At 32.8% G+C, this 144030-nt stretch overlaps 8 protein-coding genes and 1 pseudogene across 16 annotated transcripts; 5 read left to right on the top strand and 4 right to left on the bottom strand.

The window, feature by feature from the left end:
• Positions 1-14201: 14201 nt before the first annotated feature.
• Positions 14202-17265, top strand: LOC7461315 (protein SIEVE ELEMENT OCCLUSION B). The gene is made up of 7 exons (XM_002323965.4): positions 14202-14504; positions 14670-14771; positions 14866-15308; positions 15391-15500; positions 15614-15756; positions 15850-16341; positions 16436-17265. The coding sequence occupies exons 1-7, from the start codon at positions 14274-14276 to the stop codon at positions 17063-17065; spliced, it is 2151 nt and encodes a 716-aa protein (XP_002324001.3). The 5' UTR covers positions 14202-14273; the 3' UTR covers positions 17066-17265.
• An 18512-nt stretch (positions 17266-35777) lies between these two features.
• On the bottom strand, positions 35778-39055 carry LOC7496648 (glycerol-3-phosphate dehydrogenase [NAD(+)]). Of its 2 annotated transcripts, XM_024588862.2 has the most exons (12): positions 38677-39055; positions 38292-38368; positions 38128-38200; positions 37810-38027; positions 37614-37721; positions 37363-37426; positions 37248-37285; positions 37046-37166; positions 36914-36968; positions 36784-36832; positions 36175-36330; positions 35778-36107 (listed from the first exon to the last, which is right to left on the bottom strand). In XM_024588862.2, the coding sequence occupies exons 1-12, from the start codon at positions 38855-38857 to the stop codon at positions 36102-36104; spliced, it is 1146 nt and encodes a 381-aa protein (XP_024444630.1). In that variant the 5' UTR covers positions 38858-39055; the 3' UTR covers positions 35778-36101. The 2 variants fall into 2 exon arrangements, with proteins under 2 accessions (XP_024444630.1, XP_002323799.2); XM_002323763.4 differs by having other exon boundaries at positions 35778-36330.
• Positions 39056-58940: 19885 nt separating this feature from the next.
• Positions 58941-61738, top strand: LOC7461314 (protein LOW PHOTOSYNTHETIC EFFICIENCY 1, chloroplastic). Its single transcript, XM_024589298.2, has 2 exons — positions 58941-59097; positions 59187-61738. The coding sequence occupies exon 2, from the start codon at positions 59304-59306 to the stop codon at positions 61587-61589; it is 2286 nt and encodes a 761-aa protein (XP_024445066.2). The 5' UTR covers positions 58941-59097; positions 59187-59303; the 3' UTR covers positions 61590-61738.
• A 5373-nt stretch (positions 61739-67111) lies between these two features.
• LOC7461313 (uncharacterized) lies at positions 67112-69464 on the bottom strand (annotated as a pseudogene).
• Positions 69465-71707: 2243 nt separating this feature from the next.
• On the bottom strand, positions 71708-76141 carry LOC7496647 (NADPH-dependent aldo-keto reductase, chloroplastic). 3 transcript variants are annotated; one of them, XM_024588649.2, is made up of 7 exons: positions 75810-76141; positions 75551-75601; positions 74425-74501; positions 74222-74294; positions 73782-74057; positions 72686-72934; positions 71708-72301 (listed from the first exon to the last, which is right to left on the bottom strand). In XM_024588649.2, the coding sequence occupies exons 1-7, from the start codon at positions 75927-75929 to the stop codon at positions 72215-72217; spliced, it is 933 nt and encodes a 310-aa protein (XP_024444417.2). In that variant the 5' UTR covers positions 75930-76141; the 3' UTR covers positions 71708-72214. The 3 variants fall into 3 exon arrangements, with proteins under 3 accessions (XP_024444417.2, XP_024444416.2, XP_024444418.2); XM_024588648.2 differs by having other exon boundaries at positions 74207-74294; positions 75810-76138; XM_024588650.2 differs by having other exon boundaries at positions 72767-72934; positions 74207-74294; positions 75810-76135.
• A 19945-nt stretch (positions 76142-96086) lies between these two features.
• Positions 96087-107211, top strand: LOC18107274 (DNA repair protein UVH3). 6 transcript variants are annotated; one of them, XM_024588662.2, is made up of 19 exons: positions 96087-96364; positions 96452-96695; positions 96815-96948; positions 97032-97158; positions 97428-97499; positions 97592-97642; positions 97818-97957; positions 98042-98102; positions 98463-98534; positions 98645-98698; positions 98955-99139; positions 99462-101328; positions 101743-101937; positions 102257-102342; positions 102560-102857; positions 102948-103084; positions 103510-103594; positions 105248-105769; positions 106356-107211. In XM_024588662.2, exons 2-19 carry the CDS (start codon positions 96471-96473, stop codon positions 107010-107012), a joined length of 4968 nt encoding a protein of 1655 aa, XP_024444430.2. In that variant the 5' UTR covers positions 96087-96364; positions 96452-96470; the 3' UTR covers positions 107013-107211. The 6 variants fall into 6 exon arrangements, with proteins under 6 accessions (XP_024444430.2, XP_024444429.2, XP_024444431.2 ...); XM_024588661.2 differs by having other exon boundaries at positions 96445-96695; XM_024588663.2 differs by lacking the exons at positions 96087-96364; positions 96452-96695; positions 96815-96948; positions 97032-97158 and having other exon boundaries at positions 97308-97499; positions 97830-97957.
• A 3428-nt stretch (positions 107212-110639) lies between these two features.
• LOC7461312 (cystinosin homolog) lies at positions 110640-117232 on the top strand. Its single transcript, XM_002323962.4, has 8 exons — positions 110640-110936; positions 111020-111152; positions 112963-113052; positions 113140-113264; positions 116175-116217; positions 116427-116544; positions 116628-116677; positions 116878-117232. Exons 1-8 carry the CDS (start codon positions 110818-110820, stop codon positions 117022-117024), a joined length of 825 nt encoding a protein of 274 aa, XP_002323998.1. The 5' UTR covers positions 110640-110817; the 3' UTR covers positions 117025-117232.
• Positions 117233-124193: 6961 nt separating this feature from the next.
• On the bottom strand, positions 124194-129826 carry LOC7496644 (glucose-6-phosphate 1-dehydrogenase 6, cytoplasmic). The gene is made up of 16 exons (XM_002323760.4): positions 129652-129826; positions 129195-129414; positions 128997-129082; positions 128565-128622; positions 128290-128476; positions 127478-127635; positions 127323-127391; positions 127070-127128; positions 126739-126775; positions 126360-126431; positions 125922-126069; positions 125667-125762; positions 125375-125445; positions 124967-125082; positions 124718-124763; positions 124194-124635 (listed from the first exon to the last, which is right to left on the bottom strand). The coding sequence occupies exons 2-16, from the start codon at positions 129366-129368 to the stop codon at positions 124468-124470; spliced, it is 1545 nt and encodes a 514-aa protein (XP_002323796.1). The 5' UTR covers positions 129369-129414; positions 129652-129826; the 3' UTR covers positions 124194-124467.
• A 5428-nt stretch (positions 129827-135254) lies between these two features.
• LOC7496643 (serine/threonine protein phosphatase 2A 57 kDa regulatory subunit B' theta isoform-like) lies at positions 135255-140486 on the top strand. The gene is given in 4 exon segments (XM_002323961.4): positions 135255-135521; positions 136181-137603; positions 139620-139941; positions 139944-140486. Coding segments are annotated over 3 exon segments (1572 nt in total). The 5' UTR covers positions 135255-135521; positions 136181-136388; the 3' UTR covers positions 139979-140486.
• Positions 140487-144030: the final 3544 nt, after the last annotated feature.

Here is a 144030-nt window from a genome sequence, read left to right as displayed (position 1 = left end):
GTTTCTAGTGAATTTTTTTTGTTGTAAAGAAATATAGTGTTTTTTTATTATTTAATGAAAAAAAATAAAAAAGTATTAATCAATAAAAAAATAGACAATACATCACTAAAAATTGGAGTAAAAAATGATTTATTTATTTTTTATTATTAATCTTATTATTTATTGAAATGATGGCATTAGAAGAAAGCTATTAATTGGTTATTATTTTTATATTAAGAAATTTATTTTTTCAAAACATACATAGCATTTAAAATGTAATACGTTTATAATTTTACAAATATATTATATTTTTTTTATTAAAGTTTGTTAAAATTAAATTAGTATTTTCTTCTTTAATTTATAAATTATTTTTCAACTATTTAGATAATGAGAGCACATGTAAATGTATTGTCATATTGAAGAGAAATTTTATTGTGTTCAGGGAATTCTTCATATGTTCATTTTAAAGAAAAAAATAAAAATAAGTAGGAGAAAAAAATTTAGATAAAGATATTATTATCACTTTTGGTGAGTTATAAATTTAATTTTCTTTCTTATCTTTGTGTCTATTTTTTCTTTAAGGCGGTCTCAAGAAATAACTAATAGAATGTTATTAGTTATTCCCTAAGCACCATAAAAGTTTTATATATTGACTAGTTATATTAAAAATGATACCCAAAGGGGTATTTCATAATCAAATAAAAAAAAAAACTCTTATATTTAATAATAATAGCAATATGAATTTTAAAAAAAAAATCTTTCAATCTATAAAATTAAGGGTGTTTATGGATATAGTGGGTTGAATTTTGATCCATTATTGTATCCAACCTAATTTTTTTATATTTCATATAATATAAACCCAACCCATTCAATTTGTTGACAAAATGATTTCATATTTAATGAAGGAAAAAAAATCTTAATAAGAAAAAAAAGATGATACATCACTAAAAATTAAAGTAAAAAATGATTTATTTATTCATTATTATTATTCTTATTATTTTTTGAAGTGATGGCAAGCTATTAATTGGTTATCATTTTATAATTTATTATTTTTATTTTAAGGAATTTGTTTTTTAAAAAACATATAGAGCATTTACAATGTATTATATTTATAATTTTAAAAATATATTATATTTTTTATTAACATTTGTAAAATTAAATTAATATTTTCTTTTTTTATTTATAAATTATTTCTCAACTATTTAGATAATGAGATAATGTGTGAATGTACTGCCATACTTAGAAGAAATTTTTCTTTTATGGTGTTCATGGAATACACCCTATATCCATTTTAAAGGGAGAAGTTGAGATATGTGGGAGAGAAAAAATTTAGGTGTAGATATTCTTATCATTTTTTATGAGCTATGAATTTTATTTTTTGTCTCATATTTGTGTTTGTTCTTTCTTTAAGAAGGTCCCAAGAAATAACTAATAAGACGTCAATAGTTACTTCCTAAGCACCATAAAATGTTCTTATATTAAAAATGATATCCAAAGTGGTATTTCATAATCAAATATAAAAACTCTTATATTTAATAATAGTAGCAATATGATTTGTTTTTAAAAAAATTCTTTCAATCTATAAAATTATAGATCTTCATGGATATAGTGGGTTGAGTTTTGACCTATTATTATATCCAACCTAAGTTTTTATATTTTACAAAATATAAACCCAACCCAACCCATTCAATTCTTTTGACAAAATGATTTGATATTTAATGTAGGAAAAAACTAAAAAAAATAATCAATAAAAAATAGATAATACATCACTAAAAATTGGAGTAAAAAATGATTTATTTAATTTTATTATTATTATTTATTGAAGTGATGGCATATTAAGAAAGCTATTAATTGACTATTGTCGCACGTGGATGCGACGTAACAAAACGTTGGGATAAATGAGTTGTCACCTAATTCTTTGGTTCAGGGTCATTAAGAAACCCACATGTACTGGTCTTATAAAAAATTCCAAAAGTAAATAACTAGTTGTGGCTATGAAAAGTATTAGTACCCTAGCGCACCTTCCCTAAGATAAGCTGCATTGTGTGGTCTAGATATGGTTTAAAGGTTTTGATGAGTTTCTAATCGATGGTCTGTTTTGGCTCGAAATAAAGATTTACTTCTATGAATAAATCTAGCATTTCAAATTTATTATAAGCTCGTATGCCTAGTAAATTCTTATGGGAATAGTTCATGTAGGTTTTCTAACATGGTTCACCTATCTTAGAAGGCAAAAACGCTTCTCCACAACTTATATATTATGGTAAAAAAAAATACTCTAAATTAAAATTAGTGAATATCTAAAATAATCCTAAAAATTTTCTAGTCAACTTATGGTATATAAATATTAGCCTCCTTATAAGTCCAACATTTATATTAGGATTTTGACCATTGATTTTCATGAATTAAAATTTTAAAGTTATTGAAATATTGGTTACAAACTTGGTGTATATTCCAAAAAATACAAAGGAAAATTAACACATGTATTTTTCTAAAACCATGCTAATTTTTTTTCTTTTTTTATTATAAATAAAAATGCAATTTTTATAAGAATTGGGCAGTATGCAACAAACAAAAATCAATTTGTTTAATTTTTTAGGGTAATTTATGGCAAAACAATATTTTTGTTCAAAACCAAACTGTTAAAACAAGCCTAAAGACATGTTTTCCAAATACACTTTTAAGCCAAAATTCATTTATCAAAACAGTGACAATCCAAACAAAGCCTTAAGTATTTGACTTAGTTTTGACCTGTTTAAAGGTGCAAACTTGATTAGCTTAGAATATAAAAATACAGTGATGGCTAATTAGGGATATGATGTTGGAGATTTCAATAGAAGAATTGAGATGTAAACGTCTAATTTTATGGAAATATAGTTGTAGAGGGGATATTTTCTTCCATTTGCAAAAACCCTCATACCATTTGAAGGTCTAAAACTCCATAACAAACTCTCGAATAGTGTTAACCCAATCATCCCAAACTGCAAAGGAAGGAGATGAACAGTGAGTGAACGATATGTCGTCTAGGTTAAACCCCTAGAAATTAGGGTTTTTAATTTGGGATCTGATTAGATTTCATTTTAGTCCTTATTCTTCCAATTACTTTTAATTACACCCATAATTACCTCTCAAACTTTTAATTTCATCCCTGTCAAACTCAATAATCAGTCCTGAAGTTTAGCGTTACTTTCATCCTAGTCCTTGGTTTTTGATTTATGCACTTAGACTCTTAATTGACAATTAAACTTTTAATTTTTTTTAATTTAACCTATGATTTGATCAATTTCAGTCCTTGAAGTCTTGCATAACGATTTGGTCCATGGTTTTGAGTTTCTTCAATCAAGCCCCTAATTGGCTATTAAACTTTATGTTTTTCATAATTAAGCCTAAAATTTGACCAATTAAACTTTTTAAAGTTCAATTTCAATCCCTAAACTTTAATTTCTTCCAATTAACACTCAAACTGACTAAAAAAACTGATTTTGTTTGCAATTAAGTCCACAATAAATTAATTAGGCCTTCTAAAATCCTCGTTAAGTCTTTACTCATCCAAATTTGTATTTCTTTACACCAAATAAAAATATTTTTACCTAATGGATCTTTTGTCAATCAGAACTAGGTCACTAATTTTGCTAATCTTGTACAATCTGGTCCTCTGACCTTTTCATTTGTTATTTTGGTCCTTTACTATAAACTTGGACAATCTTCTAGGCTTTCTTTATCTGTATCCTCTTATATTTTTGGATTTTCTTTTTCTATTTTTTTCCTTTCCTTTTCTTAATTTTTTTGTGGGTTAAAAATAGGTAACAATAAATGTTCTCTCTTTACAATATTTATGGAATAAAATCTCATCAAGGTTTTGCATAGTGAACTTGTAAAGAAAAAATGTTTGTTTGACTTACTGGGTGATCCACCCATCTAAAGACTTTGATTTTAAAATTAAAAAAACTGGTCTATTTTCATGGGTGATCTGCCTATTTTAAAATTAAAAAAGAATTTCAGCAAGTGTCAATACTTCTCTGAAATTAATCTGTTTTCACGAGCGACCCGCCTGTTTTGAAATTCAAAAGTTGACCTATTTTCATGGGTGGCCTGCCACTTTCAAGTTCCAAAAAAAACTTCAGCAAGCATTCATGCTTCCCTGAAATTGGTTTATTTTTACAGGCGACCTACCCATTTTGATATTCCAAAGTTGGCCTATTTTCACGGGTGACTTACCCTTTTCAAATTCCAATAAGAAATTCAGCAAGCATCTATACTTTCTTGAAATTGGTTTATTTTCATGGGCGACCTACCCTTTTTAAATTTCAAAAAGAACTTCAGCAAGTGTTCATGCTTTCTTGAAATTGATCTATTTTCACAAGCGACTTGTCCATTTTGAAATTCAAAAGTCAACCTATTTTCACGGGTGACCCACCCTTTTCAAATTCTAAAAAGAACTTCAACAAGCATTCATGCTTCCTAAAATTAGTTTATTTTCACGGGCGACCTGTCCTTTTCAAATTCCAAATAGAACTCTAGCAAGCGTTCATGCTTCTTTGAAATGAGTTTATTTTTACAGGCAACCTGTCCATTTTGAAATTCAAAAGTTTACATATTTTCGCGGGTTACCTACCCTTTTCAAATTTCAAAAGGAACTTCAACAAGCATCCATGCTTCCTTGAAATTGGTTTATTTTCACAGGCAACTTGCCCATTTTAAAATTCAAACTAGGATCTTCATCAAAATCCTTCAAAACTTTACTAAAACAAAATTCAAAATAAAATACCCTTAAAGGGTAAACTCTTAAAATGAGTGCTTTGTCTTATGGCTTTAATTATCCACATCATATGGATGAGATTTCTTTACCATTTCTTGACTTCTATTCACCCATGCGGATTTCACTGTCTTTCCTCTTGATTGATGAATCCTGCACCAACACTATTTTAAAGTTGAGGTTAAACCATATACAATGCGTGCCTTTTGAAATATAGACCCCCTTATTTGTTCACAATCTCTTGTTTTGATTGTTGAAGGTTGTAATTTCTAAGGTGGTTACTTTTGATGGCTCATCTTCCCAGTTTACCCAAGCAAGTTCGTACGAGTTACTTTCAAATCTTGAGCATTGAGATGCCTTTCTAGCCTTCTCTGTTTTATAAGTATTTAGGCTATGATGAATACTATCCTAATTGGGAATGCATTAGAACTCATTGTCTTATGACAATTTTGTTTTTTGTGTGGTTTTCTTATTTAGGTTTTATTTTAGGGTGTTTTTCCTAACAAGGATTTCACAAGATATACTTTGTCTTTTTGAAAGCCTGGGATTTTTCAATATCATGTCAAATAGCTATGTTCATGCAACTCTCATGATTTGTATTTATCTTTGAAGAAAGGTATTTGATCATAGTGATTGGTTTAAAAGATGACCCATTTTGCATTAGGTTCAAAAAGGATCAAATACTTATTTGAAGTTTTGTGTTTGAATTTTCTCAACAAAAACGAATAGTTAGTCACTTTATCATGACTCTCGTGAATGGTTCTTTACATTTTGAGAGTGTATATATCAGTCTTTCCTACTTGCTTAATTAGAATGAACTTTTCAAGACACGTAATGAAGGCTGAGTTTCATGCCTAACAAAGAAAAGGAATTCACAAGGTCAAATAGTGTTTGAGGGTCTTCATGGGTCTAGGATCACTTTCACCCCCTTATGCCATTTCATCCTTTTTTGCTTTCCAACATGTGTTATGCTATCAGAGACCTGCACTCTTAAAAGTTGAGACAATGGATATTTCTAAGTTATTTTTTCACTCTAAACCTTTGATCAAACACCTAATTGGCTTTTCTGAAATATCTTTATTCGTGAGTTCCTCAATATGCTTACATATCAAACTTTCTATAAGAATCAAGATACCAATGTCCTTTTCTATTTCAAGCCCTTGATAAAAAAAAAAAACCAAACATGTTTCTTCTGTTTGCGAGTTCCTCAATGATTTTCTTTTTTATTAAGAAACTCTTTTCAAATCTCATTCTACCTTATGTAAGGATTCACAATCAATACTATTTGAGAACATATAAAATATTTTTACTAATTCACCTGAGTTGATGAATCCTCCCTTGATTATTAAAATACATTTATATAGTTCGTGTTATACCCAATATTTGTCCTTTTGTTACCCTTGATTAGGACAACGTACAGCAAGATCAAAACATACTATTCTTTATATAAGATAACTTAGTGATCATAAGTTTAAAGATCACTTATACAACCATCATGTGAACCTGTCCATATACACAGGTGATCTCTCCGTATAGAATTCTTATGCGAGTCTCAGTATACATATCATCAGACAAACACCTATATATTAGTTCTAGGTATCCCTCATGCCTCAGGTTATGAGAACATCTACTTCCTTTTATAAAAAAAAGAACATAATATATATTAGTCTTAACAACTCCAATTAATATCTAGTCTTAATAGAATATTGACCAAGAACATTTAGGAACAATGCTTTGATGCAATAGGAACCTCATAATTATAACAACTTTATAATTTTCTTTGTAAAATATTTTTGTCCCAAATGAATTTATCTTTACTCTAGATTTATTAATCAAATATTTAATGAATATTAAAGATAAATAAAGCCTTTATTAAAACTCAATATGTTTACATGAACAAAGTCAATGTCGCGTGTAATCAATCAATTACTACACAGCATATACACTAACACCTTCTTTGATTTTCATCTAGTAGCACTTTTGATCTCCTACAACAGGTCTCTCATAACTTGCACCATACATTGATAGCACAACATAACAATAACCTTTAATCTATCACAACCACTAAACAAGTTGTACACCCACTTCAAATAGCCTAAAAAAATGAAACCTATTCTCGTTTTATTTTTATAGGTTTAACATCGACGTGAAAGACACGCGTCCACAACCCACCTTTATGCACAAGCGTGTGTAAACCATTCACCACTATTATCTGACCAATTTCTAGTAATATTGTAAGGGTAAATGATTTTTCCCTTTTATTTTCATTATTTAAATATATTTTTGCACAATTCTCAAGATATATTAAAGTGTTGGGTTTTGCGGCATTACATGGCAACCATAGTTATCGGACCCGACCCCGCCAGGCCAGGTGGGTCAACCCAGGACCCGGGTGACCTGGGGCCTTGGTTGGGTTCGTTTTATTGAAAACCCGGGCCTGTAATTGGCCCGGAGAAAACCGGTCAACCCGTCGGTCAACCGAGAACTCGGGTGACCCGGTGAAACCTGGTAGATACCTGTTTTTTTTTCAAATGTGTTTTTTCTCCTAGCTAGAGACCCCTCTTTTTTATATTTTTCATTAGGTTACTAACCTATTTGAAAGTTCACTATATAAATACTAGAAGAATGTTTTATTTTTTCAATGTAGGATTTGAAGCGCTTTAGTATATATACTCTATATTCACACAAAAAAAAAGTTTTTTCAATGTGGGATAAAAAACCTTTTTGGTTTAAATATTTCAACTTAAAAGAATAAGATAATATCTTTCTAATGTGGGATAAAAAATCTTTTGAAATAATTTTTTAAACTTCATTATCTAAACATGTATAGCCTATATCTACACGGATTGCTTCTTAATTTTTTCATGTGAAATATTAAAATTTTAAATATTTTTTTAAATTTTTTTTCAAGTTGATTCGGATCAACTCATGTAACTAAAAACTTGATTTCTTGATCAAATCAACCTCTACATCAAGTATGATAACTATAATGACAACTTTTGAAGTTAAAGCTATCTTAGATTTATTTTTTATGACGATAAGATCAGTGATCAATAATCTTTGGGATGGGCCAAGGCTCTGTTACCCATTACTTCATCTTTTTATCATAATATCTTAATTTTCCCTCAATACATATCATTGTTTCATTTTCTTTTTGGGTTGTCACTGTGGGTTTTCATCCAAATCTCATTGCCGTCCTTTTTAGTTGGTGTTGTGGTCTTCTGTGGGTTTCAATTCGCACATTCATGTTCTGGGAATCGGAGGATTTGGGGTTTCGTTTTTCAATTCAGGTGAAGTCTTCCTCTTGTTGACCTAATTGCATGTTTCTATCAACTTACCTCACTGTAAGTTCTCCAAGTTCATTAATTGTCTTTGTTTTAATTTCTTTTATGTCATTGTTTTTTTTTCTGTTGATTTTGATTTCTTCTGTTTCTTTGAATGGACACCTGGTGTAATGATTTCTGGGAGCCTAGACGTCTCTTCATCAACTTCTTCGAAGGCAGGCGGTAATTCACTGTTCATCTTTCCTGATTCATACTGTTCAACCCCCTTCCTCACCTTTTCTTGAATGTCTCGTCGCAAAGGATAATTCTTTCCTGCTTCCACTCGCTCAAGCGGGTTTGGTAGATGTCACTCTTCTCTTGCGTTGTTGTTGTTTTTTTTTTTTGCTTTGTAAGCATTTTTGTAGGCAGCAGTGGAATAATTATTCAAAATGTTTCTGGAATACTGTAATAAATCAAAAAAAAAGAAAAAGAAAGAGGTTGAAATCGGACTCTGAAAAATAGTTTAGAACTTGCTTTGTTTTTAAAATTGATTTGCAAGAACTCACATGTCTGTCATGATAATATATATTCTTGGGTAACATCATATTATATTTCTGAATCTTCTAATGAGAATTCTTTGACTCGTTAAAGAGGAAAAGCAACATGGAAGTGCTCAAGTCATTGTAGGTGGTCACTATGCCTTGCTCCAGGCAGTCATAAGCCTATTTATTAATCCCAATTCTGCTCCTTTCCCTCGCTTCTTCGATCGTGCCATTTTTTATTTGCAGGATATGCCTTTGAACTATGAGCATTGCCATGCCATATTTCTATGTCCAAGTTTATAGTCTACAAGGCATAAATGAGGACAAAAAAACATAAAAATAGCTTTCTCAATCATTTTTATCTTTTCAAAATAAGTATTATTATTATTATTATACTCCTGTCTTTTACACCCCACAAGTTTTTTAGGGACTATTTAAAATTATAATAGCTGCTGCGGTTTAAAGTGTTTTTTTGTTTAAAAACACATTAAAATAATATTTTTTTTTATTTTTAAAAAATTATTTTTGAGATCAGTAACATCAAAATAATCTGAAAATATAAAAAAAATATTTTTAATATAAAAATTAAAATTTAAGAGAACATGATTTCAACCTCATTCCTAAACAGCTGATGAATATTTTTTAATATATAATTCTTTTTAACTTTATTTACTTTTTATCCCTTAATGTTTTATTTTGTCTTATCAACTCTTACACTAGTTTGCAAATAATACTCATCACAAACTTTATATACACATATACACAAACACACACTCTATAACTGCTTCCTTAAATCTAGCTAGTAACATCTAAGTATTTTGATTTTGATTTGTAGGAAACATGAATGTTCCAAAAAACATATCATATGTTTATATGCATGGGGCATGTGAGAATATGATAAAAATAAATAAATAAATAAATTCAATTTCAAATACATTGGAGATACGACATCATAGATAGAGGATAACATGGTAATAAAAAAAAGTGAGGAATACAATTAAAGATAAGTTTTGATGATAAATTTGTGATTTATTAAAAAAAATAAAACCAAATATAATCTTAAGCCTTATGAGTTAAGAGACAAAAAATAAAAATTAACTAAACATAACCCTACTTCAATATTTCAAACAATTATTTATCATTTATAAAATGTAATAATAATAATGAAAATAAATTCAATATCAGGATCAATGATATAATATTTAACTTTCCAAATAAAATTTTGTATAATACATAAAAAATTAAAAAAAAATCAATTTGATCTATCTCTCATATATGTATCATAAATGTTTTAGAATTGATACTAGTTATGGACCCAAGTTGTCTGGTAAGCTCAAATTTGTTTTTTTTTTTTTGCATAAAAATAATGTTAAGGTGTTTCAAACATGTTTCAAAAAAGAAAGAAAAATCCACAACTCAAGTCATAAACTTGATTAGCTCAATTAAGTTGGTTTTATTTTAATTAGACGATAAAAAAACAATGATAGCAAATGGACCAAACTAAAAAAAAAAGTAATCACCATAACCTATGAAAAAAGTCATTTTTTTCAAAAAGAAATAAACAATGTGACTAAATTCTCATCCCTTTAAATACAAATGAAGGAAATTCGATTAAAAAAAGGACCTAAAAAAAAATCCGAGTTGACCCGAGTTAGCACGATAAACCTATAACCTCGGTAATCATGATCGAGTCAACTCGGGTTATCTTGCCAAACCCGCGATCTAAGTTATGAGATCAAGATAAACTGATAGAAAAGAAAATGATGAAAATCATAAAGCTCGTTTGAAAAACAAACCAATTTCAATCCTTGTTAACTTTTGAAACACGTGACTCGAGTTATTAAACCAAAAATATCCTATTTGAAAAAACTATGAAACTCAAATCCCAATAAATAAAATGATGAAGGATGAAATTGAAAAAATAATTTTAATTGTACAAAATTCAAAATAAAAAAATTACAATTAAAAAAATAAGGATTAAAATTGAAACACTAGATAAATTTAATCTTTGATTGAAGGGTGAAATTAAAAAGAAAAATTAGTTGAACAAAAGGACAAAAAAATCAAAAGAATAAGGATTAAAATTGAAATAAGAAATACAAACAATTTTTTTTTATTTAAGGGTGAAATTGAAAAGAAAAATGAATTCGACAAAAGACCCAAAAAAATCAAAAGAATAGGGACCAAATTGAAAAAAATAACATATGACAAATTGGGATTGAAGGATGAAATTGAAAACATATATATATATATATATATATATATATATATATATATATTCTACAAAAGATTCAAAACTAAAAAAAATTGAATTCGAAAGAATATAGATTAAAGTTAAAGTACCAACAACAAAGAGGGATAAACTGAGATTTTTTTGAGAAGAGAGAAAAAAAAAAGAAAAAAAAAAGACCCACTAATAACAAACTTTTCCACCATCGCCAACATTCACTACACCATCACGAAGATAATATGATAATACTTCTAATGACACGGTAAAAAGGCATTTTTGGTGGCTAGAAGGCGCCTCATGTGTGCCAGTACTTTGGCCACATGTGACTTTATTTTTTCTAATTTAAATATATTTAATTTATACGAAAATATCACGTTGCCCTTCATGAAATTAGTAATAACAAAAACCAAATGGTGAAAAGACCCTTTAAAGCATGTTTTTTTTTTGTTCAAGGGGCGAAGTTTTCACTTAACTGCATTTCAAAACGTGAAAAGACTTGGATACCCTTCCCTGTTAGTTTAATTTTTTTTTACATGGAGGGTAATCGAGTCATTTTACCGTGCTTAAAAAAGAAAAAGACACATATACCCCTGTTAAATTCTTTAATGACAAATAGTTCATGTAAAAAGATATAAATACCCAAAATGCCAAGGCTTTTGATTTTTTTTTAAGAAAGGTGAAAATGATGATGTTTAAAAATCTAAAGTGCTTAAGAATAGATTCTTTAGTAGTTGGATTATGAGTTAATCATAGGTTCTAGCAAGATAGTTGATCCTTTATTATTTATGAAACATGTAGCTTGTTATAAAAAGTCTATCACCTGTAAAACAGTCATATTTGATGGGATTTGGGGACCATCGAATGATAAACTTTGTAACCTTTAAACAAATGGTTATAATAAATGAGTGAATGAATATAAAGTGTTTGTTTTTAGTTTTGATATGATAAATGATATAAAATTAAGAAAGTATTTTTTTTATATATAGAGAATAGAGATTGTAAACCCTTTACCTGTGTGATTCTGAGTGTATTTATAACCTATGAGTTTTGTTCTTTTGTGAAGAAGAGGGGATGCATTTTAATTTTATCCCAATAGTATTAATGAAGGATAAATATTATTTACAATGCATTAATGAGGGATAAATATCCCTTGCATAAGCATTAATATGAGATGGGATATCCCTAACATTAATATTAACAGGACAAGAGAAAAATATTCATGACATTAATATTTTATGTTAAAGTTATAAGAATAAGCAAACATAGCCTTTTGACCCAACATAGGGTCTATGAAGATCTCCAGGACTTTAGCCCTTTGTACTTGGTGCACTACCAAGCCTATAGTCAAATGGGTATGGCAACGAGCCAGATCCCAAGCCCATTTGAGATTAACACGTAGCCGAACCCAATGATTTTTGGTGTGGTAACACGCCAGATCCATGTCCAATTAGGCTTGGCATGCAGCCAAGCCCTTGGACAGTGGGTATGACTACTTGCTAGATTCTTGTTTGTTTGGGCTCGACACATAGCTGAGTCAAAGGGCATTAAGTGTGGTAGCTTGCTAGATCTATGTCCACTTGGGCTTAACTTGTAGCCACGATCAATAATGATGGATCTTATAGCTCACGAGATTTATGTTTATTTGGGCTCGACTGTAGCTTTGAACTTTCTTCTAAACAATAACATAGGCTCAAAATTCATTTTTTATAATGCCAAAAAATACTGATCCATCAGTTAATATCAACATATGCATATCCGAGGTTGAGATGCCGGAAAAGTAATCTCCAGTCCTCTAATTGGATCTGAACAAAAAGCATTCTAATAAATGAATCAACAAAGCTTAGTCTTTCATGGATTAACGTTGTCTACAATGATGATGAACACTTGTACGACCAAGCATATTTTAGTTTAACGTGGGTGTCCGGGTCAGCTTGCGCGCACCTCGACTAATCCCACGGGCCCTGAAGTTAACGACCATGTAAGCCTCTAGTGGCCATCATATGAGCAATCACAGGGCTTGAACCTGAGACCACAGAGGGAGCAAACCTCTTATACGACCAAGCATATTTAATTTGTGCTAGATTTGCTTTTCTTCTAAACCAGATTTATAGTTCAGCTCCTAAAGAAAGCAAAGAATAATATCCACCTCTTTCTATGTTCACTCTTTGTCTCCTTAAAAAAACACAGAATAAAATTCTCAGTCATTAGCACCCCTAAAGAAAAGAAGGTATTAATTATTAATTATTGTCATGCACCAAACAACTCGACAATTACGTTCCTCTTTTGAACATCTCTTCCATCAAAAGTGTTGGCAGCAAGCATCTAAATTACTCTTTAATTAGAGTCTCAACACGGATTTAATCTTATCTTTATTAATTCTTTATGAGTTAATTTTATATAATTAGTCTTTGTATTCAATAATAATTTTTAATAATCTTTGATGTTATTAGTACTCTTAATTAAGAAGTAAAAATAAAGATAAATATAAAAAATAGAAAGAAGAAAAAGTCGCCTCATTTGATGTTATTCTCTTAACAATTCGGAAAACTTTTGAAGAAAATTCTTGAATAGATGCCCCCTCCCTCCCTCTTCAAATTAATAAAAGGACAACATTGAATGATGCATCGTTCAATGTTTGTTGTTAATTTCAATTTTTTTTTAAATTTTTTTTTAAATTGAAGTGCTTTAGAACGACTTTGATTTCTGACTCTCAATCTTAATCATGGTTTTGAAACCCGACTCGGTCCGATAGATTAATCTGGAATCCGATCAACTCAGGGCTGGAGTCGGGTCAGGTTTTAAAAAAAATAGAAAAAATCAAAACCAGAGGTGATTCGGCGACTCAATTACAACCCGTTGATTTTTATTTATTTATTAAAACGACGTCGTTTTGATTTTTTTAAAATATCAGAATTGACCCGAGTAATCCGGTAATCCAGTCAAAAACTGAAACTCGAGCCTTGGACAGAGTCGGGTTTAAAATTGCTGATCTTTACTGCTGGCCATAATTTATTCAATAAATAATAGATTGAAGAAACAATAATTCAAATTTGGAGTCCATGCTTTCCTTTGCCACAACCCGAACAATTTAGGGGGTTAAATATACATGCCATTAAATCCACCAAGAAAGCTTCAACCCTACTAGATTGTGTTGATTTATTATTCATGTGGAGGAAATTTAGAATCGAGGTCCCAAATTGCTAGAAAATACAGAAGAAAGAAAAGGTTTCATTGTAGCGTATTGCAGAATCAGATTTGTACGGTAAAATCCATGTTCTATAAAGTAAGGAGGGAGTGGGGCAGACAGAGGGGCCACAAAAGCATAGCCTTCCTTCTCTTTAACGTTCACAAGATCTTGACTACCATGGAAGCAAGGAAGTTGATTCAAGGGAGCTTTATTCCATTTGCGATGGTATAAATGGGCTGCCAAATATGCAGCAAAGACACACAAGCCAATCTTCTCTACTTCTGAGCCTTTACCCTTAGCTTACTATCAGCTCAACATGGCATCAGGTCTCCCGTTCGGGCTCCCTGCCCCCTCAGCATCTACGATGAACCAGCAACTGATCAGGAGTGACCGCAGCATGATTACGATGTCTGATGACAATGTGATGATGAAACGAATTGTAGAAACTCATGCTCCTGATGGCCGAGAGGTTGATGTTAAGCCTCTTCTTCACCTTGTTGAAGACATCCTCAAACGAGCCACCCTGCAAACCGATACCTCTCTAACGGTATCCTCGGAAACCTGTTCTTACACTGTCAGTTTTAACAAAATATAAAGGCTGAATCATCTAACAAATTTAATTTGATGCAAACTCGAAATGTATATTAACTTAACTCTGTTTTTTTTTTTTTTTAATATATCTATAATCACTGTGATATAATATTTAATGCAGACTTCCCAAGCCCATGCTGAATCGGAGGACAAGACCAACCATGCCAATTTCGCTGTCATGCTCGATTCGCTTTCGTATACTATTGACAGAATTTCCTGCGAGGTTATTCAATATGCTTCAATTTTAATATGATATTATAGGTATTAATAGCCTAACGGATTTGTGGAAGTTTTAATTATTTTCCAACTCTTTGCAGATTGCCTATAAGGGTGGGGCAGACGGGCACGCAACAACTGTCGAACTTTTCAACATGCTAGCAAGCTATTCCTGGGATGCCAAACTGGTTCTGACCTTGGCAGCTTTTGCTTTGAATTATGGAGAGTTTTGGCTGCTTGCCCAGATTTACTCTTCAAATCAACTTGCCAAATCCATGGCAATTCTCAAGCAATTGCCTAACATCCTGGAACACTCAGGGCCCTTGAAACCTCGTTTCGATGCCCTTAACAATCTGATCAAGGTTATGATGGACGTGACTAGATGCGTGGTTGAGTTCAAGGATTTACCACCAACTTACATTTCCCATGAAGTGTCAGCGTTGTCCGCAGCCATGGCCCATGTCCCTACTGCTGTCTACTGGACCGTAAGGAGTGTTCTGGCTTGTGCGGCTCAGATTACCAGCCTCACTACCATGGGATATGAGTATGCTTTTCTACTCGCTATCTTTATCAAGCCATGTTTTACATCTTGTATTCCTTGTAATAATCTCTTTCACCTGTTTCAGGTTTTCAATATCAACCACTAAGGCATGGGAGCTATCCACCTTGGCTCACAAACTCAGCAACATACTTGAGCATCTGAGGAGGCAATTGGCTACTTGCTACCAATACATAGGTCTGAACCTTAGCAACCTTTGTATTAAACTGTGTTGGATTAGTAATAAGAAAACAGGAAATTGATGTTCAAATAATCGAGTACGCTTATAAATTTATTGGTGTTTGATGCAGATGAAAAGAGGAATGTCGAAGCCTATCAAATGCTTCTGAATCTCTTTGAAATGATTCACATTGACAACATGAAGGTCCTCAAGGCCCTGATTTACGCCAAGGATGATATCCAACCACTGATAGATGGCTCTAATAAGAGAAGGGTTTGCTCCTTTACCATCTCATCTAATTATATATGTAGTACTAAAATGTTATCAAGCTAATGCAAAATATTTCTGTACTTTGAAATTTAACAGGTCCATCTTGATGTATTGAGAAGGAAGAACGTGCTATTGCTCATATCTGGCCTTGACATTTCGAATGATGAGCTTGCGATTCTCGAACAGATATACAATGAATCCAGTCACCACGGAACTAGGCTGGATAGTCAGTATGACCTGGTCTGGATCCCAATTACAGACCATTCAGTTCAATGGACTGATCCACTGAAAGAAAAATTTGAGAGCTTGCAGAATTCAATGCCATGGTACACAGTGTACCATCCTTCATTGATTGATAAGGCAGCCATTAGGTTCATTAAGGAGGTGTGGCACTTCAGGAACAAGCCTATTCTTGTGGTGCTTGACCCTCAAGGAAAGGTGGTTAGCCCAAATGCACTCCACATGATGTGGATTTGGGGAAGCAATGCCTTCCCTTTCACCAGCTTGAGAGAGGAATCTTTGTGGAGGGAAGAGACATGGAGGCTGGAGCTTCTGGTTGATGGCATTGACCCAGTGATTCTTAATTGGGTAAGTTCCTTATAAAAATCAATAAAACATACATACATTGTAGGTATTTATAATATGCTCTTTACAATTGCTGCAACATTTTTATGACAATCAGATTAAGGAAGAGAAGTACATTTTCATGTACGGAGGGGACGATGTTGAATGGGTGAGGAAGTTCACGAACACAGCACGTGCTGTTGCTCAGGCAGCCCGCATTCCCCTTGAGATGGTTTATGTGGGGAAGAGCAGAAAGAGGGAGCAAATCCGGCGAGTCATGGGGACAATTAATGTGGAGAAGCTCAGTTACGCCTGGCAAGACCTTACCATGATATGGTTCTTTTGGACCAGGCTAGAGAGCATGCTCTTCTCCAAGATTCAGCTAGGCAAGGTTGACGACCATGATCCTATGATGCAAGCAATCAAGAAGTTACTTAGCTACGACAGAGAAGGTGGATGGGCTGTGCTTAGCAAGGGCTCTAGTGTTGTCGTCAATGGCCATGGCACCACAGTTTTGCCAACATTGGTCGAGTATGACTTGTGGAAGGAGCAAGTGCCAGTTAAGGGTTTTGATTTGGCCTTCCAAGAGCACCATGGAAATCTTCATGACATTGTTCATCCTTGCTCCCGCTTTGAGTTCCCAATGACTGCTGGTAGGATCCCCGAGACCTTGAAATGCCCCGAGTGCAACCGCTCCATGGAGAAATTCACCACTTTCCTTTGCTGCCATGACGTGCTGCTCCAGTAGATGAGCAGCAGCTACGCCTCCTTGTCGCTCCTGTTGCCGCTGAATAATGTTGTGCGTGCTCTTCTTTCTTTTCCATTTTCATGTACTCTGAGACGTGATGCCTAGCTTGGCGCTCAATACGTGGGTTTGGCATTTGAAATTCCATACCATGAAAATAAATTTGAGGGTGTTGCAGACCCACCATGCTTAATTTGTTTTTATTAATATTTGTTCATTAATTTTGATATCTTTTATGTTTTTTAAATTATCATTTTAGATTTAGTATAGATGGCTTGCAATTTTATATAATCAAGATCATTTAGCAATAGAGATCAATGCATAATATTAAGTATACAATAGAAATCAAAAGAAAATCTTAGCATATATACAAAGCATATAATTAAATATTATATTTAAACTAAAATACTATAAGGTATTTACTTGTTGAGATATTTAAAATTTGATTGAGGTGAAAACTTGTTATTGTTAAGGATCAATTATTTGTTTTTAAACTTTTATTACTTATCTCTTGGTGCAAAACAAATAATATCAGTAAGTCTTTCAAGATTTAAAAAATATTATATTATTTAATTACACTTTTAAACAAAATACATGGACTTTAGAAAATATAACTCAAGATATTTCAACTATAACAAAACTTAAACTCTAAAGTAATTGAAAAACAAATGATAAATAAAGAACTTGAAATTATAAAAAATAACCTGAAAAACTAAGGTTAAGAAGAGTATGAAAGTCTATGCCAAACATTTTTCCTTTTGATATAGAATTAATTCTGATAACTTCTAAAATTATCATAATTAATTTCTACCATTTATCGGTCTTCATTCCCTTCCATAAAAAAAAATTAATTTGACAATTTTTGGCTTTGAAATCTGACTTTTTTTTGTTAAATAAAAGATTATTTACATTAAAGAAGAAACCTGTTGAAACTTTTTATTCATAAGTTGATAGAATAATTTTTTACATGCAAAATAATTATTTTATAATAAACCCAAACCAAAATCCAAGGTCTAGGGTCATACCTAGAGCCAAGCGAGCACAAGTGTGGGTTAAGCACAAATCCATTTTGTTCAGGCTCATTTATGGATTCAACTTTTCATTATATAAACTACAAAAAAAAATATTGTATTTATTGAATATGATATAAAAGATTTTGGATTTCACAAAAACATATCAACCAAATATTTTTTTACATCAATTTCTCATTTATCTATAATTTTTTTATTATGTTAATGTTTTATGTCAAATAACTTTTGTTGGAGAATAATTTGCAATAAAGTTTTAACCTTAAAAGGGAGTAGAATCCATTTTTAATTTGATCTCAAATGTGTTCATTAACCATGAAAGTTGATTTAACAGTTTCACTAGCCATTGTAGCTATTACAAATGATATCCTCCTTGTTAATACTCTATTGTTTTAGTTTCCAAACTCTTTAATAAAGATTTAAAAGATTCATGATGAACAAACTTTTAGAGATACTTTTAATTATTTGTGCGGGAATGCTTTTCAAATTATAATTTACAAATTAGGAGAATGATCATTTTCTTTTGTCTTGGGATCTTCAATCAACTAAGTAGGATTATCATCATTACTTCTTTTTATCTTTAAATAATTTATGCCTATTTTTTTTAATGGTGTATACACAATTTTTCTCATTTACAATATTTTTCTTTGACTTTACACAGTTAATAGAAATAATCTCTTTGAAAAGCAAATATTTAATGATATTATATTAATGATGTATATGTTTAGACTTACTATTATATATACTACTTTGTATTTTTCCATTGCTAACTAACTGTTATCACACGTGGATGAGCGGTGTTGGGGGTTGTGGGAGTTGTCATCTAGTTGTTTGGTTCAGGGTCGCTAAGAAACCCGAGTGTATTGATTTTATCAGAGATTCTAAGGGTAAGAGACTGATTATGGCTAGGGAAGGTATTAGCACTCCTAGCGCACCTTATCTGAGGTAAGCTGCATTGTGTGGTTTGAATATGGTTTATGAGTTTTGATGGGTTGTGTGGTTTGAATATGGTTTATGAGTTTTGATGGGTTTGTAACTGGTGATTTGTCTGTGGCATAGGCTGAGGATTTATTCATGTGAATAAATCTGATTTTTTTGAATTTATTATGGGTTTGTGTGCCCAAATGTATTTTTATGGAAATGATCCATGCAGGTGCTCCGAGAGGATTAACCTATCCTGGAAGATAGAAGAGTTTTTTTACAACTTGTGTGTTGTGGTGAAAAATACTCTCAATTAAAATTGATGAATATTCAGAATAACTCTGTGAATTTTCTAGTCAACTCTTGATATTTAAATATCAGCCTACTTGTAGATCCAATATTTATACTAGAATATTTACCATTAATTCTCATGAATTAAAATTTTATTTGTTATTGAAATATTAACTAAATTATAATAGATTTAATAAACTGGTTATTAAACCCAGAATACATGCTAAAAAAGAACATACCATTTATTGTTTTTTTTAACGACATGTGATTCTTTGTATTTTTGAGAGACTTGGTCGTGATGCAATTAAAACACTTTGTTAATTATATTTTATTATCATTTTATCTTTTCTTTTTTTATCATTTATTTAACACAAAGTAAGAAAAAAAGTAGTAAAAAGAAAATGAACACGTACACACATTCTCTTTTTTACTATGTTTTACTCACACACCTAAAAATTACATATGTCTACCTCATATATTTCGTCATAACCAAATTTTGATTTTATTTTTCAAAATATTTTCCAAAATTTCAAAATAAATCCAAAAAAATACTTTTTTTTATATATTCGTACCATTTTCATGGTTTCAATGTCCTTTTAAAAAATCTCAGCCAAAATATACTTTCAATATATTAAGATATTAATATATCCATTCTAAAATTCTCAATAAATATTTCTCATTAATTAATGTTGACATTGTCTTTTTTCAAACAAAATATTAAAATAAAAAAATATAAAAAATAAGAAAAGTAGTAAAATGGAAAAAGGGACCAAAAATGCAAATGAGGAAAATAAGGGACCAAAGTGAAAAAAATTGCTTGGGGACCAAGCAATTGGAGGGAAGAGACAACAACCTTGGCCTATAAATACTAGAGGAATCTTTCAAGAAAAGAGCGGAGGCCACCATTTGATAAAGAAGACCTAGCCTCCATTTTATTCCATCCTTATAAAAGAACATACACAAGAAAAGAAAACCCTAGATACCCTTATATCCCATGGTTTTTTTAACCTAGCCGCCACTCTCACATAAAAACACCAAAGCCAATCAACCTGTCAGCTCCCCTCTCTCTCTCTTTCTCAACTACTTAATTTTTCATCTTCCATTGACAACCTCCTCACCACTGACCACCAACCACCAATAAAATCACCTTGAACCTCTAACACATAAAAACAAAAAAAACACCTTCTCCTTTAAACCTAAGACCACGGTCTTCACTTGATTGAGGTTGAACCACACCAAACCACTATTGCTTAATGCTTTCTCTTTTACTATAACCAAACTTGAATCTTGTTTATTAAAGCTCCACCAGCCTCAACCTTCATCTAGCTACTCTTTAGGCCAGACCCACTCCACATAAAAAATTATAGACCTAAGCTTTTCTTGGTCGATAACTTATCCTTCACTTAAGACCAAACCCACTACAAACAACTTATTTACCTTTCCTCCTTAATATCGGTAGTGAGAAAACACCATCACAACCATCGACATAGCCCAGCACTGACAAAAAAACCTTTGTTCTAGTGGTAACAATAGTGGTAAGGACATATTTAAAAGAGAGAGGAAAAAGAAAAGAAAGAAGGCCAAAACTCCAAGGAGGTCAATCTATGACCATGAATAGCGATGAACGACACTGTTAGTACTAAAAGAGAAAGAAATAGAAGGCACACCTCGTTGGTACCATCACTCACTGGTCAAACACCAGTGGCATGTCCATCGATCTGCCACCATTGTTTTCGCCCACCCGCGCATACCATACATGCGCCAACATTACTTCTGTGGTTCCAACTGCCTTCACCCGATTCCAGCCACTTAGGTAGATTTCCACCACCTCGAAAGGTTAATTCTTAATTTTAAATGAATTTTTAGATTGTTTCCTAACATGATTGCAAAGATTTTTGATATTTGGCAATGATTTTGGACATATATATGACTTTTCAATTGATTGCATATAATTTATGGATTATTGTGAATGTGTTCATGCTTAGTTTTCGCAAAAATATTTTAGCATGATATTGATGTTATGGAATTTTGATGAGATGATTAAATCTAAATCATTACCGAGATTGATTATGAATGTTGCAGTGAAATGGTTATGATTTGAGTTTGATTGTGAATTGTTAAGATTCATTGTGAAAATTTAAGTTGTTGAGTTTGTTGTATGATTTGAGGATGGATCTTTAGAATTGGTTTTGGGGGTAAAGCCCATTTGTTTTCCATCCTTATAGGTCTAATGTCCATTTTAGAATTCAACCCAAAATTGATCGAGGTAAATGGACTTATAGGGATCTATTACCTCGAATATTAAAAAAAAGGATAATAATATAGTTCTTAATTTTTTTAATGAATAAAAAATTACGATTTAAAATATTCACTAATGCTAGAGTCATAAATATTAATTATGAATAATATTAATCAATTCCAAATTTGAGAATATTATCTTTAAATTTCATCGGCATCAGAAACAAGAATATTAATACTTACCAATGCAAGAATTATGAGTTATATTTTTAGCCTAATATTCATTGACGCTAGAGTCAAGAATAACAGACCTTCATATAGTACTTATTAACACCAAAGCTAAAAGTATTTTTAGTTAAATATTTAATGACACTAGAGTCTAGAATATTATAGGCAAATCATCGAGAGTATAGAGACTCTTAACAATTTAGGACAAAACTAATAATGCAGCTTATCTCAGATAGGACACTTTAGTATCTTTCATTTAGCATAACGAGTCTCGTAATATAGAATCTTTATTGACCAGTTAGGGTTCATAGTGACCATAATACTAGGTGATGAACCTTAAACAAAACGTTTTCCCTTCTAAGAATAAAATGCTAGATATTTGTTCTTGTTAGTGAATATACATTGTAGTCAATCGGTTGGTTACACGTATCACTGATTTTATTCATGTAAAAAAATATTTATTATTAATAAAGGCTTTATTTATCCTTAACATTCAATTACATTTGATTAATAAATCTAGAGTAAAGATAAAGTCCATAGAACAAAAATGATTTATATAGAAAAATATAAAATTATTATAATTATGAGATTCCTATTGTATCAAAACATTGTTCATAAATGTTTCTGGTCAATGTTCTATTAAGACCAAACATTAATTAGAGTTGTTGAGATCGATCTATATTATTCCTTCCTTTATGAAGGGAAACAAATGTTTTCATAAACTAAGTATGAGGGATGTAAACCCCTGAGTAAATCCATAAGGATTGTGAAGTAAATAGTAAAATAAACAAGTAAATTGAATAATTACATTACGAGGATGATAATAGATTATGTAAATTTAAATAAAATACTTATAGGTCCAATAAAAATAATAATAACACTATGATAAATGGCATAAAAATAAAAATTTCAAAAACACGAATAAAAACTAAATGAGGTACTATACTAGAAAATAAATGTTGTGAGATAAAGTTTAATGGATTTAGATATTGCTTAGGTAAAATTTGGTGAAAAAACAGGCGTGAGTAAGGTTCTAGAGAGAGAAAGAATGAATAAGTGGAAGAAAAAAGAGGAAACCTTGGAAAGTTGCAATTGTCTAGCTTTTGGATAGCAAATTCTTGTTTGGTAAGATAATTTAAACTTAGCTAAACTCATTTGAAAAAGTTAATAAGATGTTTCCTTGATTTTGATGAAATTAGTAAGTATGAAAATTAGTGTTCATGATTGAGAATTCAAGGGTTTTGTAAATAAGTGATAGAAATGCTAAAACATGGTAGAAAAGAAGTGTTATAGATGGAAACTTGGTGTTAAAAGCATTAGAAAGGAAAATAAAAGAAGAAATATGGTTGAATTCCAGAACTAGAAACAATCTAATTGTTTTGAAAAACTTGGTGTCAGACCGTCTCTCAAAACGAGCAGACCATTTTAGTTACTACCTAGTTTTGACTTGATTTCGTGTTTTGGGTTTTTTCTTAGTTTTCTTTGGTTCTTTTGGGTTGTTTAAGGGATATGGAAAGTGTTTGCTTGAATTTAACATAATATGTATGTTAAATTTCAAAATTAGACAATAAGTTTTAACGTCACAAAGATGGTAAAAGTATTAACTAATGGTAGCTTCTCTAAATTCAGGGAGGCACTCGGAGTGGTATCTTCTACAGCAAAAGGAGCATGCTTAGTTTGAGAAGCAGGTAGGTGCATATGCTTCTCTCTTATTCAATTTTCTTTTGTAATTTTTTTTTTATATTTGATAATTGTTATTGAGACCAAATCATGTCTGGTAAATAAAGTGGAATAGAGGAAACAAGATGAAATAAGGTAGAAATAATAATGGTTCTGTTAAAAAATTGGTTATGTGATGAAAACTACCATTATAACACCCCTCATTTTTCTGGGAGGAAATCTAAATTTTTTGAGTTGATTATCCATGGCAATTTACTAATTAATGGTTTATTAATAAATTTTTATGTGAATAAATTTTTAAAAAAATTTCAGCAGAGTCTCCCTTGCATCATTGCCTTCTCAAGTTATCGATAATATCTCTTAAGTTCGCAACTTAATCATCATTAAAAGTCCAGTCATGCAGGACTTTTATCAATCCACTACTTAAATTATTCTTTCTTGATAGTTAATATGACTTAAAATTCGCATCCAATAATAGTTTATATAAAACAAAAGATTTATACATATTATGCAAAACATACGTATGTCTATCACACAATACTACTTTTGTACATTGATTAAAAGTCATTAACATGCATTTTACATACAAAAGTGTGAATCACCCAACACAACAAAAGGGAAATTCACTTTTCTACATACTTAAGACTACGGTCTAGTGCCTATACACACCTATTTATATGGGAAAAAAGATATAATTATGGAAGACTATTATTGTCGAGATTGTGAAGCACCTGAAATAGTTAGGCAAAATAATAAGAATCAACCATAAGAATAAATATTTCAAAGAGTTTTTCTCTTAAAAATTCTATCCATTTAATACTCTTACTTTTTACTTTTTCAACCTCTACATCTTTTAATTGAGCCTCTAGAATTCGATCTTAAAACATAGGTCGTATCTTCAATTGTGCTAGTAATGACCCTACAAGTTTAAGTTCATTCTTCTAAGCTCTATTATTTCCCTTTTACTTCCAATACTGGAATATTTTACTTTTAGATTATTTTTCCTATTTGAGGCATCTGTTAGTACATTCTCTTTTCCAGAGTGGTAGTCTATTATACAATCATAGTCTTTGATTAACTTTGCCTCTTTTTTTTTTTTGTCTCATGTGCAACTCTTTTTGTGACATAAGGTACTTTAAACTATTGTGATTTATGAAGACTTGGATTCGAGACCCATACAAGTAATGTCTCCACTCTCTTAAGGCAAACACCACAACTGCAAGTTCAAGGTCGTGAACTGGGTAGTTAATTTCATATGACTTCAACTGTTAGGATGCATATGCTATAACTCTTCCATGTTGAATCAAAACACACCCAAAGCCTTTTTTTGACATATCATACCACAAATCTTCTGTCTCTAACAGAAGTGTTAGGATAGGAGTAGTGATAAGCCTTCTCCTTCAATTCCTGGAAGCCTTTCTCGCATTCCTCTAACCATTCAAATTTCACCTTTTTTTTAGTTAATCGTGTTAGAAGAGTTGCAATAATGGAGAATCCCTCAATAAATCTCCTATAATATCTAGCTAGACCAAAACAACTCTGAATCTTTGTTACATTCGTTGATTTCTCCTAGTTCAATACAACTTATATCTTTCTTAGATCCATAAAGACACCCTATGCTTCTATCTTACCTCATTCAACCAAAACTCACACTTGTTCAGTTTCACATACAACTAGTGATCTCTTAAGGTTTGCAACATAACCCTTAATTGTTGTTTATGTTCTAAAAATGAGCTAGAATAAATCAGGATATCATCTATGAATACCACTACATGCTTGTCTAACAAAGGATGAAAGATTTGATTCATCAAATCTATAAATACTGTCAAAGCATTGGTCAACCTAAACGACATTACTAAGAACTTGTAATGTCTTTACCAAGTTATAAAGGTAGTTTTTAGCGTATCTTGTTCCCTTATCCTTAGTTGGTAGTACCCCGATCTCAAATTTATCTATGAGAACATCCTATCTCCTTTCAATTGGTCAAATAAATCATCTATTTGTGGTAACATATATATGTTATTCACCATCACTCTATTCAGTTGTCTATAGTTGACATATAATCGAAGGGTCCCAATTATTCACAAACAACACCAAAGCTCCTCATGGGAAGTTACTGGGTCATATAAATCCTTTGATATAATAATTCCTACAACTGTATCTTTAGTTCTATTAACTTAGTTGGTGCTATTCTATAGTGAGATTGTGTTATAGGAGCAGTTCCAGGTATCACATCTACTGGTACCTCTACTTCTCTTTCAAGTGGTAACCCAGGTAATTCTTTTGGAAATACATCTGGAAAGTCTTTAACTATAGGAATATCTTTCAATTTTACTTCACCCTTCTCCAACTCTGATACGTAAGCTAAATAGGCTGGATATCCCTTCTTTAACAGTTTCTGGGTAGTCATAACTTAAATTAGACAATTCGATATGACATTCCTTTCTCCCCTAAATATTATATGTATTTTATCTACCCCTTATAGTGTTACTATTTAAAAAAAAACGATCTATTTGAGCTCGTTGAGTGCTTAACTAGTCCATCCCTAAGATTACATCAAAATCTTGTAATTTCAAAGGCATCAAGTCTATCCTGGTTTCATAACCCCCCCAATATTAACTAGTATCCTTTGGAAAACAAAATCTATGTCTACTGTTTCACTTAAAGAAGTACTAATAATTACCAATCTTTTTTCTAACTTATCAAGTTGTATATTCAATTTCTTTTCAATTTTATCTAACACAAATGAGTGGGTTGCCCCATGATCAAATAAAGCATATACCATATGAGTGTTTAATTATGGCAGACTCCTGCTACTACTTCCAGAGTAGTCTGAATCTCATTCTAAGTCATGTGGTAGACTTGACCTTGAGTCATTTCTCTTTTTTCCTCTCGATTAGCCTCTATTAACACTTTCCCCTGACTAGGCTGGCCAACCTGGCGTATCCACCGTAGCTGATTGCTACAAGTTATGTGTTGGTTGTCTCTGACTCTTACTCTGATAAGCATTCCTCAAAGGGCATCCCTTCTTGCGATGCCTTATCTATCTGTAGTGGAAGTATGGTACGTTCAAATATATACACTCTTTCCAGCGGTGCCCTTCTTGTCGATTGATGTAACATCAACCCAGAGAAGCTGAGCAATCCTTTGGGTGACTCTACTCACAACTTACACAGCGGGGGTAAGTAATTATCCTTTATGTTGTGGACCCTCCAGCCATATTGGTCTTCTGGTATATGTGTCCTCTACTGGTACCCTGAAAGGATCTAACAAGTGCTTCACTCTAGGTGGAGCTTCTCCCTCTCTTCTTAAACATTTATCCACTTTTACTTCTCTTTGGTAGGGGTGGTCTACTAAATGAGAAATCAATAGCCTTCATCTTCTCAAACGCTGACTAGCCTTGATTTTCTATAATGCATGTCTCTAAGGCCTGAGCTACTTCAATGAGTTCCTTCACAGTCTCAAACTGAAGAGCAACCAATCCTTGGTTCTGATCATGTCTAAACCCATCTAGCAACCAATCAATCACATACTTCTCAATCGGAATATGATTTGGAGCAAACATGGAAAGGTCATGAAAATGCCTCTCATACTCCATCACTATTATCCCCTCATGTATCCATGCCAAAAACTTTTGTTCATTCATATTCTGATGGTTACTTGTACAAAACTTATTTTCAAACTCTTTTTCTGAAATCATTCTAAGAAAGTATATATGTGGCTCTCCTCATTCGCACAGTTTCCCACCATGTATATACACTACCAGACAATAACTATACGACACATTTCACTCGTACTTCCACTAGTACCTCAATCTCTACAAATATTTGTTCCATTTTTTTAATCCATCTTCTTGTAACCTCAGCATCTTGTTCACCATAATATTGTTCATACCCCACTTCTGTAATACTCTTTGCCCATCAAACAAAAGTAACTACACTGTCTCTTGGGGCTGGGGCTAGCGTGACTAGTGCCACTATGTTAGATATGTTGGACATCACTGCCTTTATTATTTTTTCTTATTATACTTGATCGATATAAGACCTAGAGGCTACAGTTGGAGCTACAAGTGGAGACTCAGTTATCTGTTTCTTTTGATTTAACTCCTCCAACTGAACAATCCCTGCCTGTTTTGATGCAAAGTTGTCACGGGTCTAATTGACCCTCTTTGTTAGGACAGTGTAAGTCTTGCTAGTGTATGGGATGTTGTATCTACCAGTGGATCCTCCTCATAACCTAGCTTTGACTATGGATCTAGATTCCTCCCTCGTGCAAGGGATGGATCGGTCCTAGCTTCATATCACGTCTGGACCATCCTACAACAATCAAATATATTTCAATATCAATTTAAATCCACTAAATCAGACCTGGCTTTGATACCAACTATAACATCCTCTACTTACCGAGGAGAAGATCTAAATTTTTCAAGTTGATTATCCATGGTAATTTACTGATTAATGGTTCATTAATTAAGATTTTTATGAATATTTTTTTTTCTGAAATTATCAATAGTCAACCCTGCATTCTTACCTTCTCAAGTTATTGATAATATCTTTTAAGTTGACAACTTAATAATCATCAAAAGTCTAGTCATCCAGGATTTTTATCAATCCACTACTCATATTATTCTTTATTTGTAGTTAATATGACTTAAAATTTGCAAACAATAAGAGTTTATATAACACACAAACATTTATACATACTATATAAACATACATAATATGTTTTGTACATTGATTAAAAGTCCTTAACATGCATTACTACATTCGTACATTGATTAAAAGTCTTTAACATGCATTTTACATACAAAAGTGTGACTCATCCAACACAACAAAAGAGAAATTCACCTTTCTACATACATAAGACTACGGTCTAGTGCATGTAAAACTTCGACTTACATAGGTAGAAAGAAACATAGTTATGGAAGACTATCCTTGTCAAGATTGTGAAGTACTTGAAATAGTTTGGCAAAATAATAAGAATCAACCTCAAGACTATCCATTTAACACTCTTACTTGATCCTTATCCAGGATTAATTCCATGTCTTTTGTTCTATCAAAGACAATATAATCTTTCTTTTAAATTTTTAGTTTTCCATCTTTCCTGGAATACCCCAAATCTGGTGTCCCAACAGGACGCCCGTAATTAATTTTTTGTTATTCTTTCATCCTAAATAACCTTTAATCTGGCTGTCCTAACTAGACACTCAAAAATATATTTCTAATTATTCTTCCATCCTAAATAACCTTAATCTGGTTGTCCCAACTAAACACCCATAACTTTTGCAAACTTACTTGTTAACCTCTCGATCAACAATCTTCTCAAATTCTATCTTACTTAGTAAATCATTTAAATGTCTCCTAATCTAGCAATTCAAGCTTGTGGCCCATGGTTCTGGCTTTCTCTTTGAAAACCACATCATTCTAACAATCACATTTACAAATAATTATTTATTCGATATCTCATATAGATATCCAACACTCTAGCAATTCCATTCTAGTGCCAATCAATCCAATTATTTTTCTCAAGTTTTAACTATTAATATATGCATTTCAAATTTAGATTTGATAATATAATAACTTGAAATTGTAAAAATAAAACATGGTGAGGGTGTTCACCACTTACCTTGAGCCTATTATCGTATGCATATGCCCATACACTGGACCATTTCAGCTCCCTCTAATGTACCATAATAAGATTCAATTCACAATTAATACTTTTAGCTCATATCAAAGCTCCATCCTATTCATTTATCTTAAGATTCCACATGCATAAACTTATGCATATTCATTCATTTATTCACATGCTTTTCATTTCCATCATCGAAATCCTTTTATTTAGTTTTCTACTTTAAGGTTAACTTCTTAAACAAGGTGATTGTCATTTATTTACAACATTCATGAAGGAACGTATATCAAAATTTATCAATATCAAATCTCGAACCTAATTAGAAGCCGGACAACAATTCTGTCAAATAGTTTCTAGTCTGGTCACCCTTTAGTATTTTATTCATATCTAGGGTTCCATAACTCCAAATAAAGGGAAACTTGCTCCAATTGAACTTTAACACATTTATTCACAATATACATGAAGTAACATATATCAAACTTTATCAATATCAAATCTTAAACCTAGTTATAAGTCGGACAATAATTCTATTCAGTAGTTTCTAGTTTGGTCACCTTTTAATATTTTGTTCATATCTGGGGTTCCATTACTCCAAATAAAGGAAAAATTGTTCCAATTGACCTTTAACACATTTATTCACAATACATATGAAGGAACATATATCAAAATTTATCAATATCAAATCTTAAACCTAATTATAAGTTGGATAATAATTTTATCTAGTAGTTTCCAGTCTGGTGAACCTTTAGTATTTTGTTCATATATGGGGTTCCATAACTCCAAATAAAGGGACACTTATCCCAATTTAAAGTTAAAACTTTTATTCACAATACCTAAGAAGGAATATATATATATATATATAATTAACAATTTAAAATCTCAAACCTAACTAGAAGTCGAACTACAACTTTGTCCAGTAGTTTCCAGTGTGGTTACCCTTTAGTATTTTGTTCATATCTGGAGTATCATAAATCCAAATACAAAGGAAACTTGTTCCAATTGAGCATTAACACATTTATTCACAATATGCATGAAGGAATACATATCAAAATTTATCAATATCAAATGCCAAACCTAATTAGAACTCGAACGACAATTCTGCCAAGTAGTTCCCAATCTGTCACCTTTTAGTATTTTATTCATAACTGGAGTCCCATAATTCCAAATAACAGAAAAATTGTTCCAATAAAAATTTAACACAATTATTCATAATATTCATAAAGGAACATATATCAAAAGTTATCAATATCAAATCTCAAACCTAATTAGAATTTGAACACCAATTTTGTCTAGTAGTTTCTAGTCCGGTCACCTTTTAGTACTTTATTTATATTCGGGGTTCCATAAATCCAAATAAAAGGAAACTTGTTCCAATTAAACTTTAACACATTTATTCATAATACACATGAAGGAACATATATCAAAATGTATCAATACCAAATCGCAAACCTAATTAGAAGTCGAACAAAAATTATGTCCGGTAGTTTCCAGTCTAGTCACTCTTTTGTATTTTGTTCATATCGGGAGTTCCATAACTCCAAATAAAGGAAAATTTGTTTTAGTTGAAAGGTAACACTTTTACCTACAATTGGTACTATAAATTCTATTGGTTTCCTATCCTAATAGTAATTGGAATCAAAATGTTAAAATTGTCCATACTTGAATTCATAAGTTTTGAAATTAAAGAAATATCTTCCATGCATTCTTCCAACCTTTAAATCATTTATTCCCATCTAATATATCTTCTACTTGTTTCATTAGGTTCTAATAATCAGTAGATAGGAAACCCTAGGGCTTCATGCTTGGGGTGTCATCCCTTCCAATAATATATTCATACAAGATAAGGATGAAAACAAGAAAATTCCTTACCACATGAATTTGAACACGATTTGAGAGTGTTCTTTAATAATTTCTTCTTCCTTTTCATTTTAGCTTAGTTCTCTTCCAAATTGCTTCTTCCTTAACCGAATCTCTCTCTCTCTCTCTTCCTACACCTCTAAATGGTTGTTTTCACCCTCATACTCATTTATAACTCATTCAAACATCATTTTTTAGTGACATGTAAGAGTTTTAATGTTGAAAATTTCAAGAAAATAGAAGGTTTGATGTTGAGTTCTGGTCAGCCCTAATGGGGAGGGGAAGGGGTCATGCTTTTTCGACTCAAGGTATTTATACGCCCTCCTAATTAACCCTAGGACATGTTTGGTTGTATCCTAACTTGTACTTCAATGTTTTTGTGTGCTTTTATAGGGATAAATTCTTTATGTTTCCATACTAACATTCAATACAATTCTTGGATATTTCTTTCTTTCTAGAACATGGTATTTTCATTTACATTCTTTTTTTTTAAACTTAATTCATATTAATCTCCACTTATTTCTTAATGTTACTTTTTTTCTTCTTTTTTTCTTTTCTTCCTTATTAACCCAAAGTTTACAATTGTTATATTGCTATCTATGATGAATGGTAGCTAATGATTTGTTGCTTCCATTGTTGAATTAAAGCCACTGTTTGTTATTTCCATCGTGGAATGGAAACCACTGTTATGTTGATACCTATGATGAATGGTAACTAATGATTTGTTGCTTTTATTTTTTAAAGGAAGCAATTTTTTGTTGTTTCCATTGTTGAATGGAATCCCCTATCATTAATGAAACTTTGCATGAGTAAGTAATGGTGAAGATGAAACTTTATAAATTGTTAGTATTATAATTGTTAATTCTAGAAACCCTGAACAATTGTAATATAAGAATTAATGATATTTTGAGTTGTTTGAATTGTTTACGTATGATAGGAGTCACTTTATAACTTATACTACTAAATTATTTATCCTTGATGTATATCTGTGCAGGACCATCATACACAATAGGACAGGGTTGACATAACTATTAGGATTAGACTTTTACAATATGTATAATGTTGTAATACGTAATGAGATTTTTTACTTTTTGTAATTAATCTTTTGTAACCTTATGGACGTTAGCATTTTGCATCTAATGTACTTGCAATATGTATTATTTCTTTCTTTTTATACTTCTTGTATGCTTTATAAATTACTTCTTATACTTGTATGTCTTATTGTACTTGTATTATTTCTTTCTTGTATTAATGAATGTTGATGTGGGATAAAATACGGTATGGTTGGACAAATATTATGGAGGAGTGGGTTGTATTATGTTTGAAGTGGTCGATAACTTGGTATGGTACATATACAAAAAAAACTCTGCTGAAATTTTAGTAAAATAAATAACATAAATAGAAAAAAAAAATGACCCTAATTTCATTGTATATGTATAGTTAAATATTGCACTGAAAGTTAGGATGTTATAAGAAATACCTATAACTAATATACAAGTTCTTGTCAGATGACATGTATACTAAACTGAGTCGCAAGAGAATTCTATATGAAAAGATCACTTATTTATATGAAAACGCTCACGTGATAGTTGTGTAAGCGATCCTTAGACTTGAGATCACTAAGTTATCCTATATAGGGAGTATTATGCTTTTATCTTGACCACACATTATTCTAACAAGGGTAAAAAATAAAAAGATATTGGGTATAACATAAACTATATGAAAGTAATCAGGAGAAGATTCATCTCCCTAGTCATGGAAAGATTAAGTCAAACCACCTATGACTTTCTTAATATTTAAGGGATCATGACAGGTTGCTATATATTGTACTTTTTCTTGAAATATAAATCAATCAATTATTGAAATGATAATAAATTAAATTGTTTAATTTATTTAATCCTATTTTATTAAGGATTATAATTTATTTTGGGTCAACTTATTAAGAAACCTAATAGGTCACACACATAAGAGTCATTAGTTAGACATTAAAATGAGATGATTAATCAAGTATGACTTGATTGTAAATAAGTTTTAGAAATTAAGGACTAGAATGTAATTAATGTAGGGGATTACAATTCTAGACCTAGAAACAATCAAGTAAAGACTTCGTTGAATAAATTTCAAAACTAACAAATAATATGGTTGCATCAGTATTGATTGTTCTACAAAAAGAATGTTTATATGCTAATTTGAAAAGTTGTGACTTTTGCATGGAAAAATTGTATTTCTTGGATATGTTGTTAATGCAAAAGGTATTGAGATGGATGAGAGAAAATGTTAGGGTTATCTAAGAATCGCCTACACCTAAGTCAAACACTTGGGTAGAAAGTTTTCATGGTTTGACTAGTTTATATAGGAGGTTTATTAAATATTTTAGTATTCTAGCTACACCTTTAACTAAGATAATTTGGCTCCGTGGGGTACCTAAGAGCATTGTGTCTGACTATAATGTTACATTTCTTAGCTATTGTTGAAAGGTTTTGTGGGAGAAATTAGGAATAAAATTGTTATTTTCTACTACTTGTCATTTACAAATAGATGGTCAAACTGGAGTAGATAATAGAACTTTAACTATATTGTTAAAAACTATCATTCAAAAAAGTTTGAAAAATCAAGAAGATTATCTATCATTTATTGAATTTGCTTATAATAGGAGTGTATATTTTACTACTGATTATTTTTCTTTAGAAATTGCCTATCTTTAATCCTTTGACTCATTTAGATTTGTTTTCTTTATCTATTGATGAAATAGTTAGTCTTGATGGCAATAGAAATGCATAAGTAGTAAAGGCTCTCCTGGAGAATGTGAGGGGTAAAATACAAAAAAAAAAAAAAAAAAAGAATGAACACTATGCATTCAAAGCTAATAAAGATCGAAAAGGGTTATTTTTTAACCAAGTAATTAGGATTATGTGCTTATACGAAAAGAGAGATTTCATAAACAAAATAGTTGATCTTTGTGTAGAGAAAGAAAGTTATGGTTAAGAAGCTTGTGTTAACAGAGAGATTTTAATCACCAAAATAGTTGATCTTTGTGTCAATAATTCTATTTGATTAGGGAAGCACTAAGCATTTATATCATTAAAGATTGTAGATATGAGCTAGATAATATTTTTGGATTTGGATTGACTTTGGGTTTTTGAACCAATTTTAGGGTTATTTGAGGTTATATAACGCTATTCGCAACTCGAGCACGAAGCTTTGGGGTGGTCTTTGAGGAAAAAAATAAAATATCATATCAAAGTTGCCACCTAGTTCTTTATGAAGACTAAAAATTCTAAAATATGCACTGATTCTAAATATTCAATTAAGAAATTGATTATGCGTAAAGGAAGATAGAAATCACCCTTGTCGCATTTTTTAAAATGAAAGGTTACTTTAACTATATATTTTCTTTGAATTTATTTTATACATGTCATTAATTGTCCAAATATTTTTTAAAGTTATTCGTGAGTTATTTATTATCAATCAATATTTGTGTGAGTTAATATCAAATCATAAATTAAGACTTTCACAGCTAAAAGATTTTTCTTATTATTATTTTTATATTTTAGTAAAAAATTATTATGGTGGATCTACTATAAATTCCTAAAACTCGAATACTCATCAACTTAGTCGTTAAAACCAAGTTTAACCAAAATGTTTTTATTTTTCTTCTTATTTTCTTATCTTTTGCCTCGTAGCTATAAACAACACTCATTTTCCAAAGCTCAAAACTCTTTTCTCTCTCTTTTTTCTCTCTCAGCCACTTTCTCTCTCTAACTCCAAGGTCCCTCATTTTTTCTTCTTGCTCCTCTATTTATACAAGTGGAAAAGCTTTTAGAACCTCCCCTGGGTGGTGGCTTGATAAGTCCTTTGGGATGAATCCCAATCATAAATATCAACTTCTTCTTGGAACTTGCACGATGGAGTTGTCTACTTTAGCCTTCTTTTGTCGTTGTTTCAAGGATATTTTTGACAAGAGGATGGGCGGTGGTAAGAGAGGGGATGTGAAGGAAATGAGAGGTGGTGTTTTGGAAGTGTTATAGAGTATAGGAGAGGAGATAGAGTGCCATGATTATTGGCAATGAAATGGCGGTTCAGCTGAGAAAAAGGAAAGAAGAAGACTCTATTCACACTAAAATAACATCGTTTTTGTCACAGCCCATTTTTTACTCCTATTACTTTTTTTCAAAAAAAGAAAAAAAAATGTTGTGGGCACTTTGTTTGTTTTTTCTCTCTAATTTATATGGTTTTATGGCCGTGTAGTTGGCTTGCTTTGTCTGTATAACAACGATGGCATGAAATGAGAAAAGGGTTAATTTGGTGTTATAGTGATTTTACTATAAATGGCCATAGCAATGTCTTTAATATTTCATTTCAAAGGTATACATGACGACAAATATGATTTTCCATGTTGGACTAGAAGAATGAAAGATTGTGCAGTGTTATGCTCGTGCAACAACAGCAGTTTTCACCAGCGGGCTCATCTGTAGAGAACTCGCGCTTGGAAAGAAAGATTTTTCATTTAGTGGGTTCGTTAGCAAGTTATCAATGGATGAAGCAAGGTCTATCTTGGTTTTCTGGAGCAAAATTAGAAAGCATATCTTATCTTGGGTGATATGAATCTCCTTTTCTTCCGTAGGGGTTGCAGAAAGAATTCTATTCACCTAGCTCCCTGCAAGAAAAGATAACCTCAATAGTCTGGACGGCTATCGTCCTGAAGGTATTGAATTCTGAAGGACTGCATTGGAACCATTCGTTTGCGCTGCTGCTGCTTCTTGATTTGAGACCTCAGATGAGGTTCAAGAGACACGATTCATTTCATTCATCATATTTTAGTTTGAACAAAAAGAATTGAGTCATAAGCGAAAGACCTCCTTTATTGTACTTCAAACATTTGGATTTATAATAGGTATCTACTAAACAAAACATGAAAACACTTTCAATGCTGGATTCATGGGTGAAAACGACTCTACTTGTATCATCAGCTTCTCGAAGAAGTGTGTTAATTTTAACAGCCTTCAACTTGAACACTGACACTTCATGCCATGCAGCAATTTAGCCCTGCAAAGCATCTTGTCGTGATAAAATGCAAATTTTGCATGAACTAGCAAACCAAACTTCAAATTCCACCTGGCCTTCTCGTACTGTGCATGATGCACAATTGAGTAAAGCACCTATAACTTTTACACCTGAAACAGTAAAATACATTAGTCTCGTGCTCAGAAAGAGTTAAAAGTATTGAGCAGAGCCTTCTACCAGGGAGCAGTTAGGCTTGTGCTCGCTATATTCTACTATAGCTGATGGTGGAAGACGTCCAGCGGAGATCTCATGTACTGTTGCAAAAAGTGGAAAGAGCTCTAGCCATCCACGGTGCCTTAAAACTTCATAAACTTCTCTTGCAGTTGAGACACCCTTCACTCAAGAGAAGAAAATTTGTTAGATGTTTGGCAACGCAATCACAATCACCATAATACTGGGCTGTGATAACTTTGATTTTCAAAGTGTCCGAAAAACTACACAACTACACTTTTTTGCCTTTCAAGCAATCAAATATGAGAGTAAGCCATTTCCATTTGAGTTGTCGAATGTGCTCAAGAACTTAAAAGACTTCTCATATTTTGCAATTCAGTGCGTGTATCAAAAATGGGCAATTATGCAGTTGATTCTAATCACAAATTACAGGATTAAAAAGTGTTTATTTGATCTATTGTATTGGTGGCAGATCTGTGTGATAACAGATGGGGAAGGTTGTGACGGATCCTAAAGCCCCCGTCTCCATATAAATGAACCATTTCAGCTTATTTCCACATATTTACTAAGAAAATGATCTTGCAACCGTTTCTAATAACTATCTTTGTTATCTACCTGTAACTTTTGGCCCTGCAACATCTCTGCTTCAAGCTCATCAAAAGACCTGCAGATGAGAATCAGCATGAATAAGATTAAATACCTGAACATTCCACAAATTTTTATGCACCAAGTAGCAAACATTAACCTTTTTCCTCCATTCTTAGCAAAAGCCTCTGCAACTCTCCTGTTTCTTCCTCCCACTGCCACAGATGGTACAATTATTATCAGAGATAAATTATACTAGAAAATAATTGAATAAATCAATATGCTTGCTTACAGCATGTTGTGATGAGATCAGCTACACCGCAGCTTTCAAAGAATGTGCTGTCCTTAACAGAGGAAAACAGTAATTTGGAAAAGGCTCTCATCTCCCTTAGACCAATTCTCATTATCGCAGCCTAGTTTAGGTATGAACAGTCAAGGTGAGCAGGAAGACAAAATTATGTAAGTTTAACCTTAAGAAAATTGTTTGGACGTACCTTCGTGTTATTTCCCATTTCCAGACCGTCCACAAAACCTGTTGTATCATTCATAAATAAAAAAATGAATAAATTAAACACAAATTAAACAGAAAAAGGAACATGTTCAACAAACCTGCTGCTAAAGCCACAACATTCTTCAAAGTCCCACACAGTTCAACTCCCTCCACATCTTGAACCTACACATTCATATAGCACCAAAAGATGAGAACAAAGTGATTTTCAATTTCAGTTTTATGTATCAAATAATCCCTACACGTACTAGGATAGTTTGGTGACTATGCTGATTAATAGTCCTAGCAGGATTTACTATAGCAATAACCTGCCTCTATAAAACTGGCAGAAATCACAAAATGAATTACTCACAGGTGTGACCACGAAATAAGGGGTACTAAATAACCGAACCCATTTTTCTGCAACTTCTCTGTTTTCTCTGTATCCAACTGTTGCTTCACTGAACTTCTCGACAGCAATCTGTACCAAGCAGCCTCCAATTATTTAGAAAATAAACAGTGAAAGCACATCGAATCCTCTGATAAGGTTCAAAAAATTGATAAATAACCTCATTTGCAATGTTTGCTCCCATCAGCACACAACAATTAACCCTGAGCTGCTCAGAGATGAGAGTGGAAATCATGTGTGGACCTTCCATCTTGACCTCCATGCCTTTGATGAGTGAAATAGCCACCACATCTTCCTTTAGCTTTCCGACAAGTCTCTTGCATATACCGTCCATGAATTGATGTGGGGTCACAAATACCAACATCTTTGCATCCCGCACTGTATAATTCGTCCATTGATTAAATCTTAAAAAATGGTGAACAAATATCCAACAACAACGTGTAATATACAAACCTGAGGAAAGCAAGAAATTGATTACCTGCATTATCAAGGTCAGGGTCCGCAACTACGTTTTTGCCAAGCTTTATGCCAGGGAGATATTTTACGTTTTCCTATTCAAGAAAACACAAGGATTACAATGGAGAATATGGTGCACAACTGCACATAGTCAAAATGCAGCGGAGGCGATCATCAGATTCTTACATTGGTTTGATTGATGACCTCGGTGAGCTTCTGACCAGTTGGCAATGTCTCCTCAAACACCCACATCCTCACTTCATCTGAGTTCCAATAAGAAAAAATAAAATCATATTGAAATCATTTAAAATCATAACCTTCCAATCCTTTCTCCTAGTCTCTTAACAACCAAATACATTGTTGTTATGTATAGCATAGATTAATTACAAGAAAAATGAATGTCATGATCATTGACACAAATAAAGTAACTAAAAAAAATTAATGGCTAACTCATGGTGCATAACCTTCCACAAACAAACAAAAAAACAAAGAGAAAAAGAAAACAGTATTTCTTTCCATCAAACAGACCAACCATGTATAAGAAGCATATATATAAAAGTCTATGCCATACCATGAAAAGAAGCAAGCTTGAGGGTGTTAGAAGCAATGAGCTTAGCGGCAACACTACCCCAATTGCCACTGCCAACAACAGTGACTCTAGATATCTGTGAAGCAGCATTATTACCATCATTAATATTGGAGAGAAGGTTAATAGTTGGTGCAGTTTCTTCCATGGCAGCAGGAGGAGCCATGAAGAAAGAAGAAGAAGAGACAAAAAGAGTAAAAGTGGGAGAGAAGTAGTGAAGCAGGAGAAGAGGTATTGATCGTGATCGTGATGGGTAGAAGAGAAAAGTAGGAGTGGAGGAGATGATATAGAGGAAACCGAAGGCACATCCGGGCGGAGAAGCCAGACACGTATCGGCACTCCCTATGTTTGCTTGGCGATCTACTTTATGGTCTCTTTTTATGTTTCCTTTATGATGACTGGGGACCGCTACTTCTTGTTGCCACGTGGCACCCAATAAAATTAAATTTAATTCCCATTACAATCTTCGGAATAATGAAACTCGTGACTCATATAAATGTGCTTATTATAACTTATCAAAACAAATTAATTAAATTTCTATTATATAAAAAATAATACTTTTTTCTTAGATTGGTATATTTCATATTAGCATTGTTTATGCGTTGGAATTTCCTTCTCTTTGCAACATATCTAAAAAAAATTAAAGAATACTTTTGCAAAATAGAATATAAGGTGACAGCTTAAAGGATTGAAAGATTAATGACCTAAATAAAAAACAATAAAAAAAAATTAGAGCCCGCTATTCAAAAGGCATGGAAAAAATCATTTTGATCCTTATAGTTTCAGTTTACGTATATATTTGGTTCCTAAAGTTTTAAAATTTTATATTTTAATTCTAAATTTTAAAACATTCTTTATATTTTTAATATTTTTTTTGTATTTTAAAATAAATTATATTAACTCGTTAGGGGTGAATACACTAGTGTTTCCTATTTAACATTATTTTGAATTATTTTCTTGTTATGGATATAATCTTCAACTTTCTAGCTCTGGCACTGTGCGGAAGTTTGGAAAAAATGGAATGGTTTCTTAAATGGATATTATAGAAAATTATTGTGAACATTTAACTCTCTTATATTTTATTGTAAACTCATTGTTTTAAAATTTATTAATTTTTTATTTTGGTCCTTAAACCTTTGTTTTTTTTTTTTTTTTTGCATAATTGCATCCTTTTAGACAAAATTACAGGACAATTGAATCGAAATTATTAATTAAAGATAAAATTAAAAGATGAAGGATCAAAATAAAAAAGACATCATAAATGGCTGATGTTTTCAATGTTCTTGCAAAAAAATCATTTTAGTCCTCAAACTTTACATGTTATATCTATTTGGTCCCTCAGTACTTTTTCAATTCAATTTTGGTATAAGAGTTTTTTTTTTTTAAATAGTCTTTAAATTGAGAGAGGAGAGAGAGATCTCGAGATCCAAAAGTAAAGAGAAAAAATCGGTTTTGATGCTGATTTCAGCCACTAAAATGATCAATTTTGGTGTTAATGAGTTCCATTCGGTAAGAGGAGTTTCACTTAGGTTTTTTTTAACCTTGAAATTGCCTAAAAAATTAGACCTAAGCTTGGGAAGTTTTTTGTTTTGTGTTGATTTCGGGTTTTTGCGTGGTTTTTTAATGTCATTTATAAGTCTCTCAAGGAATTTAGGCTCTTTTCTAAGTGTTTGGGTTAAAAATAAATTTTTAAATAAAAAAATATAAATGTTTTTTCAACCACTATAGTGGCCAGAATTCGAGGAAAACCAAATGATGCATCGTCTAAATTTTTTAAAAAAACAAATATTGAAGCGGATGACTTATCGTCCATCTTAATTGAGTTTCTTCAAAATAGGGCTTGCCCACGGGCCCTTTCTAAATAGGTCAGGTGTTGGCCTAACTTGCTAGACCTAGGAGACCCTGGTCTTATTTTTTTTCTTTTAAAAAGAATATTTTTTATATGTTTTTTGAAATAATTTTTTTAATTTCTATTTAAATTAATACCACTTCTCTATGATTTTTAATTTTTCTTTTTTAAATAGTTGTTTATTTTATTTTATTTTGTATGTATTTACTTTTGGAAGAGGTTATTTTAATTCATCTATATTTTTTTTATGTTTTTTTATAAATAAAATTTATTTTAAAAAATTAAAAATATTTATTTTTGGATAGCATTTCTAATAGGTGCAACTTGCGAGATGTTTTTTCTCTTTGATTTTATTCAATTAATTTATATGTGTGTATTTATATTATTATTTGATTAAATAAAAAATTAATTTTAATTAACAAATTCTTTAAATACAATCGAGTAAATGATTTATGTTACGAGATCAAATATCTTTATCTGCATCCGCATCTCAACTTTTCAAGATATCTATTTAACTATCATTAATTATTTTTTAAAATTTAATGATGCAAATAATTTTTAATTTATTTAATTAAATATGTGTATAAAATTTTTAATTTATACTTAATATTTTTTTTATATAAAAAACAAGATCAAATTTTTTTGATGTTTAACTTGTTTTATTGAAAAAATATATTCACCTTGCTGCGGTATAATATTAAAAAAAAAAAAAAGAGAGAGAAAGCATCGGAAGTTGTTGGAGGCTTGCTGTTTAGACAGGTGTGAAGCTGATTTGTTCAAAAGTGCCGATGGTGGATGCCGGAGGGGCGTCCAGGTCCAGGTGGTGTTTTTGTTCCAGCCTGGATACTTGGGTTTCGCGCTCGGAGGGGATTGCAAGGAAGTCTATTAATATTTAATTCGAGGACCAGTTTTGTTGGATGTTTTCTAGAATTTGGGTTTCTTTTTGCTTCTGTTTGGCCAGACAGACAGTGAGGATGTTTGTCCTTAATTTGATTCTTTTCTTGGAGAGTTTTTTTTTTTTTTTTTCCCAAAGTGGCTTAGCGGGCTGACTTTCCTTTGTAATTTGATGAAAACTCTATGATTATGCTGTCATGTATTCCAAAATAAAAATTAATATAAACCTGGGAAAATAAAAAATCAGATTTAAAAATAAAAACTTCAAATAACGATTAATAAATTAAGATATCAAGACTATTAGAATAACCTCCCAACAATTATAACAAGTTACAAAGGAGAAGTATAAGAAATGATACTACAAATATAGTTATTGTTTAATATGTTGATTTTCAGTTCATTCAAAATATTTTCGAACACACAATTTCATACTACGAAGTCATCAAAACACAACTTAAAGAAGTCTTGTGTTGGCTGCTCCATTGCTGCTGGATATACTTGTATCATTTCAAACAAAATGTCCACAGGGCAAAAGGATCCAGATAACAGAACTCATATAGCAGCTTCTGGTCTCTGTGGGGGTGTATTTTTGAAATTTTAATCCAATATAGAATAATATATATGGAAATTTTTTTATCCAATCCAATAATTGAATTGAGAATTATATTTGTTACCGTAAACCTGGACAATAAACACAATAACAATAAAATACAAATCTGATTGTTTAACCATGGCCCGAATTGCATTATAATTGCAAGGCACGCTGTGTTTTGTTCGTTATTAATTGGTAATGGCATTAGTGTAGAGTTTTTTGTCTTTCTTTAATGGTTCTGGTCCATTGGAATTTTGACTTCGCATTATACGTTATTAGAGTTTGCAGGCAAGTATGGAGTTTGGTGATCCAAGTCATTCAGGATTGCATCAAATTGTTGTTTTGAGGGAGAAAAGAAGAAAGGGCTCGTCAATTATTCAAGGAATTCTCGACCAAGAATTTCGAGAAAGAGAAGGAGACTATCTGCTGCTCATGTTATTAGAGTTTGCAGGCAAGTATGGAGTTTGGTGATCCAAGTCATTTAGGATTGCATCAAATTGCTGTTTTGATGGAGAAAAGAAGAAAGGGCTCATCAATTATTCAAAGAATTCTCGACCAAGAATTTCGAGAAAGAGAAGGAGACTACTTGTTGTTCATGTTATTAGAGTTTGCAGGCAAGTATGGAGTTTTGTGATCCAAGTCATTCAGGATTGCATTAAATTGCTGTTTTGAGGGAGAAAAGAAGAAAGGGTTCATCAATTATTCAAGGAATTCTCGACCAAGAATTTCGAGAAAGAGAAGGAGACTACCTGCTGCTCATGTTATTAGAGTTTTGCAGACAAGTATGGAGTTTGGTGATCCAAGTCATTCAGGATTGCATTAAATTGCTGTTTTGATGGAGAAAAGAAGAAAGGGCTCATCAATTATTCAAGGAATTCTCGACCAAGAATTTCGAGAAAGAGTAGGAGACTACCTGCTGCTCATGTTATTAGAGTTTGCAAGCAAGTATGGAGTTTGGTGATCCAAGTCATTTAGGATTGCATCAAATTGTTGTTTTGATGGAGAAAAGAAGAAAGGGCTCATCAATTATTCAAGGAATTCTCGACCAAGAATTTTGAGAAAGAGAAGGAGACTACTTGTTGTTCATGTTATTAGAGTTTGCAGGCAAGTATGGAGTTTTGTGATCCAAGTCATTCAGGATTGCATTAAATTGCTGTTTTGAGGGAGAAAAGAAGAAAGGGCTCATCAATTATTCAAGGAATTCTCGACCAAGAATTTCGAGAAAGAGAAGGAGACTACCTGCTGCTCATGTTATTAGAGTTTTGCAGACAAGTATGGAGTTTGGTGATCCAAGTCATTCAGGATTGCATTAAATTGTTGTTTTGATGGAGAAAAGAAGAAAGGGCTCATCAATTATTCAAGGAATTCTCGACCAAGAATTTCGAGAAAGAGTAGGAGACTACCTGCTGCTCATGTTATTAGAGTTTGCAAGCAAGTATAGAGTTTGGTGATCCAAGTCATTTAGGATTGCATCAAATTGTTGTTTTGATGGAGAAAAGAAGAAAGGGCTCATCAATTATTCAAGGAATTCTCGACCAAGAATTTCGAGAAAGAGTAGGAGACTACCTGCTACTCATGTTATTAGAGTTTGCCAAGATCCTTCAAGGAAAATTGGTTGCCAAGTTGCCGTATTATGTTCGAAATGGCCGCTGATTCACTGCTTGTGATGAGAACATCATCGACGTAGACTAACAGAAATAATGTTATGTCATTCTTGGAATAGATGAACAGAGAGGGGTCTGACTTGGATTGTTGAAATCCTAATGTTAGAAGAAAAGAGCTAGCTCTTCATACCGAACATGTGGTTCTTGTTTCAAGCCATATATAGACTTGTTTAATTTGCAGATGTATGAAGGCAATATGGAATCTACAAATCCTGGAGGCTGAATCATGAACACATCTTCTTTTAGTGTTCCATGTAGGAATGCATTGTTGACATCTAGTTGTCGAATGCACTAACAATGTTGAACAACAATGGAGAAGATAGTTCTGATGGTTACTGGTTTGACAACGAGACTGAATGTTTTGGTGTAATCAAGGCCGTGACGTTGATGATATTCTTTGGCAACCAGGCATGCCTTATACCTTGATATTATGCCATCAACATTGTGTTTGACTCAAAAAATTCACTTACAGCCGACTGGAATGATGGATGGATTTGGTGGAACTAGCTCACAAGTTCCGTGTTTAACTAAAGCATTAAACTCTTCAGACATAACATGTCGTTATTTATGATCTTTCAGGTCTTTAGAGACACATGATGACTATATAGGTTGTGGAATGAGATGTTTGGCGGTTAAATATATAGTTTGTAAATGTTATTCATGGATTTGTTTGTTATACTGTGGCTTCGGGTTGGAGGAATGAAGGATGATAGTTGTGTGACAGACCTGCTATCTAGTGGCTCAAATAGGGGGACTAGAATTGGTGAGTGGTGGCCTGGTGAATGAGCAACAGGAGCAGCAATCATCACAAGTAGATGCAGGGAAGGTGTTTGTCCAAGAGGTGGAATTGCCGATATGGTGGAGTCAAATGAAATCTAACCTGAAATTGTAGGAGATGACATAATAGTAGAGAGAGTGAAAGGAAAGATAGTTTCATCAAATATAACATGTTTTGAAAGATAAATGTGAGAATTCTCAATGGCCATGTATTTATATGCATTTTGAGTAATTGAGTAACCAAGAAAAACACATGGCCTAGATTTTGGTTACATTTTGTTACTATTGTAAGGCTTGAGCCATAAGAAAACACTAACATCCAAAATGCCAAGTTTTTTAAAATTTGGTTGACGACCAAATAGACATTTAAAAAGACTTTTATTTTGTAAAACAAGTGTTAGCATGTGATTGATGAGATAAACCGCGGTTTGAAAGGCATATGCCTAGTATGATAATGAAAAATATGCTTGATGTAACAAGGTTAGGCTTGTCTCAACAATGTGACGATATCTACATTTACATGTTTCATTTTGTTGTTGTGTGTAAAGAGCAGTAGTGAGCATATTTTTAGAATAAGAGGATAGGAATTGACAAAGACCCTTCTACTCACCACCATTATTGGAGTACAAATTTTTAATATGAAAGCCAAATTGTTTTTCAAGAAGTCCTTTTAACTAAATAAAGATGGAATGAACATCATTTTTATGATGAATTGGAAATAACCAGTAATACTTTGTAAAATGATCCACAAATAAAGCATAGTAACAAAAACCATCAAGAGAACTTGTTGTTGTTGGTCCCTATATATCTGTATAGATATATTCTAATGGATAAGTACTGATTAGTACTTAAAAGTGTATTTTTATCAAGGTTTTATATCATCATTTTGCACTTGAAGTATCAATAACTCCTTAACTAAAGCATGTTTTATAATAACATATCTAATAATATAAGATACCTTTAATTTATGGTTAATGTTCATCTTAAATGCAGGCCTATCACATAAATAAAAGAATTGATTGATGAGTTGAAGTACTGAAATTGAAAGGACAAAGAGATGGCCAAACTTAGAAAAGAGATGTTGGTGCAGTCCAAACTGGAACACTGTTCGGTAATCGGGTCATATCTAGAGCTGTAGATCTCGAATTTAGGTCCACTTTATATGGATGGAAAGGTAAGACATAGGCCTACAACTTTCACGAGGAGTCTAAGATTTAACAAGGCCGTTTTCAAGTCCAAATTGTAGCAACAACGAAGAAGTCTGAATCTGTCCTACAACTCAGACACTGTTCAGTGTTCAGCCCATATCTCGAGTTCTAGAAGTCCAAATGATCTCAAATTTTTACCCTGGAAAGATGAGACAATTTCCGAGAACTTTCATGATTTAAGTCTGTTCAAATTATGACGTTATCAATGACGTTTTTGGCAGACAAGAAGATAAGAATTGTCACCAAGTCAAGATGTGGCCACCCATTCATCAATTGGTCAACAAATCAATAGTTCTGAATTTTGGCCTATAAAAGGAGGCATTTACCATGTATATAGGCATCTTGGTTTTCAGATCAAGATCATGCTCTTGCTCTCTCTTTATCTTTTGTAATACTTACGTTTTGTTTATATTAATCTCTTGTTTATGCTTTTCATTTCCTTTTCTTTACTTAGTTAACTTCTTTCTCATTTATGTTCTTATCTTGTTTATTTATGTTTCTTTCTTTCATTATGTTTAGCTAAGTTAATTATGTCAATGTGAAAAGGGTACACTAATGGTGTAAGAAGAAGTATAATATAAACTTAACATGAACCTTAATGTTGGATACTAACATGCTTTATATTTGTTATCTTATTCACTTTTAATACTTTGCTTGTTAAATGGTTAATCTAGATTTATGTTGTATAACACTTGGTACAATAAATACTTGACACTTTCATAGCCCATACTGTATGGTATAACCGACACCTGAGCTATAAAAGGAACTTGATTTGTTATTAACATAAGTTATAATCATGAATGCCTGACAACATTTTACAAGTATTAGCATTATTCGAATAAGATAACTAATGTAATCATGATTAACAATTTATAATCTGATTGGAACCTCCTTTGTGTGTGGTTTCCAATTGAATAATAGGAGTTTATACTATACTTGTTTGAAATACCATTAGTGGATCCTCTAACCTTGACATTTGTTGTTATCATTGTTTCATCCTTACGTTAATCTTCCATCTCAAAGTTCTCATCAACCTCTTCTTCTTCTTCATCTTTATTATTATCATTATTAATAGTATTATTGGTATTATTATTATTATTATTACTACTATTACTATTACTATTACTATTACTATTACTACTACTACTACTACTACTACTAATATTATTATTATTATTGTTGTTGTTGTTGTATTATTGTTGTTTATAATTTATACAATTAACCTCCCTGTGGTTCGACCCCGGTTTTGTTGGGTTATTTATTACTTCGACACTCCTGCACCTGGGAGAAGACATTAATCTTTTGGTCGTGTCAAGTTTTTGACGCCGTTTCCGGGGAGGTAAATTCTTGTAGAAATTATAGTATTTATTTTATTTTCTCTTTTCACGTTTCGTGTATCTAACTTTGTTTCTTTTACTTTTACTTTCTTCTTCCTTTTATTCTCTTCCTACACGTGCATGAGAGTTTGGTCAGTACATTAAGTGGTAGACTTTGTAGGGTATCCTCATCATTTTCAGAAAATATGGTCAAAAAAGATAACCAATCGCTTCATAATGAGAATAATGAGAATATTCGGGTTAGAACACTTAGAGACCACATGAATCCCACAAGAACAAGTGCACCCTCATACATAGTTTTTCCTACTGATGCATCTCATTTTAATTTTAAACCAGACATTATTCAACTTTTACCTTCTTTTCATGGCTTAGATTTAGAAAATCCATACTTGCATTTAAGGGAATTTGAGGAGGTCTGTAACACCTATAATGACTCAAATTGTAGCATGAACACCATCAGGTTAAAGCTTTTTTCTTTTTCATTAAAAGATAAAGCTAAAACATGGCTACAAAATTTGAGACCAAGATCTATTCGTGCTTGGGATGAAATGCAACAACAATTTTTAAAGAAGTTTTTTCCGTCCCACAGAACAAACTCTTTTAAAAGACAAATCATCACTTTCACTCAAAAACCAGGAGAAACATTTTACCAATGTTGGGATAGGTATCGAGATTTGCTTAATACTTGCCCTCATCATGGTTTTGAAACATGGAGATTGGTTTCACATTTTTATAAAGGGTTAACTCCTAGAGATAGGCAAATGGTTGAATTGATGTGCAATGAAACTTTTAAGGATAAAGACCCTAATGAAGCCATGGAATACCTAAACTTGCTAGCTGAAAATACGCAAAACTGGGACACTACATGAACTTATGAGGCACCGAGTAAAACCCAACCTCATACATCTAGTAGAGGTATATACAACCTTAGGGAAGATCATGACCTCCAAGCCAAGTTTGCATCTTTAGCTAGAAAAGTCGAGGCACTAGAATTAAAAAAGAGTGGTCAACTAAAATCTGTTCAAGACATTGTGTGTCAAATCTGTGAAACCAATGAACATTCAACCAATGACTGTCCAACTTTGCCTTCTTTTAAGGAATGTCTCCATGAACAAGCTCATGCTTTAAACAGTTTCCAAAGGCCCAATCATAACCCATACTCGCAAACATACAACCCTGGTTGGAGAAATCACCCAAATTTTAATTGGAAGAGTGATAATAATAATGCACAAACTTCACAACCACCGTTTCAAGTACACCATAATTTTTAAAATTCTCATGGATATGCACCTCCTTATGCTCCACCTCCTAGAAGAAATCTTGAGGAAACATTGTATGCATTCATGGAAAAGCAAGAGACAATCAACACTCAACTTGCTCAAAGCATGACAAATTTTAAAGATACTCTTGCAAAATTGACATCTGCTCTTAGTTTTCAAGAGAAATGTAAGTTTCCATCTCAACCACAGCAAAATCCAAAAGGGCAATACAATGTGAATGCAAGTAGTTCTGGAAGCCAACACATGGATCAAGCCAAATCAGTCATCACTCTTCGCAATGGTAAGGTTATTGAAAAACCCATTCTTGAACATTGTGAGAAAGATGATGAGTCAATCTCTGAGGGTAAGGAAGGGGTTGAATCTGAACATTGTAAAGAAAAGACTGATTCTTCGCCAACACTTCCATTTCCTCATGCCATGACCAAACAAAGAAAAGTCAATCACAACTCTGAAATCTTTGAAACTTTCAAACAGGTAAGGACAATATACCTTTGTTGGATGCTATTAAACAAGTTCCTTCTTATGCTAAATTTTTGAAAGATCTGTGCACTGTGAAGAGAAAACTGAATGTGAAAAGGAAAGCCTTTTTAGCCGAACAAGTAAGTGCTATTCTTCAAAACAATAATGCTTTGAAATATAAAGACCCCGGTTGTCCTACAATTTCATGCTTTATTGGAGAACATAAAATTGAAAGAGCTTTACTTGATCTTGGAGCTAGTGTGAATTTACTTCCATATTCAGTTTTTCAAAGTCTCAATCTAGGTGAGTTAAAACCAACTTCTGTGACTCTTTTACTTGCCGATAGATCTGTAAAAGTGCCTAGAGGAATAATTGAAGATGTGTTAGTACAAGTCGATAAATTCATTTACCCTGTGGATTTTATTGTCTTGGACACACAACCTATTGAAGCATGTAATTCATTTCCTGTTATTTTAGGACGTTCGTTTCTTGCAACTTCTAATGCATTGATTAATTGTAGGAATGGACTGATGAAGCTATCTTTTGGAAACATGACATTGGAGATGAATATTTTCAACATTTGCAAGCAACCTGGAGATGATAATGATTTACAAGAAGTAGATTTTATTGAAGAATTAGTTTGTGATCAACTTGAATCTACTTTGAGTAAAATTGAGTTGGATGAATCTGAAGATTTGCAAATGATTTATTCTCAGGAAGAAATCACGGATGAAAAAGACACCGAAAATGTTGATGCGGATCTTTTGTCAAGAGTGACAACAGATTCGACATCCGACATCAAACTAATCGACGATTTCTTTCCTGATGAATCCTTACTTTCTCTTAGTTCAATGCCTTGGTTTGCTAAAAATATCAATTTTCTTGCAACAGGAGATTTGCCAGCTCACTGGAGTACCGAGGACAAAGGAAAGTTTTTGAACGAAGTGAAGAACTTTTATTGGGATGACCCTAACTTATTTAAATATTGTCCTGATTAAATATTTCAAAGATGCATTCCTGACAATGAGGTAAGTAGTGTCATTAAAGTTTGTCATTCTGAAGCATGTGGGAATCATTTCTCGTCACAAAAGACAGTTGTGAAAATCTTTCAAAATGGATTTTATTGGCCCACCATGTTTAAAGACACACATGCATTCTGCAAAACTTGTGGAAATTGTCAAAAAGTTGATACTGGTCAAAAAGTTTTGCATTATAATTCTCGACTCCATTTATTTCCTGGAAAGCTAAGATCAAGATGGAGCGGTCCATTTATTGAGAAACATGTGTATCCTTATGGGGCCTTTGATATTGAGAATCCAAAGAATAACAATGTTTCTAAGGTAAATGGACATCGTTTGAAAGCTTACTTTGATAATTTTTCTAGTGAAAATGAATCCATTGGTTTGAATGATCCTGTAGATAAAGGTTGATTATTTTGTTTTTCTCACATTGTTTTTGTGTTTCTTTTTTGTATGACTCTTGTTTTGCTAGTCTCTCTCACCCCGGTTAAATGACGGATAACGGTACTCCGTGACTTCAGTCGGTTCTTTCAGTTTCCCATAATAACTGATATTTGTATATATTTGTGCAATTATTTGCTCTTTCTCCCTTTTTTGAATCTCTTCTCCAATTCTCATTTGAAAATGGACACCACTATTGAAAAATTGAAAAAGTACTTTCCCGCTCTGCCTTATAATGCGATTACAAAAATTTACCGTGCTAGGTGTGCAAGATTGAGGTTGTTAATGAATCATGGAATTCCTGAAGATATTCGCTGGCTGATTGAAGCAAAGGTCCGATTATCAGGTGAGTCCTCCAATTCTTTCATTTCACACATGCCTGGAACAGGTAAAAGCACTTTTGCAAAGAAACGTCGTGCAAAACGACTGAAAGTCTGTCACCGATGTGTCAGATGGACTTGTAATGCAACATGTCGTTCTTTAGGAATGGTATCTGTAAGTCGTGAAGATAAAATACAATTCATTAAGGATGGTCTGAGTAAGGGGTCTTTAGATAATCTTCTATTAACCCTTGAGACGCATCCTAGTGGAGATGTGCATCGTGCAATTCATGATTTATGGCCACAATTCCATAAAGAACATGATCGACTTAGTCTTGGGAATCTGACTATAAAAGACCCTGTTTTCCAGTTTTTAAGAAAACTGGATGGGAAGCCTATCCCCGACCCATAGAGGGCCTTTAAGCCATTCTTGGACGTAAAACCAAGGGAAGATGTGAGCCACAATCACAACTACCTGTACATACACATGCTTTTTCAAAATAAATAAATAAATAAAGAGAGAGAGAGAGAGAGAGAGTGTGTGTGTGTGTGAGACTCTAGCTGGCCTACATATAGGTAGTATTAGGGGTGTTCAAAAAAACCGACCAACCGATTAAACCGAAAAAACCGAGAAAAAATTAACCGAAAAAACCGAACCGATAGAAAAAACCGAATAAACCGATTAATAAATAAAAAAAACCAGCCGGTCCGGTTCGGTTCCGGTTTAAAAAAGCTTAAACCGATTGAACCGGACCAAACCGAACCGGTTTAAAAAAAAGTATAAAAAGAACAATTCCTAACCCTAAATCACTTTCCCCCACAGCCGTCAACCCCCCCTCCCCCTCCAGCCTTTCCCTTTTCCCCTTCCTCTTTCCTTTTCCCTTCCCATAACCCTAAATCACTTTCTCCCTTTCTAGCCGCCAACCCCCCTCCCTCTCCAGCCTTCCCCTTTTCCCCTTTTCCCCTTTCCCTTCTCTTCCCAGAACCCTAAATCATTTTCCCCCTTCCAGCCGCCACCCCGCCTCAAGCCTTCCCTTCCATTTCCCCCTTCCCAGCCTTCCCCTTCCAGTTTAACAATCCAGATGCGAGGGAACCATTATTCAAGAAATCTTGCCTTTGATGGTGATACAATATAACTTATATTAGTTCCATCCTTGTGCTGGGAGAATGCAAGCTTTGAGATTTATGGTCAATCAGCTCTCTCGGGACCTCCATTCCCCTTCCCTTCCCCTTCCCAGCCCATCTCTTCCCCTTCTCAGCCCCTATGTGGAAAACTTTGATTGTTGGTTGCTTTTTCCGGTTGCTTTTCTTGAATTTTCAAGTGGTTATTGTGATTAATAGCTTAGATTAATATTTGATGTCAGATTTTTCCTTTGATTTAGTTCAGTGATGAAGATGAGTCCGGTTTTTCTGGTTTTTATGCTAAAAAACCGACCCGAACCAAACAAAACCGGTTCGGTTTGAACCGGTTCTCGGTTCGGTTCGGGTTATATTAATAAGAAATACTATTTTCTGGTTCGGTTGAATTTTTGGGTTAAAACCGGACCGAACCGGACCGTGAACACCCCTAGGTAGTATGATTGCATTTTCAATTTCTCATCTATAAAATCTTCTCTTCCTTACCTTCATTTCTACTCAACCCATACATTCAACAAATATAGAAGTGTGTAGAAATGACAGGTTTCTCAAGTCATCATATCAAAAATATTTGTGTTTTCGGTGGATCAAGTCCTAGGAAAGAAAAGGAGTTTTTAGAATCAGCAAATCATCTTGGTCAGGTACTAGCTGAGCGAAAGATTCATTTAGTGTATGGAGGAGACAACCTTGGGTTAATGGTGGGTGTGTCAATAACTGCATTTTTAGGAGGTAGTCAAGTTTTGGGGGTCGTCCCCAAAGCTTTAGCAAAAGGGGACATCATTGGAAAAACAATTGGAGAGGAACTACAGGTCTCCATAATGTCTGATCGATTGAATGCAATGTTTAACCATACTGACGCCTTCATTGCCTTACCAGGTGGTCTGGGCATATTGGAAGAGATCTTTCATATTTCCTCTTCGGCCCAACTTTACATTCACCATAAACCTATAGGTTTGTTAAATGTTAATGGTTTTTATGATAATTTATTGTCTTTTCTTGATCAAGCTGTGGAACAGGAATTTCTAACATCTTCGGCACGACAAATCATAATCTCTGCTGCTACTGCTGAACAATTGATTGACCAACTACAATCTTTCATCCCTGTAATTGATCCCTCCATGAGTCGCATAAATTGGTCAACTAAGGAAAGCCGTAAAAAGCTTAGATTGGATTTGAGCCTTCGTTTGTGAAACCTTATGTCTTTTGGTTTTATTAATAGCATATTATTTTGTGTTGTTATTTCTTATATTTGTTTAAGTGTGTTTCAGGTTTGTCAGTGTTCGTTGTTTCAGGTGATGTCTTCGATACTCTATCTTTCTATCTTATGACATTGAGGACAATGTCTCATTCTGGTTGGGGGGAGAGGGTAGTAGTTGACATTAAAAAAAAAAACTAACTTACTAACTGTTTTTGCTATTATTAAAACCATTTGACAAAACTGTTATTAGGATGGCAGAGTAAGGAGGAATTTTATTTACTATTGAGACGCATCTTAGTAAATAGTCTTACCAAGACCTATCATAATACTTCTTGAAATATTCAGGTTTACAAACTCTCGCATTGTTATCACTTGATTCTACTCATATACTCATTTAACAAATATTCTTAAACCTTCATTTTCACACACACACACTTTAACATATGATTGTGGGTTGCACATTGGATTATTACATTATTTATGTTCTTTTGTTAAAGGTAACAACTAAGGGAAAGGGTTAGTATATAATTTTCAAAAAACAAAATATTGATAATATTGATGATAATAAAAACGTAGATACGTTTGGTTTCATAGCCTCCCTAACCTAAGCAATTAAGCCTGAATGGGTGTTTTAACACCTAATACCCTAAAGTCAACAGACTTGGGAGCTATTGGCCCAAAGTTTGTTACATGGGTTAAGGAGAAAAGCTTAAGGGAATCAAACATTGCACTATCTACGTATCAGTATCTGCAACCCGAGTTACTAAGCTCGTAAGGGTGTCTCAACACCTAATGCCCTAAGACCAACTGGTCTGGGAGTCATTAGCCGAAAGCTCGTTACATGGGTTAAAGATGCATTATGTTTTAAGTTATATGTATATATATATTAAAAAAAAAGAAATAATAATAATAATAATAATAATCCCAACCCAAGGAAGTTAACCTTAAATATTAGAACAAAATATTGTTTTCTTTCAATAAAAGCTCCATCATCTATGTTTTCATACATTGAGCACATAACAAGGAAGGTTTATTAATATTTTATTTAAGAGATATTGAGCAGATATATAAAATTTAATGAGAGTTTGTTTATCTGGATAGATTAATGGAAGTTGAATGATGAATGCCTTGCTTTGTAGAATTTGCAAATTGTTTTTCTATTTTAACGCTTTGATTACTAGGGACTAGTAATAAGCTGGTTGGGGGGGTGTGATTAGTACTTAAAAGTGCATTTTTATCAAGGTTTTATATCATCATTTTGCATTTGAAGTATCAATAACTCCTTAACTAAAGCATGTTTTATAATAACATATCTAATAATATAAGATACCTTTAATTTATGGTAAATGTTCATCTTAAATGCAGGCCTATCACATAAATGAAAGAATTGATTGATGAGTTGAAGTATTGAAATTGAAAGGACAAAGAGATGGTCAAACTTAGAAAAGAGATGTTGGTGTAGTCCAAACTGGAACATTGTTCGGTAATCGGATCATATCTAGAGCTGTAGATCTCGAATTTAGGTCCACTTTATATGGATGGAAAGGTAAGACATAGGCCTACAACTTTCACGAGGAGTCTAAGATTTAACAAGGCCGTTTTCAAGTCCAAATTATAGCAACAACGAAGAAGTCTGAATCTGTCCTACAACTCAGACACTGTTCAGTGTTCAGCCCATATCTCGAGTTCTAGAAGTCCAAATGATCTCAAATGTTTACCCTGGAAAGATGAGACAATTTCCTAGAACTTTCATGATTTAAGTCTGTTCAAATTATGACGTTATCAATGATGTTTTTGGCAGACAAGAAGATAAGAATTGTCACCAAGTCAAGATGTGGCCACCCATTCATCAATTAGTCAACAAATCAATAGTTCTGAATTTTGGCCTATAAAAGGAGGCATTTACCATGTATATAGGCATCTTGGTTTTCAGATCAAGATCATGCTCTTGCTCTCTCTTTATCTTTTGTAATACTTACGTTTTGTTTATATTAATCTCTTGTTTATGCCTTTCATTTCCTTTTCTTTACTTAGTTAACTTCTTTCTCATTTATGTTCTTATCTTGTTTATTTATGTTTCTTTCTTTCATTATGTTTAGCTAAGTTAATTATGTCAAGGTGAAAAGGGTACACTAATGGTGTAAGAAGAAGTATAATATAAACTTAACATGGACCTTAATGTTGGATACTAACATGCTTTATATTTGTTATCTTGTTCACTTTTAATACTTTGTTTGTTAAATGGTTAATCTAGATTTATGTTGTATAACACTTGGTACAACAAATACTTGGCACTTTCATAGCCCATACTGTATGGTATAACCGACACCTGAGCTATAAAAGGAACTTGATTTGTTGTTAACATAAGTTATAATCATGAATGCCTGACAACATTTACAAGTATTAGCATTATTCGAATAAGATAACTAATGTAATCATGATTAACAATTTATAATCTGATTGGAACCTCCTTTGTGTGTGGTTTCCAATTGAATAATAGGAGTTTATACTATACTTGTTTGAAATACCATTAGTGGATCCTCTAACCTTGACATTTGTTGTTATCATTGTTTCATCCTTACGTTAATATTTCATCTCAAAGTTCTCATCAACCTCTTCTTCTTCTTCATCTTTATTATTATCATTATTAATAGTATTATTAGTATTATTATTATTACTACTACTATTACTATTACTATTACTATTATTATTACTACTACTACTACTAATATTATTATTATTATTATTATTATTGTTGTTGTTGTTGTTGTTGTTGTTTATAATTTATACAATTAACCTCCCTGTGGTTCGACCCCGGTCTTGCCGGGTTATTTATTACTTCGACACTCCTGCACTTGGAAAAAGACATCAATCTTTTGGTCGTGCCAAGTACTGATAAGAGATGTTTTTGAAAATGATAACTTATGAAGTTACATCATACATGGAGATAGGAGAATCAATGACGGCAAGTTCCTATGTCACAAAAATCAACTCCGATGCCATTGAGTATATATATGAAGTTACATCATACATGGAGATAGAAGAATCAATGACGGCAAGTTCGTCAACTAATTTTTTTGATAATATTAAGATATTATGAAACTGATTGAGTCCTTTAGTGAATAAGAGTTAATTCTTCCTTGAGTTGCATGACACGAGTACGTGGACGATTGGCATATAATCGTTGTAATTTTAACCACGCATCGCGAGTAGTAGAGGAAGTGGCAATAAGTGGCAGAACTAGTTTAAAAACAAAGACAATAATTGCATGAAGAATCAAATTATCTTGCTGAAACCAACGCCAAAATGCAGGATTTGAAGTACCTATGGAGGATGATCCAGTTATTGGATCAAGCAGTGTTTGTGATGGGCAAACAATGATTCTATCAAGATATCCTTGGAGGTTATAACCTATAAATAAGGACATCAATTAAGAATGCCATGAAGAAAAATTTGAGGGTGTTAATTTCAAAGGAAGTTGAGAACTGACATTGAAAGCAATAATATGAGTGTCATCATTGCCATGAAGATCAATGTTAACAATGATTGAATCAGGAGTTGAGGCTATAGTAAAAAGTCTCGTTGGAGAAAAAAATCAGTTATGATACCATAAAGAAATTACTAACTTGTTTTTCTTTATTATTGAAACTCCTTTTTATAAGGAATATACAAGGATGTAGTGATACAATTACAAAGACCGGATAAGTTAGTTTAACAAGGGATAAGTTTAGAATAAATTTACAAGAGATAAGATCAGCAAAGTTATTATCTTTTGAACTATAGATAATCTTTAATAGGTAAATCCAATTCTTGGTACCAAAAGACTAGGCTTTTGTCTTTCAAAAAAAAAATCATGCAAATACATCTTTCGAGATTTTTTTTTAATTTTATACCTAATAGATAAGAGCAATCCATGAATATGTAGAGATGTCGAGGGATTCTCTCATTTGTTTACACTAAAAATAAATATTCATATATTAAATCTATGAGAATAATAAACTGAAATTAATTGAGTATACTAGAATCAACTGGAAGAGTCATGAATGACTAAAAATATTTAAAGAAGTTGTTGATTAATAACTAAGACAATCAAGAGCCATGAAGAAGAGTTTGAAAGCTTAGTTTTATTCAAAGCAGTAGTTTTTAATAAAATAACTAATTAGAAGTCAAAAGATTAACTTAAGATTCAAGTGGCATTAGTAGAGAAAGAGTTTAGTTGTATTACTATTCAATAAAGTTGTTTAGTTGTATTACTATTCAATGAAGTCTCCTTGATATCAATATTTGTATAGAATTAGCATTTACATGTTTAAATAAGATTTATATTTTGTATCATTATATAAAGGGTCACATGGTCACTCTGAAAAATGGTGATTTGAACCCAAAAGATAAAAACCCTAGAACCCATAATCAAGATTGAATACAACTCAAAAAAGCTAAAACAAGTTGAAAAGAACATGACCTAGTGATTGTTTCAACCAAAGAACTGTAGTAACTGGATGAAAACTCAATTCGTTGATTATAAAAAATCAAAAACTAGAAGTACAAGGATGAATGCTATAAAAAAATAATCTTTGATAAGTTCTATGGAGATCAATAAAGAACCAACAATATAATTAACCTTGCATACACACTATTATTTATGAAATAAAAAATACAAAATAAATACAAGCTAAATAACCCTATTTATACTAAGTAAAACAACATAAACAAGACTATAAAAATAATAAAAGAGTTCTTAATAAAATAGAAAAAAAATCTTAAATCAACAACAAAAATATGGCAAATCCTGAACAATAACTTCTTGGCTTTGTCGCAAAGCCTTCCCGATGTTTGATTGCCATGAAATTTTAACCTTGTAGAAAAAATGACCTTTAAAATGTTTGGACAAACTTTATGTCTAATTCAATAGTGGATCAAAAGTTATATCCATTAATATAAAATTGCATATTAGAAAATAAGCCCAATTTGCATGCTTTAAGCTCAAGAGCTGACTCATTTCTTTGCATGGATTACATTAATTAAAGTTTGATCATCCCTTGTTTTAATCTTGATGCTTGACTTGGCCTAAATATCTTGAAATAGCTTATTGTCTTTTTAATCTTATTGGCTTTTGACCTTGTAAATGACACAATTGATACTTTTAATGGATCATTTAGGGATGCTTCTTGATTCTCCTCATCCTTTCTTCTCCTCAAAAGGATTCAATCTCGAATCATCACTTACTTCAAACATAGAAAAATTAGAAATATTAAAAGTATCACTATTGTTATACTCACATGTAATATCCTCTTTATATGCATTGTCATTGATTCATTTAAGAACTTGGAACGAACCATCTCTTTTAGGATGCAACTTGGATTTATATGAGTTATGAATTTTTCTTTTCTCATTGTCATAACCTAATTTTTGACCCCCTGTTTTTCTAGATATTTTCAACATACCAAAAAAAATCAAAAAAATATGTTCTTGATGTATTTGCATCATTTTCGGCATTTTCAACCTCATCTCAAAAGGTTTCAAATTTTAAATTTCTTTTTCAACACATTCAAATTTTAAATTGATTTTTTTTAATTTCATCATTCAACTTTTAGTTGTTTGAGAATTAATCTTCATTTTTTTTCAATTTATTTTTTATTAAGGTTATCATGATCACATGATTAGAGTTGTAGATTTAACAAGTTAGCTCGGATCGATCTAATATATTTATTTCTCAATATTTTTTTTTTAAAAAAAGATGTTGCAAACTATATTTTTATTAGTTATTTAATTTATTTTAAAACTTGTCAAGTCAACTAGATCATAAAGATCATTTTCTACTTAATTTTTTTTATTAGAAAAAACTTTAGCAATATTTAAATATTTTTTTATGTAAAAAAAATAAATCTTACCATCAACGTATTTTGGGTCAAGGAGAATATAATCCGTGTAGTTTTGATTTTTCCATGCAAATAACATTAAAACATTGCCTGTTTTGATTTACACCATCTAAAAAAAAATATTTTGATAATTGAATTATTGTACTTCTTGACTAATTAAGTTACTTTTAAAGTCTTTAGTTTTTTCATTGTCTCGTTTTATATTATCTCTGATATTTTAGCTGACCGCCCACTAGTTACTACAATTGAATGGCTGTGAGGACATCACAGAGAAGCACTAACCTCAAATCCTGAGCTAACCTCAGGCTCACAGTTCTACTCCCAAAAGAAACAACGACAGGAAGCAATTCGGGTATGTTTTAATCCCTTGCTGTTCATAAAATTGTGTAAATTCTAAACCAAGAGTCAATAGCTATAGTTCTCCGATTATTTCTCTTGTAGGTAGCATGAAAACCATAGGAGAAAGTCTCTCGTGATAAGTGGATATCATGTTTTCTTGTTCTTTAACTGGATTTTGCTTTCTGGGTTTTTCTGTTTATTGCTGAATTATCTCTCAAAATGCAAACTTTGAGTGTTTGGCCGTTGAGTGGTGGCTCTTGTGCGGTGCCCCATTTGGAGTTTGAGGAGGATTCTTCTTGTTTTTTAAGTACTAGAAGAGGGATAAAGAGATGGGGTCTCGTTGACAATGTTTTTCAAGGTGCAAGTTCTGGTTTTCCTATGGTTTCTGGCGATTTGAGGTATGATAGAAGTGGGACTTCTTGTGGGAGCTTAAAATTTGGTGTGGAAAGTAGGTTTCTCTCCAATCATTCAAAGATTAAATATGTGTGTTTTCGTGAAACGAAGGAAGGCTCATTTGGTTCATCATTGGCTTTGGCATCGGCTTTGGAGCAACAAAAAATTGGTAATGAATTTCATAGAGTAGAATCAAGTTTGGATGATCGGTCATTAGTGAAACATGAGAGAGATAAAGTTGATTATGATTTCGATAGAATTGATGATAATAGTGATGAAGAACAAAAATGTGAAGTAGATGTTGGAAGTGAGGGAGAAGCTGGGGAAGAACGGGATGAAAAGATTGATGTCCCTGCGCTCGCTCAGAGCTTATATTTTGCAAAAACAGTGGATGATATAGAAGAGGTTCTTAAGGACAAGGGTGAATTGCCAGTTCAAGTTTACTTATCCATGATTAAGGGTTTTGGATGGGACAAGAAAATGGAGCCTGCAATAGCTCTTGTTGATTGGCTCAAGATAAAGAAAGAAACAGATGGTACTATTGTTCCAAATCTTTTCATATATAATAGTCTATTAAGTGCAGTGAAACAGTCTGAACAATATGAAGAAACGGAAAAAATCTTGGAAAGAATGACTCAGGAGGGGGTTGCTCCCAATGTGGTGACTTACAACATTTTGATGGTTATTTATGTCAAGCAAGGACAGGCTAAAAAGGCCCTTGATGTTCTTGAAGAGATGCGTAGGAATGGTTTTACCCCATCTGCTGCATCCTATTCTTCTGCTCTGTTGGCTTATAGAAAAATGGAAGACGGGGATGGAGCTCTCAAGTTCTTTGTAGAAATAAAAGACAAGTATATGAAAGGGGAAATAGGAAAGGATGCTGATGAAGATTGGGAAAGGGAATATGTTAAGCTCGAAAATTTCACAATTCGTGTTTGCTACCAGGTTATGAGGCGGTGGCTTGTGAGGCTTGAAAACTTGAACACCAATGTGTTAAAGCTTCTGACAGATATGGATAAGGCCGAACTTCAACCTGGTCGGTCAGATTATGAGCGCCTTGTGTGGGCTTGTACCCGTGAAGAACATTATGTTGTTGCAAAAGAATTGTACATTAGGATTAGAGAAAGGTGCTCTGATATAAGCTTATCAGTCTGCAACCATGTGATTTGGTTGATGGGAAAGGCTAAGAAGTGGTGGGCTGCCTTGGAGGTTTACGAGGATTTGTTAGACAAGGGTCCAAAGCCAAATAACCTTTCATACGAATTGATTGTTTCATACTTTAATGTCCTACTTACTGCAGCTAAGAAGAGAGGAATTTGGAGATGGGGTGTCAGGTTGCTAAACAAGATGGAAGAGAAAGGCCTGAAGCCAGGAAGCAAGGAATGGAATGCAGTTCTTGTCGCTTGTTCCAAGGCTTCAGAAACAGCTGCTGCTGTTCAGATATTTAGAAGAATGGTTGAACAAGGTGAAAAGCCTACAGTTATCTCCTATGGAGCACTGCTTAGTGCCCTTGAAAAGGGTAGACTGTATGATGAGGCTGTCCGTGTATGGGAGCATATGCTTAAGGTGGGTGTCAAGCCCAACGTGTATGCATACACTATTATGGCTTCGGTTTTCACTAGACAAGGGAATTTTAGACTGGTTGATGCAATAATCAATGAAATGGTTTCAACTGGTATTGAGCCAACTGTTGTTACATATAATGCAATAATCAGTGGATGTGCTCGTAATAATTTGAGCAGTGCAGCATATGAATGGTTTCACCGCATGAAAGTCCAGAACATCTCACCAAACGAAATTACATATGACATGCTGATTGAGGCTCTTGCAAAGACTGGCAAACCGAGACTTGCATATGAGTTGTATTTGAGGGCTCAAAATGAAGACCTTCAACTCTCTCCGAAGGCTTATGATGCAGTTATGCATTCCTCTGAAGCTTATGGGGCTACTATTGACACAAGTGTTTTAGGACCTCGGCCACCAGATAAAAAGAAGAAAGTTCAAATCAGGAAGACTTTGACCGAATTCTGTAATTTGGCTGATGTTCCACGGAGAAGCAAACCATTTAACAAGAAGGAAATTTATGCCTCACAAGCAGAAGGAAAACAATGAGTGCAACTCCAAATGTTATTATGTTGATACTGTATTCTTTCCATACCTTTGTAAACGTGGCTTCACAGGCGACTATGATACTCCAATGTTTCAGGTTCAGTTCTTAATAAACTAGATGAAGTGGTATGAGAATGTAAAATTATGCTAAACTGCTTGATTGAATGATGAGCTTGATGAGAAAAAAAATCTCATCGAAGTCCAACGAGCCTTCTATAGATAAAAAGAAGAATCTCGTCTGGTTGCAGGTTTGAGATTCTGACTGATCATATGGGATTTAATGAACTAGATGGTAAAATGTTGGATTATAAGCCCCGGTTTTCCGTTGTCTGCGATTGGAGCATAAGAAGAATTACTCTTCTAAGCTGCCTGTGTAGGTGTAAAACAAGGATAACAACTGTTGACAAGAACATGCTAACTCAAGTGTTCTTAATTTGAAAGTTTACGGGGAAAACTCCGAAGCTGATATAAAAGTGGAAGCTCCAATACTGCGTATTAACCTCCACCTCCCTGGAAACTAGTGGTAGAATACAGTGCACTGCAAGAATAGGGAACTCATAACAGTGCAAAGTGGGCATTATTTAAATTAATACACATTTATATATTTCATATGGAACGATATTTTAAGGGAAACCCATTTCGTTATATAACACGTTATGTTACATTGACATCTTTATTTAAAACTGCGTCCGCATAACAGTAGTCAATGCATGAAAAATCCAACCCACTTGAACTGGGATATGTCAAAATGGGTGGGTTTAACTCAACTTTAATCCCCTGTCACGACACGATTTGGTTTATTACTGTGTTGTTGACCTGCGGTACGTGGCTGGTAAGTTTAATTTTTATAATATAAAACAATATTTATGCATTGTTAATGTTTTTTCTAATAAAAAAAATTAAATTATTTATAAGTTGATCCGATATGATTTAGTTTACTTGACGTGTTCAAAAATAATTTAGATGACCGATAAAAATGTAGTTCGATTAAAAAAAGTCAAGATATCTTTTTTTATAAAAACAATTGAGACGAAAACATATTGAATCGATCAGGGTTAACCGAGTTAACTTGTCAAATCCATAACCCTAATCATGAAACCATGATAACCAAAAAAAAAAAATTGAAACAAATTATAAAATCTAATTTCTAATCAACACGATGGTAAATAATGAAATTGAAAAAAAATTAATTAATTGTTCGTCCATATAATCGAATATCAATCCAAATTATACTAAGATAAAATTTCCAAATATGTATATCAACACCTCTCTTGGTTCTGCTCATCCGATTATCTCATGTTTGACATATACCCCCACATATATGGTTGGTATCTTAATTTAATGATTAAGTCCCCATTTCTTATAGCTAAGCCGTTGTATCCATTGAAAGCCCTACATATGTGTTTGACTTCTAATTTCATATATATATATATATATATATATCATATCCTTTAAATACCATAAATTTAGACTTACTCATATGATAGGCTTCCTAGCTCAAATACATCTTTAACGGGTCCTTTAAGGACCAATAAAGCTAGCCCCACTCATATAGCAAGCTTTCATGAACGCATTTCATTCATACCCGTTTCCAACACAAGTTCACCAGCTAAGTTTCCCACCATGAGGTTGGTTTCCACATAATAAAACAGTCATATGATAATTTTTATAGTTCATCATTCCAAGCCCCACTCATGTGGTCGGTTTCCATACACATATACAAATTTAAAGTATACAACTTAACAAGACTTCACTAGTCTATTAATTAGATACTTTAAATTTCCTAAGACTTTAAATGTTTTTCATGAGCATTTTTATTGGCTTAAGATGAAAAAAAGATATGCAAAGAATTTGCAATATGTGCATAACATATAGACAAGCTAGACATAAAATTTTACCTCATGGTTTGTATACTTCTTTACTAGTACCTAAGGAATCTTATGTTGATACATCTATGAATTTTGTATTAGGGTTGCCTAAGTCAAAAAGGAGGTATGAATTCTATTTTTATGGTTGCAGATAAGTTTTCTAAGATAATACATTTTATATCTTGTCATAAAATCAATTATACAATGAACATAGCAGACCTATTCTTTAAGAAGATAGTTTTTAGCTACATTTGAAAGGTTTTGTAGGGGTAAGTTAGGAACAAAATTGTTATTTTCTACTATTTGTTATCCACAGACAGATGACCAAACTGAAGTAGTTAATATGACTTTAACTATATTGTTAATAACTATCATTTAAAAAAAGTTGAAGATTTGGGAAGATTGCCTGTTGTTTTTTGAATTTGCATATAACAGAAGTGTGCATTCTATTATCGATTATTCACCTTTTAAGATTATTTATGATTTTAATCCTTTAACTCCTTTGGATGTGATTTTTTACCTATAGATGAAAGAATTAGTCCAAACACAAATAGTGAAGACTCTTCATGATAATGTATGATGACAAATACAGAAAAAGAATAAGCAATATGCATTCAAAGCTAATAAAGGGACAAAAAAGGTTATCTTTGAACCAAATGATTAGGTTTGATGCATATACGCAAATAGAGGTTTTCTGAACGTAAGAGATCCAAGTTGATGCCGAGAGTAGATGTTTCATTTTAAATTCTTGAAAGAATTAATGACAATGCCTACAAAGTGGATTTACCTGATGAATATGGTGATATTGTTGTTTTTAATATTTTTATCTCTCTTTATTTGATGTAGGTGATGATTTAAGGTCAAATATTTTTAAGGATAGAGGGGATGATGTGATCCAAACTACATCAAAAGATCCATTAGAAGTTCCAGATATGTAAATTATAAAATTAATGGCAAAAAAATCTCAAAGACTGCTTGTCTGAAATTCAGAGTATTTAGGGTAAGGTGAATTTCAAGGAGGTCATAACTTCAACAAGTGATGATTAGACCTTAGTCAACTTAATCTATGTATAAAAAAAGTCTGATCCATCTACTTTTTGGGTTTAATTAATTCCAGCATTATGGGTTATGTAATATTCTTGAATTTTACCATCCAAATATAGCTTATTATATAAGACTCGAAAATTTCACAAGGATTTTTTTATCTACATTAGTTTATCACATAATGATGATAGTTATTTTATAAAAAAATTGACAGAATTTCTCTTGCATGTCAATGTACCAAGTTATCAACATTTTCACTTCCATCCATCTTTTAAATTATCCAATCTCAATTTTGATACAACCATCCTAGATCATGTCCCATATAAACTCAACCATAATTTTCCATTTTCTTAATAATTCAATCATTCATTTAAACATGAATTTAAAATACAACTAAATATTGAAACCTAAACAATAACACATATATTACATACAAAATATTTACTCTACACAATATATTATTATCTCTAATAATAAATATGAGTTCATAATTAATTAACTTTTAAAATTAATTACAATCCTTAAAATGATAATAAAAGCATTACATGTCTCAAAATGCTATCCTAATAATATTTAGATATACATTCAAAAGATTTTGAACATGTCATTCATTTATAATAACTATACTATAGTATGCTATACAAATCACTTCTACTCCGGTCAAAAATGTGAATAACATGTAATTAAACATTTAATTCATAATATTAAATTATAATATTCAATATAAAAGAAGTTAATATCCATAATTTTTGCTATTCCTCTTTAATATATCCCTAGTACCATCATTATTAATTTAAATCTCCCTATAATTTCACACTTCTTAATAACCAATTTTTATAATTATAATTTGATTACCAACATTCCAGCCATTTTCTCATGGAGGCCATTGATTCAGCAATCCAACTGATGCTACTATTCCGGCAACCCCTTTCGGTTACCAATAAATCCAACAATCCATTTGATTTTTAATAATCCAACAACCCCTCATGGATACTAATAAATATAGCAATATCCCTATCCTCCTGGTTTCTCTTCTTTTTCTTTTTCATATCCATTAACATAATAATAATAAAATTACAATTATGGAATAAATTCTAAAATTCAAATGAGATGAAAACACTTACTTCCTGCTCGCGATGGTCTCACTTCTCCTATCTGAGATCCTCCGCCAACAACCTCCCCTGTAATAATAGGATTTCCATTCATTATAAACTTATTCATAAGCTCAATGTTCCTAATTTCAAGGCACAATACATTGTTTAATAAAATCATCACATCAAATAATCCAATTTGTTGCGAACCATATCTCTCAAAATATCAAAAATTCAATTTCATTATAAATCAATATATACTAATTCACTCAAAATTCTAGTGAATGTAAAGACACCATCAACATGTTTACACTTATGAAATAAACATGATTTCACCATATTCTTGTAAATTTGTCATAGTTACTTTATCATTCATCATCTCATAACCAGACAACAAGATATTCAATTATAAATACATTAAATACATACACTTACTTATGTAAGTTTTCATTTCTTTTTCCTTTGGTTAACCTACTTTTTCATTAGCAACAATAAGGTTCTTTTCTCTTAATCACATTATGTAAACTATTTCATTCACTCACAATTTCCTCACATACAAATTTATATCAAATGTTTTCTATTTTCACCTACCATGGTTGGCTCATCCTCTCTTCCAATCACCATAATTCCTTTATATTTTCCTTGATTTACATATATACACATTCAAAAACATAATTAACCCCTAAATTTCTTCTTCCATGGTCAGTGATACACCATAACATACAACCATAAGTTTTGTCAAATTTTTCTATAACTTCACTAGTATCACAACTAAATACAAACAAATAATACTAACTCAAACTAATTTTTCAAAAAACCCCAATTCATTCATATCAAACCCTAAATATAACTTGAAAATTTCAACTCAAATCATCTAGTTCTCTTATTTTTTAAGTTGTACATTATTGTCACATATTGTGTGTTGGGAGAGAATTATCTTATTTTTGATTTTTTATTGAACTACTTTGACTTATTAAAAAATTACTCAAGCTTCTTGACATCTTTCATACTACTTATTTGTGTCTCTTCATAGGCTTTGGATGGTGGTTTGTTTTCTATAATTTTGGTGCATTGGTACATGCTATCGTTATGTCACACTCAATCACAAGTCTAAATTTAGCTTTTTTAAAAAGAATCGATTTGACTGAATTTCTAGATTTTTATAACCACAAGGTTGACATTAGTGTGATATTATGATATAATTATCAATGGAATAATCAATTTCATCGGTGTTTTCATCGGAAATGTTAGGTCAAGTTTCATAAAAAAAAGTAACAAAAGGTTTTGGAATTTCAAACATAATCATTGACGACATATTTTGTCAAAACATCTTGATGGAGTTTTTGTTGAAAATGGTCACTCACTTTCTAATGGAATAGGCGACGAAATATTCCAACAACAATGAAGGTGCATTTATGATGGAATATGCAATGAAATATTCTGTCAACAATTAATGTTGTTGATGGAGTTCCCAACATAAAATGGATGAAAGAATCAATCAGGGATGGATTGGTGATGATGCTTATGGGGATGATCTGCTCACCAACACCGTATAAAAACAGATTTCCAAATTACAGAGGAGGACAGCACGTGGTTTAATGCTACAAGTACGTTTCCTTTTGCACGTATTGTACATTGCAGGCCCCTAACTTACCTTCTGGTGTTGTCATTCAAGATATATCGCCATGCAACTGCAAGTGCAGCCACGAACAAGACATTAAGTATTAATTTAGAATTCATCAATGGTGATGAATCTGAAGGTGATTTGGGAGGTTCCTGTGATCTTCCTCTTATCTTGGCAGACATTCTGGAAACCATTTCAGAAAGGCGACCAGCTTTTGCAGAAGCTGCAAATGGGGGAACGAAAAAGTAAAGATCAGGAGCCAAGCCAAAACAATTGAAAACTGTTTAAGAATGAAGGACACTGTCATTTTTTAGGATCGAAAATGACCAGCTCAGAACAAATGTCTCGGATACCACGCACATATTTTGATTTGTGGATATCATCATATAACTCGCATCCAATCCAGCAACTTGAGAGTTTTGTTGATTCACCATCACCGATATTTAGATTGTAAATATTGAATTAATCCATGAGAGAGGGCCATTCATAGACCATATTCTAGTTACAACAAACACAATCCAAGAGACACAAGTTACCTTTGCTTTCAAGGAATCTTTCCTCCTCTCCAACCCTTTGTCGAAGTACATTGATAAGTGACAGAAAATACAGTGCAAGTGATTGTGATGACATTGTACGGCATGCTAAAATCAGGAGTTGTCAAAGGTACAAGTAATACTTCAGTATAAGAGAGAACATGACTCTTTTCCTGCATCACAGATCCATAATCAATCAAATAAACTTGAATTGTCGTCCAGCACTTTGAGAGTCTAGATGATCATATCACCTGAAATTTAGACAGCATGGGTGACTTCCTCACAGAGTCATTGCAAGGGAAAAACATGGTTGCATGGAAGTTGGGTAAGCTTATTGCAGCTGACAGAATATCAAATCCTTGATTAGCATCTGGAGGGTAATCATCAATGTGCAAAAATCTCTGTTAACGTATCGTAAAAAGTAGATGAGAAACACAAATAAAATACAGTTTGGCTGTATAGGAAACAGTCCTGTGTGCATGTGATCATTAATAACAGTATGTTTTTCCATTCTGTTAGACTATTAGTATCTTTCTCTGTGCATCAATTTACAAGTTGAAAATCATCAGAATAGCAAGATTCGGTGAAATGGAGCATTTAGATGACTTAGTTTAATGCCCTTAGGTTCATTGAGAAAGCTATCATAATGTGCTTTTAGTATCGGGCAGATTAACAAAGGATGTCCACGCAAAGCATTGACAACATTTCAAGTTAATTATGCAAAAGCTGAGGCTATAAAAAATATCTAGCAGACAGGAAATTATAATCTATTTGCCGTTTGCCACTGTGTCCACAGGCTGGTTTCTCACAATATTAAATATTTTACCACACCTGAATTCATTCATCAAGTCACTCTACTTCTCCGAGTCAAACTAGAAAACAATGAAGTGCTAAGCCTACCTTATCAAACTCTAATATCAAAGCAGCTGATTTCACACCACAAGGAAGCTTCAGAACCATCTCCATCATACCAGGTGATATCTTGTCTTTGGAAGGAAAAACATGCATCTTTTCCACAAAAGCTCCCACTGCCTTTGGTTGATATCATCCACAAACAACTGGAGAGAATGATAATATACCCTAATATACCAAGGGACAACTTGGAAAATATTAACATGCAACTCACATCCATCACTAGCACTTTTAGCACCCAGGGGACTGTCATTCAGTTCATCAGTAGATTTCAACAAGATAGCAATTGCACCTCTTTCATTCCCACTTCCCATCAAAAACCTACTAGCATGTAATGGTGCTTGTCGAGATGACCACATTATAGGAAATTTCCATGTTAGGCCTAGATCAAATGGTTTAGAGCTGTTGTACTTCTCAACTGAAAATTCATAAAGAAAAGAGGAGTCTATTCCGTGCCTACTATTTTCTTCTTTAAGTACCCTATCAGGATTAACTGACAAGTCAAACCTGGATTCAGCATCAAACCCTCCAGAGGCAATATAGTCAGGCCCCATAATTAACATTTTTTTTCAATTCACAGCAACTAGGCCTCTCTCAAGCTGAAGATATACTCTACTACACTTAGCAAGAACACATCTTCCATTGACTTTCCTTCCAAAAATTGAACTCAAAGACCAGCTTGGTTGAAGATATGATTCACTAGCATGAGTCGAGCTAGCTCTTTGACTACTAGGGCGAAGAACGACAGTAAGTGTCTGTTCTAAAACAATGCCTGAATTCATCCCCTCGATCGGGATCATATGCATTTGAATTGTTTCGGATTTCTTTTTATCGTTTTCTCTGGGGTCTTAGAATTGTTTCAGAATTGGATGACATGCTAATTTTAGATGGGATTATTATCAAAAACAAATATTAAAATAACAAGAATCAAGATTTACAAAAAGTAACAACTTGTTATCGGTGTGTAATTTTCAAGAGGTGCATAAATCTACACTTTAATCTTTTAAATTTTAATTTATTTTTAATTTGGTTCTTTCTAGTTTTTTTTTTCATTTTGATCCTAAACTTCATTTCAGTCATTGATTCTTGAGAGAGGAGAGAGAAAGTCACTAAAATTTTAAAGAAAAAGAAACCTCATGGTTGGCCAAATTCCAATCACCAGGACTTTGATTTTTATGTTTATAGATTCGTATTTGAGAAAGGAACATAGTGGATGTAGTTTCCACTTTTAATGATACCTAAAAAAGTAGATTGAATCTCATAAAAACCTTTTAATGTGATTGAATTTGAGTTTTTGAATCGGTTATAATGTGTTTTGTTATTAGAAATAGGGTTATAAAGGGTTGATAAAATATATTTTTTGATGTTTTTAAGCAAAAAAAAAAAGGGGTAGAGATTTGAGTTTTTGGGATCTAAAATATTAGACCCTAATTTTTTAGTGATTGGAACCAGTTCAGATCACTGAAAAATACTATAGGCAGACGACGCGTTATCCACATAATTTACTAAAAACAAATTGACAAACAAACCACCTTTAGAGGATAAGATTTAAAAAAAAAAAAACAAGCGTTGACCTATGTTTCCAACCCATGTGCTTCTAACCCTTTAATTTTTCTTACCTTATTTTTATTTTCTTTTCGTATTTTATAATTAAATAAAACAATTAATATTTTTATTTTAATGATGTTTAAATAGTTATCTAATTATGCTATTATTTTCAAATAATATTTTCAATTTTTATATTGATATTAAAAATTTCTTTCTAAATAATTATATAACAAAATTAATATGCATGATTTTCTAAATGTAGAAGAAATATCGAACTCTTTTTTTTTTTTACTGTAATGTTCCTATATGATTTTTCTCAAACTTATACATTTACATTAAAATAATTTATTTATTTTATTTAAACTTGCTTTTAAAATTATGATAATTTTTTTATAAAACAAATTCTTATAAAAAATATTAAAGATAATGCATTAATAAGAAAAAAAGTTTTTAACCAAACAAATATCTTTTTATCCTTATTTTAAGTCGTTTAATTGTTTTTGAATATTCATTTTTATCGCTTTCAGTTTCTATACAATAAATATACCCGATTAAAGATATATTAAAAAAACATGTGTTAATAAAAAAAAAAAAATTATACTAATAATTTTGTTTTTTCTATTGAATTTAAATTATTAATTTTCTAATGAAATTTATTTTTATTGCCATATAATTACATATAAAAGAAAGATTCTCCTCACATCATAAAATCGCATTTATTTTTTAGCTTTACATTTTAGTATTTAGTTAATATTTACAACTCTTATTATTTACAATAACTTTTCAATATTTAATTTAAAATTTTCATTAAGCCAAAAAATGCATTCAAAATACTTGAGCTTTTCTCGTGTTAAAAAATAAATTAGAGTCCTATCCGTAAAAAAATACATTCAAAATACTAATGTATTTTTTTAATATTAAAAATTAATTTGAAATCTAAGTAAAAACATAGCGCGGACACATGGCAAGTGACCGCTAATCTTAGGGCAGATTGTGTAGTCGGCGACAGGATTAACAGGAGAGTATGTTTGGGAGTGTAATTGCAGTTGCTTTTCAAAGTGCTTTTCACTCGGAAATGTATCAAAATAATGTTTTTTTTAAAAAAAAAACTATTTTGACATTAGCGCATCAAAATGATCTAAAAACATCAAAAAAATATTAATTTAAAGTAAAGAAAAAAATAAAATAAAATTTTATTTTTTTCAAAAACGTTTTTAAAACGCAAAAACAAATAGTGTCTAAAAAAATTAAAACAGTACAGGACTGTTAATCAGTTCTGTTTATGATATATATGTGTGTGTTCTTGAAAAAGATTTATCATGTAAAAATAATATTTAGCAGGACACCTTTTATTTTATAGTTTTGTTCCATATCAGCTATGGTGCTCTTCTCTCTCTTTTTTTTTTCTCTTTTTTTTCCCCGTCAATATAATATAATTATGTTACTTAAACAAAACGAAAAATGGAGCAGCCATGATGAACAACATTAAAAAAAAAAAAAGAGAGAGAAAAAAGTTGCATTGATTGCCATAAAAAGGATAACATGAAAATTGCATGCGTCCAAGCAGATGCTTAGGGTCAATTCAACATCCTGACCATAGACGCAAACCATACTCTGTGCCAACGGACAATTAGGCAAGTAATGCTCTCTTCCTCAAAGCATGGATACTTGGGATCCAACTGTTCATTGCCACCTCCATAAATGCTGAGATAACTGTTGCGCTACTATGAACACACTTGATTCTGAGGCAGAATGTTTTGTGAATATGTTTTCATCTATTTATAATAAATACATTTCTTGATATGATTTTGGTGAACTTCCATGACTGAAATGTAATCAAGTGGCTTTGCTGCTGCTAAATATATAGCAACATATTGTCCACCTGTTTTTTTATTCAACATCATTGCTGCTCTAGTAATTAAGAACTGGCTAAACATTTGAAAATTGAGTAATGTGAGAGACAAGCAGCTAAAATGGAAAATCCAGACTTTTTACACCTGAAATCTTCTCACATTTCACCATCCCAGAGTTCATCCAATGTCCTGTATGCACCATAAGTCCCATGCACAAGAGTAGTTCCTGTAACAAGCCTCTCCTGCATGTTTAAATTATAAGGTTAATCATTTTGAAGGAAGTAAATTACTTCTTATAGCTCATGAATGATTTAGTTGCGTGCAATTACTTGATAAATTCAGGGAGCCAATCTATGACCCCAAGATTCATCAAGTATGTAAAACATGAGCCTAAATGCATTAACGCAAACAGACCACTTGCATGACCAGACCCACAAAATCTTGCAGGCAAATTCAAGCAAATTTTTATATAACCGTAGTAAACTATTACTTACTCAGAACTACAATTATAATCAGATATATAGTAGGTGCAGTGCAGCTCGAGAAAAAAAAATGTATTAGGTAGAGCAAGTGCACAAAAACATTCACACAGGCATAAAACATTGAGAGAGAACCCTGTCACTTGCCTGCTCAATTTCTGAAAGCTTGGAAAATAAGCCTTCAGGAATAGACCAGTAAAAAATGTCAATGTTTTCTATGATTCTTGCCTTGTTTATGCTTTTAGGTAGCACACTGTGGCCCATGTGGAGTCCCCACCGAAGAGCCACTTGTGCTGGAGATTTGCCTAATTTCTCTGCTATCATTTTAAGAATTGGATTCTTGAGAACCTCAATCTTGATCTTCTGTGAACCTGCGGAACCTAATGGTGCATACCCCTAAAAAGAGCAGGGGGGAGGAAACAAAGGAGGACAAATTACCATCACAGTGATTAATAATTTGACCCTTTTCCCCCTTTAAAATGAATAGATTTATTGCATTAGAAAAGGAAGATTTATAAACAAACCAGGAGAGAGATCAATATTGCAAAGTCAGTAGCTCTTGACAAGATATTCCAAAAGATAGACTACACTACCTAAGATTCAAACAGGAAATGCAGCCACCAAACAAACATAACCGAAGGAATCGTTCACAGGCATCCAGAAAGGATAAAGCCACTTGCAGTGAAGGACAAAAGCAAACTATCAACAATGTGGTAGGCAATCCACATCAATGATCAATAAATACAGAGAGATAACTATATATTACAACAGAAAAATGCATTATTATACTCTATAGAGAAGATAAGAATACCTCAAACAATAAACACCATCACTTGGACAGCACAAATAACAGAAGCTAGACTAGTGCTCGCTAGGTCTTGTGGTTTGGTGTAATAGTTCCAAACCATTGGCGGCGGCGGCAACAGCAGAAAATAATAATGCAGCAATAATAATCCAGCACTTTAAAGAAGAAAAGAAGTTTAACTCAAAATGAATAACAAAGAGAGTGTTCAATCTTTGAATATGTTAGAAAATCCTTCATCTATTCATATGCCCTTGTAAGAATTTGAACAGCAAAGTGAAATCCGAAACCCTTTAACAACAAAATCAATCTATTGTTGCAAAGGGTCAGGAGAAAATTTATTAAAAAGTGATACATGATAAGGAATCAACATCTTCATACCATTCTTTTTCAAAGATCCACGAGAAGACTACTACTCAAGTGCTTCTATTTCATACTCACAGATAAGTGAACTCCCTCGGATTGACAAAATGCATGAAGCTTTGGCTGCTGCCATACAGGGTGACATTCCACTTGGTTCACAGCAGGACGAACACGTGCTGCTGCTAGAAGATCTCCAAGCTTCTTTGATGAGAAGTTGCTGACTCCAATAGCACGAGCCTTGCCAGATTCATAAAGTGCCTCCATTTCTCTCCAAGAAGCCAGTATGTCAGGTTGGGTAAGGTTTTCAGGTTCATAGCCAACGGAATCCTTCTTCATGCTTACTGGCCAGTGGATCTTCAAGATGATGAAAAACAATTCAAGAAAGTTTGACCAAGAAAGAAATGTCATGACTCAGGATTTTACTTCAAAAATTGTTGAAAGGCAGACCCAGAAAATTTAATGCATAATGCTAATAACAAGTATAACTCAATGTGTATACATACTAGATATAGATTTACATAATCAAGCTGCAACTCATGCAAAGTTCTATCTAATGCCCCTGACACATCTTCCGGTGCTTGTTCATTGCAACTGCAGATCATTATGTATTCTGAAACAACCTACACAAATTTAATTGATATTGCAATCTTGATATCTTGTTACTGAAAGTTTCAACTTGATGAAGTCTAATATATTCTTACAATAAATCACTCTTACATACCAGAGTTTGGAGGTGATCCACAATTCTTCACGCTTCACTACACCATCATCGAATAACTTCTTCAATGCACAACTATCCTGAAAAACCAGCAACTAATTCTCAAGATGGATTAATCTTTTGTTTTGTTTTCTTATCACCGCTAGACTGGAACACAATGATGAATTAATTCACATATCAGCAAGTTTATATCGCTGGCATTAATGGAGGCTTGGACCTTGCATGCTCAAGCCAAATGTTTCGGTGACAGAAGGCCAAACATCAAGCAGGGAATTAATAGGTAGATAATGTTAGGAAAGTTTAGGATGGAAACAAATATGGAGTTGGCTTAGAGGCGTGAAAACACTATCTTTAAGGTGTTTATTTGTCCCACACAGAGACAACACCTCCAGGATACAACTAAGCCCTCTAAACCTCTAAAAGAATGAGAAGATGAGACCAAGAAAAGAATATGTCTTTTTGTTGTTATTTCTTTTATGTATAATAACATGCTTTTATAGACTTGAAACATTACGATGAAACAGTATAATTGTTCATCAAACAATATACTATTGATGAAACCGTATGACTGTTCATCAAACAATATGATTGTTGATGAAATAATATGATTGTTCATGAAACAGTATGACTATTCATGAAACAGTATAACTGTTCATATTAAGTTCCAAATGCTATCTTTTGATATTATAAATATCCATATAATAACATTAGGAAGCCAAATAGGAGAGTTTGTCCACCATAACTTAATTTACTACACAATAGAAACCCACACTTAAAAACATTAGGAGGGAGTGTTTCTTTCTAATGTGGGATAAACATCTTTTCTTTATTCATTTACAAACTACACCAACAGATAAAGCACAAAGAATTACATGAATATGCTTAATGCAGAGAGCAATAAAAACAAGGAAATGGCCGACCATTTCATCTTCCAAGACTTAAAAGGGTATTTCAACATTTATGTAATACCATTGTCAAGCGCAGTGAGTTGACACAGTCCATTTTACGATTTGTAACTTGTAAGCATTAGACGATCAACTATATAATCCCATAAGTTATATAGCAGCAGGGCAATAACCTCTTCCATTGCTCAAATGAAGGAGGAATAAACAATTAAGGGAAACATCACCTCTATCTCGTTGCAGTAAAGTAGCGCACAGTCAATATGTCTATAACCCACCTGCATCACAATTATTTCACACGCAGACCACTATAAGCTAATTACTTTTGGGTGGAAAAGAGAAGCAAATTTAAGAGAGTTAAATCCAATAAGAAAAGAAAAACAAAATTAGTCGTTGTCTATTCAACACAAAAACCTCAAGAAAATCACTCTAAGGATATTATTGATAGGTAAAGGTAGGAAAGCATTAAAAAAAAAACCAGCCAACCTTAACAGCAGTAGTGACAACATCACCAATCACACCAGGGGCAGCCCTCCATGTTCCTAACCCAACTGAAGGGATTCTTGCTCCATTCTTCAGCTCAAAACTGTGAATTGATTTCCCCATTTTTATTTATTTTTTGTTATGGCAATTAGCAAAGAAATGGAATCCTGAAATGCTGCGATCTTGCTTGCGAACCTCAAGTCTCAAGGTTAAAAAACTGTGATCTACCATGTGTGCTCGGGAACAATGCTGTTTTTTCATTCTAGTCCTTGAACTTTTCATTGTTTTAATACATAACTTCATTTTCTTCACTTTTAATCCTTAGTTGATGAAGGAGAAGAGAGAAAATCATGGAAAATTTTTTAGGAGAGACAAAGTGATCATTTAATCACATTTCAGTTAAAAAAAATTTGATATTTATATCAATAAGCTTGTCTTCTCAAGAGAGGAATTTAATAAAATTGTTATTAGAGATAATTAAAAATTTTAACAATCAAGTTAAATTTTGATTAATTTAATATCACAATAAAAAAAATAAGGTAACAACAAAAAATAAATAAATAAAAATATTAAAGACATTCAATGTAGTTAAAAAAATAATTACGATTTAAAAAAGGTTAAATAAGCTAAAAACTAACATAAGAGGGGTATTAATTAAAAAACAAAATTAAAACATATTTTATAAAAAGATATAAAAAAGGTATTAGTTGAAAAAAATAAAAAAAAAATAATTACAGAAACGCAAAACGATCTAAAAACATAAAAAAAAATTAAATTTTTTTTTTTCAAAATTTGAGGGAACGCAGTTTGCACCGTGTTCCCAAACATGCTTTTAATGGATGTGGTTTTCACTTTCAATGATGCCTAAAAAAGTAGATTGAATCTCATAAGACTCTCCTCACCTTGTGAAACTTGTTGACACCAATTTTAATATTTTTTGTGGTTGGGATCGTTGCTAACGAAGATCTCTCTCTCTCTCTCTCTTCCAGAATCTGACGACTCCTCTCTCCCCTCCAATGAAAAAATTACTAGAAAAAAAGAAAATAATTTTTCGTACCAAGATGTATTTTAAAAAAAATTAAAGGGACCATGTAAACCCCCGTAAATAAATAAATAAATAAAACAAACATAGAATCGAAGTAATGAGGTCTCGATGAGTAATGAAGATTCGGTATGAAATAAATGAATAAATAGTAGGAATGATAATAAATGTGTCATGTGAGAGAGAAAATGATCTCCATGAACAAATTTAAAGGTATCGTTGAAGTCGAAATGAGAGTCATGATTTTTAGTTTAAAACTCGTAATGTTGGTGAAACCAGTGACAAGTTTTATTGGATAAAAGAATAAGAAAAACGAGAAGATATGTAAACCCGGATAAAAAAAACTTATTTCAACAAATTAGTGATAAATATTGTAATATTGAATTTATTGAGATAAATAAAGGGAAAATGTCATGAGAATCTAAGTAAATAAAATAATGCATGAAATGTGTGTTAATGGGAAAGAAATGATGATGCAGAATAAGCATGTACAATGAATGATGTGTTATTGAGGTTCTACATGATTATGATATGATTGAGAAATGAGTATAACTATACAGGATGATTGTCAATAACTTGGGACCTCCAGGTATAAGGGAAACTCTACCGAAATTTCGGCGGGAATTTCAGCAAGTCTCAAATAAGTTCGATGGAAGAAAAAAAATAACCATTTTTTTTAAGTTAAGGCTCAAAGCTCTTTTACGAATGTATTAAATTACGGGGTGTTACAAACCAACCACCTTACAGCAAAAAAAGATTGGGGGGGTAACAAATTTGAAAGTGTCACCTAGGTTAATCACGTTTTTTACTTTAGTCCTCTATCTTTTATTTAAACTCTCCCTCTAATAATGAACATGCAATTAGATGCTAATTTGAATTTAAAAGAACTCAATTGTGCAAAGAAAATTTTTTGAGATGCTAAAGGATAAAATAGAAAATTTAAAAAAACATCACTGCTCCCATCCAAAATGTTTTCAACTACAATGAAAACACCACAAGACTTAATTTTTGTTAATATGCATCAATTTTAAGCTCTTATATTTTCATATGTAAGATTTAATGGTTGGAAACCACTAAATTCCCGATATTCTTAGCTTAATATGTGAGAATAAGTGCATGTTGTTTTATCTAAGTTTTTTAGTTTTTTTTATTCAATTTGTTCTCCCTTTTGTCATTGTTATATAATTCACAAAATTAATACTAGTGATTAAGTGCTAATATAAAGCTCATCGAGTGTTTATTTTTGTAGTGGAACGTGCTTTTCAAACTGTTTTTCAAATGAAAAAAATATAAAATTGATGCTTTTTAGGTGTTTTTTTTAATGATTCTAATGTGTTGACACAACAAATAAAAAAATATATATAAAAAATTTTTGGATACATTTCAATTGAATTACATTGAGAAAGCATGGGAAAATTACAAACCTTTATAGCCTATACAAAACTCCAAGTTGGTCCAATCATGCTTTTGAAAAATTTTAAAATTTTTGACCTAGGAGCGAGTTTGACAGACCTAGGCGCGTGGGTCTAGCTTGGTTGCGAGGCCTAAGCGGTTAGGTCTAGATCCAAGCATCGTGGGTTTGGCAAACACGCTTGATTTGACAAATAACAAACAAAAAGGACAATTGTGCACGTTAGTTGTCAGGAGAGAGAAAAGAAAGAAAAAACACAAACAATCAATCACCGGCGGCAACCTAACTAGTATTTGTCTATACGCGCCACACCACGTGGAAGAGGGCACGACTGCGCATCTAGTGAGACGGTGGATGGCCAGATTTGGCCACCGGGAGGCGTAACACGCGCCTTTTTAATGGCGTGAGTGCCACCCTTTCCCCGAGAAAGAAAAAGAAAGCCAAAGAAATATCTTGTGAAAAGATGAGAAATTGAAAGTGAAACTATTATTACAATCCACAGAAAAAAGTCTCTTGATCTACAGTGATTTCCCCACATCATTTAGCTTTTATTATAGTAATCACTATTTAAAAAAGGTTAAATAAGCCAAAACAAAATGACATAAGAGGGGTATTAATTAAAAAAACAAACTTAAAAAATATTTTAAAAAGACAAAAAAAAGATATTAATTGAAAAAAACAAAGAAAATTACCAAGAAAGGAAAAACTCAAGCGCGTGGGCCTTGAAGCCCAGGCATGTGCGCCTGGGCCTGCTATTTTTTTTCCAGGTCATCTGCATTTTTTTTTTAAAAGAAAGAATTGGCAGACAACATGTCACTTGCTGTGGCAGATGACGTGTTGCCTGTCAGCTCAGAATTCAACCACTATTATAGTGGCTAAAAAAACCAGGTTTGCGAGTTTTTTTTACCTAGATCTGCCAAAAAAAAAACTCATTTTTTCACCAAAACATCTATTTTCAACCATTTCAACCACAAAACACCCTTAAAACACCAAGAAACCAACATATCAACCTAATAAACCCAAAAAGGTCCAGACCTCTAAAACAAACCATAAAAAATATTGCATCTTTTACCTAGATCTGGTTTTTTTAGGCTACATTAAGACTTAATACAACCACTGTAAGACTTTCCTCACCTAGTGAACCCGTTTAACCTTGTTGTTAGACTCTAGAGGTGTTTAAATCGTTGGCCCGCAGACATACCACAGGTTAGATCAATTGTTTTAGTGCAAAAAAATGGATAGACATTGCTAACGTGTTTTCTAGTACAAAAAGATTTAAACTACACGAGGGTTTGTATGAGGAAAAAATAATTATTCTTTTTCTATTTGCTACTAACATTTATTTCGGGTATAAACAATGTCTTTAAAAAGTGTTGAACAAAAAAGAAAAGAATTGTGGAGGAAATACATGATAGAATGGAAGCTATGATGGAAGTGTTAATGGATAAGTTTGGTGAGATGATTAGTGATTAGTAGACAAGGAGTTCCTAGTCGTAAGGAAAAGAAAGTTGAAATGCCTACCATTAGGGCTACAATGAATGATGAGAGTGTGGGCGATAATTATGAAGAAAAGTAATAGAAGTTCTCAAAGCCTGGTGATTAGAAAGTTGCTATGAAATTGGTAAAGAAGCAACAAAGAGAGAACCCCTTTCATATTGGATGTCATATTAGTAATAAGGTGTGTAATATGATTATTGATAGTGAAAGTTGTACTAACGTTGCTAGTACTATTCTTATTAAGAAATTGGATTTGAACACTGTTGAGCATAATAGACCTTATAAGCTTTGATAATTGAATGAATGTGGTGAAGTTATGATTATTAAATAGGTTTTGATTACCTTTTCAATTGGAAAGTATAAGGATGAGGTTATGTGTGATGCGATTCTCATGTATGCTAGTCATTTATTGTTAGGGAGACCTTGACAATTTGACAGAAAGGCAAAGCATGATGGATTTAAAAATAAGTATTCTCTTGAGAAGGATGAAGGGGCACACACACTTGAATCATTGTCACCTAGACATGTTTATGAAGACCAATTAAAGCTGAAAAGAGAAAGCAAAACCGAGAAGACAAATAAACCATATGAGGTCATGTGTAACAACCTCAAAAGTTCAATCAATATATTCATTTAACTTCCACATAAAGGGTAAATGGAGCAATTTTTTATTTATTAAGTTCACCAAAATTTCTAATGAAATTTCGGTAGAGTCTCCCCTATACCAGGAGATACCAAGTTATCAACAATTTACTCTGCACACAATTATAATCACATCCCACCCATAATCACATCCATAATTGGTACAAATCAACCATTTAATTCATTCGAGAATATATTCAGGACAAATCTTCATTCTCAATCTCCATCTCATATCACATACATAAGTTAGTAATTAAGAGAACCATCCAAGCACTGAAATTTCATATATAAGTACAACACAATTTAGCATTCTGAACATAAGCTAGTATACTATAATTTTCTAAGCATAGATTAATACATTAATATTCCAAAAAAATAATAATATACTCCTTATATTATTCTATTCAGGTTACATGTTTACTACATAACAAAATTACATGAAAAATCCCTAAGTTCCTAACTTATACAAAAAGGGATAAGGAACCTAAATTCTACTCCTGACATGAATTGGAGGGACCTGCAAAACATAAATTTTCTATATAATTAAAAATAACTAAAATTCAAACAATTCACAGAAGAAAATTTATACAGCACATCTACCTACTTAAGTCATATGCAATTCAATACACCACCACCAACCCCTTTTGAGGATTATCCAATTTATTTCCTTTAACTACTTCTCCCCACATTAGGAAGACTACTACCGACACTAATGACCTCCATTAGTGTCTTTAGTTGCCCATCCTGGGGTCAACTAATAAGATTCATGAAAATGCTGGCATTAACATGACCGTTGGAGTCATTAACTATTTTTGGACCGAAATAGTTAATCAATGTTCTATGTTACCTTGGGAGGTCCTTGGGTATGCCGATGTCAAGGATTCTTAATTAGTACTTAAAAGTGCATTTTTATCAAGGTTTTATATCATCATTTTGTACTTGAAGTATCAATAACTCCATAACTAGAGTATGTTTTATAATAACATGTCTAATAATATAAGATACCTTTAATTTATTGTAAATATTCATCTTAAATGTAGACCTATCACATAAATCAAATGATTGGTTGATGAGTTTAACTACTGAAATTGAGAAGACAAAGAGAGGGCTAAGCTTAGAAAAAGAGATGCTGGTTTAGTCCAAACTGGAACATCATTCGATTATTGGATCATAACTGGAGTTGTAGAACTTGGATTTAGGTCTGGTTTATATGTATGGAAAGCTAAGACATAGGCCTAAAACTTTCACAAGGAGTCCAGGATTTAAAAGTGTCATTTTTTAATTCAAATGGTAGCAACAACGGAGAAGTCGAAATCTGTCCTGCAGCCTAGACACTGTTCATTGTCAGCCCATATCTCGAGTTCTAAAAGTCCAAATACGTCGATTCTTGTTTTGTTGGAAAGCTGAGACAATTTCTCAGAACTTGCATGAAGACTATCTGTTCAAATTCTGATATTAGGAATGACGTTTTGTTCAGACAAGAAGATAAAGATTGTCACCAAGTCAAGATGTGGTCACCCACTCAACAATTAGTCATCAAATCAATAGTTTTGAATTTTGGCCTATAAAAGGAGGCATTTGCCATGCATTTAGGCATCTTTGTTTTCATATCAAGATCATTTCCTTACTTGCTTTCTTTCTTTGTAGTTTTAATAATCTAGTTTTATTTCATGTTATAGTTTGATTAATATCTTGTTTATGCCTTTTATTTCCTTTACTATACTTATATAATTATGTTCTCATCATGTTTATTTATGTTTCTCTTCTTCATAATGTTTAGCTAAGTTTAATATGTCAAGGTGAAAAGGTTTTACTGATGGTGTTAGGATATGTATAATATAAACTCAATATGGACTTCAATGCTTACATCTAAGAAAGTTTGTTATTAACATGTCTTATCATTTTTATCTTATTAACTCTTAATACCTTACTTGTTAAATGGTTAATCAAGATTTGTGTTATATAACACTTGGTACAATAAATGTTTGATCCTTCTTAGCCACTGTATGGTATAACCGACACCTGTGCTATGAAAGGAACTTGATTTGTTGTTAACATAAGTTAGCATTATGAATTCCTGACAATATTTAAAAGTATTGGTATTACTTAAATAAGATAAATAATATGATCATGTTAATAATTTATAATGAGTTATTAATGACAAATCATCTGATTGGAACCTCCTTTGTGTGTGGTTTCCCGTTGAGTAATAAAAAGATTTTATATTATACTTATTTGAAATACCATTAGTAGATCCTCTAACTTTGACATTTGTTTTTATCATTGTTTAATCCTCACATTAATCTCACATCTCAAAATTCTCTTTAACTCATTATTATTATTATTATTATTATTATTATTATTATTATTTATAATTTATATAGTTAACCTCCTTGTGGTTCGACCCCAGTCTTGTCGGGTTATTTATTACTTTGACACTCCTGCACTTGGGATAAGACATCAACTCTTTGATCGTGTCAAGTTTTTGGCGTCGTTGCTGGGGAGGTAAATTCTTGTATAAATTATAATATTTATTTTATTTTCTCTTTTCACTTTTCTTGTATCTAACTTTTGTTTCTTTTGTTTTTCTTCTTCCTTTTATTCTCTTCCTACACGTGTATGAGAGTTTGGTCACGTATATTAAGTGGTAGACTTTGTAGGATATCCTCATCATTTTCAGAAAATATTGTCGAAGAAGATAATCAGTCGCTTCATAATGAGAATAATCGAGTTAGAACACTTAGATACCACATGAATCCTATAAGAACAAGTGCACCCTCATGTATAGTTTTCCCTCCTGATGCATCTCACTTTAATTTTAAGCCAGGCATTATTCAACTTTTACCTTCTTTTCATGGCTTAGATGTAGAAAATTCATACTTGCATTTGACAGAATTTGAAGAAGTTTGTAACACTTATAATGACTTAAATTGTAGCATGAACACCATCAGATTAAAGTTTTTTTCCTTTTTTATTAAAAGATAAAGCTAAAACATGGCTACAAAATCTTAGGTTAGGATCCATTCGTGCTTGGGATGAAATGCAACAACAGTTTTTAAAGAAGTTTTTTCCATCTCATAGAACAAATTCTTTCAAAAGACAAATCACCACATTCACTCAAAAGCCAGGAGAAACATTTTACCAATGTTGTGATAGGTATTGAGACTTGCTTAATACTTGTCCTCATCGTGGTTTTGAAACATGAAGATTGGTTTCACATTTTTATGAAGGGTTAACACCTAAAGATAGACAAATGGTAGAATTGATGTGCAATAGAACTTTTGAAGATAAAGACCCTAATGAAGCAATGGAGTATTTCGACTTACTAGCTGAAAATGCTCAAAATTAGGACACTACAGGCACTTATGAGGCACCAGGTAAAACTCAACTTCATACATCTAGTGGAGGTATGTATAACCTTAGGGAAGATCATGACCTCCAAGTCATGCTTGCATCTTTAGCTAGAAAAGTTGAGGCACTAGAATTGAAAAAGAGTGGTCAATTAAAATATGTTCAAGACATTGTGTGTCAAATCTGTGAAACCAAAGAACACTCAACCAATAACTGTCCAATTTTGCCTTCTTTCAAGGAATGCCTCCATGAACAAGCCCATGCTTTAAACAGTTTCCAAAGGCCCAATCATAACCCATACTCGCAAACATATAACCCCGGTTGGAAAAATCACCTAAATTTCAGTTGGAAGAGTGTAACAATAATGCACAAACTTCACAGTCATCGTTTCAAGCACACCATAATTTCCAAAATTCTCATGGATATGCACCTCCTTATGCTCCACCTCCTAGAAGAAATCTTGAGAAAACATTGCATGCATTCATTGAAAACCAGGAGACAATCAACACTCAAAATGCTCAAACCATGGCAGATCTAAAAGATGCTCTTGCAAAATTCACATCTGCTCCTAGTTTTCAAGAGAAAGGTAAGTTTCCATCTCAACCACAGCAAAATCCCAAGGGGCAGTACAATGCAAATGCAAGTAGTCCCGGAAGCCAACACATGGATCAAGTCAAATCAGTCATCACTCTTCGCAGTGGTAAGGTTATTGAAAAACCCATTCTTGAACCTTGTGAGAAAGATGATGAGTTAATCTCTGAGGGTAAGGAAGGGGTTGAATTTGAACATTGCAAAGAAAAGACTGATTCCTCGTCAGCACTTCCATTTCCTCATGTCATGACCTAACAAAGGAAAGTCAATCACAACTCTGAAATCTTTGAAACTTTCAAACATGTAAGGATCAATATAACTTTATTGGATGCTATTAAACAGGTACCTTCTTATGCTAAACTTTTTGAAAGATCTGTGCACTGTGAAGAGAAAACTGAATGTGAAAAAGAAAGCCTTTTTAACCGAACAAGTAAGTGCCATTCTTCAGAACAATAATGCTTTGAAATATAAAGACCCTAGTTGTCCTACAATTTCTTGCTTTATTGGAGAACATAAAATTGAAAGAGCTTTACTTGATCTTGGAGCTAGTGTGAATTTACTTCCATATTTAGTTTTTCAAAGATATAAACTAGATTTAAATGATAAAATTAAAAACCATAAAAACTTTGACAAAATGACAAAGATAAAAAAAAAATAAGAAATCAAAAGAAAAGAGACCAAATTGAAATTAGTGTTATTCTTATTGAAAAAAAATATAAAAAACATGATATGAGAGATAAAATTGAAAACCATAAATTTTTTGACAAAATAGCAAAAAAAAAAGAATCAAAAGTAGAAGGACCGAATTGAAAAACTTACATTTACAAATTAGAATTTATGGATTAAATTGAAAAAAAGAAGATAAAACTTTAACAAAAAGGATAAGGACAAAAATCAAAACTAAAAATACTGAATCAAAACTAAAAAAAGGATAATATATATCATTTTATCATTGAATACATATATGCATACTTTAAATATATATGTTGTTACTCATTTTTGGGCCCCACGTGCTGAAGATGGTGTGTACCTCTTTTGAACCAAGTGCAGGAGTTTTGCTCATGTTTGCTGGAAGATTGACAAAAGTAGAGAAGAAAGAAATGTTTTTCGAACCCTGTTTGAGCTGTTTTCTGCCTTTTTTATCCTCCCCTTTTGCTACCAAAATCATCAGGTTTCCTAGACTGATTAGGAGTCTTTATAATGCTAAATTCGTTCCTTCTTTATCTGGTCTTTAAGGTTGGATAAATCCCTCAGAATTTTCACTAAAAAAAACTGATTCTGCTGCTGTCGTAATTTTTGTTCCAACTTAGGCTCTAATTCTAACTTGGTTTTGCGCAATATCTGACCATCCCAGTTATATTTTGTCACTCATGCCATGTTAAAGAATTGACCTGTACCTTTATTGGGTCCTAGGGCTCGCTATTCTTATGGCAGATTCTCAGTCAGATTGGGATGTTTGGCATTGTCAGTTTTCTGAAATCAGATAAGGAGATCTCTTTTGACCAACCAGGTTGCGGTCAGATTCTGTTCTTCAAAAAAAATTTATCTCACTTTGAATTCTTTATGAAAGTTGTAAACTGGTACGCATAGATGAATTTAGGTTTTTAAAACTCCTGATTTTGATATCAGAAGCCCAAAATATTCTTGTTTGAATATCTAATATGAAAGTAGAGAATCCTACCGCGAGAAGGATTCCAACCCAAGTTTTTGCACTAAAAACTGATTTTGCTGCCATCGCAATTATGTTGCTCACTGTTCTTATGTCAGACTCTCAATCAGTTTTCGAATCAGATAAGGAGATCCTTTTGACCAAGCAGATTGCGGCCAGATTCTGTTATTCAAAACAACTTTATCTCACTTTGGATTCTTCATAAAAGTTGTAGTCCTCTATATATGTAGATGAATTTGAGTTTTTGAATCGTCTCATTTCGATAATAAAAGCTCAAGATATTTCCTTTTGAATATCTAGCATGAAAGCAGAGAATCCTGCCGCAAGAAGGTTTCCAACCGAGTTTTGTTGCGATTCTGTTCTTCAAAACGATTTTATCTCACTTTGAAGTTTGAACCCTTCATGGAAGTTTTAGTCATGTATGTGCTGATGAATTTGGGCTTTTGAATCGCTTAATTTCGGTATCATAAGCTCAAGATATTCCCGTTTGAATATCTAGTGTTGAAAATAGAGAATCCTGCCATGAGAAGGATTTCAACCCGAGTTTGCATGGGAATATTTTTGCTTCTTCAAACAACGCCATGCAATCTTTCATTTTTACAAACCACACTATATATGAAATAGCCCCATAGGAATTAATTAGCATGGTACTGTTCATTGTCATTTTGAGAACAACCCCTCCCCGTCTGCATTTCTTCCCTTGTTCTCTGTGCAACTATCCTGTCTGATTTTTTTTTTTTGCACAACTCTCCCCATCTAATTTCTTTCCTTTTCTCTGCAACTTCCTCCTAGTTTCCTTTTATCCTCTCGTTGTATTTTTGGAGCTGCAGATCATGTTTTTTGCTGCCTCAATCCAAAAGAAACAGTTGGTGCCTCACGGTGCCAGCTGTGGAAGGAAAGAAAGGAGTTGCACCACCCTTTGATCACTGAAAATAATCAATGGAATCAGCAAAATATCAATCAGAATATTCTGGTTTCCTAACTTGCTTTATCTGATTGTAAGCCACCCGAAATTGTATCCTAGATTAGTGTATTTTGTTTCCTAAATAAAGCTGCGTTTAGGCTATATAAACCTCCTCTACTGAGAGAAGAAGGAAACGAAAGAAAAAAAAAAGGGAAAGAGATAGAGGAAAAAGGAGGAGAGGAGGAGAAGAAACGTTTGAGATCTGCATCACATAGAGAGGAAGCTCTGCTGCTATACATTGACAGAAACTTTCATCTGTCAAAGGGTGAGAACTGCAGAAATGAGGGAGATCTGCAGCATATAGAGAGGGAGCTTTGCTGCTAAACCTTGATAGAAACGTTCGTTTGCGTTTTATTTCAGCTTCTGTAGTCAAAAACCAGTGAGACCTGCAGGTATAAGTCTTAACTTTCTCCTCCCTTGCTGCCTTTAAATATGTTGTTTTGATGTTTTAAAAACCTATTTTGTCTTTGCTTTGCACATTCATTTTCAATTTTAGACTATACAATGAACGTTTGCCTTTTATTCTTGTCGTGGCTTTGAGTTTTAGATGGGTGATTATGTTAAGAGTTGGCGGGTTCTTTTTTTTTCTTTTTTCCTTCTTTCGCTAGTTCATAAGGACCTGTGGGGGGGGTTGTTGTTTCTTCATCATCAGCTCCCTTTTCTGTTCGTGTTTTCCTCCATGCTCTTTGAAGATGAAATAGTCGGCCAAGTTGTTTTGGTTTTAGTCTGTGATATATATGTGTTATAAAAGCATGTCGTCCCAAGCTCTTCCCTTTTTGTATTAAACTAGTATGACAGTTTCTCCTGGATTGGTAAAAGAAAATAGGTCATAAGTTATGGACATTGTAGTAGGATTTTGATTTCTAACTTTGGTTTCAGAACTTTGGCTCCCTTGAGCATACGGATGTGTTTCATTTCCAGATATAAAATTCCAAGTTAAGCTAGCTTTGAACGTTTTTAGTTGTTTTAAGTTTTCTTGTAAATCTTATAACATATATATATATATATATATATATATATGTTGGTTTGCTACCTTCTATTGTGATGTTTTCGTTTAATTGTGATGCTCATGTTTCGATCAAAATATAAAAATGTTTTTGCGTGTTGCATACGGCCAATACCCTAACATATTTTGAACATTTGTTTTTATAAAAATAACAAATATTTGAAGTTACGAAAAAGTGTTTTCGCATGGATTTCTTAAACACAAAAAAATTATTTTCTTGCATTCTGGATTTTACAACATGTTTGTAAAACTTCAAAGGATATTGGCCAATATTCCAAAAAATATAAAAATCTTATTTTCTGGAGAATTCTACTTTATTCACCATTAATATTTGGATAAAGAAATCTCAAAGGGATTAATATCCAAAATATTATTGGGAATATTTCGCTATTATTCACTATTAACATTTGGATAAAGAAACTAGGGGTGAGCAAAAAAACTGAAAAACCGATTAAACCGAGAAAACTGGGAAAAAAAACCGAAAAAAACCGAACCGTGAAAAAAACCGATTAAACCGATTAAAATTTAAAAAAACTGACCAGTTCGGTTCGGTTTTATAAGCCTGAAACTAAAGAAACCGAACCGAACCCAAACCAAGCCAAACCGAAAAAAACCGAGCCAAAACCAAGCCAAACTGAAAAAACCGAGCCAAACCAATTTGAACCGGTTTTTGTCCTAAAAAACCGAACCGAACCGAAACCGGTCGGTTTGAACCGGTTTCGGTTCGCTTTCGGTGTTTTAAAAAAAATCTGTTTGGTTACTTTTTTTTTATAAAAACCGAACCAAACCGAAAATGATCACCCCTAAAAGAAACCATAAGTGGTAAATATCCAAAATATTTTTTCTATGAATAATAAGGTATCACACATCCTTGAAAGAAGCCTCGATTATAATTGAGGACATTTCAATTTTTTACTCCACGATTTACGAGCCGTGAAAGTATGAAACACTAAGACAAAAATAAGCTTTTAAAGCGCTCTGAATTTCCTTAGATTTCTAAATTTTTGTTCCTCCTCCTTGCGATTTACTAGTCGCAAACACTTGAAATACTAAGGAAAAATGAGCTTTTAAGCACATTGAATCTCCTTGGATTTCTATCTTAACTATCTCTTAAATCATAGGTTATAAATTTAGTCTAGTCAAACACAGATTTCAAGAGATCTGCATCGGTTCTCCTTGACACTCTATAGACATATCTAAAGGTATGATCCATATTGGCCAATAGGTTCTTTCTTTTAGACTTGTGAACCCAAGTCCATTCATCATAGCAAACCTATCCTACAAAACTGATTAGAGAACACCAACACCATAGCAATCATAAGGCAAACCAAACACCAAGCAGCTTACCTTAGGTAGGGCGTACTAGGGGTGCTAAAACCTTCCATTTACGCAACCAGTCCCTTGCTTTAGAATCTTTGAAAGACCAGTTAGGTTTCCTAGTGACCATAATACTAGATGGCGACTTCCTTATTCACAAAAACAAAAACCCTGAAATGATTCCCCGCTTCCGGGGAGGGTCGCCGCACTCCGCGCGAGGGTGCGACAATATGTATTGCTATTTTTTGTGTAATATTGAATAATAGTCAATTAATGGATACCCAAAACCCGATGGATTGAGTATGGATATCTAAACTCTTTACCCGATGGATAATAAATAAGATATGGATGTAGAGAAACCCAATCCATGAATATCTATTATCATCCCTAGTTTCAAAATCAAATTACACACCTTCCCAATTGAGCTTCAATAGCCTAATTGACTTTATAGGTGAAAGATTGAGATTCATCTTAATTTCCTAATCACATGCATTAGAAAGGCCTAATAAATACTTTACAATACTAGGATGGAAGCATGGACACTAATTAGACTAAGATAATGAATTCTCATAAGCTAGAAAATAAGTGGTAACATCCTTGAGGGCATATTAGGGTGACTATGGTTTTTCACCCCCTTAGCCAAAACTCTAGGCACCTATTTTATAATTGCACAATGAGTCAGGTGTGATAACATGATGACTTTACTAAGGAATTAAGGTTAAATCCCATGTTTTTCTTGTTTTTAGAAATTCATTCTCAATCTTTTGATATCTTGTACCTTTTTTGTACCATTTCTTATTCTTGAGCATGTTTTTGAATTGTACCCCCTTTGAACACACCTACAATCCACATAAAAAGAAATTCTAAGTTGAACACACCTTGGACCCTTATCCTAAGATTAAAAGGAGGAAGGTGACATTAGAGGGACTAGGATCTTAAAGCTCGCATAAACAATTCTCAATTAAATGAGAAATTTACTCTCATATATGAGACTATAAAGGGAAACCTGGTAGACTCATTAGAGTTTCAAGTAACCTATTATGGTTGAACTTGAGCCCACAAAAAGAGCCTATTATTGATGAAGAAGTTAGGTTAGCTAGATTACCCATTCACATATAGATGAAACTACTTCTTATGGTTGAACTTGAGCCCACAATAAGCCCACAAAGGATTAAATTGAAAGAATAAGGGAAAGTAGCAAATCTAAAAAAAAATAAAATCTACGACTATATCAAAGAGATTTTAAAAATTAAGGGACTAATTAAGATAAAGGAGGAAAGTATACGTTAGGAAGACTTGTCACCTTTAGGCAGTGTTTGGGTTGTCCTTTGTGCTTTAATTGGTGGTGTCTTTGATGACGTTGAAATCATTGAGATGTCCTCTTCCCTATAAGGTGGTGCATGTGGCAATAGGAAGTCATGTATGGCTTCGACAACTTATTTTTCTTTCCTTTCTCTTTCTCTTTTTTCTTTCTCATTGCCTCAGTTTGCATGACTAAATTATTCATTTCTCCCCTTCAGATCTCAACGTTTTCCTATTCTTCAATTCTAGTTACTTGAGTCTTAATATTTAGAAAAATAAAGAATTCAAATAATATCTTACAAAATTGAGTATCAGTTCGATGCTGGGATATTTTTTAATACTGTGATAACTAAATAAAAGCTATATTAAAATAAATTATCAACTTTAAATCCTAATAAACACAAAATATAAGGACTAAATTAAAAATAAAAAAAAATCAATAACTGAGAAAAAGGGCCAAAACATTAAAAAAAAACTACAAAACACTTTGGATTACTATTATAATCCATAGTGTTTTATGGGTACGGGGGGACAGTGTTTTTCCCACACCCTTTAATTTTAGTTGGAGATAGCATATATAAGCATATTAACCTTGTTGTTAGACTCTAGTGGTGTTTAGATTGTTGTCCCGGGAGCATAGCACAGCCCAAATCATTTTTTTTTAGTTCAAAAAAATGGATAGACGTTGCTAACGTATTTTCTAATAGAAAAAGATTTAAACTACATGAGAATTAACCCGATGTGATTTAATTCACTTGATAAGTCCAAAGGCAGTTGGACAACTAGCAAAAACAACAACAAAAATAAACATTCATAAAACCAAGCCCTAATAAAATAGCATGACATTTATATGAGACCATGTTAACTTCATAAAAAGCAAAACAAAATAAATAAATAAAAAACCAACATTGAAAAGTAAAATTAAATCAAGAAAAAAACAAAGTATAAAAAATGGCTTAGACGTGCAGGCCTAGGTGGCCCAGCATGCCTAAGCCTTAATAATAATAAAAAAAGCTTGGGCGTACAGGCCTACCAAGTTAGGCCCACATGTTTGGGCCTTCATTATTATTATTTTTTAAGAGGCAAAGGGTTATCGGAAAGTTTGAGCAAGGATGTGTTGCAGTTAAAAATTATTTTTTCAACCATTTTTCACGCATGCAACACCCTAAGAACCTAAATGAACCCATTTATGCCTTTAAATAACCTAAAAAGGTCCAAAAATGAAAAAATCAATTTGAAACTCAAAACGTTTTTATGGTAGATCTACTCTCTCAAGCAATTTAAAGATGGAATAGGACTCTATTAGAACTTTTCTCATCAAATATAATCCATTTACACCAAGATCGACAACTTTGGTAGTTTGAATCGGTGTTAACCAATGATTTTCTCTCTCTACAATCAAAATCCAATAACTTTCTCACTCGTAGCTCAAACTAGAGATTGAAAAAAAAAAAAGAAATGAAGTTTTGAATAAAATGAGAATTTTTGAAAAAATAAATGAACTGAAAATGGGTAAGTTGCAAAGTTAGAGGATTAAGGTCAACTTTATGGTTAATTTTGAAACGACCACTTTGTTTCTCTATGTTTTTTAGTTTGGTATCTTGTTTTTCAGCTTTACCCTTGCTTAACAAATTAAAAGCAATTGGCTTTCAATTTAGCCACAAAAGGATCCAATTGAAGAGAAAAATGTTTGATGATTAATTTTTTAAAGAAGAAGAAGATGACACTTTAGATTCTTGTAAAAAATGTCCATAAGTTTTAGTTTATTTTGTAATTTATAATGGCCTAAGATTTACACCCATAACCATTCGGCCCATAATATATAATAGAATAAAATTTATACTACCCGCGCGATGCCATGAGAAGCTTTTTAAATTGTGAATCAACTACGTTTGCATTAAAAGACAATTCTAATGTGAAAAAAAGCATAAAAAGAACTACACAAAAAAAATGTCAGGAACGTAAAGAAAAAAACATGGAAGGCATACAGATGCGAGTGTACATGCAAAAAGGCTTGTTTCAAGACTTAAAAAAGAAAGAGTTCTTGAAAAGTAACATTGGCATATATCTAATATGATCAATGACTTAGCAAATACAAACAAAAGGTGAGGCAGGCAGTAACAAATTGCAAGAACTATTAAAAAACATAACCAGTTTACCTGTGACATGCCAAAAGTGTGTAGCAATGGATCGATAGTTAGTGTTTGTTTGAGAATATGATTGTGGTTGTTTTTTAAAGTTTATTTCGTGCCGAAATGCATCAAAATGATATTTTTTTTCATTTTTTAAAAATTATTTTTGAGATCAGCGCATCAAAACGATCCAAAACACAGAAAAAAATTAATTTTTAACAAAAAAAATTAAATTTTTGAAGAACACAGTGTAAAGTCTTAGTCTCTCTCCAATCAGAAAGTTGTCAGCATCATCAATGGTAAGTCCAAGCTAGATGGCATATCTGTTAGCTTTAAATAAAACTAAATAAATAACCTAAGGCATTGTAGTTATCCCAAACACTTTGCAAATGCTCTAGTAAAGTAAAGATTTTGGGGATGAGCCATAATATGTATAGCATTGTGAAGCATAATTCTCAAAACAATATAATATTGAATGATGAGATTGAAAAAAAAAAATTAAGTTGTTGAAGGAATAAATAGAAAAAAATAAACAAATCTATTAGTTTCAAAGATTTAAGTATCAGGTTAGTTGTGCTTAAAAAAGATAGATACCCTTACCGCATCCTTTTAAATAAAAAGTTACATTTACTATGTGTTTTCTTAAATTTATTCTATGTTCGCTATTAACTATATATTTCTATTTTTTGAGTTTATATTCTATGATATTTATATTCAAAATGGATGTTGAAAACTTGTAAAAAACAAAAATGACATTAATCCCTAAAAAGGAGATCTCATCTGTGTGATAATTTCAATGAATTTTTTTATGTTAATCTCTAAAAATATAAGATTCTGTTGGAATGAGAAATTTTCAAAAAAAAAAAAATTGACGTTAATCCCTAAAAATAAGAGATTTCATTGAGATGAGAATATTTGTGAAAAATCTTGACGTTAATCCATAAAGATAGGAGATTCCATCAGTGAAGGGATTTCAATGAAATTTTTTATGTTCATCCCTAAAAATAGAAGAATGAGAAATTTTGACGTTAATCCCTAATATATGAGATTTTATTATTTTTTTTAAAAGAAAACTTTGATTTCTTTTTTAAAAAAATTGATAATGAATGAGAGTATCCTAAAACACTAGATTAGACTCACCTTAGATTTTTAAAAGAGTTATGGAATGTTGGCCTATAAAAACCTTCTTAATATGGATCAAATCTCAATGAGTTTTATAAACAAGGTATAAAACCCCATATGAAAATATGCAATATGGTAAATATTTTTTTCTTTATAAATAATGACATGCAAATGTAAAAAATTAAAACATCTAAATGACACAATAATAAACAAAATTTAATGAAATTTTAAACAGATGCAAATACACACACACACACACACACATTGTGTTGCATAATTCTCAAAACAATATAATATTGAATGATGAGATTGAAAAAAAAAAGATTGAGTTGTTGAAGGATTAAATAGAAAAAAATAAACAAATTTATTTTAAGGAAAATAATTTTGTGGGTGTGACTACTTTGATTTAACCATAAAAAATATTCAAGCGTTTTTAATCTGTTTTTTAAATATTAATATAATGACATATTTGATGATTTTTTTTAAATATTGAAACGATGACAAATCTATGATCTAGGTTAACCTGTCAAATCTGTGACACAGGTTATAAGACTGTGATAACCTGTAGATAACAAATTATATAGTTCAATTTCTAATTAATACAATGTTTAAGGATGAAACTAAAAAAACTATTAAATAAAAAATAACAAAAAAACTACAGGGGTCAACCTAAGCTAACTTGTTAAAGCCATAAACTCGATTCATGAGATCATGATAATCCATAGAAAGCAAATCGAAAAAAATTACGAAACTCAATTTTCAATTAACTCAATGTTGAATGATAAAATAAAAAAAATCAATGTAAAAAAGGACAAAAACACTCAAATCAATCCATACTAACATGCTAAACTAGTCACCTAGGTTATGAGACCAAAATAATTTTATAAAAAATAAAAAAACTTTGATATCCCATTTCCAATAGATTCAATGTTAAAGGTTGAAATCGAAAAAAGAAAAACCTAAATGAATGAGACTATGATAACTTCACAAAAAGTAAATTGAAAAACAATTTATAAAGCCCAATTCTCAAACAACATAATATTGAAAGATAAAATTGAAAAAAAAAAGATTAAGTTGTTGGATGGTGAAATTAAAAAACAAAACAATATTCAATTAAAAATAATAATAATAAACTAAGTCAACATAGGTCAACCTGTGATCTAGGTTAGCCCGATCGGGATCACCCATGGAAAGCAAATTGAAAAAAACTACGAAGCCTAATTAAAAGAAATATTCAATTTAAAAAATTATAAAGGATGAAAAAACATTACGAAGGATCAGGATAATCAATAGAAAGTAAATTAAAAAAAATTACAAAGCTCAATTTTCAACTAATCAAAAGTTAAAGGATGAAATAAAAATAATCAATTTAAAAAAAAGAAAAAAAAAACTCAAGTTAATCCATGCTAACACGTTAAACTAGTTACTCAAATTATAAGACTGAGATAACTTTATAAAAAACAAATAAAAAAATTTCCGATGCCTCATTTCCAATAGATTCAGTGTTGAAAGTTGAAATCAAGGAAAAAAAAAAAACTAAATCCATAAGATTACGATAACTTCACAAAAGTAAATTGAAAAAAATTACGAAGCCTAATTCTCAAACAACCCAATATTGAAAGATAAAACTGAAAAAAAAACTAAATAAAAAAAAGATTGAGTTGTTGGATGGTGAAATGAAAAAAAAATTCAATTAAAAAAGACAAAAAATACACTGAGTCAACTAAGTCAACTTGCCAAACTCGTGACCTAGATTAGCCTATTAGGTGCACCCCACGGGAAGTAAATCTAAAAAATTTACAAAGCACAATTAAAAAAAAATCAATTTAAAATGATCCTAAAAAATAAATAGAGTAAACCTGGGTCTACCTACCAAACCAGCAACTTTGATTATGAGATTAAGATAACCTCAAAGATAACAAATAAAAAATATTTATGAACCCAATTTCTAATCAACCTAATATTAAAATATATAATTAAAAAATCAATTAAAAAACTACTTGTTTATTTAGGTTAACTAGTTAAATTTACCTTATTATATTATAGTTATGAAATTACGATAAATACATAAAAGTGCTATTTTCAATAAATATAATATTAAATATTTAAATAAAAAAACAAAATTAATTTAATGAGATTAATATATAGAGTAAATATAAAAAAAGGAAAGAATAAATAATGTTTTGTTGGTGTTATTGCAATGATATAGCCTGAGCTGTTAATTAATTAATAATTGTTAATGTAGGGAAACATTAACCGAGAAAGAAAGAGAAGTAGCGACGCCGAAGTGGTAGTAGGTGTTCAAAATTGTTCGTGCCACTAATAAAAAGGACCGATTCTCGGTGTTGGCGGCAATGAGACGATTATGATTCATCATAATAACTAATAACTGAAACTGAAGTTGAAGAAAAGAAGAGCAACAAAATGGGAGTCCAAGGTCTGTGGGACTTGCTGGCTCCCGTCGGCCGTCGAGTATCCGTAGAAACTCTAGCCGGCAAGAAATTAGCCATCGGTACACCACTCTTCTCCTCTCTTCAAAAACCCTAGCTACGTATCCATTTCATTTGATTTTGATTTTGATTTTGATTTTAGATGCTAGTATATGGCTGGTCCAGTTCATGAAGGCGATGAGAGACGACAAGGGAGAGATGGTACGGAACGCTCATTTGCTTGGCTTCTTTCGTCGAATTTGTAAGCTTTTGTATCTCCGCACTAAGCCTGTCTTCGTCTTCGACGGTGCCACCCCTGCTCTCAAGCGCCGCACCGTCATCGCTCGTCGGAGGCTGCGAGAGAACGCCCAGGCTAAGATCCGCAAAACCGCTGAGAAATTGCTTCTTAATCAAGTCTGTCTATAAACCGAACAAAACAAAACAAAACGCTCTTTTATTTATTTATTTATTTTTATTTTTATTTTCTAATCTAATTGGTGCCTAGTTTTTGAAATTTGATTTTTATAACACAGCTGAAGTCAATGAGGCTGAAAGAACTGGCAAAGGATCTTGAGAAGCAGAATGCTGCTAATAAGAAGGGCAAGCAGACGAAGATTTTGGAAGAGAATAAACGTGTGCTGTCTGAGTCCGAAAAGCTTGATGAAATGTACGTATGTATACCTTTTTTGTGATTTATTTCTTTGCTTGGAGAGCAACTTTTGTTGATTGTTTCGATATGAGTTGATTTAGGCTGGCAGCGTCCATTGCTGCTGAGGAAGGTGGGAGTTTAGATAACAATGCATCCACATCTGCTGCTGCTGCTGCTGCTTTGGAGGACATGGATAGCGATGGAGATGGAGATGAAGAGATGATTTTGGTAAAGAAATGGACTGGAAAAAAAAAGTTCTCTCTTGATTTTGTGGCAACAAGTGCTATTGTATCGGTCCATTTCTTCATTTCTTTTGTTTTGCAAGTTCAAACCCTGGAATTTGTTTTGATTATCACCATGGAACATTCTTCTTTAAGAAGTGAAGACTCTGCTCTTAAAGCTTCCAGCCATTCAGCCATTCTTCACTAAATATTATTTTGAAACTTTCGCGAAAATGATCAATATGTCATAGTTGGTGTATTTAAATTATTTTGCAGCCACCAATGCATGAGGTTGAAGACCCAGCTGTCTTAGCTGCTTTGCCCCCATTAATGCAACTTGATCTTCTGGTATGGTTTCTTGATCAGACGTGCTGTTCATTCCATCTTTGTTCGCCGTGTTATTTTCTTACCTCTGCCGATTAATAAGGTCTCTTATGTAGATGAGAGAGAGATCATTTGCAGAAAAGGGAAAAAGTAATCAAGACAAGCAGGTCAGTTCTTGAATGCCTAGTTGTATATTGAGATTTATCTTAATATGACATGTGGTACAGCTTGCTAAAAATGCGTGCTTGTTGTGCTAACTAAGAGCCTGTGTTCACTGTGTTGTGTTTGTTTTGTCTGATTTGTACTTTGGAATGATGCTAAGTGTTTAATTTTTCATTGAAGTTGGAGAACCAGAATGACAAGCACAAAAATAATGCAAAGGGCAAGGAAATTTTGTCAGATCATACTGAATTTGAAGGGAGCAATATGGGAAGAGATCACGTGGCAGCAGAGAGTTACAATCAGGAGAAGTTAGACGAAATGTAAGCTGTCGGTCCAATTTTCATACTATGCTCTTTCCAATTCTGGTTTAATATTCTGTTGATTGCGTTGACTAGTTAGTTTAGGTTGGCAGCATCTATGGTGGCTGAGGAGGAAGGCAGTGATGAAGATGAAGAGATGATACTGGTAAGTATGCACAACTTTGACACATGGAATTATTGTTGTAATGGGAGCTCATGCAGATTGTAGCTTTTATGCTTTTCAATTTTTCTTTGAAGTTTGATAACTAGTCCATATCAGAACAAAGTTCAAGTGCCCTATGAACCAGGGATGCATTGATGCTTTCTTTATTGGTTTATCTCTTTCTAGTTCATGTTTGAAATAGGAAATTTAGTGGTATATGCTATGAATGGTTGCTCTCTCAGAACTCATCTTCTAGAAGTAAACTCTATTCTTTCCGAGATTTTTTGTTCTTGTGCCACAGAGTGTCTGTATGCAACTTTGTCCTTTTTTTAACCTTACAGCTGAGCGTGATCCATTTTGCAGCCACATGGGAAGGTTGATCCTGCTGTTTTAGCAGCTCTGCCACCATCAATGCAACTTGATCTTCTGGTCCAGGTAAATGTTGGTGTACAGCTAGTTTTGATTTCCTACGAGATAAAATGTTTCAGCTTTCTCCGCCACATTGCTTTTGTTGTGATGTTAGTTGTCCATCTCCTATTTTGTAGATGAGAGAGAAATTGATTGCTGAAAACAGACAAAGGTATCAAAAAGTCAAGAAGGTCAGTTCTTGAATGCACTGCTCTTGATAAAGATTTTTCATGTGAATGTTTTCTAGATTTTGTATCACTTTGCTATTTCTGAAGTTGATTGATTTCATATTTACCATGTGCTTGGTGACTATACTAGGACTTACGAAAGGTGGTGCTTGACACAAACTATTTATCATTTGAGTTGACGTTTATCATATCATAGTGATGCATGTATCCTGTCAAATTGTGTGCATATTTCTTATTTGCTCATTTCATGTTTATCTAGGTGCCCGAAAAATTCTCTGAGCTTCAAATTCAGGCTTATCTTAAAACTGTTGCTTTCCGTCGTGAGATAGATCAAGTGCAGAAAGCTGCTGCTGGGAATGATGTTGGTGGTGTTCAGGCTTCAAGGATAGCTTCTGATGCAAACCGAGAATTTATTTTCTCATCATCCTTTTCTGGGGATAAAGAGTGAGTACTTTATTTTCATTGTACTAATGAAATATGCTTGGCAAATGCCCTGTCTTTTGAAAAGGCATTTTATCAACTGTCACACTGTTATTCTTATGCATGACTATTAGGTTGTGTTTGGTTCAGGTTTAAGAATCAGAGGTTAAATGTTAATTGGTAGGGGTGGGTTTTGGGGGGGGGGGGGGGGGGGGGGTGTTAGATGCTAAGGGGTGTCAACCTTAATCCGATTCACTTTCATGCATACATCCCAATTGTTATTCTAAACACTTCCAATTTCATGGGGCATTGCCTGTCATCTACTTACTTTTTCAAAGATGTTTAGGTTGCTTACAACTGATGGAGTGAAGAGAAGAGAAGGACATGAGCAACAAAAGGAACCATTAAAGCAACCATCTTCAGATTTTGTGGCTGGTGTTGCATCTATCTGTAAGTCCAATACTGTGACAGGATTTTCCCAGGATGAATCTAGCAGTGCTTTTGATGATGATGTTGAGACATATCTTGATGAAAGAGGTCGTATGCGAGTCAGTAGAGTCAGAGCCATGGGGATGCACATGACCCGTGATTTGCAAAGGAACTTGGATTTAATGAAAGAAATTGAAAAGGAGAAAACGCTTTCTATCAAGACTCCAAGTGCTCGGTCTGTGCATAACAGAAATAAGATTGGTACCCCCAGATGTTTTCCCAATGAAAATCATAATGGAGAAAGTTCACATGGTATCGATGGCAACTCCACTAACTTGAACAAGATGAACGAGCAGTCCTTGTTGAGTAATGAGACTTCTGTGCAGATATCATTTGAAGTTGGTGACGAGAGCAAGCATTTTAGCAGTGATGACGAAGTGTTTGCTTCTTTAGTAGCTGAAAAGCCTGTAAAAATCTCTTCTGCTGGCAATAGTACATCAAGAAGATATTCTGATGATTCTGCTTCTGATAGTGACTGGGAGGAAGGAATTGTTAAAGGAAAAGCTAATAGTTCTCCTAATGATGTTGAATTAAGAACTAAGCTGTCTCCTAAGGTTAGCAATGTTAGCGATGATAGTGAAGTGGAATGGATGGAAGGAGATTCTGATATTCATGATAACTCCTCCTATCTAGCTGAATCAAAAAGAAAACTAGTTTCCAAAGGTACTTTGGAAGAAGAAGCTGCTTTGCAGGATGCTATTAGGAGAAGTCTTCATGATAAGTCCTCATATCCAGCTAAATCAAGAAATCAAGTTTCTGGAGGTTCTATAGAAGATGAGGCTGGTTTGCAGGATGCCATAATGAGAAGTCTTAATGATCTTGGGAGTGAAAAATCCATCCACTCAGAATCTGACCCTAAAAATGTTAAAAGCTCTAGAGGGCATGCTTATGAAGGTGTGGGCTTTCTCAATCAAGAAGATAATGGTTCAGCTATGCTCAGGAAGGATGCTACCCAACAAAGCAAATCAATCTCTGAAATTTTGGGTTTTGAAAACCTAGGTGATGCAGGTGAAGTTAATATCTCACAAGCCTTTCCATCTGTGGGTAGCCAATTAAAGTCATCTAAAGCTCATAATCCTGATGATGTGGTGATGCTAATAAATGAATCACGTGAAAGTTATGTGCATTCTAATCCTGCCTGGATAAGCCAAGATGTGGATAAAAGGGAGAATGGGTGCCAAGGCATGCCATCTATTGAATCAATTGGCCCTTTGGAAGCAAAGGAGAACCACTTGAATTTGGAACCTGCTTCTGAAATTGAGAATGGTGGGTTATCTGCCTCCCATGAGAAGTATTCAAGAGATGGCTTTCATACCGCTATAGCAGCATCTACTTATCTACCTCTTACTGAGCTAATTGATGATAGAAATGATAAGAAAGCAGAGCCATCCATGTTCATTGGTGGAGAGAAAATTAGTTCTGAGGCTGAGCCACCATGCCTTTCAGTTGAGAACTCTTTCCCAGAAGATTCAGTGAATGGCAGTGATTTTGCAGAGAAACTTGATGGAGAAAAAAAAGCAGAAGACCATCTTAGTGAAAGGGAATGCTATATCAGCAAATCTGCATCCATGGATAATGAGAATGAACAGGTCAATTTTACAGAGGCTAGTTTGGAGAAGGAAATGCTAATACTAGATCAAGAATATAGTAATCTAGGAGATGAACAGAGAAAGCTTGAGCGTAATGCGGAATCAGTCACCAGTGAGATGTTTGCAGAATGTCAGGTATGCACTGGAACTTCCTATCTGACATGACAGCTAAATCACATGGTGACAATTAACAAGTCGTTAGGACCAACTTGCTTCATGTCCTTATTGGAGTCTAGCATGCAATGATTTGTCCTTGATTGATTACACTCTTTTATGTTTTTTTTTTGTCAGAAAATTTGGTTTTGTTTTCTGTTTGGATATCAACTATGGAACTTCAAATACACTGACCACTAAGGATAACTGTTTTCTTCTGCTTACATCAAACAATATATTGCAATGGGTGATCCTACAATTCTGGTTTTACATGAGGAAATGAGAAACTTATGTTGTTTCGGTTAATGTTATTCTCTGTAGAAATGATACTGATTTTGGCTTATCAAATAATTTGCAGCACCAAACTCATGTTGTTTGTCATTTTATAATCTGTAGGAGCTGCTGCAGATGTTTGGCTTACCATATATTATAGCACCAATGGAAGCAGAAGCTCAATGTGCATATATGGAACTTGCAAATTATGTCGATGGTGCTGTGACTGATGATTCTGATGTCTTCTTGTTTGGAGCTCGAAATGTGTATAAGAATATATTTGATGATCGTAAATATGTGGAGACATACTTCATGAAGGTCTGGTAGAATCCTTCAAAATTTTTTGTCTTCTATCGTTCTGTCACAACTGCTATGATATTGGGATCCAGTTCTGTGATTAAATAATTGAGAAAACTTGCCTTTCAGCATCTTTGCAATTGTTTTCTCCATAAAGGTCCCTTCTCTTTTGCATGATTTTTTTTCCAGCTAGAATGCTTCTTAAATTACTCTGACTTTTGGGCTCCTTTTTACTGCTTCATTTCTTTTTCTTACAGCTCTCTGCTGTTTTAGCACAAATTATATATTTTCTTTTTATTCTTAACATTCTGCCTTTCATACTCTGGCAATTTGCTTGCAGGATATCGAGAAAGAGCTTGGTCTATCAAGAGAGAGATTAATTCGCATGGCTCTGCTTCTTGGAAGTGATTATACCGAGGGAGTTAGGTAATTAACAGAAACTGGTTTGGCTTCTTAGTTTCAATAGTCATGCTTTCTTCTTATGCATGTAGGTTTTCCTTTATGTCTTTGAATTTACTGTTTTACAAGCACATTGTTTTGAGCTTCTTGATTTAAGTATTAAGAACCATTTGTATGCTTTATTAGACATTCTATTTTTTATTGTTAAGTTTATGAACTTTAATGGAATGTGTGTTTGTTGTAGTGGCATTGGCATTGTCAATGCTATTGAGGTTGTGACTGCATTCCCCGAGGAGGATGGCCTTCAAAAATTCAGGGATTGGATTGAATCACCGGATCCAGCTATCCTAGGAAAGTTTGATGTTCAAACTGGTCTGGGTGTGAGGAAAAAAGAGTCAAAGGTTGGTGGTAGTGAAGCAAAATGCACAGGTAATGGCATGGAAGGGACGAATCCATCTGGCCTAAACATTCCTCAAGCTCATGAAGAAAAGCAATCTGCAGATCATTCTCAAGTGATAAAGCAGGTTTTCATGGATAAGCATGTAAGTTCTTACATAATTAGTCATTTCCTTGCTGACACATACTTCAGCTATCAGCATGATAGAAAAGATCCCAAATTTAAATTTGTACAGAGAAATGTGAGCAAGAACTGGCACATTCCTTCTTCTTTTCCGAGTGAAGCAGTCATTTCTGCGTATTCTTGTCCGCAAGTGGACAAATCAACTGAGCCTTTCACGTGGGGAAAACCAGATCTTCATGCTCTTCACAGGTAAGTTATCTCACCTTTGGTTTTCATAAATTTCAGTATGTACAGCTTGTGTTTGCTTCTAGGTATATGCTGTGGCGAACTTTTCTTCCCATGCTGAATTTGTTACTACACATGCCATAGGACTACGCTGATGATACTTACAATGCGTTATTTTTCTTTCCAAGTTTTAATGTGATCCATGCTTAAGTTCCTGCTGTTGAGAGCTGTTGTCAAGGGAAGATTGCATCATCTTGGTCACCATGCTTTCAATCATTTGCTCCAACATTTTGAAGTTAGAAAACACATACCCAATGCTAAAATGCACCCAAATCATGCATTATTAGTACACTAAATTGATTCTCTATGGTTCTCAAAATAACCGGCAGCATATTTTCACATATAAAATCAGATGGTTCGTTTCAATGACCAGCTGTGGTTACATACAGATTATGCTGGGAAAAGTTTGGGTGGCACATTCAGAAGTCAGATGAGTTGCTACTTCCTGTTCTGAAGGAGTATAATAAACATGAGGTTGTGTTCCTCTCTCATCTGCATGCTCAGACACATTTGCTACTCATGTTCATGCATGAGATTCAAACAAGCTAACATGCCCTCGCTATGATAAATAGCACATGTGCTTATGCATCTACACACTCTTCTCTACCAACATGCATCTGCTTTATTATGTAATACAGAATATTTTTTGCATATTTTCTAAGCAAACTTTTTCTATCTGTTTGGTGCTGTGAACAGTGTCAGCAGTGTTTTTGGAAATTTTAAGCTGTATCTTTGATGGGTAATTGTTGGGTTGATTAGGTATGCATGACAGGTTGTTTGGGGAATGCTGATGAGTGTTTTGAGGTTTGGTTGATGGTGTTTTCTGCTGGACATTATAGAAATCATTAGAGTCATGCTAATAGGGTTTCTTGGAGTTACACCTATGGAAAGTTGAGTCATGCAATCAAAAGCAAAGTTGCTGGAATTTTATCCATAAACTGATTCTCTGTATTGAATGATTACATAACCTTTACATAGAGTTCCTTGGATTTATCTTCCTATGTAAGAAAATACTGATTGTCCTATTTAAAATAGCCTAATAAAGCTGATTTCTCTTTAAGACTAATAGAATACTAAATAGAGAGTAAACCCAGACTCGGACAGTTTTCCAGATTTGCTGCAAATCTGGAAACAGATACCCTTATCTATGAAAAGACTAAAGTTTGCTTCTTTTGCTGTCTGCATTAATCATCCACCTTTGTTATGATTTGGTATCATCGTTTGCAACTAATCAAAGTGTCATGAAAAGCACGCTTTACTGTTAAATGCCATTGTTTCCTTTTTTTTTTACTCAAATGTATAAAATCAATAAATTGTAATAGAACTTGCTGCTTAACTTGTATTTGGTTGTTGCTTGAAATTGAATATAATTATCTTTATCCTAGTATATAGATCAAGTTTATATAATTTTAGGACATTAATTGAACACACATCCCTCGCAAAGAACATCCTATATCTCTCAAGAGTCAGCTATGATCTACACACCGGAGAACATTAATTGAATGATTAAATATTTGTTATCTATATATTTTGAATTAGGATTGGAGTAATAGTAAAACACCATATTTTTTTTTATTTTGGTTTTTTTGGAAGTTTTATTTTGCTTTAATTACTAAAGGCTAAGTTAGACATTACAATAAAATCAAGGTCTTTTTGTTGAATCAGAGCTCATACCAATTTAGGACATTAAGTGAATATAGTTTGCATCTGTTATGATTTTTTCTATTTGAAATTAGGAACTGAAAGCTGGAGGAATTGTAAAAATGCCTTAATTTGTTTTTCTTTTAAATTTTGATTTTTTTTAACATGGAAGGATAAACTGAGTATTACGGAGGTGTGGTTGCAGTTGTTTTTTAAAGTACTTTTCACTTAGAAATGCATCAAAATAATGTTTTTTATTTTTTAAAATTTATTTTTTACTTCAGCACATCAAAACGATTCAAAAGCATAAAAATATTAAGCAAAAAAAAATTGAATTTTCGCAAACCTCCATTTGGGCCACACTCCCAAACAGGGGCCACAATAAAATAACAGGGGTATTTTACTTGAATGAGATATCTTGACAACATACTCTATGTAAGATGCAAGGAGATGTTGATAAGTTTCTACTTGGTTTATTTGTTGAAGACTCAACTACGACTGGAAGCATTTTACAGTTTCAATGAAAGATTTGCAAAAATTCGTAGCAAGAGAATCAAGAAGGCTGTTAAAGGGATCACTGGAAACCAATACTCTGACATGATGGATGATCCTGTGGAAGAAGTTTCTAAAAGTAGAACTGGAAATATATCTGGGAAATCTGGTGAAAATGAACCTCAGACACATTCAAAGAGAACTGCAAGAACTGCTCCTGGCAATAAGAGTAGTTTTCTGGAAAAATCAAAACCAAAGTGGTCCAGGAAAAGGACTGCTGAGCAGCCTGTTTTTCCTGAAGTTGAGAATACAGAGGCAACTGTTAGGCCATGTAGCGATAGAGGATTCCTAAGAAATGGAAAAGGTAGAGGGAGAGGTCGGGGAAGAGGAAGGGGAAGGGGAAAGGCAAATCTTTGTTTTGAACAATCAGATTCAAGCTCTTGTGATGTTGATAGTGGTCATGATGAGCATGAAGTGCATGTTGATGAGTCAAGTGGCCCACATGAATTGCGGAAGGTGAGATTAATTTTTATTTGCTTACTTCCTTTATGGCATATCGAAGTCTATATAATGTCGCATTGATAAATTCATGGAAAGCGAGCAAGTGGAGAACTTCACTTGTTTGTGGTTTGTTCTTATTAAGGTGCGACAGACTGTAGTTCAATTTCAAAACCTTTGCCTCGCCTGCTTGTTGATTTACTGTGGTTTATTCCAATGTTTTAGGTCAGCTATTAAGCATTTTAGGTTCTCTTTTGACAGTTTGAGGAGCCAAACTCCCCCATCTCATATATGTAAGAAGGCCCCAGCCTGATAAATATGAACTGGAGTTATTCAGTACATGCATAGACAGCTGCATGTCTTGGTTTTGGTTTATCTGGTGCAAAATTAGTATAAAGGTTTCTATATGCTTAAATTTTCATCACATGATGTCATGATTCTGACCATTATGCAAGTTGTGAAAATGAGCCTTCTGTATATTCAACATGGTGGAATTCCAGAAAGTAGACTTGCATCTACAATAATGTTATTTCAAGAAGGCTTGTTCATTGTTTTAAGCTGAATCTAACGAAGGTTTCTTTTCACCTATTTCCCCGCTTTTTAGTCAACACGGTTGCGGAAGCCTGTAAATTACACAGTCGATGACTTAGAAATTGATGATGTGGAGAAGTCCTTGGACCAGGGTGATAAAGAGGGGTTTGACAAAGAGGCACTGCATCAAGGTTTCTCTTCTTCTCAAGAAGCACGTGGAGATGGTGGCATTGGCATCAAAGACAATGAACAACTTGAAGTGGGAGATTCTTCACTTCAGAGCTTCTCCAGGGATTATCTTGAAGGGGGAGATGGATTTTGCTTTGATGGAGAGGAAGTTGGTGTCCCTGGCGTGGACCGAAATAGCTATTTTTCAAAGGTTGAACTTTCTGATGATCACCTTGAAAGGGGAGGTGGTTTTTGCCTGGACGAAAGTGACGCAGGCATGGACCAAGGCACTAACCAAAACCCACCTACAACGGGTGATCTTTTGGAAGATGTTGAGCATGGCACTGAGCTCTTGAATGAGGTCAGAGATGGAGGGAGGACGAGTGCTTGTGAAACTGAGTTGAATGCAGACAGCGTGGTTGCAGCAGCACATGCTGGTGGTCATTTAAGGAGCAGCGTCTCTGGCCCAGAAATAACTAAGAATGAGACGGGGGCAACTGGTGGTGCAGGAAGTCTAAGTGCAATGCCGTACCTGCTTAAAAGAAAACGGAGGAAAATGTGATTTTCTAGATCAGTCTTTCTGCCACTGCTGCGATGTGTATTTTTAGGGTTCCCACCGCCATAGAGAGTAATCAATAATATAGTTATCTGTTGCATGCCTGAAACATACAAGATGTGTCTCTTGTCACCATTTGTTTTGTGCAGTCTGAAAATGAATTATTTCTTTTTGTATCACTTTTGCAAATTTAAAGTTTCAGAAAGATTACTTTCTAAGAGCATTCCTGATTTATACAATAACGGGCCTTCTATTCTATTCTGTGGTAGCAACTATAATAATCTCTATCTTTTAAAAGATTTAAAGAGATTTTTTTATAGGTGATGATATTTATTATATTTATTACAACTTAGCTTTAAAATAATTATTTAAAATAAAAAATAACATCTATAAACCCTGAATAATTCTAATATATAATTTGTTTGTTTTTTTTGTTTAAAAAATATTTTTGTAAAAATTTAAATATTTTATATTTTTTCTTTACTTTAAATTAATTGTTTTTTTAAATCGTTTTGATTTATTTTCTCATAACAATTAATGATTTATCAACTCTACTACAAATATCCGATGCTTGGCTGTACATAACTGCAAGAACATAATTAAATTCTCACTTGCTAGTTATTGTTATTATTATTATGAATCTTCAACGAGATGGCTTGCCAATAATTGAGGGCCATTAACAAATTCTGGGTTCATCCCAGAAGACGAAAATGATTTATTTTTGCTTAAGCAGCTCTACACTGTACAGAAAAATCGGATACCTCTTGTCACAAAAAAGAAAAATGAAAGGAAAAGATAAGCTCGATGGCTGCTAATTGCTTGCTTGCATAAACAAGGTTCCGATTTAGAAGTTACCAGTCAATATTTATTTATTTATTTATTTGCAGATGATACCTGTAGCTGCAAATGATGTTGCTTTTTCAATACATGCTGTTTTTGTAACAATATCGTCGATTATATTCTTTCAAATTGTAATCCATGATGTAAGTGTTATACCTACGCTAGCTTCAATGCTTAATGTTCTTTTATATCATGTATACTGATGCCTGGTACCGTTCTTTATTTTCAACAGCGTGGAGATCAAAATGTCTCCAAGATTTCCATATCAATTGTCTGTGTTGCATGGCTATTTGCTGGAGTATGTTTTTTCATAACTTTGCCTAACCACTCCTGGCTGTGGCTCATCTCCATCTTTAAGTAAGTTGCTCTTTTGACTTTCTTAATCTGTGTGAATAAAGAAGTAATGCTTAACTTGGTGTTGCACCCTGTTCCTTCAGAAACCATGTTCTTTGTTTTTGGCTTGCTGATATTGTGCAAATTTTGTCAATTCATAGCTGGTTCCAGATCCTTTTCTTCGATCTGTCTGTCACCCTCTCTAATTTATATCTCTTTCCAGCGAGCGTATGATGTTCAAAACATAATAGAAAAACTCTATGTATTATATATTTTAGAATTTTTGCAGCAAGGGAGTGATGGGGTGCTTTCTCTCATTGCTGTTGTCTGGGGAGGAAGGTACTAAGGTGGGGTTGGAATACTCAATGATGTAAAGAGGTTAATGTCTGCAGAAATTTTGTAAAATGGTGGTGCATATACAAATCCAGTGGAGTTTCTTAACTGCCCTTCTGTTTAACTTTGCTCAGATGGTAGCATCAAAGGAATACCTTCTGAAACCAGCTCAAAACTAATGTATTCTTTCATCAGGATCCACGATAATATTCTCTTGTTCCTGAGTCCACGATAGTAGTGTTTCATCAGGATTTTGATTTGCACATATAGGACAAATGCCCTCAATACCACGTCTTTTTGTTGCAACTTCCTTTTTTTTTTCAATTCATTTCACGCCTTCCACAAATTAAGTATTTAGCGTATTTATCAAATTATTTGATTGATTATGATTATCAATTTGAAATTACTCCAATTTCTAATTTATAAATAGAATATAAGATAAATAGTAATCATGGAAACCAGTCAAGTTTTATTTAAAGACCATTCTTTTGGTGCATTGATCATAGGATATTGTAAAGCCTTAATGTTGCATGCCCATGATGATTTTTTTTTTGGGTGATGACCAAGGCATTACAAGTCCATGATAGTGGTGAGAAATTAAGATTTTATCCATACACTAAAGCATTACAAGACCATTCTTAACCATTTTAGTATATTTAAAGCTTGCACTAAAGCCATGTTCTTTAAGTGCTGATTTAGCTACTAATCTTTACTAACGTAACAGATGTTGCGACTTAGCTTCCTCAGAATTTTGCCGTTGATATGTTTGTTAAGTGATAAAATAACCAATTAGAACCATATGGATGGAACTTATATATGTTCCCAAAGAATCATTTTCAAAACATTTTTCACTTACCAAATAAGCCCACCTTTATCTGATCCTCGAGAATGTATTCTGACTCTTGCATGTCGTTTGTCATTGCTTTGAGAACAGGCAGTGATGAACTTCAGGCGAAAGAGCACGGATGGCTTCAGCATCAGATTCGTTTTACTTGATTTTCTTGGAGGGGTGACAAATTATGCCCAAATGGCTTAGCAATCTACAGACCAAAGTGCGTTATATCTTCCTGAAGGGAATTATATCTTACCATTTGGGAAACTGTGTTATGCATGTCACAAATTTGACCTCACTTTTTTTGACAGTTTCTTGGGTGAACTTTTATGGCAACACATGAAAGGAGTCTCTACCTTCGGTATAGAAAACTTCAGTCATTCTGTATCCTTTTTTATATACTATGCAAATCGTTTTAACTGTTACTCGCCAATCTCATGCCAGTAATCGTTTTAGCTAGTTTTTGTAAATGGTTGGTTTTGCAGAAGATAAATTGTTGAGAATCGAACTGCGACAGCTTTGTTTAGTTATTAACGGAACCACTTGATTCTCCACCCCGTCAGTCATCCCGACGGACGAAGTCAAAAAGCGCGCGAAGAAGACGAAGAATACAGAGAGTAGAAGGGTAATCTTGAACATAACAACATTTTTTCATTGTCACAATCACAGGGGCTCCACTCTGGGATCCTAGGGTTATTTTTCTTTAGTTGTTTTTTTATTTATAAATATATTAAAATAATATTTTTTTTATTTTTAAAAATTTGTTTTTAATATAAAATAATACTTTCACGGTTCATTGAAATAGAACAGTGTTGACGATTTTATTTATATTATTTCTACTCTTATTATTTACTTGAATTGATTTTTATAATTAATTTTAATTTATTTTTTATTAAATTAAAACAAATTCAAACAAATATCTTAATATTTAATTGATATTTAATTTTACAAGCTTTTATTTTTATTATCCTATATAAATACAAATTTTTTAAATAAAATATTAAATTTAGTGAATCTAAGTTGATCTAATATGTCGTCGTTTTAATATTAAAAAAAGATATTATTTTAAATTTTTTAAAAACCAAATCACCATTTATCGGTTATCTAACTATTTTTAAATTTATTAAATCAATTTAATCATATCAAATTAATTTCCATATAATTTTAATTTAAATTCCGATAAGAATTTAGCCTTCCCATATAATTTCCCAAGAAGATTAGTGTTCAGTTATCAGAAGAGTGTATTTAGCCATGATCTTGGGCAAAGCCATTCTATACATGTATTAATTATTTAGAAATAATAATTTGTTGTCCGTCCACGTCACTTCTGGTGAACGGTTCAGATACAACTAGTGCATTCAAGGAGAGTTTCTATAATTGAAAAGACCGCCTGGGGGTTCTTGCGGTATGTAAAGTCTCCTCCTCCTCCAGGCTCCAGGCAAGTTGGAAAGAGAAAAACAGGATTGAATTGCAATGGCATCATGGAATTCAATTCCATTGGAAATCACCTACGAAACGTTTGGATGGATCGCCTTCTTTTCATGGTCTATCAGTTTCTATCCTCAAGTAATCATGAATTTCCGACGCAAAAGGTAATTCATTCATCGCTTTACTTTACTTTTTTTATTATCCATTCCAACAACACCAACACGATATATCTTTGTCTTTTGAACAGTGTGGTGGGGTTGAACTTTGATTTCGTGGTGTTGAATTTGACGAAACATTCTTCGTATTTGATATACAACGCTTCTCTTTACTTTAGCTCTGCTATTCAACACCAGTACTTTGAAAAATATGGCCATGGAGAGGTATTTCTTTTCCTTCTTTCTTCCTCTGTTTATGTCATATACAGCTCCTTTCTTGTCTTCCCATGCTCAGTTTTAGGTGAAGCACAAGTAATAGTTTGGTGGGTCAATTTTATCTTCCATCAACAAGCTGTTACTTGTGTTTTTCGTTTATTTACCCACCTATTCAAATCCCTGAATGGATTTGTTACGATAAGTAGAGAAATGAAATGTTTCCTATTTTGGTTGATGGACTTTTAAAACTTGAATGAGATGTCTTGCCAGTAAGCAATGCTCGTCAACAAATTCCCTGTTCATTTTGATTAGCTAAAAAAATACCTTCATTTTCTCTTATATTTTGAGGTTATAGATATAAAATAAGTTTATCATTAACTTCATGTCTGCCTGCTAATTGCTTGCTTTTATATAAGTTGAGGAGTGCCCATTGATTTAGCTGTACATATGAGGGGTTTATGCATTCTGTTTCCTTAATCATCGCCATCAGAAATGGTCGAATGAGACCCTTCCTTTGAACTTATCTAGCAAATGATTTAAATTTTTTTTCTCCCTAAATGCCAATGGATGTTCACCGTGATTGATACTACTAGTATTTAGAGATGATGATTCTAGCATAACCATAACCATGTCTAAATAAAAAACTAATAACCATATATAACCTAACATCATGTAAGGATTTTTTATAACCATATCCATATTGTGGACACCCATTCAAATAACCATCATCAGTCAACTTTTTTTTTTTAATATATAGACTTAATTAATTGAATAAATAATTTCAATAGTTTCTTAGAATCAATAATTTAATTAAATTTGGTTAACCATATGTTAACAAAACATTATTAACAAGAACCAAATAAATTTCAAAACATAAAATTATTTTAAAGCATATCCATCCATAATACAACCAAATAAATGTTTCAAGGTGATTATAAAAAACAAAGTTGTTCCATTATGAAATAAAAGTCTTCACAATCCTAAAAACTATAATAACCAACCCCTCCATATCATCAATAAATCATTCCACAATTGAACTTGCTATATAAACAACAAACTAATGGTTAATGCACGAACTATACCTGTAAATAAAATAGTAGGAATTTTTCCTTACATGTCTTTAGTTTACGTTTCACACCTCCTTCATCATTATTAATATCATAATACATGTGTTGGAATTTTATAGTTTTTGAAAACTAATAATGACAATACACGCACACACACACACACACACACACACACACACACATATATATATATATATTACAGATCGAAATATGGTTCGGATATCACTAAAACCATAACCAAAGCTGTTCTTTCAGATTTTATCCATACATGAACGAAAACCACTTTTCACTCAAAAAACCCACCCATTTGGATTGGTTTGGATGGCTAACCATCGGATTTCCTCACTACCTACCATACCAATCCCTACTAGTGTTACTCATCAACGCCAAAGAGTGTGCAAACTGCTTTTTTGAAGTAAGATTATTTAAAATGGAGCGAGTTTGTTAGAACCCATACCCAAGGAAAGTGAAACCCTATTCCAGTTCTTCTGAATGTCACCTGAAGGCAACTCTGAACAAGATTTCATTAAAAATTTTGACCTCATGTTTCAGACATAGATAGAGAGCCAAATCAAGAAAGGAAATTTTATAGAAAAAATTTATTGATTTGTAATATGATGTTGTAGTAAGTATAAACTCTAGCCACCTTTATCAGCTGTATAGAGTTCATATCTGTCTGGTGTTCAAGTATCGACTCTAACATTGGACCCTTGTATCTGCTTAGTTGCTTACATATTTTTGGTTTATTGCAGATGATACCTGTAGCTGCAAATGATGTTGCTTTCTCAATTCATGCTGTTTTGTTAACAGCAATTACATTATTCCAAATTGTAATCTATGATGTAAGTGGTTTGCACTTTGTCAGTGTTTTACTGTTTTCTTTTTGTCTCCTATTGAAGCCTAATGTAACCATTCTTTCATTTGAACAGCGTGGAAATCAAAAGGTCTCTAAGATTTCTATTGCAACTGTGTGTGTTGTGTGGTTAGTTGCTGCAGTATGTTTTTTTATAGCTTTGCCTAGCCACTCTTGGCTGTGGCTCATCTCCATCTTCAAGTAAGTTGCTCTCTGTCTTTTTGATTCTTAAATTGCAAATGTACCTTGATACTTAAATTTTGTTGGAAATCTTCATGAGATAACTACGCCTGAGGTGGTTGTGATGGATTTAACTCTTTTAAGATATAGCATTCTTGATTCTTAACTCAATGAGTGGGAATAAAGGGTATTTCCCATTCAGTTTGTCACTTCATATTTTATTTTCATACTCAGATGAAGTTTATAGCATAAGATTCTTTCTCCTTGTGCATAGGATTGGGATTCTGCATGATATTATTTGAAAGTAAAACTTTTCAGTTCTCACTAATGATTTAAGATGCACCTTGGAATGAGCATAAGGCATGGACACCTGTATTGGTTTAATATGCCTTGTAGTCAATCGGTTAGTTACTCATGTTATTATTATATTCATGTAAATACATATTTATTATTAATAAATGCTTAATTTATATTTAATATTCATATAATATTAGATTAATAAATTTAGAGTAAAGATAAAGTTCATGGGATAAAAATACTTTGTAAAGAAAATTATAAAGTTGTTATAATTATGAGATTTTTATTGCATCAAAGCATTGTTCCTAAAATGTTCCTGGTCGATGCTCTTTTAAATACTAGACATTCATTAGAGCTGTAAAGACTAATACATATTATGTTCTTTTTTTTTATGAAATGAAACAGTTGTTCTCATAAGCTGAAGTATAAGATATACCTAGAACTAATACGCAGGTGCTTGTCATAAGACATATACACTTAACTGACCTGCATGAGAATTCCATACGGAGAAATCACCTATGTTTATGGAAAGGCTCATGTGACGGTTGTGTAAGTGATCCTTAGACTTGAGATCATTAAGTCATCTTATATAGAAAATGTTATACTTTGATCATGTTACATGTTATCTTAATCGAGGTAACGAAAGGGCAGACTTTGGGTATAGCATTAACTATATGAAGGTACTTGAGTGATCAAGAGAGGATTCATCACTTAAGATGAATTAAGAAAAATGTTTCATCTCTTCTTAAATTGTTGACTGAGAAATCCTTAGTTAAGGTGGAATGAGATTTGAAAAGAGTTTCAAATCTTATTCAAACGATCAATGACTATTATGTAGAGAACAAAGATGATTTAATATGACAAACATATTTTATGCTTTAATGTTAAATCAGAACATTATTGATGAAATGATATTAAGTACACTAAGAAATTGGTCATTGAAAGGTTAAGTCAAACCACTAATGACTTTTCTAAAATTGGGGGATCATGACACGTTGCTAGACGATACACCTAATCTTTAAATATAAAGTAATTAATTGTTTAATTGATAATAATTAATTGTTTAATTTATTTAATTCTATTTAATTAGAATTATAATTTATATTTGGGCCAACATATTAGAATATAATGGGTCACTCACATTAAAAACCATTAGTAAGAAATTAAACTGAGATGAGTTAATTAAGTATGACTTGATTAAAATATATTTTAGAAATTAAGGACTAAAATATAATTAATACAAAAATTATATTTCTAGACCTAGAAAAATCAAGTAAGGACTTGATTGGGTTAATTTTTAAAATTGTCCTGAATTAATTTATGGATATTATTCAAGGGGAAAATTGATATTTTGCCAATTTATAGGGTTTTTTCAGATTTCTCTATAAATAGTAAATTATGCCTCTTATTTTTTAGTGGTTGTCTGTTAAACAGAAAAACTACAAAAACACAAAATTAGAGCTAACACTTTAGGCATAGTAATCCTTCTATCCTAAATAGGAAGTTAAAAGATTTCTCACGGGTGGTTCGTGTGGATTACTGTTGAAGGCTGGACAATTGGACGACTTGTAGTTTGCGACAACCCTGCTTTTAAAAAATTATTCAAATCTGAAAAGATTAGATCGTTAGGTAAAAAATCCCTAAACAACTCTAGATCTGTCTAACGAGATCTTAAGGACTCCCGAATAATTTTGTTTCATAGTTTCTGCTGCGTGTATGATATTCAAGAACACAACAACCTACTAGATGGATATTAGAGTCTGTATAAGATTTTAGCTATCTATTTTCAGATTTTTCTCATGTAACTGTAATTTGGATACCCATATTTGTTTGAGGATTGAGTTCCCAAGTTCTCTTATAACAGGAAACTCTATTATTTCTAATCTATCTTCTATGATTTACTCTGTTTCTTCACTGACCATGTTCCTTGCTTTTGGTTTGCTGTTATTGCGGGACGGGTTCCTTTGCAGTTGGTTTCAGACTGTTATTTCAACATGTTTGTGCTCTAATCCATGTCTCTCTTCAATGAGACTCGTAATCTTGGAGACTCAGAAAAGGACTAGACTCCTTTCTCTCAATATAAATTAGAATTTTCATCAACATAGGCAATGGGATGGTGCTCTCATCTATCGCTGTCATCTGGGGAGAAGGGTAAAAGGTGGGGATGGTATTATAAGTGATAGAAAGTTAATGGCCGAGAAATTTTCTGAAAGAGTGGCACATATTCAAATGCTGTGGCAAACTTAAGCACCGTCCTTGATGGACTGCTTTTTTAGGTTTGTCAGGTGTCACAGTGATTTAGAAATATCTCGCCTGTGAGATTAGTTAAAGCTGTTGATAAAAGAAATAGTTAAAACCTGATGTCTGGGTTGCAATTAGTCAAGTTTGATAAAATGAGATCTCAAAACTGCATTAAGGGGATAGTGTAAACCCTTAATTTTGTTTCCTGCCTATGGCTGGAAATGGCCAAGCAATATAGGCATATTACTCAGTGATTTTTTTTGTTTCGGTTCTGGATCTTTTCTCAACTGCTTCCGTTATTATTTTTGCTTTCACTTTGCCATTAAAGAGTGGATTGATCAATCAGTTGTGTGAAATTTCTTTCTTATTCCTGTTATTTTAATGCTGTTGCAGCTCCATTCAAGTTTTTATGACTGTCATCAAGTATATTCCTCAGGTCAGAATTGCTTCTCTTTCATGTCTTTGAGAAGTCTGTGTGGGACTAATTTCCATCTAGTCTGGCTTTAAAGCCAAACCTTTTCTTTTACCCCCCCCCCCTTTCTTTTTTTTAGTTTTTTATTTCAATTTGACCCAATCTTTATCTGATCCTCTAGAATGTTTCTGACATGACACCTCACATTTATTTGTGCTTGATCTGAGACACAGGTGATCATGAACTTCATGCGAAAGAGCACAGATGGCTTCAGCATTGGAAACATTTTACTTGATTGTCTTGGAGGGGTGACAAATTATGCTCAAATGGCAGTGCAATCTATAGACCAAAGTGTGTTCTCTTTCACGTTCCATCTATGCTAGTTGAATCAGGTTTTATGCATGATGCTAATTTGATCTTATTGTCTTTGCCAGATTCTTGGGTGAACTTCTATGGCAACATAGGAAAAACGTTGTTATCTTTGGTATGAAACATTTCTTCTATTTTGGATAATTCCAGTACTCTATGCAAATTTTTAACTGTTACCAATCTCATGCTGGTAGTCTGGTTTTACCACTATTGCCAGATTATATGTTGTCCATCTAAACCAGTTCTTTCTTTCACGTTCCATCTCAATTCTTCTTTGCTCCCTTCTGCTCTGGTTTTGATGGATACATTTTGCAGGTGTCCATATTCTTTGACCTTGTATTCATGTGTCAACACTATATCTTGTATCCTGAGAACAAAGCTGTTCCTCCCAAACTCAACAAGGAGGGAACAGAGCCACTTATCAGGTTTTCTGAGGAGCCAGCTGCGCCAGAAAATGTGTAAGGTTAAATTAATATAGGAATGCAATGCATCGTTCTGTTAGGGAAAGAGGTGCAAACTTATGTAAATTCAAGTCAATCTTTACACTGTTTCGTCTTCCAAATTCACTATCGGACGTCGAGAATCAATGTCTCCGAAGCTAAACTAGTTGGCCATTGTATAATACATCAGCTATATATTCCAAGGCAATTCGAAGTGTTTGATTCTCTAATGTGGGTATTTGTTTTGATAATTTGGTTCACAGCCTTGTACATGGTGGGGTATACAAAGAATGATTGACGAAACTGGAGACGCACCCGCAGTGATCAAACTATAGGGACCGCTTAGATTTGGTCCCTAATTTATCAGTTGAGTATCAAACATCTTGATTTTATCAATTTTGCTCCTAATATAATTGACATTAGACGATATACTGTTAATGAAAATTATAAGCTTTTCCTTGCTTTGCATTTGATTTGAACGTGACCATTACCGCTTTCATTGAAGGTTTTCAAAGCAAGTCTCAATTTGTCTTCATTCATATTTGTAAATTTATAAAATTGTTAAAAAATGGTCTTTTATGGAAAATTGAGGCTTATTTTGGCGAAAACTTTTATGACATTGTAATTTGGATCCACTAAAACATACTGGACATAGGTCATTCCATTGTTTATTAAAATAATAATTGAGCAATATTTTAAAAGATGATGGGAAGAGACTGTTTCCTATCCTATTGTTCATCAAGAAATTTAAATTCTTTTTTTTTTATTGCACCTTCATAAGCCTAAATTGATGGCTAATTAAAGTTAATTTATTAAGGAAGAGCAAGATTCAAAGATATTCTAGAAAAACATGGTAAAAAAAGATGGTTTTTCTAAATTAGAGCTAAATATACACTTTAGTCCTCTAACTTTTCAGATTATAAGCTTTTAATCCCTACAAATTATGAAATTTAATTTTGATCCCAAACTTTATTTTCTTTAATTTTTTGGTCTCTTGTTTGAAAGAAGAGAGAGAACGATTGGTTTTTAGTAGTAAAGAGAAAAAGTTTCGGTTGAGACCAATTCTAGCAATAAAAATGAGTGATTTTAGTTTCAATGGATTCCTTTTGATGAGTAAAGTTTAGACAATGTGTTGTTTTTCCTTAAACTTGCCTGAAATGGTGGATTTGAACCCGAAAAGAATTTTGGTTTCAGGTTGATTGTAGGTTTTAGAGATAATTTTTGAGTTGTTAGAAACTATGAATATGTTTTACAAGATGCTCAGGATGTTTTTCTGGTTTTTTCAGGTCAAAATATATTTAAAATGAGTTTCGTTTGGTCTGAAACAAACTAGTGGCAACCTTAGTAGAGACGATGTGTCGCTTCTATTTTTTAAAAAAAAATTATTAAGGACCAAAAGACTTGTTGTCCACCTTTTAAGAAAATTAAAAAAAAATAAGGTCTGGGCTTGTGGGTTGCTCCAGGCCTAGGAGCTTTGGGCCTTTCTATCTCGAGAGACTGAGTTTTTTTTATCCATTATAATTGTATTTTTTTAATTTCTCTTTCTTATTTTTTTTTCAATTTCATCACTTAATATTTGATTGATTATTAATTAACGTAATTTATTTCAATTTGATTTTTTTTACCAATCACTTTGATATTTTACTGATTTTTAATTTTATAAGTGTCTATTTTAGATCAACGATTATAAAAAATAATAATTGTTGAACACAATTAAGTTCATAATCCAGGTTATGAGTTTGACTGATTTATTTCGGCTAGGTAGGGATCGGACTTGATAATTGTTTTGTTGCATAATAGTTCTCAATTTATTTAATCAAATATATGCATAAACTTTTTGAGTTCTACTTGAGATTATGTATAAAAACACGTCATAAAAGTCAGTATATATATTTTTTATAAAAAAAAATTCGATCCGCGGAGAAACACAAGTTAAATAGTTAGTAACTCCTAGGTTTCGTGACATCTTTGTACAAAATTGTGTTAATCCTTCTAATCTTCCTCTTCTTCTTATTTGAGTCCCTAATTTCTTCCATTGTCAATTGCCATTTCAAAATAGAAATAACAATGAATCAGGTTGGAATTAGATTTTGCTCTATTCATCACTGCCCTGAAATATATAAATTCATTATAAGTCTATGCCTTTAATTCAATTGGATCGGATCAGATGAAGAACTTTCTCTCCACCCAATATTGGTACTATATTTGATCCATTTTTTTCTTTTTAAAATCAAAATAAAAAATAAAAAATGTAAGTTTGAAAACAAACTACATTTATATTCATCATGAATCACAAAATCATAAAAATGAGTTGAAACTTCAAATCTAATTATGAAACCACAAAAATTCTTCATGAATCATAAGATAAAAATCAATGAATTATATTGAAAATCAAAATTACAAATTAAAAAATAAAAAAAAATAGGTTAAAAAACCATACTAAAGCCTGGTCGGATGAACCCATCCCTCACTTTCACACCCCAACTTTGATCTAACTAGATCAAATTTTACCCATCTTAATTTGGTTTGTTTTCGATGAAACCAAATAAAAATCCAATCTAACAAGAATGAATGACACAAAAAACTCAATGGGATGTGTGAAATTGTCACTCCTATATCATGAGGGCACATTATTGTCTTATTACATGTGTTGGTAGCATAGTTATATCAAGCACATTGGATTAAAGGATTTAATAGTGCAAGCAAATCAAATATTGTAAATGGGACATAATTATTTAACCATTGGTTTGTCACTAACAATGGATAGATTAAGGAGTGACATTATCTCTAATGTTGATTATATTTGAGATATTTTGATAAAATTAAAGAGATTTAAAACTCCATTGATAATATAATATTAAATTAAGGATAAAATTTGAGGTTTCTCTTAAACTATTTAGTTTGGCTAAGACTATGTTTATTTATGAAATTGAAAAAACTTCAAATTGAATTTGAGTTTTTCCATGACTGGTTGATGGGCTAATAAGGTTACAAGACTAGGCTACTAGGTGATGGACTTGATAAGGTTACTAACTAGGCTACTAGGTGACTGGACTTGATCACTATTTGACAAGCCGATGAGCTGACTAGACTTGGTCATTCCACTATCTCCTAAAAATACAAGTCTCCTCTCAGAATAGAAGACTCTTTGATGCTTAAGTTAGTAAATGTAGGTTGAGAAATAATGTATTGGAAAAAGAAGAAAAGTGAAGAACATATGGTTGTTCTTGTAGAATTATGTTTTTTCTTGTGTAGTTATTGAATAAATTATTTACCTAATGACTCGAGCTATTTATACACCTTGTTCACTTGAGCTTACCTATTGGAGAGTGAAGTAATGACTCTCATGGAGAGTGGAGCAATGATGGATGATTATTTTTCTTGTAAGCTTATTGGTTGTTGTGTCAATGGTAGAAAGGTTGGTGATCACGAGAAAAGTTGATGCTTATTAAGCGGACAAGTTGGCGAGAGATAATTATTGACGAGAAAAGAAAGCGTTCTTTAAGGAGACAAATCAGAGGGAGATAACAATTGACAAGAAAAGTAGGTGTCATATCGATAATTCATGTGTAAGCATAAGAGAGTGCAACGTTATACTAACTTTCTTAAAGGTCGTGACTTTGCACTATGGTGTGTGGAAATTACATGTTTTTTTATAAAAAAAAAACTCTCATCAGAGGAATCAATCCAAAGATGGTTGTACAAGGACTAATTTGAAGTGACTGCTTGAGTTACATAGTAGTCCGTTAGATTGGAGAGCAGTCCCTTAAGCTAGTGTATATTATCTTGAATTGGTGGGGGTACCTTGAACTGCTCATGGGACTAGTAGAAACAAAGAGGACTAGTCAAGTTGGGTTGGCCAACCAGATTTGAGAGCAGTTTGGTTTGGTTGGCCTAACCAAACTGGAGACGGGGTGACCAGTCTAACTGGGTTGGCCCAACTAGACTTGGTTAGGTTGACCAAAGTTTGTAGTCTTCTTTGTTTTTGCACTGTCATCCCTTTAATCTTTGAATTTGTATGTAATTGCAAAGAATAACACATATTTTCTTCTTAAACTGTAGAGCACTACTAGCATCTCTTGTGCTTTTTTGGTTAGAAAATATCTTTATAAATGGAGAATTTTGTGTGGTAGTGGCAAAGCATTGTATGTGGAAACGTTGCATGGAGACGTGAAGATTTTGTTGGAGACATGAAGATTTTGTTGGAGACTTCATTAGAGATATGAAGGTCTTAATATGAAGATTTTGTTTAGAGACATGAAAATCTTCGTTAGAAATATGTATATTTCATTGTAGATATAGAGATCTTGTTATGGGAATTTTATTTGAAAACATGAATTTTTTTACTAGAGACTTGGAAATCTCTTTCTAGAAGATTTGTTTAGAGACATAGAGATTTTTATTGAAGATTTAAAGACATGGAAATCTCATTGTGAAGATTTTGTTTGGAGACATGAAGATTTTTTTTAAAGACAAGAGATTTTATTTAGAGACATTAAGATATTTAAAATATGGAGATTTGGTTGGAGATTTAGAAATTTTATTTAAAAACTTAGAAATTTTATTGAAAACATGGAGACAAGCAAAGAGGAAAATGTATGAAGACTACCTAGAGTTCATGCCTGGAGCATCTTCTTACAAGAAAGGCTCCTTTTTATTATTATTTAATATCATCCATTAATTAAAATTTTAGTGCTAACGATCATGATCGATAGAATAGTCTCTATGCGGTAATGAATTTCATGGTAACACTTTACATGATTTCTTGAAGGGGTGAAAAAGTATGGCCAAATAAATAGATGTGCAGTTCATAGACTAAAATGCTTTGCATTATAGGATAAATTTATTGGTAGGGAAGAGGGAAAGAAGAAGAAAGAAAACTCAAAAATCGAACTATATAACAAAGATTGGTATTAATATTTTAAATATGATATGGAAAAATAATTTAATTGGATATTTGAGATTCTTTGTAATTTCCCATTTAAGCAATTCTTCTGTAAAAGAATTCCCCCCATTTAAACAGAGAAAATAGGATTCTTGGAATGTGGACTCACTAGCTCTGCATGGATGTGCCCATGCAACCATCCTCGTTCGTTGACTTTTGACTAACGCTGCCCGAACAAAATGTCAAAATGAAGAAGTCAGGCCGGAGCCTAAAAAGCGACCCCTCATGTCCTTCCATGCCACCACAGCAACATACGGACGGTGATGATGAATTGGGTCATGAGCATCCTTGACGAATTATAAGAGCTGAAAAGGAGAGCGTGCGTGCGTGCACTGCATGTAAATGAATCCTCCCTCGCTTCTCTTCTCTGTGGATTCCAGACGATAAAGCAAGGAGAATGATTAATGGCACCGAGGGATGGAATACAGCTGGTAATTACATACCAAACATTTGGATGGATTGCCTTCATTTTATGGTCCATCAGCTTCTACCCTCAAGTTTTCTTGGATTTCAAACGCCATGCATTTCTTGTCATCATCTGATCCAATCTCACTCTTCTTTCTTTTCTCAGCACAAATCAGAGTGGTGGGGTTGGATCTTGACGAAGCATTCCTCTCCGTACTTGATATATAGATACATAACCCTAGCTATGAGATGTTACTGATCATGGAGATCCAGATTAACGGATCGAATTAGTTGTGTTATTAATTTCTTGGTCCGTGCATGCTGATGAGTGCAGTAGCCAGTACTGCATGATTGTGTAAATCTGGGCTGTTCTTGCGCTTCAAGCACGTATATATTGGACCCTTCATGCGCATGAAGTTAGTTACCTCGTGGAAAACTCTTTAAAATGATATTAGGAGGGTTTAATTCATTCTATAAACAGCTTTGGAATTCGAACCCAAGCCACAACTTGGATTAAAGTGTGGTTGCTATCAATGAACTGAGAGAACATCATCATCATCATCATCATCATCATCATCATCATCATCATCATCATCGACTAACAGCACTACCTGGTACGTATTCCTCGTATGAAAACTTAGCGCCATAAAAATCACAGTCCTCCTCGCCCTTATCTTTTGAATCAGACTCTTTGACAAACCACTCATCTAAATCATCCATGATCTCTTCCTCATTTTCGCAAGTTTGCCCAATATGCTCCCCCATCAAATTAAGAATCTTTTGAGGAGCCTTCCTTTTAGTCAGGCACAGTACTTTCCACATCAATTTGTTCTTCCTATTGCTAGCTTTAACTCCTTTATTACTTCTGGACACTAATTTGCGTTCTTTTACAGCTTGCGATTGGTTGGAATTGTGGAATATGGTACTATCCATGAAGTGACTCTTCTTTTTCGCAAGGACTAAGGTATACCATATTATTGGAACCATATTGCAAGTCAAATAATCCCTTCATGACAAGAGCACATGCCCTATTACATAAAAATACTAATTTACACGACGCACTCAGCTGCGAGTAAGATAAAAAATAGTTTTTGAAAGTAACAAAATATATTTAAATTATAAAAAGAAAATTAATTGATATTATTATTAAATCAAAAGGACTTAACATGTGAAGTTCTACTACCTCTCTAATTTTTTAACCCGAGTTTAAAATTGAAATATATAAAAATTAATTTGACATGATATAATTAACTTTACTGATTAAAAAACAACTAGTTAACCAGTAAAACAAATGAGGATGGATTTTTTAAAAAAATAATGAAATTAACATAAAAAACACTTTTTGATCTAATTTCTTACCTAACCCGGGTTTAAAATTAAACCATGTAAAAATTACACCGATATGACTCAATTAACTTGACCAATTCAAAGACAACCTGACCAACTAATAAAAAAAAAACATAAGAACAAAATTGAAATAAAATTTATGGGATTAACAAATAAAGCCTCTTGACTCAAAACTTTGCTAGGTCTAAATTTAAAATTAAATTGTATGAAAATTATCTCAACATAATCGATTCAACTTGACCACAAGTTTAAAATCAACTCAAACTATTTTTTAAAAAAAAATTGTTCATGAAATCAAGAAGAAATTGAAATTTAAAACAAAAAACAAAGAAGAGAATTAATGGAATAAAAAATGGGGGCTGAATTGAATAAAAAAAAAAAAAAGAGCTTCACAGTAGCAGTAAAGCTCCATTTAAAAAAAGCATTCAAAATGATGTGCAGCTCAGGAGAAAATTAGAGATTCAAAGGTAAAAACAAAATTCTGATGATTTGCATTATACTCTCGCAATGGCTTGAAGCAATTTTATTTCCTTATTTTCCTCAAGTACTTAAAATGCACACCACAACAGATACATATTTCAAGTGGAGGGCTGTTCAAGCTTACATGTCAAAGCAAATTCTCTCGGCATGCTAAACTGAAGGCCGAAGTACATAAACCATTAAAGGTGGGATTTCATAACTACATATTATACGAGCATTACAAACGGGCTCTAGAAATACTCATCTTAGGGAAACCGCACGAAGGATTGTTCCAGGCAGGCTGCATTTCTATAATGTGGGAGGAATCCAGATATAGCCATGTGTTTGAACATAACCAGCTTTTGCCAACAACTCATCTGCTTCGACCGGACCTCGGCTGCCTGGTTGGTATTGCAATGGCTTCATCTCGCCATCATCAATCCTATGCAGAAGGGGTGTGAAAATCTCCCATGCCGCCTGATGATTAGAATGAAGCAACCATCAGATTTTGAAATCCCATTTCAGTCAAGATATTTTACCAAGTTAAAACAAAACCTACCTTCAACTCATCTCTGCGAACAAAATGCTGCTGATCACCTCTAATTCTGTAAAACCAAAAACCACACTAGTTATCAATTTTGTTATTGCTATTGCTTTTGTAAAACAATTACTGTTATATCCTTCATTCGTAGCTTACGCCAACCCTTTTAAGCTCATTAGACTTCGATGCATCTTTCTGGACTCTCATGACAAAAGCAGCACTAAAAAATATTGTCAGAAAAAAATGAACAAAAGGCATGAATCATACGTGTCAAGAATCAGACGTTCATATGCCTCCGGGATGGCAACCCCTTGATAACGTTGCTTATATGACAAGTCTAGTTCACTTTGAACAGTAGACATCTCAAGTCCAGGCTGCTTCACCTGCATGAGAGACATCGAGCAATTCAGAGATAAGCACAAGGATAGCTAAATATTCATGTAATCTCCAATTATAGATTTATCATGTCTCGTGCATTCAGATCATATTCTTAACCTTATACTTTGGACCTATTTTTAGATCAGCTATAATTTTGTGAACACATGGCAGAATAATTTTTCAGAAAATGTCATCTACATTCTCTTTAGCACCAATTTCCAATTTTATTGGACAAAACATTCGTGCAATTTAACAAAGGATAAAGCTTTGCATACAATTACCAAATTAGACACATACCGTAAGTTTCATGTACATGGCTTCTGAGGGTTGCAGGCGTATCACAAACTCATTTCTTCCTTGCTTTTGACCTACAAAGTAAGATATAAGTCAAGTAACAAGATGCTTGTTGGGAGCAAATTAAATGATTTGGGAGCAGCAGATAAATTAGTTTGTAAGAACAAAATTACTTTGAAATACACCACTATAATTTATAAAATTAGCCGGTTTATAAAATCTTTTCCAAAGCTCAGAATCAACATAAACCATGGAGGAAGTAGTGATGCAGAACTCTAAATTTCAAGAGTCATACATTTGAATATATCACCAGGAACATCCTTAAATTGAACACGTATCTCTGCCTTCCTTGAATTCAATGCTTTCCCGGCCTTTAGTATGAAAGGAACCCCTGAGAAACAAAGTATGGCAATAGCAATGAGAACAAATTGCTTTGGCAATCTGATGTCTAAAGTATATCTAAGGTTCCAAGAGATTCAGAAATCACTTCCACTGTACTGTGAAAATGTTCTGTAAATAGCAGAGTAAATGGATCCTAAAGGAAATATACCTTCCCATCTTTCATTATGTATTCTCAGAACAACAGTTGCAAATGTTGGGGTATTTGAGTGATCAGGAACTGTTGGGTCATCTCTGTAGCCTTCATACTGTCCAAGAACAACCTCTTCATCTTTGATTGGAAGTACTGATTGAAGAACCTGAATGTCACTGTGCAGTCAGCATTTGAATGGAATAGGTACTCTTAAGGCTCAGAGCACCAACCTTTGAAGGAACAGATAATATCACAACGAAAATTAATTCTAAACTACAGGCTTTTCTCTAAATGGACACCTAAGAGGATCGATGATTAATGTTTTTCATCTGTCAAGGAACTAAGTTATTGAAGCATCTTAGTTCATGATTATCATTGAAGACCTTTCAGATTACAAATATCAGGTGATCATGGAATGAGATACTCTCAAAACTAATTGAGTCAAAAGATACTCACCTTCACTTTCTCATCCCGGATATGTTCAGGTTTGAGAGAAACGGGCTTCTCCATGGCAACCAAACAAAGAACCTGTGACGAGAAGAAAATTGATTGATAGATTAGCCACAAATGAAACTCCTTTCCATTCTCATAATTTTCTCTTGCATGGTGATGCTGGAGAATAAAAAATATGTAACTTGCTCAGGACATGAATGCTTAAAAGATCAGTCTAAGTACAGGGCTGAGCTATTTCGTATGACAAACTAAATTCTAAAAGTAGACAGTACTCTTATATCAGAATGGTCCAGAAAAATGCTTATCCTATATTCAGGGGATATTGAGACTCCAAAAAAGATGATGAAGATATAATAGTCCAGATTAAAGCCATGGCCCATACCTGTAATAAGTGATTTTGAATAATATCACGGATAATCCTGCCGCAGAAAAACAAGATTAAAACTTGTCACCCAGAGAACTTCACAATATAAATTATCAGAAAACAAAAGGTTCCATAACCCAAAACTGCATTTTCAAGAAAATTTTACCCTCAGTTTTGCTAGAAGATACTGATCAAAGATTTTAAAAAGAAAAACTACATAAAGAAAGTAAAATTAAATATGCTACATATTATAACAGTACGAATATGTCCTGAAGAAGAAAAGGTGTGGTTTCTTGGTAAGAGATCCTGCTCTATGGACTGTATGTGAACAGGTGTTTACAGAGCATACCCGTATTCATCAAAATATCCACCACGGCCTTCTGTTCCAAAATCTTCTCGGAACACAATCTGGAAAACAAAGGAGATGAAGATTGAAATTTATGATGCAATGCTTTTAATGAACAGATACTTTGGTAAATAAGACTCATAATTTGATGTTATGAGATGACCACTGAAAGGCATAAATTCATAGCTAAAAAGTGTGTCACATCCCCACTATTAGCATTAGTTTTGTTTGGCACACAGTGACAAAAGATGCTCACCTGTACATTGTCAATGTTGTCGCGGTTCCAAAGAGGTAAAAAGAAGCGATTTGCAAAACGGAGTACTAGCTACAAAATACAAGCAACAAAAAATGATTAGGAAGAGATAGCAACCTTGATGAACAATGAATGCTAGATACTTCTATGTATCTTACCAAGTTCTGCACCAATTCTTTTCCCAAGTAATGATCAATTCGGTAAAGTTGTGGTTCCTCAAACAACTCTCCAATCTGGGCACTGAGTTTTTCTGCAGATTCCAAATCTTTGCCGAAAGGTTTCTCAATGACAATTCTAGTCCATCCACCAAGATCAGCTGGAAAGGATTACATGAACAGCAGTCAATAAAATCAACGCAAGAAGTTCCAGTCTGCATGAACACTGGAAAGTTAACACAGCTACTTAAACTGATGATTTTGTCAAGTCTAGCAAATTTATCTAACCAAGGCTAAACAAGAAAAAGGGCAAGTTCAATTAGCTTTCAAGGATGAATTAAACGATGTTAAGAAAGTAGCTACAAGATAAGAAAATCTCATTTAGAGGGATAAATTGAAACAAACACATAAGATTCTCCATCATTACAGATCCAGTGATGGCTCAGTATAACAATGGGGCCTCCAGTTTTTGCCAATCAGGAAAAGTTTTAAGAGCCCCTGATGAGAAACATTCTTAAGCAAAAGCAAGAAGGTCAAAAAAGGTAACTTGATTGTCAGTATCTGCAAAAATGTCAGTTCTCTTTTTCTTTTTCTCATAGTTCCCAAAATGGCTATCATTCAAATTCTTTTAACCATCAACATGACTGGACCAAATGAATATCTCATTGTGCTTATTATCTTCTTCCAATAAATACCAGATGTAAATGAGGATATTATAAAAAGAGAAAATATCGGACTTTATGAAGTAAATGCCTAAAAAAATCTACCTTCTGATATTGGAAGCCACACAAGCAAACTGGATCAGAAAAACTTACATCTATTCATGCAACACTTTCTGATCATCCTGCAGACTGGTGGATACACTGATGGGGGGAGTGCAAGATAAAATAGTCTTCGAGATGATCCTTCTGCACTGTTTTTTGATACTTCATGCTCTGAAATTTCCTTATCCAATAGCCGAAAGCCATCCTCAGTATCATAAGAACCACTTACATATTTAATCTGCAAAGTTGCAAAAGCTTAATATCGTATTGGTGCATGCCAGAACAGATAAATAAATAAAAAAAGGCATAGAAAGAGCTAGATTCACCAGTTGCAAGAACTTTGATACATCTTCAGAGTGCTCTGAAGCATCTTTGCCAAAATATCTGCAATGATTGTTCAATGCCAATCATTTTCCATATTCATTAAACTTATCAATAACTTTCAGCAAAAAAATCGCACCAAAATATTATATGGAAGTTTGAAAGGTAGTATTTAGCACCATCGACCAATGAACTGACAAAATGACAAACAAAGAAGCAAAAGGGAAAAACAAGAAGCCACAGTCACGAAGTACAACTCCTACTTTCTTGCTTGTATGTTCGATGTGAACTTCACAAATCATATCAGCTTGCCCATTATTCTCTATCACTGTTAATTAAATTAAAATCGCACACATTTCCGAGAGCATATGCGCACAAGCATGAAGCAAGCACATAGACTTCAAAAAACAATACAGATGCAAGGCAGGATATCTCACCCACGGATTCGATTTCTGAGATCATCATCTGAAATCTTGGTCCTTGCATATCCAAAAATGTAAACTTCATTTGATTGCAGAAATCCCTGCCCACCATCCCATCAAATAAAAGATCAATCGAACTTCTCTAAATTCACCAGAGACCATTCAATTATTAGTTTCAAAATTAGCAAGCAAAAGGATTGCCCTCTATTTTACCCGGCGATAAAGATTGTAGAGAGCAGGGAAAGTCTTCTTCTTGGCTAGATCACCAGAAGCACCAAGAACAATAATTGAGAGGCACCCAGTTTCGGGAACAGTCTCGTATTCCTTTGAAAATGAATCACTTCTAAAACTAGATCTCTTCTCTACCATCCATTGACCTGATCCCATGTCTTTGATATATCAAGATTTGCCTCCTCTCACTATCTTTTGTGATCTGTTCTCGTAACACAAAAATATTAGCTACAAAGCAAAGGTTATTCGTTTTGACCAAGCAACAAAATACTTAGAATTCTGTTTCTTTCCTTGGGTTTCATCGAAGTCAAAACGTGGTTGTTCTATAAAAGAAATGAAACAAAAGCTTAACTAATAAAATGGACCAAGGAAACCATTAGACAAAGAGCCTCAAGGGATCTTCAATTAAAATTAGAAGAAGAAGAAGAAGAATGCAAACCTGAAATATGGGGAATGGATCGAATCTAATCAGATGATAGAGATCAAGAAGTGACAAAGTTGATCCCAGATTTTGGTGTAACGTTTTCTGCAAATATTATAGGAGTTGGTGAGGAGATATCTATATTCTATATCGTAAGTCATAAAGGGGCACAGAAAGCCGTAAAAATATTTTCATGGGATTTGCCCTCGTTGCGTTGCTCACCAAACTCTTGTTTTGTCTTTGGCCGCGCGGACGACCAACCGTACAGTACTGGTTAATTTTTACCCTCATGTTTTTTTCCGCGTTCATGAGGTGTTATAGTGAAAAGAATATTATGATTTTTGATGTAGTTATATGTTATTTTAATTAGGTAATAAAAAGATAGATATTGAAGATAACGTTAATTATATGAAAGCACTTGAGTAATTAATAAAGAATTTATTATTCTAGATGAATTACATAAATTATTGCATCTGTTCTCAAATAATATTGACTAAGAAATCCTCGAACAAGACAGAATGAGATTTGAAAAGACTTTCAACTCTTGTTCAAAAAATCAATAATTGTTAGTTAGAGAACAAACATGATTTAACATAATAGACATATCATATTTTTTAATGTTAAATCAGAACATTATTGATGAAAGGATATTAATTACACTGAGAAACTGATCACTGAAAGGTTAAGTCAAATCAATAATGACTTTTTAAATATTTAGATGATCATGATACATTGCTAGATGATGCACCTGATTTTCAAATATAAACTAATCAATTGTTGAATTGATAATAAATTAAATTATTTAATTTATTTAATTAGAATTATAATTTATATTTGGACCAACGTATTAGGAACCTAATGAGTCATACACATTAAAAACCATTAGTCAGAAATTAAACTGTGATGATTTAATTAAGTATGATTTGATTAAAATATATTTTAGAAATTAAGGACTAAAATATAATTAATACATGAATTATATTTCTAAACTTAGAAAAATCAAGTAAGGACTTGATTGAGTTAATTTCTAAAAATATCCTGAATGAATATGTGGATATTATTAAAAGGGAAAATTGATATTCCAATTTATAGAGTTTTTCATATTTCTCTATAAATAGTAAATTATGTTTTTTATTTTTGTGTGGTTGGTAAGCTACATAAGTCACATAATGAAGAACTAACACTCTAAATAGAGATTTCTCACTGGTGATTCGTGTGGATTACTATTGGAGGTCGGACAATTAACCAGATTGTGGTTTACGACAACTCAGCCTTTAAAGAATTATTCAAAGCCCAAAAAAATCAGATTTTTATGTAATAAATTTCTAAACAACTCTAAATTTATATAATATAATTCTAGAAACTCCTAAATAATTTTATTTTATTGTTTCTAATGCGTACATGCATGATATTACAAATCTAACAATTATGTCTCCTCTTTCTAATCTACGTTGCTTCCGGTTAGAAACAAAAGGCTTATCAACTTGTCCTGACATCACTCCTATGCACTTTGAAATATTTGTTGCATTTCATCTTTCATTAGAACTCATCGTCGAACTTACAGCAATATCTAAAGTAGTAAGACCTTATGAATTTACCCTCTTCACGTCCATATTAGTCTGATCTGCTACAAGAAACTTTACAATCTACTCCAAACAGTAAGGTGTAACACAATCTCAAAGCAATAAGACCTTCTGAAATGTTTCCATTGAACTTTCATAGTGCTCAAGGGTTGTTGTGTTTCATGGCGGGCAAGAGGTTTTGTCAAAGCAGGTACTTGGATTAAACATTCAATTGTAGAAAAATTTTAGCGTTTATTAAATTGATGATTCTAATCGATTGGAGCTTAGACTATGAAGTCAAATAAGTTTTCATTAGGGGTGAGTAAAAAAACTAATAAACCGAGAAAACCAGAAAAAAAATAACCGAAGAAACCAAACCGAAAAAAAAACCGAATTAACCGATTTAAAAATTACAAAAAATTTCCGGTTCGGTTCAGTTTTTAAAGTCTGAAACCGACTGAACCGATCCGAACTACTTCAACCAGCCAGCACTTAAAAAAAAAAAAGCAAGTATAAATAGGATGTTTTCTAACCCTAAAGTAACATTCACACCTCCCCCACTCCCTTTGCTCTCTGCATCTCTCTCCCTCCCTTTACTCTCTGCATCTCTTATTTTTTATTTTTCTCCCCTCTCTTTACTCTTTGTAAACCTAAAGTTACAGGTTTTATGGGGTGCATGCATGATGTGGGCAAGTGTCAAGGGGTGGATTTTTTTCCCTTTCATTCCCCCCCTTTCCCCCCTGTTGTGTTTCTTATCTTTTGCTGGCTTGTGTGGCTGAGGGTTTGGACATATTTGTTCATACAAGTTTCAGCCAACAAACATGACATCTTTATTGTGCGTAGCAGAAGCTTTGGATTTGGAGGCTCTTGTTTTAATTGTGGGCGATCGGAGCACAGAGCATCAGAATGCTCAAACAAGGAAGATTTTTAGTTGTCTTCTTTGACGTAGAGATTTTTTTGGGACTGTGAACAAGTTGGAGGCGCTGCAGCTGGGAATTGCTTCCTATATTGTTTGCAACTGGAATAATTTCAGTTTGAACCGGTTTGGAAGGGAAAAAAAACCAAACCGAACCGAAATTAATCGGTTGGAACCGATTTTCGGTTCGGTTCAAAAACTTAAAAAAAATCGGTTTGGTTTTTTATTTTAGTCCAAAACCGGACGACTCGAAAATGCTCAGCCCTAGTTTTCATATGCAATTTCTAGTATTTATGGTTCAAATTTCAAGAGTAAGAGAGAGATCGTGAATTTCAAGAAATACATATCTGGACTAAAAGAGAAAGTTGAGTGTGAGTGCGAGTGCGAGTGTAATCTATCTCTTTTTATATATTATATATGAGTGCAATTTCATTTTTTAATTATTTTTAAGACTTTTGTTTGATCTATAATTTGAAGTGTAAACTCTCAAAGTACAATAAGAAAGTAAAAATTAAATCAAATCTTAAATATTTTTTTTTATAATCATCCCTAAAATTAAAAATCAATAACAACAATTTAGAATAAAATAATAATAATAAATGACTTATCCAAATAATAAAACTTAGAATACTCAATTTCCCTGAACCTAACAAATTTTCACCACTAATTATAAAAAAAAGTTAAAAAGTTTATATGTTCTAATTTTTCAATAAAATCTTCTATCCCTTGTCTTATGTGTATACATCCATACAAAGCTTCATTGAAACCCTATATTTTTTTTAGTTCTGTCATTAATTTTTTTTCTAACTTATTTATGCTTAACACAAATTTATTATTTTTGATACCTTTTGTTGTTTTTTTTAATTCAAATAAATTGTTAAATAGTTTGGTTGTTTTAATTTTTAATTATAGTTTGTTGATACATTGCAAAGTTGTTATATGTTAGATTTCAAAATTAATAGCACTAATGATTTTTTTAATAATTAGAGGATCATAACACATTGTTAGGTGATGTACTTGATCTTCAAATATAAACTAATCAATTGTTGAATTTATAATAAATTAAATTGTTGAATTTATTTAATTCTATTTAATTAGATTATAATTTATATTGGACCAACGTATTAAGAACCTAATGAGTCATACACATTAAAAATCATTAGTCAGAAATTAAACTGAGATTATTTAATTAAGTATGACTTAATTAAAATATATTTTAGAAATTAAGGACTAAAATATAATTAATACATGGATTATATTTCTAAACTTGGAAAAATCAAGTAACGACTTCATTGAGTTAATTTCTAAAATTATCCTGAATTAATATGTGGATATTATTAAAAGAAAAAATTGATATTCCAATTTATAGAGTTTTTCATATTTTCCTATAAATAGTAAACTATGTCTTTTATTTTTGTGTGGTTATCTGTTAGACAGAAAAACTACGTAAATCACAGAATAAAGAACTAACACTCCAGGCATAGAAATCTATGTCTACTAAGTACCCGTTTGTTTACGCGGTAACTTTTGCTTCTAAAGAAAACTGCACAAACTGAAAGTTTGGTTATGATAAAAATGCATTTCACTGTTGACATGGGACCCACACAAAATTTGGAATAAATCGCAGGTTTGTGGAAAGCAGCTCTCAGCTGCTTTCCGCAAACCTGCGGACAGTGGAGAGTGAAACTCCATTGTTCACGTGAACAGTGGAGTCACTCTCCACTGTTCCGGCCGAACAAAATAATTGATTGGAGCTTAGACTATGAAGTTAAATAAGTTTTCATATACAATTTATAGTGTTTATAGGTCAAATTTCCAGGGTTTTAAAAAAAAGATCGGGAATATTAGAAGATACATATCAGGACTAGAAAGAAAAAAATAAGTGTGAGTATAAATGTGATCAATTTCTTTCATATATTATATACCAGTGCAATCTCATCTTTTAATTATTTTTAAGATTTTGTTTGATCTATAATTTTATAATTTTAAGTGTAAATTCCCAAAGTACAATAAAAAAGTAAAAATAAAATCAAATCTTAAGAGGGATTTTTTTTGTTTGTAATCATCCCTAAAATTAAAAATCAATAACAACAATTTAGAATAAAATAATAAAAAAATGACTTATCCAAATAATAAAACTTAGAATACTCAATTTCCCTGAACCTAACAAATTTTCACCACTAATTATAAAAAAGGTAAAAAGTTTATATGTTCTAATTTTTCAATAAAATCTTTTATCCCTTTGTCTTATGTGTATACATCCATACAAAGCTTCATTGAAACCCTATATTTTTTTTAGTCCTGTCATTAATTTTTTTTTCTAACTTATTTATGCTTAACAAAAATTTTGATACCTTTTGTTGTTTTTTTTAATTCAAATAAATTGTTAAATAGTTTGGTTGTTTTAATTATTAATTATAGTTTGTTGATACATAAAATTGCAAAGTTGTTATATGTTAGATTTCAAAATTAATAGCACTCATTGATATTTTTTTTTTAAATACAAACACTCAATTAAAAAAATTAAAATCCATACACTCAAATAATAATAAAAAAAATACATATACTTAATTGGAAATAAAGTGAAAATCTCATGCCCATGTCTGACACATCAATATAATGGCATACCAATTTAACAATTACGTCTTGTATATATTTAACAAAAATAAAAATTAATTAATGAAGTGAGATCAATCTAATGGTTAGAAAAAATTCAAAATTCTCACATTGGAAACATAAAAACTAATATACTCAATTAAAAAAAATTGGAAAGCTGGTAATTTCCCAATGGATGAAGCCTTTTTTTTTTTTTTTTGATGACTTATCCGAGTTAATCCCTGGGCTGATCCACTCTGGATCTGGACAGTGGAGTTCGAGGCCCAACTCTTGAAGACAAACAAACATGCAGCTTGCTTCCGAAAGTTAAGGAAGACCCAACCGCAGACACTGGCGCGTGTCCAGTAAAGATTTATCGAGGTTTTGAAACCTAATTCCCATTTCAACCCTGACCTTCTTTGTCACCACAGTTGATGAAAATGAAAATATATTAAAAAGTAAAGTATATTTTGGTCAAACAGTTGGGTGGAGAAAATTACAATGAAGACAAGAATATAACCACAAACTAAATACATAAAAACAGAAGATTAATGTTTTTTGATTTTAAGGTTGAAAATGCTGGGAAAGAAACTTTGCAAAAAAGCAAAATAAGAAACAATAACAGTAAAATTGAGCTAACAAAACACAACAACAGTTAGCACTTAGCAGCAGCAGCAGCAGCAAAAACAACCACCAGCGATTGCTGCTTCTTTTCTGCTTTGATTGATTCCCATCTATCTCTCTCCCTCCCTCTTTTACATGGATACATACACGAAGAGAACACAAGAAAGACCAAATTGTGTGTAACTTTATCTGTAAGTATAGATGAAAATCACCTTTCCTCTTTTGTCTACTCTGATTCGCTACTTCCCCCCTTTTGCCATGTTTGCTGTATCTGCTGGTTTTTAATGTGAGTTTAATGTTTAATTTGTTTTCTTTTTGTGTGTTTTATGTATGCTGTCTTGCTTGAGAGTGTTTGTTTTGCTTTTTTAGACCAAACCCAGATCTTGTTAGCTTCTGACCTAGCTGAATTCTTAGTCTATCATGGAGGAGCTGAAGTAAACAGAGGGAGTGGTTTTGTGTCTGTTTGAGAGAGAGAGGTGAATAGGATTATCTCTTACTTTTTTTTTATTTTTTTATATAAGTCAACTGCTATGGAATTTGATCAAAATCCAACTAATTGTTGCTTTGTTAAAATGCATCTGGGTTTCTTACTAGAACTCAAAAGGTTGTTTATATCTTCTTTTTTCTTTTGGGTTTAGAAGTGGAAAATGCACTATTAATAGCTTGAGATAAAAAAAGAAGGCGTTCATTTGATTTGACCTAAGTAATAGTATCTCTATCTAGGAATGGCTTTTTAATGTTCCAAATTTTTTGCACGCTCAAGTTAGTTCAATCTTTGTTTTGAGATCAGGAAGGGATTTTCCCAGTTGGATTGAAACATTTTTTGAAATTGAATGTTGTTCTGTGACAGTGGCGAAGATTGGACACTTAAGGATGGATTATCTCATTCATAGATCACTTGTTCTGTCCTGAGATTACTCTGCCGCCTTTCTGTCCGCTCCATCTCATCGAATTCTGCCTGTTGTCTTTCACTATTGCTGCTTCTGCTTTGGAGGACCTGTCGACTAGCATTGGGTTCAAAAAGTCCTGCAAAAGGAGGCCGTGTTGCCTTATAAGTTATGATTAAACAGATACTCAATAGGCTCCCAAAGAAGTCGTCTAAGTCAGCCGATAGTCGTGATGGAAGTGGAACATCTACCTCCTCATCAAATGCTTCTACAAGCTCAAGAAACAGTGATCTAGTCAGTAACCGATATGGAAGCTTGAGTGCTGCATCTCTGCCAGATTTTAATTCAGGTCCAAATTTAGGATCAGGTTATGGCAATAAGCTTTCACAAGCTGTGAATTCAAAGCTGAATGGGAACCAACCCATTCCTTATGAGGCCTTGCCTAGTTTCAGAGATGTTCCCAATTCTGAGAAGCCGAACTTGTTTATCAGAAAGCTAAACTTATGTTGCATTGTGTTCGACTTCAATAACCCTACAAAGAACCTTAAAGAAAAAGATATCAAGCGACAAACTTTGACAGAGCTTGTGGATTATGTTTCTTCAGCCAATGGGAGGTTCTCAGAAACTGTAATGCAAGAGATTGTTAAGATGTTGTCTGTAAATTTGTTTAGAACACTCACTTCTCCTCCTCGTGAGAATAAAGTTTTAGAAGCTTTTGATTTGGAGGAAGACGAACCTTTGATGGACCCTGCATGGCCTCATTTACAAGTTGTTTATGAATTTCTTTTGAGGTTTGTGGCGTCGACTGAAACTGATGCAAAGTTAGCGAAGAGGTACGTTGATCACTCATTTGTTCTCAGGTTGTTAGATCTTTTTGATTCAGAGGATCCCAGAGAGAGGGAGTATCTGAAAACAGTTTTGCATCGTATATATGGGAAATTCATGGTGCATCGGCCATTCATCAGGAAAGCAATTAATAACATCTTCTATCGCTTTATTTTTGAAACTGAGAAGCATAATGGGATTGCAGAGCTATTAGAGATTCTGGGAAGTATAATCAATGGGTTTGCTCTGCCTCTGAAAGAAGAGCACAAGCTTTTCCTTGTTCGAGCTCTCATTCCACTTCACAAACCAAAATGCTTGCCAATGTATCACCAGCAATTATCATACTGCATTACTCAATTTGTGGAGAAAGACTGCAAGCTTGCTGATACTGTTATACGGGGGATGCTGAAGTATTGGCCAATCACAAATAGTTCGAAAGAGGTTATGTTCTTAAATGAGTTGGAGGAAGTTTTAGAAGCAACACAACCAGCAGATTTCCAGCGCTGTATGGTGCCCTTGTTCTGCCATATTCGCTGTTGCTTGTGTAGTTTGCATTTTCAGGTTCGTAGTTTATTAATTTCGTCAATTTTTACTTGTTACTGGTTCTCCTTTTTGCTCCTCATGAAAATTCTTAAGGAAATGGCAAACTTTAATGAGCTTTAGATGATTTGAATTACTTGATTGGTCTTCTAGCCAGAATTGTTGTATCAGAGAAACTAGTTGAGGCATAAATCATTATTTACAGTATTTTTAAGGCCAAATGCGTGCTGTAATGGTGAGCAAAAATGCATATTCAAAGTTGTAAATAAAGATTTTTGTAATTTCTGTTGAGAATCTGAACCATCGAGAAACTGCAATACAAGTCCCAGATTCATGTTTAATTGTTGATTATTCAGGACCCTGACATAAGTGATTTGGAAAGGAGGGTTGTGGCACTTTTGTAGTTGCTTGCTATCTGATTAATTATGTTTTATAAGTTTATGTGTACATTGCTATAGCTGCAACCTTCCGTAATGGAGTTTTCAGAATGCATTTTATAAGAATATCTTGTGGATGAGCGGACTTGTTCCTGTCATGCACTTGGTTAATGTTTCTGATACCAATCCATCATCACACCAGCTTGAAACAATCACTCTGTATATGGATGAAATATGGGTTACGATGGAGTGACGGACCATGGTTTTTGTTTGCTATTAATAATTCACTTCAATGATACTTGTTGATGACAGTCACTTGGTTATGGTACCATCTACAATCCCCATGAAGCAGCTTTAATATATGCAGTTTAGTGTGTGCACAATGACTGTTATTCTTTAGTAATTATATCATACATGGACCACATATGTACGCCCCCTGATAGAGGTTGCTTTATTTTAGCTTGTTCTGTATGGTAAGGAATCATGTAAAGCATACGGGCCTGATGGCTGTGGTGGGAGGGAATGATTTGGCAGCATATATGCTGTGATAAAAGGATTTAACTGAAATCAAAAGGATTTTCTTTGTTGTCTTTAATTTGTGGGAATTGTGATTTAGATCATAAGTGATAGGCTGATTTACTTCAAGTGAATCTTTATATATGATTAGACCCGATCATATTGTTAGAAACATATGTAGAGGGTGGATTGCACCAGTCACAGAGAAAATGATGGAGAATCGATTAAAGATGATTCATGAAAGAGTGACTTGCTACAATTAGAAGGCACTAAAAAGAAGTTATGTGGATCAGAATTATGGAAAATGATATCGTAGTGTACCCTGGGCAGAGTTTTGCTTTTGAGGGAGGAGTTGCTGATGAAGTTCCATCACATATACTTGGTATCAAGCATATAGAAGTTAAGTTTTATTTAGGGGAATTGTCCTCTTAGCTCAACTGTGCTTTCTTCATACCTGGAAACTGTCTTAAACGGGAGCAGTTTGTAACTTATTAGCAATCATAGTGGGGCAGGTTCAGGATGGATCATACAATTCCTGTCCCCACACCATTATCCAAATCTATCCCTGTCCCTGCAAGCTATAGACTAGATAAAAGTTCTAATTAATTTGGGGCCCTTGTTTCCTTAAAATGCTGCGTGCAAGGCAGATGCTCTTGTATAATTTAGATGTTTTACAGTGATTGCAATAGAACTTGAAATTTAAACTAGAACCACATACATTCATGTGAGACTTTACAAAGCCCACAATCCAACATGCCCACCCTCACAAGCACACAATGGAACTAATTTCAGGATTTGTATAGAAAGGGGTCATGCCACTGTGTGCTTGGATAGAGGCTTTTAGTCAGAAGAACTCCAAAAAATTGTTCTTTCTTTGACATCATATCATTGTTGAGATGAACTTGGATTTCTGTTTAGAGTTTTCTTTCATTCTTTTTCTACATTCAACATTTCTGTTTTAGACTTAGTAGTATATACGCTGTGTGGCATTATAATCAGTGCACTGGTCTCTGTCTCCCCTTTGTCTTGCACATTCAATTTGTTACAAGCTTACATGCAGTTCAGTGCTAAAGTATAGTATGGTTATTGGTATGTTGTTATCCCATGCTGTACGCATTCAATCATGTAACTCCTTTATTTGTAGGTGGCAGAGAGGGCTCTGTTCTTGTGGAACAATGATCACATTGAGAACCTAATCAAACAGAATCGCAGAGTCATACTGCCAATCATCTTCCCGGCATTGGAGAGAAATGCAAGACAGCACTGGAATCAAGCAGTACAAAGCTTGACACTGAATGTTCGCAAGATCTTTTCTGATATCGACCCAGAACTCTTTGAGGAGTGTTTACTCAAGTTTCAGAAAGAGGAATCACGAGAGAATGAGATTAAGTCGAAACGTGAAGCTACATGGAAACGCTTGGAGGAGATTGCTGCAATGAAAGCTGCAAGTAATGAGCCAGTGCTCATCTCCCCAAAATCACGAGGCGGACACCATCTGGGTAGAGAGTTGGACTCATGCTAGTGATTTTGAAACTTCAACTTGGGAATTGGCATGCAAACCATTAACCATAGCTGGAGATGTTGTTTTAAGAAAGTGGGATATATAGCTGGTTATAGATTCCCTTGCTCACTGGCTTCTTTAAAGTTTCTGGTCTGCTAAGATGATTAAGACACAAGTTCAAGGTGCCGTGGTTGCATGCAAAATACCTGCATTTTGTTTATACTTGTGAATTGCGTCTAAGAGGTTGGGTGGACAAGACAAATGTGTGGTGCAGAGCAATCTGAAGGGCACTTTCTGTGAGCAAAGTTGGCCAGTTTGATGGTCGACTACGTTTTCAAATGGGTTATGAAAAAGGCTCGAACTCCAACTCTATGTACATGTAAAATTATTAATTTTGGTTTTAATGGTGAGTGTGCTATCATCAAACCCTTCTTCCCCCTCCCCCCCTTCTTTTCTTATTTTAAATTGTAACCAAAACGTTGATTTCATAAAAAGGGCTGAAGTTGAAGATGCTGCAGAGTGCAGAATAGAATAGCTCCAAGTAGAATGGAGCCTGCCCATTAACCCGCGATAAGTTTATCAGGAGAAGAAAATGTGAAACGGCAGGTTTGCTAGGTATTCACTTGATCATTGTCTCGTGTTAAGCTGATTATTGGCATGCGATAAGTTGCGGGCCATTTAACATTAAATTTTTTTTAAAAATATTATTAATATATTAAATGATTTTTTTAAAAAATATATTAAGATGATAGTATATTGTATTTAGATTTTTTAAATGAAAAAAAAAATCTAGGTGTTAATGTGTTTTCTAGAAAAAAAAATCACATGAGCTTGAGGAAAGCATTTTCATAAACTCAAAACTTGATGTATATTCAATAATAATTTTTTAAAAAATATTATAACAATATCAATTTATGTTAGCTTGTCAAAAATATAACTCGGATCATTAAATCATATTATAAAATTCAATTTTCAATTAATCCATTTAAGTCAACCTAAATTAACTTTCTAACCTTATTACTCGGGTCACAAGGTCAATTAATATAATAAAAGATAAATTGAAAAAAAATTTAATTTTTAACCATTTCAATATTGAAATATTGAAAGATAACATTACAACATAAAAAATAAAAAAAAAGTTATTGAAGAATAAAATTTAAAATTAAAAAAAATAAAAGAAAGGCAATGTTTCATTGAATTGCGCTAGTAGGTGAATTATAAATTTTTTAGTTCATGTAAAATGTAATTAATAGAAAGAAAGAAAGAAAAAAGGTTAACCATTGATGGATGAAGCCCATGCCCCTGGCTTTAATAACAAATGGTTTTTTATTTTATTTTATTATTTTTTTAGAGGGTGATAGGTGATTTGTCATCATCTAAATTTTTTAGTGAATGAAAAATTTAAATCTAAATATTTTAAAACAAAAAACTCAATTTTTAGTTTTTTTTCTTCTAAAAACACCTCCAAAACACAAGCACTTAATAATTCAAGACACCCCAAAATCACTCTAACAAATAAAAAAATAAATAGATCCCAATATAATTTTTTCCATTAAGTTTAGAAAGAAATACCATCTCTATTGAAACTCTTCTCAATAAAAAAAACCTATTGATATAAAAATCGTTCTTTTTTATGTCTAAAATATGGTCTTCTCCAATGTTTTTTTTTAATTCAAAAACTAAAAAATAAATAAAATAAACTTTTGGATCAAAATCAAATTTCTAAAAACTTTAAGATTCCCTGTATTTTCTTCATGTTTTACATTGTAGTCCTTTTTCTTCTAATCTTGTGTTTTCACTGCAATTTAAAATTTTATCTCATAAAATTAGATATTACTAAAGATTAAAAAAAAAAAGAGAAAAGGGGATGACATTGAAAAATTGGGGGGAAATGAAAAAAGAAAAGAAAAGATGAGAGGAGCTTCTTTTCAGTCTTCATTTTTTGTTTTTGTTTCCACCGAAATGCATAAGCTTCTTCGGTTAAGTTTTTTTTTTTTTTTTTTTTGAAAAAAGAAGAAATAAAAATTAGGATTCGGTCTCCAAAAGTTTTGAGAACCGAAGAAAAAGAAGTTTTCAAAAGATTTCAAAATTAGTTTTCACTTTTAAGGAAAATTCTAGGGTATGTTCATAATTAATAGAAAATTATTTTTTTTTCTATTTTTAGTTTTATTTTCAATAGAAAATTGATGAATATGTTTATTAGTTGATAATGAAGATGATTTGTTCAAAGAAAATAAAAAAAAATATATCAAGATTCATAAAAAAATCAAAATCATAGTTTATAAGAGTCATCTTAATGTTTTGTATTTGTGATAACTTACATTCAAATTAAAAATTATCATGAAAAAGTTATATTATTAATTAAAAAAATATTTGTATTAGATTTATAATGAAAATAAATTTATGATATTGATAAATATAAAAAATATAAAAATAAATAATTTTATTCTTTTACATTAGCAAATCCTAATTTAGGATTTTTGCTACAATTATCCATAATTGTTGGGGGTTATGGATAATTGTAGCAAAATCCTAAATTATGTAAAAAGGGAAAGACTAGCGAAATCATAGGCATTGAGGATGAAAGCATTTAGCGAACACATGCAGATTGGATGGATGGATGGATGAAAGGATCTAATGTTAATTACATTTGGGGCAAAATTAATAAATTCAAAACATTTAGAACTCAATTGATAATGGGATAGTACGTTAGGGCTAAATTGAGGTTTATTTTATTTTTGACTATATTTATTGTTACATATTTGGATTCTCTCAAGTGAGTTCAACTTTCAGTCTGATTCTTAGATGATTCTAGCTAGTTTTTAAATTCGCAATTCTAACGATACGACACATTCCTTTAAATATTATTTTTTTTATTGATTTTTTTTAATTCTATCATTTAAAATTAAATTGGTTAGAAATTAAGTTTTATCATTTGTTTTTATTTGCTATGAGGATATTTTAGTTTCATAATAAGGTCGTAGGTTTTGATATTTTAATCCTTGTTAAATCTGATCGTTTTTTATTTTCTTTCTAAAAAGTAATCTCGATCTCATAACTTGAGTCACAGATCCAGATCCTTCAACATTAAATTTGATTTTTATAGGGTTTTCTCCGTCTCATAACCTAGGTGACATGTTTAATAGGTGAATTCAGTTAATCCAATTTATTTTAATTATTTATTTTAATTTTATTATTTAATATTATATTTTAATGAGAATTAAATTTTATAATTTTATAATTTTTTTTATTAGATTAAATATTGTTTAATGAGTTATCTTGAATTAAAACATCAAAGGTATCGTAGATTGTATAAAAAAAAGGCAAATTACTCTAGACTCCCAAGATCACTGCCGATTACATTTTACCAAATAGTTTCATGTTGTAAATATTTATATGATTACCATTATATTCTAAATAATTATTAAAAAACCCTTATAATATTAATATTATTATTTTACCATCAAACTAATAATTACTAGTTTTTCTCACAATACACACCCACCATAGTTATTAAATCTGAACCAACTCGATATGTTGACCCGGTGGTTGGACTGATCTAGATAAGGTGAGAGACCAGTAAGAGCAAACAAACAGTCAAACTCGATCGACCCACCAGGTTGATTCGTAACCTGGACGACTCGGCAAAACCCGGTAGAGACCTGTTTTTTTTTTTTTCCAAATGTGTTTTTTTTTGAACCAGAGACCCTTCTTTTTTCATATATTTAGTAGATTATTAACCCTTTTCAAAGTTCACTATATAAATACTAGAAAAATGTTTTATTTTTTCAATGTGAGATTTGAAACCCTTTATTATATATACTTTATGTTCACAAGAAAAAAAATATTTTTTTAATATGGGATTTAAAACCCTTTAGTATATATCATAGTTATTAAACCCGGATCATATCATAGTTCTTAAATCCGGACCGGCCTGACGGGTGGACCAAGGACCTGGTGGCTGGACCGATCCGGGTAAGATAAAAGACTGGATTAAGCAAAAACTCGACAGAACCCAGTCGACCCGCTGGGTCGACCAGTAACCCGAGCAACT

The sequence above is a fragment of the Populus trichocarpa genome, chromosome 17, assembly GCF_000002775.5.
Source record: "Populus trichocarpa isolate Nisqually-1 chromosome 17, P.trichocarpa_v4.1, whole genome shotgun sequence".
Lineage (NCBI taxonomy): Eukaryota > Viridiplantae > Streptophyta > Magnoliopsida > Malpighiales > Salicaceae > Populus > Populus trichocarpa.
Note: the sequence above shows the minus strand (reverse complement) of the source record. Positions and strands in the feature narration are given on the sequence as shown.

Bases quoted from the DNA above. Each gene is read 5' to 3' on its own strand.
- LOC7461315 (XM_002323965.4), top strand. From the start codon at position 14,274: ATGGCATCAGGTCTCCCGTTCGGGCTCCCTGCCCCCTCAGCATCTACG. The intron at 15,501-15,613 runs GTCTGAACCTTA...TGTTTGATGCAG, and splicing joins TACTTGCTACCAATACATAG to ATGAAAAGAGGAATGTCGAA. The intron at 15,757-15,849 runs GTTTGCTCCTTT...GAAATTTAACAG, and splicing joins ATGGCTCTAATAAGAGAAGG to GTCCATCTTGATGTATTGAG.
- LOC7496648 (XM_002323763.4), bottom strand. From the start codon at position 38,857: ATGGCTCCTCCTGCTGCCATGGAAGAAACTGCACCAACTATTAACCTT. The intron at 37,427-37,613 runs GTGAGTAATTCA...ATGAATGTGTAG, and splicing joins CTTATTTCGTGGTCACACCT to GTTCAAGATGTGGAGGGAGT. The intron at 36,969-37,045 runs GTAAGCAAGCAT...CATCTGTGGCAG, and splicing joins TGATCTCATCACAACATGCT to TGGGAGGAAGAAACAGGAGA.
- LOC7461314 (XM_024589298.2), top strand. From the start codon at position 59,304: ATGCAAACTTTGAGTGTTTGGCCGTTGAGTGGTGGCTCTTGTGCGGTG.
- LOC7496647 (XM_024588648.2), bottom strand. From the start codon at position 75,929: ATGGGGAAATCAATTCACAGTTTTGAGCTGAAGAATGGAGCAAGAATC. The intron at 74,502-75,550 runs GTGATGTTTCCC...CTGGTTTTTCAG, and splicing joins TTTACTGCAACGAGATAGAG to GATAGTTGTGCATTGAAGAA. The intron at 72,935-73,781 runs GTGAGTATGAAA...TGCTCTTTTTAG, and splicing joins CCGAGGGAGTTCACTTATCT to GGGTATGCACCATTAGGTTC.
- LOC18107274 (XM_024588661.2), top strand. From the start codon at position 96,277: ATGGGAGTCCAAGGTCTGTGGGACTTGCTGGCTCCCGTCGGCCGTCGA. The intron at 96,696-96,814 runs GTCTGTCTATAA...TTTATAACACAG, and splicing joins AGAAATTGCTTCTTAATCAA to CTGAAGTCAATGAGGCTGAA. The intron at 98,103-98,462 runs GTAAGTATGCAC...TCCATTTTGCAG, and splicing joins AAGATGAAGAGATGATACTG to CCACATGGGAAGGTTGATCC.
- LOC7461312 (XM_002323962.4), top strand. From the start codon at position 110,818: ATGGCATCATGGAATTCAATTCCATTGGAAATCACCTACGAAACGTTT. The intron at 113,265-116,174 runs GTAAGTTGCTCT...ATGCTGTTGCAG, and splicing joins TGGCTCATCTCCATCTTCAA to CTCCATTCAAGTTTTTATGA. The intron at 116,678-116,877 runs GTATGAAACATT...TACATTTTGCAG, and splicing joins GAAAAACGTTGTTATCTTTG to GTGTCCATATTCTTTGACCT.
- LOC7496644 (XM_002323760.4), bottom strand. From the start codon at position 129,368: ATGGGATCAGGTCAATGGATGGTAGAGAAGAGATCTAGTTTTAGAAGT. The intron at 128,623-128,996 runs GTGAGATATCCT...CAATCATTGCAG, and splicing joins CTCAGAAATCGAATCCGTGG to ATATTTTGGCAAAGATGCTT. The intron at 127,392-127,477 runs GTAAGATACATA...TGTATTTTGTAG, and splicing joins AAGAATTGGTGCAGAACTTG to CTAGTACTCCGTTTTGCAAA.